The sequence below is a fragment of the Eubalaena glacialis genome, chromosome 4, assembly GCF_028564815.1.
Source record: "Eubalaena glacialis isolate mEubGla1 chromosome 4, mEubGla1.1.hap2.+ XY, whole genome shotgun sequence".
NCBI classification, from domain to species: domain Eukaryota; kingdom Metazoa; phylum Chordata; class Mammalia; order Artiodactyla; family Balaenidae; genus Eubalaena; species Eubalaena glacialis.
The window spans coordinates 96,721,316-96,865,494 of record NC_083719.1 but is presented as its reverse complement, the minus strand read 5'-3'; positions in this window follow the sequence as shown (position 1 = coordinate 96,865,494).

Genomic DNA, 144,179 nt, shown 5'->3' with positions numbered 1-144,179 from the left:
ATTCTTGGCTTGTACCCAGCAACTCAGCTGATCCATCCATAAACCAATTTCACACTTCTCTCTCCTCTTGCAGTTGATCATATAGAATCTCCCATACGTTACAGGTAAAAGCAAGGTGAAGAACACTGTTAGTAGGTGACATGTGGGTCTACTCATGACCTCTGATCCTACAGGGGCTTAATCCTAGATGTACCCATTTTCATCTTACAATGGTCTGACTGATGTTTGACCCATCCAACTTTATGGCCTAGTGAGTCCCACAGATCCTAGATCATAATAGAAAATTATAGATGCATGGTTACTTTGTGCCCATGGTTAAACATTCCATCTCCACCAGGGCCCAGTAAAGCCAAGAGCTGTTTCTCAAAGGGTATATGATTATTTCCTTGAACGGCATGGTCTTATTCCAGAATTTCAAGGTCTGCTTTGTGATTCTTCCACTGAAGCTTGCCACAAAGGTCCACAGTGCCAATTATACTTCTAATAACATAGTGCCTAGCAGATCACATAGGCTAAGTGGCAGGGTTGCTTGTACTGTAGCCTGAAATTACTGCAGTTCTCTTTCCTGCTCCAGGTCCCATACAAAGCTGGCTGCCTTCTGCATCACCTGCTATATGGACCTCCAGAGTCCAAAAAGGGACGCCAGGTTTCTTTCTTTGTGGTAAGGGATGCAAGATGCAGCAATTTGTCTTTTACTTTGGAGAGAATGTCCAAGTACACTCTTGATCACTGGACTCCTGTAAATTTCACTGATGTAGCCTTTCCCTGAATCTTCATAGGATTTATCTTTCACCCTTTGGAGCGCGTGTGTCTTACCAATGTTTCCAGCTTTCTAGTCACCTCTTGCTCATTCTGTCCAATCAAAATGATGTCATCAATGTTATGACGGATCAGTATAATTTTCAGTGGGATACACATGCAGTTCAGATCTCTTCAGACTGTGACAGAGGGCAGGAGAGTTAACATAGCTCTGAGGCAAAACTGTCAGTGAATATTGCTGTTTGTTTCACATGAATACAAACTCTTTCTGATTCTCTTCTGATTGGAAGGGAAAAGAAAGCACATACCAAATCAATGTTGACATAGCATGCACCCAAGATATTATTAATCTGTTCAAGAAATAACACCACATTTGACTCAGCAGCTGTGATAGGGTTTAATACTTTTTTAAGTCTGTGGTGGTCTACAATCATTCTCTAATGTCCCTCAGATTCCAAAGGTGTCAGACTGGCTAATTAAACAGAGATGTGATAGGGACCACTACTCTGCATTGTTTAGGTCTTTAGTTGCAGCATTAATCTCTGCCATCCCCTCTGGGATTTCATATTGTTTCCTAGTTACTATCTTATCCAAGGAAGGCAGTTTCGGAGGTTTCAACTGGCCTTTCTTCAGAGTGATAGCTCTTTCTTCACAGATTAGGGACAGAAGCGTTAATCCAACTACCAAATATATCAGTTTTTACTATGTCCTTGGGGACTGGAGAAATGACTACAGGATTGGTCTGTAGGCCCAGTGAACTCACTGTGAGCCAGAACTCCATTGATTCTCTGGCCTCCAAATGCCTCTGCTCCCACAGGGGCACTATGATGACGGCTGAGTCTACAGATAACAATGCCAACTCAAACTGTGTTCAGAAGTCTTAGAAATGTCTGGGTTTAGTCCCCCTCCCCCATGGTATATTCATGGGAGTAAATGGCTGTAGATCTTTGAAAAAAACTTGGGGAAATCATCAGAGCGTATACTTGACATCATGTTGTAAAGTCCTTCCTCCTCAAAGGGTTCTCAGTGCAAAAATTGTTTCGGATCTGAAACCTTGAGCATAACTTTTTATTGGGGTGACCATTCTTTATCTCTTGCTCCTACATTTATGTCTTTTAAAAAAATTGTATTTGTTCAGCAGCACCTCAGACACTATGCCCCCTTGAGATACTATTATCTATTAACCATTTCACAACTCTTGGCTAGTAAAGACCCTTGGCTGTTCCTCATCTTACCAACCATTACATTAACTGTGGTCTCCTGGCTTATAGAAATGAAGCACTGCCACCTGGCCATTCTTACTTTAAATCCACATCAACCCATGAATAATAATGAGCCAAATTCTGTGACCACATCTGCTACCATCAGCCTTGGCATACCATCAAACTTCTTGGTGATGCTAGTACCCTTCCCACCACACATTACCAATAGTCTTGGTGAATTGAATGTTCTCTGGGCCTCCTTGTGGAACATCATACTCTGATGGCTCTTCTGGACTTACGTAATATACCCATTCCAACATATCCACTTTTTCTGCCTCTTTATTCCTTCCTTTAGCATTTTTCAGGGTAACTCAGGCATTTTCACTTCACTCAAAGTGAGCTACTGTTTATTCCAGGCATCTAACAGTTAACCCACTGATAATTTGCCCCGTTTCCTGGGATTCTTGCTAGAACATTAAATACTAAGTCCCAAGAGAATGGCTTTAAAATAATAGTTCTTGTTGATCCAGACTTACATTCCTGCCCCTTGATCAAACATCCTCAAAATCTAATCCCGGTATTAATCTCCTGGCTCCTGCTGGCATATGCAAACTAGTTCTTGCAATTTTTTAGGTTAAAAGACTCTTTTCTTCCTTATAAAGCTCAGCAGATCCTTAGCCAAGTTATATTAGGGTTTAACCCTAATCATCAGATTCAGAACCAGGAGAGAAGGTGGAGGCAGCTCCTAAGGGAGACACTTATTGCCTTATTTGGAAGAGACTTCTGCAGCTTCAATTCTTCAAAGTTTGAATTTTTCATATGTATCACATACCTGCCACAGCATTTTCCTCCACTGTGACATTTTCCTAGATCATTACTGGGAAATCCCTATTGATTGAGTTATGTCATCTACCCATGCCCCATCCAATGAGTAGAGTGGCATCCTCTTCACCTGCCACTTAGTAGGTGAGCCATTCCCACATCCCCACCCTACTACCTGTTTTCTCAGACCACTTGGTACCACTTATTTTAATCTACGTGAAAGAAAATGGCCAGGTAGCTGGGGAGAGCCCTTAGATCATGATGTGTGACTCTAAATAAAGGAGAGGAGAGAGAAGTCTGGGTGAGAGAGACCTAGATTGCTGAGCAGTCTAAGGAAAGTTTGGTAAGACCATTCAGGAGGCCTTAAGCCAAAATCAGCTGTCAATAAACTCCCGTGTATCTCATGAACGGGTCTTTATTTGCCCAGCCGCACTCAATCCCTGTCTGGGAGCATCCCACTGAAAACATGCCCTTGACCAGAACATGGGGATGGATTTCAGAGTAAAGCACCTGAGTTCAGGGCCAGCATCATGGGCTTCACCTTGGCAATCATACAGGGCCCTGCATTTGGCAGAGACCTGCCATTGTTTAAGTGCTCTGCTACTGTCTTGACATTCTGAATAATTTTATCTTTGAACTTGTGCTTTGTAAGGGACAATGGAGTATGTGCACTAACAGAGGAAACACAGGCAATAGGCATGTCTGCCATTCCTTGCTGCCCATTTACATATGGGGCTCATGATGTCCCATAGCACAGGATTCTGGTAGACCCATGATGTGTTTAAGCCAGACTCAAAGTTAGTTGGAGGTAAGTTTGTTATGCCTATGACTGAGTAGGCAGGGTTACTGACGCAAGCCAACAGGCCACCAGAAGTTGCCTCAAATCAGAAAGAAGAAACACATAATCACTTATGTGACTATTCCGTATTCAATAATCACTTGTGCTGAAAATGATGGCATAGAAAGAAAAAGAAAAGATAGAGCAATCCATAGTTCCTGTTCCTTTCAGTTTTTCCTCACTGATAAGCTGAAGGTAGAGAATGTTGGTAAGATGTGTGTGCACATCAAGAAGTAAAATAAAAACACTCGAGCAACTTTTGTGCAGCTTCCATTTTTCTGGTGAGACAAAATACATATGCATGTACAAGCTACAAAACACAAATTGCACAATTCAGTGACCCTGCACTAAATTAAATATTCTTATATTTGTATTTAAAACTGGTATTACACAACATAAATGGTGAAATTCAAGCTAGTAATTTAAAATTTTAAGTATTTCTTTAATTAGGACAACATGACATATCAAATTTAAAAAACACCATGAAAAGTCACGAGGAAGATTGAAGAAGAAAGAAAACAGATTTATATTTTAGTACCTTTCCTGACACTTTGCCTTTTGAACAGTGGGCCTCATATTTTTATTTTGTAACAGGTCTTGCAAATAATATAGCCAGCCCTCCCTGAGGCCCTTGGTCAATTATGGTCCCTGTAGTTGGAGATAAACAGATTGCACTGTCATAGCTGTCACGTGGGCTTTGGTGTACAGAAAAGCCAGGATGTAAACCTTAGACACCTGAATCTTAATTATTTGTTTATCTCACCAACCCACTTGTTTTCTCAGTATAGATGTCCCCCTATTTTTTTCTATCAAAGTGTATTTAAAACTCCTAATGGGTACTCTTCACCAATATTCTACATCTTTAACCAACGTAAGTGACAGATGGTGATGATTACATGTATAAACCATACTTGGAAAGGGAGTCTACTCTGTCCCTGCATCAAAGTGTAGCTCAACTGTTCAAGGATTTGTTTTGTATTTTTCCTTAGAGTATCTGTTAAAATATTGGGCTTTGTAGTCAGACTGCTTAGGATACAATTCTGATTCCATAATGTGACCTGATATTTTGCAGAGGCTCTAAAAGGTTCATTTTCTTCATCTATAAAGTGAGGTTATTATTCAGACTCATCAAGAAAAAGGGAGATGGCTCAAATCAATAAAATTAGAAATGAAAAAGGAGAAGTTACAACTGACACCACAGAAATACAGAGGATCATAAGAGACTATTACGAGAAACTATATGCCAATAAACTGGACAACCTAAAAGAAATGGACAAATTCTTAGAAAGGTACAATCTCCCAAGACTGAACCGGGAAGAAATAGAAAATATGAACAGACCAATCACAAGTACTGAAATTAAAACTGTGATTAAAAAACTCCCAAAAAACAAAAGTCCAGGACGAGATGGCTTCACAGGAAAATTCTATCAAACACTTAGAGAAGAGTTAACACCTACACTTCAGAGACTATTCCAAAAAATTGCAGAGGAAGGAATACTCCCAAACTCATTCTATGAGGCCACCAACACCCTGATAACAAAACCAGACAAAGATATCACAAAAAAACTATAGGCCAATATCATTGATGAAAACAGACACAAAAATTCTCAAACCAAATCCAACAATACATTAAAAGGATCACACACCATGATCAAATGGGATTTACCCTACAGATGCAAGGATTTTTCAATATTCACAAATCAATCAGTGTGATACACCACATTAACAAACTGAAGAATAAAAAACATATGATTATCTCAATAGATGCAGAAAAAGCTTTTGACAAAATTCAATACCCATTTATGGTAAAAACTCTCCAGAAAGCGGGCACAGAGGGAACATATCTCAACATAATAAAGGTCATACATGACAAACCCACAGCTAACACTATATTCATTGATGAAAAATTGAAAGCCTTTCCTCTAACATCAGGAATAAGACAAGGATGTCCACTCTCACCACTTTTATTCAACATAGCTTTGGAAGTCTTAGCTAAAGCAATCAGAGAAGAAAAAGAAATAAAAGGAATCCAAATTGGAAAAGAAGAAATAAAACTGTCACTGTTTGCAGATGACATGATACTATACATAGAAAATTCTAAAGAGGCTACCAGAAAACTACTAGAGTTCCTCAATGAGTTCAGTAAAGTTTCAGGATACAAAATTAATGCACAGAAATTGCTTCCATTTCTATACACTAACAACAAAAGATCAGAAAGAGAAATTAAGGAAACAATCCCATTTACCATTGCATCAAAAAGAATAAAATACCTTGGAATAAACCTAGGTATTTAATTAATTAATTAATTAATATAAAATGACTATACTACCTAAGGCAATCCACAGATTCAATGCAATCCCTATCAAATTACCAATGGCATTTTTCAAAGAACTAGAACAAAATTTTAAAATTTGTATTGAAACACAAAAGACCTGAATAGCCAAAGCAATCTTGAGAAAGAAAAACAGAGCTGGAGGAATCAGGCTCCCTGACTTCATATTATATTACAAAGCTACAGTAATTAAAACAATATGGTGGGACTTCCCTGGTGGCACAGTGGTTAAGAATCCACCTGCCGGGCTTCCCTGGTGGCGTAGTGGTTGAGAATCTGCCTGCTAATGCAGGGGACACGGGTTCGAGCCCTGGTCTGGGAGGATCGCGCATGCCACGGAGCAGCTAGGCCCGTGAGCCACAAATACTGAGCCTGCGCGTCTGGAGCCTGTGCTCCGCAACAAGAGAGGCCACGATAGTGAGAGGCCCGCGAACCGCGATGAAGAGTGGCCCCCGCTTGCCGCAACTAGAGGAAGCCCTCGCACAGAAACGAAGACCCAACACAGCCAAAAAAATAAATAAATAAATGAATAATAATTAAAGGTGCTAATAATTAAAAAAAAAAAAAAAAAAAGAATCCACCTGCCAATGCAGGGGACACGGGTTCGAGCCCTGGTCCGGGAACACCCCACATGCCACAGAGCAACTAAGCCCGTGTGCCACAACTACTGAGCCTGCGCTCTAGAGCTTGCAAGCCACAACTACTGAGCCTGTGCACCGCAACTACTGAAGCCTGCATGCCTAGAGCCCGTGCTCCACAGCAAGAGAAGCCACCGCAATGAGAAGCCCGCACACCGCAACAAAGAGTAGCCCCCGCTCGCTGCAACTAGAGAAAGCCCCCACACAGCAACGAAGACACAACGCAGCCAAAAATTAATTAATTAATTAATTAATTAAAAAATTTTTTTCTTAAAAAAAAAAATACGGTGCTGGCACAAAGACAGACTTGTAGATCAATGGAACAGGGTAGAAAGCCCAGAAATAAAGCCATGCACCCATGGTCAATTAATCTATGACAAAAGAGGCAATAATATATAGTGGAGAAAAGACACTCTCTTCAATAAGCATTGCTGGGAAAAAGTGGACAGCTACGTGTAAAAGGATGGAATTAGAACACTCTGTAACACCATACACAAAAGTAAACTCAAAATTGATTAAAGACCTAAATGTAAGTCTGGATTCTATAACTCTTAGAGGAAAACATAAGGAGAATACTCTTTGACATAAATCACAGAAATATCTTTTTGTATCCATCTCCTAGAATAATGAAAATAAAAACAAAAATAAACAAATGGGACCTAATGAAACTTAAAAACTTTTGCACCACAAAGGAAACCATAAACAAAACAAAAAGACAACCCACAGAAAGGGAGAAAATATTTGCAAATGATGTGACTGATAGGGATTAATCTCCAAAATATATAAACAGTTTATGCAGCTCAATATCAAAAACAAACAAACAAACAACTCAATCAAAAAATGGACAGAAGCTCTAAATAGACATTTCTCCAAAGAAGACATAAGATGGCCAAAAAGCACATGAAAAGATGCTTGACATCGCTAATTATTAGAGAAATATAAATCAAAACTACAATGTGGTATCACCTCACACCAGTCAGAATGACCATCATCAAAAAGTCTGCAAACAATAAATGCTGGAGAGGGTGTGGAACAAAGGGAACCTTCCTACACTGTTGGTGGGAATATAAATTGGTACAGCCACTATGGAAAACAGTATGAAGGTTTCTTAAAAAAACTAAAAATAGAACTACCATATGACCCAGAAATTCCACTCCTGGGCATATATCCAGAGAAAAACATAATTTGAAAAGATACATGCACCCCAATGTTCATTGCAGCACTATTTACAGTAGCCAGTAAATGAAAGCAACTTAAATATCCATCGACAGATGAATGAATAAATAAGATGTGGTACCTATATACAATGCAATATTACTCGGCAATAAAAAAAAGAATGAAATAATGACATTTTTGCAGCAACATGGATGGATAATCTAGGGATTATCATACTAAATGAAATAAGGCAGAGCAGACAATGAAAGACAAATATCATATGTTATCGCTTATATGCAGAATCTAAAAAAAAAGATAAAATGAACTTATTTACAAAAGAGAAAACAAATGGGGGGGAGGGATAAATTAGGAGTTTGGGATTAACATTTACACACTACTATATATAGAATAGATAATCAACAAGGACCTACTGTATAGCACAGGATACTCTACTCAATATTCTATAATAATCTAAATGGGAAAAGATTCTGAAAAAGAATAAACATATGTATATGTATAACTGAATCACTTTGCTGTACAACTGAAACTAACACAACATTGTAACTCAACTATACTCTAATCTAAAATTTAAAAACAAAAATTTTAATAAAGAAAATGAGGCTACTATAAAGCAATTTGTAGAAGAAAAATACATTTATCAGGATGGCATGCACACATTTGTCAGTCAGTGCTATCTACTGTTAGCATTCCCTATTAGTGCTGTTTTTAACACAAATTCTTCAGAAACCAGGATCTATTTTCCCAGCCCAAAATCTATAAAAATGCACCTTTACAATCAAACCGCATCCCTTTTGGGCAACTAAGCTAATGATACTTGAGACCTCTCAGACCATTACCTAATTCAACTCTGCCTTTGCTCAAAACATATGTTTTAAAATAGTTTATTCCCCTAAGAAAATTCATCGGAGCTTATTTTCCCTTTTTAGATTACCAAAGGTTAAATTAGAAGGCCATGCCAATCCTTGGGATGTGGAATCTGAATAGAATAAAACAAAAGTCCATGTTGCTTCACTCTCCTGGCCTTTGCTGTGATCCTGATGATAAATATATTATCACGCACCCTCCACTCTCATTTGGCATTTCTTCTTTTTACAAGAGCCTCGGTTTCACTCCAGTCTAAGATGTTATCAGAATGTGTAAAAATTTTCGTAGGCTAGAGCCTTCAGTGGTTCTTCCTCATTGCAGTGTTATTCCTAACCAAAACTTGAGTTGAGCTGGAATTTTGTCAGAAAACAAAACCAAAATAATGGCCTGGGTCAACTTAGTCAAAGCCCAAGGATATTGCTGAGAGTTCTAGACTGGTACATTGTAAACAGAGTATACAAATATATTTTTTAAAGAAAGGATAGAAGAAGGGAAGGGAAGGGGAGAAGAAAAAGATTTGCTAATAAATGAGGTAGGAACTATTTTATCCCCTGAAAATTCAATCCTCCTTTATAACTCTCTGATTTATTCTCTTCAACTTCCTTTTTCCACATCTCACCCAAAATTACAGGCAAATACATGTGGAATGATTGCTGTAATATTTGTAATATTCTGCCTAGGCTTTATTATTCTTTTCATCACTGTTCAAAAACACACGGGGACAAGGAAAGACAGTTTTATAGTATAATTAGCTGCACAATTGATTAATATAATACTTTTGAATCATGGTTCTTTAATGAATTAAGGTGAATGTCTCAGAAATTATTGAATATTTTCAAAGGAAAATATCTATAATACCTTTCCCGATAGCCAATTCCCTCAGTTCAGCCAATTATACTGGGGGAAAATATATATGTACACACACACCAGAGGAAATGGTATAGAAATTATAAATTTTTGCAACTTTAGGTAAAAGCACAGCAAGATAAGAAGGGCAAGTTAGCAAAATTGAAACACCACATGAGTAGTTCACAATATCAGTGGACTAACCGGCCATGAAGAATAGACAGTAAGCAATTTAGAACAAATAATAAAATCTCTTTTTAATGTAAGAATGAGTAATCCTTCTTTATTTTTCTTCAGTGCTGAAAAGTATTAAATATTAGAGGAAGTAATCTATCGACCAATTAGTTGAATTTTTCCACTTTCTTATGACTTTTAAAGATCTGTAAATTGTCTTAAAAGTGATGAGAGACAAATGTTAAAAGAGCAAATACAGAGATCTGAGCTGGTCAGACAAATGTAATGGCTGAGAGAATACCTTCAAATATAAAGTTTTTTTTTTCCATTTTCCTTTTCTGAGTGAGCAATAAATAAATCTATAATATTCCACACTGTTCTTGGATTTTAATTAATTAAGGGAAATTATTTTTCATTGGGAAGACTTGATGCTTCTTCCACTATCCCACAATCTTGTTAATTATCTAGGCCACTTTGGGGGTGTGTGTGGCTCAACATTTTTAAAAGTTTCTTTTGACTTTCTCTGTTCCTTGAAAAACAACTAAATCAGACACAAAGCAGAAAAACAAAGGAACTTTATATTTAAATATAAGCTTAAAAATTGCAATAAGAAAAAAAATCCATATAGAGTTTTGCCTTTATCAGCCATACAACTGCATATTTTGACAGTGCTTAACAGGATCACAAGTAATGTAAATTTTTAAAGAATTGTATTCCTTCAAAATTCATATAATGAAGTCCTAATGCTTAGTACCTCACAATGTGACTATATTTGGAGACAGGGTGCTTAAAGATTTAAGTTAAAATGAAGTCAACAGAATGGGCCCTAATCTAACTGGTATCTTTGTAAGGAGAAGAGATTAGGACATAGACACACACAGAAGAAGACCAGTGAAGACATGGGAAAGAGGAGATAGCCATCTACAAGCCAGGGATAGAGACCTCAGAAGAAATCAACCATGCCAACACCTTGATCTCAGACTTCTAGCCTCTGAAATTGTGAGAAATAAATTTTTGTTGTTTAAGTCACCCAGTCAACGGTACTTTGTTATGGTAGCCCTAGAAGACTAATACAGACTTCTATCCTAACAACCACCATGGGTAAGGATGAAGAGATGTGATAGAAACCAATAACAATTGTTTGTTCTGTACAACAGATAGATATAGACTTTATGCTGAGAAAAGTTGTGCCGTGACCTTTCTGGATAGGGAAGTCTATCATATGATCCTTTTCCACTTATTTAAGAGTCTGAAAATAAAGCTATTCATCAGGTCCCAGCTCCTGAACCTACGATCTATTGGAGTGTCCTATCCAAAGGCCTTACCCCCTTGGCCTCTCTAATAATTCATGTGTTGTGGCAGAACCATGAGTAAGTGATACGCCTGTAAGAGTAGAAGGGAGCAAGATTCCTATCAACCCCCAAAGTGGCATTCTCAAGGGTACTCAGCAAGGAGAACAAAACTCCCATGGGAAAGAAGACTTTGGTTACTTTGCCTTTGATTACTTTCCTCATATTTAATTGTAAAGGCTCTGAGATAACCTGGTATTTTCAAAGTATAATTTCTCTGAGTAGATGGTCTTAACTCAAGAGGCTGAATTTTACAATAACTTTAAATATCATTACATTCAGGACTTAGGACAGTATTTAGCTTAGGAGCTATTACCTGTGGTCATTATTTACTGCTTGGAACCTAAGAGAAGATAATAGTTTTATATAACTTTATCATTATACATTTTGAATGATGCTAAAAATTGCATTGCAGCTAAAAAAATATTTCAATAGAGATATGTTTAAGCACTAGAGCAGTAAGGGATGGCATATGTCAAGTAATGAAGGGGATGGAATGCTGAAAATAAAAATCAATCAGCAACAGGATTTTTTTAAACTTACCACTGAAGCCCTATAGATGGTGAGTTTCTAGATTTTGTCAATATAGTTCTGTGATACTCCAAATGAACAGAAAAGAACTGAACTTTAAAAATGCCTTTGCTTTGCTAACAGAGAACCTGGAACCATTTGTCTTACATCCGTAAGACAGTGCTGTCAGTAGGACAAAGACAATACGTGCCACTTGGGAACTAAGAGCAACAAATGTGAAGCCTGAAACCGACAGGCTGTAACTCACAAGTGTCCAAATCCTGCCCTCAGATACTCTTGGGCAGCTCCCACTGGGACTTTAGCTGGGGAGTCAATTGAATTTCAGTGCCTGAAAGGAACTCTTGGCCTTCTGGAGCAACTCTTCTCTGCTGAAACATGGGCAAGGAGTTTTAGGTAATAATCAGACACTAACAGTAACCATATGGATAAAAATACAATTGTTCTTTCTCTCTCTTGTAACCAGCCTTAGGCCCAGGAAAACATATCCAGAAGTAACTAAACTAAAATTACATCTTTAGCCTCTATTTCATATTAATTAGACATCATACATTCTGCATATGAGCTTCACTTATTATTCCAGTCAGCTATGGGAATCTTACCAAGACATCACTCTCACTCTGTGAGAATCTGAGCCCTCTGACCCTTGCCACCCAGGAGAAAGGGAAGTACATATGTAAGAGACCATGATTACAAAATGAATTATTAAGGAAAGAAGTCAATCCAAAAATAATCATCACATTTGAAACAGCTTCTATGGCTCTATGGCCAGAAGTGGTACAAGAAAATGCCATACACATGGGAATTCTTAAAAATAAGGGGGTGATGGTGAACTCTTCATTACATCAGTCCTTCAGGTAACATTTATGATAACTCACCATCTCCACATTTCTGTGTAACATGTACCCTGGGAAAATATAGTAAAAGTAGAAGAGATGGTCTTGGAATTTAAATCTCAGTGAAAAACACAAATGAAATTGTAAACATAGATTTCCATCCCTATGTGCTGAAAGGATCCTAGAACAAAGGGGCATAGGTGTGAGATTGTTAAATGGACAGGTTTGGGGCAAGATAAATGTTAATCAAACATCTTTTAAAAAGTAGGACATAACTCAGAGGAGAGAAAGCAAACCGGTACCCTGGGAAAAAATGTGCATAGAGAAGAGATATCCCAAAGTCATAGTCAATTTAGCCAGTGAATTTTCTCAAAGTAAAACTTCCTCCAGTGCATGAAAAGAAACAAAAACAGGCAGATCACTGTAGTTGAAGTTGGTTTTCAGTACATAATGGAATAGTTAGGATTAATGAAGACAACTGAAGCCTACCATAGATCTCCTAATATCAAGTGACCTGGTAAAAAGAAAACTTATTGAAATTATTTTTTTCCAGAATAAAGCTGTATACATATCAGCTTAATATTTGGATTAGCTCAATCATTCAGGTTGTTTCTGTGAGCATCTGTATGATATACCATGTAAAGTTCATGTAAATCATCGCCAGATCTTTTTCTGTTGGCATAGTTGAGTCCAAACAGAATCCTTAGTCAGGATAAGGTGACATATTCCTTTAGTAGTTTGCTTAAGACACTCGTTCTGTATGTACTTGGTTTTGCCTGTTCTCAAATGTTTGTCCCATAATAAGCCAAATATACAGAACATCCTGAATAATTAGTTGTCATAATAAAACTCTGTCAATAGAGATACCCATGTGGTGAATATCTGCTTTGGTGAATTATCTGTGGACAAAGAAATTATCCACTTACTACAAACGCTATATCTGATTAAACCTTCCCCCCAAAAAGGATTAGATAGTGACACTTGCAAGTACTTTGCGTTGAGCTACAGATTGCATTCGGCAGTATCTCCGAATTCAAAATCAATTTAAAACGAAGAAGCATTTGACATCCTTAATGAAATCTGATGCTGCAGTTTCCAGTATTTAAACTGCAGAAAATTTGCATAGAATTTCATTTAAAAAAAAAAAAAAGGAGGAAAAGAAGGGAAGTGAGGTAAAGAGGAAAGTGGCGAAAGGAAGGAAGGTTTTTTTTTTTTCTTAAGTGTATTTATTTAAGCACATCACTTTTCTTTCTTTCTTTCTTTCTTTATTTTTGGCTGTGTTGGGGCTTCGTTTCTGTGCGAGGGCTTCCTCTAGTTGCGGCAAGCGGGGGCCACTCTTCATCGCGGGGCGCTGGCCTCTCACTATCGCGGCCTCTCTTGTTGCGGAGCACAGGCTCCAGACGCGCAGGCTCAGTAATTGTGGCTCACGGGCCCAGTTGCTCCGCGGCATGGGGGATCTTCCCAGACCAGGGCTCGAACCCGTGTCCCCTGCATTGGCAGGCGGATTCTCAACCACTGCGCCACCAGGGAAGCCCCGGAAGGAAGTATTTTAAACTCACTGGAGTTCATAAAAGATCTCCAGAAAAGATGAAATGAATCTGTTGCTGTCTCAGGTAACACAAAAGCTACCATTTATCAATATTGGTTATAGTTATAGTGGATTCTTTCAATATGGACTACTTAGTACATTGGTAGAGAAAAACAAACAAAACACCCTAAGCCAAGTTATGTGAATGAAAGGTCAGTTTTTCATCAAAACATAAGAAAAACAATATTTGCATCTTACTGAAGCCTACATCAAGTTTGAAATTCTAAGGAAATGCAAAACTCTCTGGTTTTGTGGTGATTTCATGGTAAACATTCGTAGAAAGAAAAATTAATGAGGCTTTCTGATAACGATATATACATAGAAGAAAAACCTAGGAAAACCATTTCTGAAATAGTTTTACAAAAAGTACAATTATTATTTTCTAATTCCATCTTCTTTATCCAAGCCCCAAATTTAAATAATATCTCCTTTCTCTGAATAACTATAGTGATTTTTTAATTGACATGAACATTATTTTTTCCTCTATCATGTAGGATTAAAAGCATTTTGTTTAGAAGGACCCTCACTGAAGCAACTAGGTTTATTTTATCCAATATCTTATATATAGTAGCCTCTCCATAATTGTTGATAATAAAAAGTGATTGCATGATGATCACAAGAATTAAATTATTTTAAAATTTAAATATATTTGTGTTTAACATGCAATACTATAAGCGCTTCAGGAAAATAGCCTATATTCGAAAGTAATAAATTCAAAAAATTTCTAAGATTTTTAAATTTGTATCTCTTATATTAAGGATATTGTTCAATCCTGAATTCAAACTCATATTGGAAGTCCTGTCTCAGAGATAGAGAAGTTCTATATTTTTAGCAAAGTTTCAAAGATTAAAAACATTTCCTATCAGCAGTTTTACAAAGCCAACTGATGCGCGAAGAAAAAAATTTCTCTGGAAGACATTTGTTTCTGTTTAGTTATACATACATTAACTATTTCACCAGAAACATCCGCCCTAAAATTTTTACTAGGAATCAAAAAAACAAAACAAAACACATTTTCAGAAATAACGTGGGCTCCTATAAGTGCCATCTATTATCCAGAGGTATTTCAGATACTGTTTGATGCAAGTTAATTGTTTAACACTATTTAGTACAAAGGGAACGGAAGATAAGGCATCTAATTGATGCATTAGCAGTCATTCCCACCTCCAAAAGTTGCAGGAGGCATTTTTAACAGCCATCATTTTCTTTGCAGGGGATCTGCTCTGAACAAAATGGAATATTCACTATTTGTTCTATCTTACATTTATTTAGCAAGAGCCATTATCATCCATCCCAAGTACACAACTTTACAGAACAAGAGATGAATAAAGCAACAATGTTTTCAATAAGCAGTTTTTGTTTTATAAAGTGCTTTCTGTTTTGTCTCAGGACCTTGTCAACTTGAGCATATTCTTCCTCTGAGGTGCACAAATGGCCCTTCTATATTCATTGCTATTCACTGTTCATCTATAGTGATGTAGAAATCAGTGGATTCTGTCTTTTCTCCTTTCCTAAGTAATATTCCTTTGGAGTTTGACCCTAATAATTAGTTTTGGGGAAAATGAATGAATAGAATTATACTACTACTACTTTCTGTGATTCTGTGAGGTGAAAATACGTCAGGTTTTCCATCATAAATACCTATCTTTAGAATTTTATGCTACCATTGTAAAAATAATCCCTGGGTCAGAATTTAATATTTCATCCTGTATGTCTTTCCTATTTTTCTGCCTTGGAAGAAATGGAAAGTATTCTGAAGAAAAATTGGTTTTCTATTGCTAAGAATGGCAAATGGAAAAAGACAGTATTGTTAAAGTTACATCAAGGTTAATTGTATTTTTAAGTAATGTGCAAAAAGCTGCTTGCCCTGAAAGAGAGTTTTTCTCTAACAGTAATAACAAACTAAAAAACTATGCCTATAAAATCTGGCCTTTGAAAATACTATTGCTCCCTAGTGAAAGGGCTCTCTCTGTTGCATTCTAGGTTCTAGAATGTTCTGAGGTAAAACTTGAGAGTAAAGTATGAGATTAGAGCTCCTTTTCCTTTATCATTTCCAACCAGTAGCATTCCAACCTAAAACTTTTTCAAATTAGTACAGGGCTTCTGAAAAAGGCAGTCTCTGGGGTACACTTTTAACTCTGTTCTAGCAAGGAATCAAGGAAGCTGAATAACATCTCTGAATCTCAGGCTCCTCTTCTAGAGAAACAGTCACCTGAAAATATTTTATATCTCTACAGAGTATAGAATATACTATACTACATATGTTATACTATACTCTATATATTTTTATATAAGGTATACAGAATACTTTATATTCTACAATAATAACGGAGTCTTTCTATCATAAAGACTCCATTATTATAGTAGGGAGTCCTGAAATGTTTATCTAGTAAAAAATAAAATAAAATAAAAGAATAAATTATACTGCCTACCTATGTACAAGCACACTCAATCCTAAATATTCCTATGAATTACCAAAATATTATTGGGCAACCCCACTCAATGATTTATTCTTTGATTCATCAATTTATTCATTCATTCAAGAAGTATTTACTGGGTACTCAACATGTGCCAGATTACATGATACAGCCAAAAAATAATAATAATAATAATTCCTGTCCATTTAGAATTTACAGCTTAACAGAGAAGGCAGATATTAAGTAATTAATTACCACAAAATTGGATTAATATTATGATAGGGGAAAAGATTTTCCTACCTGTATACATACACATGGACAATAAATTGTTCAATGACTCTAGCATCATCCAGTAACAGTGAATAATACAACACTCACTTATTTTGATGAATCTTTGTGGAAAATTAGGGGAATTCTTAGAACTAATAATAGCCCAATAGCTTTTCCTTTCTGTCAACACCTAATAGATCTAATAATTACCATGGAAAATATTCAAAACCCAGCTGAAATCTCATTTTATTGGTGTTTTAGTCACTTTCTAAACAGATTTACTCAACTATAGAGGACACAGAGAGGTTTGACAGTGTATCCTTCTAAGGAAAACAAAATGATGCTTGATAGAAAAAATCTCCGGAATCCTTAACCTTAATCAATGGTTTCCTCACTTAGAAGATTCATTTTGCTTTTCTTCACTTATTTTATTTTATTTACCAAGAGTAGTGTTGTGGATGGCAAACTATGACACACTGAGTTGTTCAATTACATGTTTATCCAAGCTTTTTATATTTTATTCATATATAAATTATATTTGATCCAATATAAATTTCTCCTTATGCCTCACTGATTTCTGCTGTCTTTAAAAGATTTATAGCCTCTGGAAATAGTCAATCAATGACCCCTAAAAAATGTACAGTAAGAAAATAGTTGTCACACTCTCAAAGGCGAAAAATTATGAAACAACAAACTAAGCTATGATCAAAGAGATAGCTTACTTAGTGTTACAGCTAAAAAGATGAGGAAGTCCAGAGGTATCCAGGCCCAAGTGTTATTATTGATGTCACAGTTTGCTTCTTTTCTCTTTTCTTACTCCATTATCTTTTGAATGTTGCACCCAAGTGTACAGTGATGAGAAATCAGTAGAAAGATTTGGTAATAGCAGAAATACTACCTGAAGCATTCCACATGTATTTGTAAATAGTTACAAAATAAGTGTATAAGAAAGGATGAAAAGGTAAATGCACTAGGGTTGTGTTTTGATTGAATTTGTGACTTGCTAGTTGAAGGCAACTGCAGTAATGGATATATGCTTCAGCCTTGGTTTTCACTCTTCCTTGATCATCCAAGCTTTCGTACACATAAAAGTAAAGGAAAGAAACAGGATGGTAGGCAATTTATTATTTCTCTAAAAGCTGCAAGAGTGGGGTGGGGGGGGCCCTCCAAGTAAAGCCTCAGAGGAAATCTGGTTTCTTTTTAGTCCTGTTCCATTCTTGCTTTTGTGTCTACATGTTCACAAATAAATGATTCCAATTTGTAGTCAGAATTTAAATCTCAAGTATTTCACTCACTGAGAAAAGGAACATACATGAAGGCACAGGAGAATTCTGTATCCAACTTTTGCTGTGACAAAAGTTGGAAACTGAATTAAATTATTGGGGTATTCTCAACTAGGTTTATTCAAAATTTTGACTGGGAAAGACCTAATATTTGCCAATATAAAGAGGACCTTTGAAATTCATTTTTTCTTCTGTCTACAAAGTGGAATTTGCTTAACATTAGTTATTAAGTACAAAACACAATCTTCTATGTGCAAACTAGATATCTTTACAGGATCATATTGAATGCTCAGTAATTTCAACTCAACCACCACTGCCTATCTCCAGGGTGCCCAGCACTGACTAGGTCCTTAGGCTACATATGGACAACCTCAAGGATTTCTTGGTTTAGTAAAAGAGATAAACAGATTAACAAACTATGACATTCATGGAGAACATACAAACGAAAAATGTTATTTTATGATGGGCAATTTTGAATAAGACGTTTTGTTCATTTGCAAGATAGATGTGTTAATAACATGGATGGTGATAATATTGTAATGCTGACTACTCAGTGTATCCTGGGCAGTTGTGGCTAAGAGTTGGCCTCCCTAAACAGAGCAGGGCAGTTTACTCTGGTGGTTAGATTAGGCTGATTGAGGAACCTAGATAGTGGAGGCAGCCCTATGGGTAGGCAAGAGGAACATAGTATCAGAAGCCTTAGAGAAAGGGGAGAGACATTAAATAACAGACAGAGCACTGCTGAGAAAGATGAGTAGGCCTGGGAAAGATTTGGGGCAGATTCTTCTAGCTTAAGTGACAATCATACAACTTGAACAGACTTAATCAAGACATGTAATTTACTGGCTTGCATAACTGAAACATGTAGTCAAGGCCGTGCTCATGAAGTCATCATGAATCTATTTCTCACTTTCCTCTGGGATCTACATTCCTGTGTTAGCTTCTTCTACAGGTAAGCTTAAGCCAGTGGCAACAATGGGCTACTATATCTCTAAATGTATAATCTATTAGATTAACAATCCAAGCAAAAAGACAGAATTTTCTTTCTCCAAATGGTCTGGCAGTTAAAAGCTGATAAATCAAAGCACTGTCTGTATCATCCCCATCTCAGAAACAATCTTTGTGTATCTGTTAGAAATTTTAGGAATTATATTCTTTTGCTATAATGACAATGGTTAAAGTAAGTCCAAGGTTTATTTCTCCCTCACATTAAAAGACCAAAAGCATGTATGGGACTAATACACCAACACTATAGTGTAAGATGTAAGGAATGGAGAGAAAGACACAAAACTGTCATTACTTGTATTTGATAAAATTGTTTGAATAAAAGAATCCAACATACTCTACAGAGAAATCATTATAAGTAATGTAATTGGCAAGGTTGCTGCATATAAAAATAATAGACAGCTATCAACTACATTCCTATACAGTGGCCACATAGAGTGGTAAAATCTTATTAAGTAAAATATAAAATCTTGCTAAATAAAATATATCATTTTCTATAGCAATGCAAGTATAAGTTACTAGACTAAACTTAAGTGATGTGAATAGTGAGTACTTTTCTAACAATAGAAAAATCACAAAATTCTACTTAAGTAAATTTAAATATTGGAAACATATACATGTTCACAGATAAAATGATTCAATAGCATAAAGCTATCAGTATGCCCCAAATTAATCTAAAATTAGATGGAGTTCCAATCAAAATCCCCAACAGATTTTTTTTAAGAAAGCTACAAAAAAGTATATAGAAAAGCAGACAGTCAGGGATTTTTTCAGGAAACCTGTCAAGAAAATTTACACGAAAAAGCCAACAACCAAGAATGGGAAAGATACAAACTATTTGTCCTACAGACATCAGGCTATAATGAAACTAAAGTAATTAAGAAACATGGTATTGTCACAGACACAAGGAAACTGACTCATGAAACAGAAAATTCATATAGGTAAGTATATTATATAAATAAATAAACAGTGAAAATCATGGGCAGAGGAAACTAATTATTTAATAAATCATACTAGGAAAATAGCTTATTCACATAGAAAAAAATTAAATTGTATCCTTATCTTATAAAATAAAACACAAAAATCAATTCCAAATAAAAAGTACGAGTGTACAGGTTAAAAAACAAAAAACTTTAAAACTTTTAAAAGGAATGTTTTTATGGAATTGATACTGAAACTATTTCTAAAATGACATAAATATCATAGGCACAGAGAAAAACATTGTTAAATTAGATAGTATATGAAGTTTTTAATTCTTCTGTGCATCAAAAGGCATTAAACAATGTTAAACCTCAGTCACTGGAAGAAGATTATTTTAAAACTGAGTAAATCCCAAGAGATTGCAATTTACAATATAAAAAGAACACTTTTAAATCTATACGAAAAAGACAAGTAATTCAACAGAAAAACTGACAATAGTTACATATGGTCACTCCACAGAATCAGAATCTAACCTGAATAAGAATCAATAGATATATGAAAAAATGAGCACCAGTAATCAAAGAAATGCATATTCAAACCATAATAAAATACCATTTGGTGCCCAACAGATAGTGAATATCTAACACTAAAAAATGCATGTAAATGAGTTAAACATTAATATATACTAGATTAATATATATCTAGTATAATATATACTAGAGGGCAAGTTGCTATAGTCAATTTGAAGACCTATTTAGCAAAATAATGAAAAGTACAAGATGATTTAGCAATTTAATCCTACGTACATATTCTAGACAAATCCTCACACATACAAAAGATGTGTATAAGAATGTGCATAGCAAAAGTACTTGCAACAGAAAAAAAAAGTAGAAGTAACATAAATCTTTATGGACTAAAATATATATATATATATTATGGTATATTCATGTATTCATGTATATTATACAGCAGTGTAAATTAATAAACTCGATCTACATATATCCACATAGTTTGATCTTAAACACTCAATATTTAGTGAAAAAGACAGGATACATGCAATATGTATTATATTACACACACATGTGGAATTTTATAATAGTGAAACAGAACTCTGTTTATTAAGAATATACAAAAAATATGCAAAAGCATAAGGTTATCTAAGGGAATGATGAACAATAAATGAGGACAGCATTTTTCTCTGAGTATAGGGAGTTGAATGGAATTAGGAAAGGATACTTAGGCCACTTCAGCCCATATTTGTAAATATTTTATATTATTCTATCTGGGTGGCTGTTAATAGGTATTTGATTCATTATTATGAGTACACTTTTATATCTGATACATTTTAATACATTTAAAAGATATTATGAGGGGAGATCAAGATGTTGGAGTAGGATGCAGAACCCACATTCCCCGACGAACACATGGAAAGGCACATGAAATGATGCTCAACATTGCTAATCAAAGAAATACAAGTCAAAACAACAATGACATATCACCTCACACCTGTCAGAATGGCTACCTTCTAAAAGACCACAAATAACAAATGTTGGTGAGGATGTGGCAAAAAGGGAAGCCTAGTACACTGTTGGTGGGAATGTAAATTGGTGCAGCCACTGTGAAAACAGTATGGAGATTCCTCAAAAATTTTTAAATAGAACTACTATAAGATCCAGCAGTTGCTCTCCTGGGTATATATACATCCAAAGAAAATGAAAACACTCATTTGAAAAGATACATGCACCCCAATATTCATAGCAGCATACTTATAATAGCCAAGACATGGAAGCAACCTGTTCATCAACAGATGAGTGGTTAAAGAAGATGGGAAACATACATACAATGGAATATTACTCAGCCATAAAAAAGAATCAAATTTTGCCATTTGCAACAACAAAGATGGACCTGGAGGGTATATGCTTAGTGAAATAAGTCAGAAAGAGAAAGACAGATACTTTATGTTATCCCTTATATGTGGAAGCTAAAAAATGAATGGATATAACAAAAGAGAAACAGACTCACAGATATAGAGAACAAACTAGTGGTTTCCAGTGGGGAGAGGGAAGGGGGGAAGGTAAGATAGTGGTAGGGAATTAAGAATTATAAACAAGTATGTATAAAATAAATAAGCTACAAGGATATTTTGTACACTAGGGAATATAGCCAATATTTTATAATAACTTTAAATGGAGTATAATCTATAAAAATATAGAATTGCTATGCTGTACACCTGAAGCTAATGTTGTAAATCAACTATAATTCAATTAAAATGAATAAATAAAAATAAGAAAAAATAAAATCTTTATGAGCCAGTTACTGAATTTACTTAGGGAGAGTAAGAAGGGATGGGGTACATAAGGAAACAAAAGCAAAGGGTAGGTGCACTAATCTAAATCAGAGGTCTTCAACTGCAGCCCGTAGGCCAAACCCAGACAACCACTTGTTATTTTGGTAATAGTTTTATTAGAACACAATCATACTCACTTTTTTACATATGGCTACTTTTATGCTACAATGGCAGAGTTGAATAGTTGTAACAGAGATAAGGCCACCAAAGCCAAAAATACATACTATCTCACCCATTACAGAGAAAGTCTGCCAGTGCTCTAAATGGGTATAGACTTTGCTTATTACATAATAACAAATTTTAGCTTATTGTATACATACTATAAATTGGGATTTTAAATGTATCTTCTCTCTTCATTTTCAATATTTGAGAGAATGTTAATATTATCCCCATATCACAGATGAAGAAACAGATTGAGAGAATTTGAGTAAAATTTTTCAGTACCATTCTGACTAGTAAGAGACAAAAATAGGTTTCGCTGATCCAAAGTCATATACTAATTTAAACCCCACCAAAAAAAGATAGAGATGGACTCCAGGGCTCTTTATTTTCAGAGTACATTTTACTGTCAAAATAGAGACTGTTGAATCAAAGATTGGAAGAGGATAAGAACTAAGATGTAATGTATATAAAAATTGAAATTAAAAAAAGAAATGTACTTTTTGCTCCAAATAATTAGTGGTAAAAACTGCCCCCCAAAAAAGGAATGACACTAGAATATCCACATACAATTTTTCTTTTTGTCACTCCTTATGAGATACCGAAGCACTGTGTTAACTTAAAGAGCCAATTATATGACATGATAGAACTCAACTCAACAATTCTATTGAGTATCTGTTTCACACTAATCACTGACGAAATGTATAAAAATCATGGACATAAATTGAGCTTTTTATAAGCGGTAAAAGAGATTTAAAAAAATCTCCGCCGATAGACTGTAAATGGCTTGAGGATTGCAACCACGAGTGTACTCAATATAAACATCCAGGGAATTAATCATACTTAATCAGATCTGTTCAAGTAATATTTTGAAAAGCACTATGCCTAATACAGAGCCTTATCCTAGTTTCGAGAAAAGAGAGAGATTTAGCAAAATCAAGGGGGAGTTTAAGAAAATATACCACCCAGTCAGACTATACAAAGAACTGGAAAAGAAGAGATTTTAAAGGAAAACATGAGAATGATGCAGTCTGGAGGTGAGTTTAATGTAACTGTGAGCCTTGAAACCTGAAAGGGTTGGGGTGTGTATAAGAGGGAGGGCCATCAGTGTCAAAGGGAAAAAAAATACAAAATCTTGAATACAAAGGAAATCAAAGGGATAATACTAGTCAGGTTAAAGTACGTTTTTCAGTTTTTTTGTACCCTTTCATATTTGTATTATATTTTGATTTCTTGTGAATATTTCCAAACACACCAATCCTCACCACATGCCAAGAAGATGGAAGGGAAATAACGAAAGTCTTGAAGTCAGACAGACATTGAAGGCCAACCAACCTCTTGCTGCTATATTATAAGAGGAATGGGATTTAGGAGAACCCCAGAACTCTCTCTCTGCAGGAGAAAATCTCTGAGGGTCTTTGCATGTGTCCTGGAATAAGGACCTTCCTCATGCAAAGTCTTTCTTTGCTGCTGTTGTTGAAGAACAAGGAAGTGGGGTCGATTATCCCTGAGATTACTGCCTTTGACACATGGATTCAGAAGCAGCAGCAAATTAGCAATTGCTATATTGTTAGTAATTTATTCTTTACTGTTACAGAAGTATATTACATGAAGAGATCTACTTAAACTCAATCTCCAAAACAATTCCTTTAGATGGGCCTTTGAAGAAGAATGTGTGGGAGATAAAATCAAGTTTGGGCATAGCAATTCTTGGTGATGTTGGCTTTGGAAACTCTAGGGAGTTCTACAGGAACACCCAGACCTTAGTCATTGAGTACACGGTGATTTATGCTTCTGGGATATTAGGATGTTGTGCTATGGTAATTTATTACACACTTTCTTTGATTTCCAAAAACTCTAAAAAAAGAGACGATCACACAGCAATCAGTAGCTATGTGACCTTTAAACTGTCACCTTACTTGACTGGTCCTGGTTCCTGAAACTGAAGGGATTATAGATGATCTACCTTTGCAACTTTCTGTTTCTAGGAATTGAAATAGCTTATTAACAATGCAAATATAGCTCAACATAATTACAGAAAAGGATAAAACTTCTATAATGTAAAATCACCTCAGACTCATCCCTCAAGGGCAACTATGGGTTTGTCATTTCATTGCAATGGCACATAGAGTACAAATATTTCAAAGCTGGATTCTGAAGGGCTGGGGGGCAATCTTGCACTAATGTGTGCTCCAGGCATCAAACCCCTTTCAGGGATTATTTCAGAGAAATAGGAGATTTAACTAAAATGTGGAACTAAGATTACTTGAAGTGGAAGAGGACTGAAGATGTGGGGGAAAAAATTACCTTAGGTGGAATTAATTTACCTGTGGGCAAACTCTGTGTGAGGGGATAAGGAAAGATGGTGTGGGCAGTATGGCCCATGGCAAAGCATTAATTCTCTTGAAAGGTGAAAGAGGAGGCCAAGTACATTTTAATGTACTCTTTCCAAGAGGAAAGGGGTGAAATAAATTTCCAGCAAGCCTATGTATTTAAAATATATTATGGAAAACTACATTTAGGCATAAAAACCGTCATGTTCCATATGATTAATTTTGAAGTATACTTTGTATGGACAATAATTCCAAATTTAATAGTCAAATTTACTTTTCAATGTTTTAATTTGATTCTAATAATCTCTAAGAGTTAAGGCATTGAAGTTTTAGAAGGAGAAACAAAATTTTGTGAGTGGAGGAATAATTCACTCATTAGGAATTTCCACCCCTGTGACCCAAGAGCATAATGATGATGAGGCTTCACTCGAGGGTGTGTGGAGACTGCAGTTCTAGACTCGAACTAACCAGAGAAGTGTCTGCTAACATGCATCCCTCTCAAGTGAAAGAGTGCATCAGGCCAAACAATACAGACGGCTTCCCAAATGTCAATTAGACTCTTTCCAACAGGACTTGCACAAGGCAGTATTTTAAACCAAGAAACAACACTTCTATTAGCTCTATGACCTTAGGCAAATTCTACATTCTTCCAGAATTTCCACTGCTGCATTCTATCAGATAAATGCTGTTTTGAGCTTCAGATTCACTTCTGGATCACACTTTTGCCATCCCGTCCTGTCTAAGGATGCTGACTCCTGTGGGTTACATCAACGGGAGCCACTGCCTTCAGACTCTCATTGGATGTGACAAAAGGGAAGCTCGGGTAGCAGAGCAGGAGGCAGGAACAGAGTGATGTCAGGATCTTGATCTCCCAACTGTATCTTGCTTCCCACGCTTGGATTTTTTGAGAACTTCATGGTGCCCCATGTAATAGTCAAGATTTTTAAGGTTATAAGTGACAGACTCTATTGAAACAAATGTAAACAAAAACTAACAAAAATAACATATTGACACATAAGTCTGGAATAGCTATGAATGTTTATCTTCAGGTTACAGCTTGATCCAGAAATTTAATGACGTCCTTAGGAAATCTAATTAATTTTCTCTTCCCCCTTGGCTCTCCTTACCCCTCATAGACCTCATTCTCCAACGTGTTCTCTGCAAAGTGGCAGCAATGATAATCCTTAACGATCTTCAACAGTCTCCATCTCTAGAGAAAGAACTTTAAATTCCAAAGTCCATGTCAATCTCTCAAAAAGAATTCTGACTGGCTTGTCTTAAATCACTCAAAGATTCCAGAGGAATAAGGTACTCTGGACAGCCTAGCATAACTGCCAAGCACTTTCGTACTTAAAGTGAAGCTATGTTATTGTCAGCTCCATCAGGTAGGGAAAGGAAAATCTCTAAATGGAAAAGATGCTGAACAGGCCAAGAAGGTAAAAAGATATCTACTGCATTCCTCTATTTTGTTTTGGGGGAATCAAACAATCCCTGACTGAGAGATCGACTCTTTTTGTAGCCTCTGACATACTTAATCCTTAAAAACAAACAAACAAAAAAGTAAAACAAAACATTTCTGAGCAATGAGTAACTGCCGAGTCCAAGTCCACTGATGGACTAATAATCTGGTACATAATTAAAATACAGTGTGGTAAGTCTGATAGCGATGTGTGTAGAAGATACAGAAAGATTAGCCAGGACATTTAGGTTTTCTCTAATTGCTTTAGTTAAGCTTGCTTTCAGATATGTGCCATAAATGCCAACTTAAATTACAAGGTTTTCTAGATTAATTACATTTTGAGAAGAATCAAATCTAAAATGGATGATCCTATGAACAGATATATGATGGGCATTAATTACCTGGTAAGACTGTGAATGTTGACAAGAAAGAAGTATTTGTAGGAATAGAAAGAAAAGGAAAAAGGAGTGTTATTGGGGACCTTCTAGATTCTTTCTAGCAGGCTATCTACTCCTAAGATTCGTCCTGATTTCTGTTACCAGATATCTTTTAACAACCCTAAACAGGGATTGAGTAAATGTGAGTGCTCACGGCATAAAGTTTCTGTTAACTTGACTGTAGCCTCTCATGGCAGGAGATGTTTTTATTGGCTGTGTTTTCCCTGGCCCTCTGGACGTTTCTGGAAAAGAGATGGAGGAATTGGTTCTCTTCTATGTTGTCTCAAAACCTCTTTCTTCTCTGCTGTGTTTGGCTCTTTGGGTTGTCAGCTGCCAAACTGAACTTTTCCAATTCATATTTAAATCCTTTAAAAAATTCTGTGACACATTTTAGGATTTTAACTATCCTATATATTGTAAATGTAGACTGAAATTGCTTAATAAGCCTGATGCTGGGAGGCAATAACAAATCTTGCTAAATATAAGCTAAACATAACATGTCTAATTTTGTAATATATGCTTTTATTGGCATTTAGCAGGCACATGGTAGACCGCAATAAAAGATAGTTTCCTCCTGTTCTTGAGAATTATTTAACTTGGAGTGTGTGGTGTGTGTGTGTGAATGTGTTTGAGTGTGCATATATTATGGAAGTTTTATTCTTCTAAAATAGCTGTTTTATTTTTTGGAAAACAAAGTATTTCTGGTATGTTTATTTTTATAATTTTTGAGGGGGAAAAAGTCACAGAAAAGAAAGTAATTCCATCACCTGTTAATATTTTGAAGAATATAACACATACATATCTTCATACATAGATATCGTGTTATATCACAATTAATTTAATAATTAGTCCTTGTACAATAGGATTGTTTTATATCTTTGCAGACCAGGGTGAAATTCTATACTAAGATTTAATTTAAGCCAGTGTTCACATTTAATATCCAAAAAACTCTTGAAAGGCCCACTAGCTATAAATCCCATTTCACCCTTATCTTCATTTGAAAAATGATGTTTAATTTCTCCTTAAAACCACCAATGCTATATTGAAATGCCTAGGCATAATAAAGAAAGCCATTTGGTAGGAATACAAAAATTGTCAGATAAATGTCAATTTATGACTCTATAAACATTCAATCTGTCCAGAAAGTGTGTACTGATTGAGTCAGTTTTGACAGATAAAGAAGACTCACTGAATATCCTTTCCTGAGAAACATGCTTCATTAATATTTACATTTCTCTTGACAGCACAGTTGCTGCAAGCTTAGGTTGGGTAAATATAGCCTGCATTTGACAAACATACATAGTTATAGGCCTGCATTTGTCTAAGAATTCAAATACTTTGGGTAAGAATATGGGCCTGACTCTTTCTCTGGACTTACTGGACCCAGAACCTTAGGGGGGGCACTAATTCAAGGGGAAAAAAAAAAATCTTTAACACTTATTTTGAGGCATGGAGGCATGTATATCCAGTTAACTTGCGGTACAAAAAGAACAAAGGATGGCTTTGATTCCCATATCCTCTCCCATTTTTTTTTTCTTCTTCATTTTTTATTCCACTGTAAGCAGTCACTAAAAATAAATCTGGTCAATAGAGGCAGGTAAAATTGGAAGGGTTGCCATAGGAACACACAAAGTGATGCAAAGAAATAACCACTCTAATTTATGCTGTGTTTTCATGTTGTATTTCCATTGTAGTTAAACTCAACTTCAAAAGACATTTCTTAAGAAAGACATGACACTACTTGAAATGCAGGAGACTCTTTCTAAGAGAATTTTATATACTAACTTTAATAAACTCTCAATCTGAGTAGAGTTACAAGAAGAAAAGTGGCATTTCTTCAATTTATCCCATTATACTTTCAATGCATTTTGACTAAAATCGCTTTTGTACAGTGAAAGGCCTGGGAATGCATTTCCAGAGTGAGGAAAATGTGACTAAGGAGGAGGGCGGTCTGCAGCAGCCCACACTCCCTTCTCCCCAACTGCCCTCTCCCATTCTGAGAGGCAGCATCTATATTCCAACCCCGAGACCCTCCTCATTCCCAATGCTGTTGAATTATCCTGCTCAGAAACGATGCTCTCCTTGAATCTTGTCTTTTCCAAAGGTGACAGACACAACTGCCTTTTTTCTGACCTCCATTTGATAACTCCAGCGTAATCACTGGAGGCCTTTCAGATTGACATACCAAAATAACTTCACATTCACGAGACCCATGACTGAAAGGACAGGATCATGGCCGTCACAGCCACATGAAAATCCTCTAGAGCGAAGGGGGGCTTTCTTCATGACTCAAAGCCTTATATTTGAGAGAGTGGTTAGCCCAACCAAAGCTTACTGATATCTGTGCATTTTCATGTATCCAACTCATAAACTCAGTTAATTTTCCTTTTTTTTCTCACCCAAAAGTGGTGGGTGTAGCCCATGAGCAAATATATTCTCAAGATGTGAGTGCAGGAGCAGTTTCTAACCCAGTGATCAAAAAGTCCCACAGATCAAGATAGCTCAGGAAACAAGATCTTTTACAAAATCACATAAATGACACGGCTAGACGCTAGAGTATTTTCCTTCCTTCTCTGGTAAGTCTGAGACAAAGGTCAAATGTTCACTCTTTCCTTGTTGTTGTTGTTGTTGTTGGGGTGTGTGTGTGTGTGTGTTTTAAAGGGAATGTTTCTGGGTTGACAGGGGAGGAACTGTGGTTAATCTAACAGTGTTACTGCTCCATTTTAGTCAGTTCAGGAAAGTGGTTTTACTTGTAGCATCTAGTTGAAGCATGGGGTTAGAGGAGGCAAGAAGCTAGAAGGAAAACAAATTCTCAAAAGATACATGTCACAACAAGCTTTTTTTCAAAAAATGTAAAATGACTTATCGGAGAGGGGTCAGTGATTAATATATTTGCAAATTATGCTTTTTGTTATGGAACAATCAAGCACATAGTATTCACTTGGGGTAAAATACCCAAAAGTTCAGTACTAGTTTATCCTGACTATTTAATGGCTATTTAAATGATGTCTTTTCAAGAGCTTTTAATCATGAGTGTATAAGCATGTTTTGGGGAGTGGGCGGAAAAGAAGCATAAAAGCAATTTCTCTGCTGAATGTTCCTGACCAAACAGAAAAACACTAAGACCCAAGGTTGTGTTTGTCAAATATCCAGTGCTTGCTTTACTGAAGCACCTAGTATATAACATTGCCTACTTTCAGTAAAATTGTACATAGAGTCCTGGAATATGTCTTAAAGACCTTTCCAAGAACTGAAGCAAAGAGGTTATCAAAAACATTGGACTGATCATGTTTTCCAAAAACACAAATGTCTAAAGTAGAGACACTTCCTAAAACCCCACCAAAAAACTCAGTACCATAAAGGACAAACAAAACGTATCATTCCAGAAAATATTTCTCATGTTTAGAAGATCTTGTTTTAAGCTGAATAATCTCATTTCAAATCACTGACAATGAGAGTTGAGGGAAGGGATGGATGAGGGAATTTGTGCCTTCAAAGGTAAAGAGGGACCAGTTTATAAGTGACACCTTTCATCTCCAGAGCTGTTAGCTGGAGGGCAACACCAAATGTTTAGTCTGTAAAATGAATTCAAATCACTCCGCAGAATAAAGTTGCAGAGTTAACTAACAGCATTAGATACTGTGCTTTCCAGTACAACCCATCTTGTCTTTTAAACTATGCTCAATCTATATAATCACAAAAGGAACATATTTTTGTTCGTCTTGAGAGGAGCATTCACATTTTTAACATCTATCACTGCTGCCCACACAGATAAATAACTAATTTTAGAATTAATGAACTGGCTTATGTACATATGCAATTATTTACTATTTACAGTTCCTTGTTGAGAGCACAGCACTCCTTCATCATCTGTGGGATGTTGCAGTCAGTGGAGTTACACTTTACCCAATGAGCATTTCCAGTTTCTTGGGCATTCGTACACCTTTACTGCCACATGGAAAAAGTAAAGACAACTCTGTTGAGGGTTGACACAGTCTAAATAACTACCTATTCTCTTACCTGCTTACATTCAGAACCAACATAGAGAGTCAGAGAGACGTAAGCTTTCAAATCACCTTTATTCTTAATTAAACTGATATTGGTTCCTATTCTGTAGGTTTACAAGGTAGGTGGGATTCACCTTTGAATTACAAAGACTCACTCATCCCAGGCCCTGGCTGTTTGGACCGACCACAGGCCCAGCTGCAGGAGCTGGGTCTTCACGTTTAGAACTCACAGCATGGAGGCTCAGAGAAGAATGTGTACATCCTGACACTGGTTGGCTCCCAAAGAAAGAAGAGTACAAGAGGCTGCACAGAGTGGGCCCAACTTATCCCTAAGTCTCCAGTCAGATAAATCATTTCTTCTGAGAGGTAAGTCAGTGGCTCAAAGGTCAGCTCTATTACTGCTCTGACACCCTTCCAGAGAAAAGCAGGATGCCAAGGGGAAAAGAGAAACACTCCCCCCAGGGCAAGTGCCTTTCCCCACATAATATACTATTGAAAAAAGTGTGCTAGGGGCTTCCCTGGTGGTGCAGTGATTGAGAATCTGCCTGCCAATGCAGGGGACACGGGTTCGAGCCCTGGTCTGGGAAGATCCCACATGTCGCGGAGCAACTAGGCCCGTGAGCCACAACTACTGAGCCTGCGCGTCTGGAGCCTGTGCTCCGCAACAAGAGAGGCCGCGATAGTGAGAGGCCCGCGCACCGCGATGAAGAGTGGCCCCCGCTTGCTGCAACTAGAGAAAGCCCTCGCACAGAAACGAAGACCCAACACAGCCAAGGATAGATAGATAGATAGATAGATAAATAAATAAATAAATAAATAAATAAATAAATAAATAAATAAATAAATAAAATTTTTTTTTAAAAAGTGTGCTAAATGGAAACTCAACAGTCTGAAATAATGCATTTGCCTTGGTAAGTTCCAAATTTAATATGAAGAAGTGATTTAAATATCAGAAAAAATATTAGCTCATTAAATCTCTAACATTAAGCCATATTTCTACTAGCATGGATCCTTTGATATTAGCCTTATCTATATGTTAATAAAAATAATTGGTGTAGAAGTTTAAAATTGTCATACAATTGATATTTTACTCTCAGCGAAAAAGCAACATGCATGCACGCACACAGACACACACGCACACACACGTTACATTGCTCAGTTCATTGTATATGTATTAATGTTTAAATAAACCTTCCTAAATATCCCACCCCTGCTATAATATAGCAAAACTTGCTTTGTTTAAACAGAACTTATCCCTAGAATGTCCACTATGCATTACCTTCTTATGTGTAAAGGCAATGGGGTATTCTGTAAGCTATGCCAATATTTTTGTGCCTAATTTTTCATTGATAAAACAAAAGTTTAGATGACTTATATTTAATATGAGTTGCAGAATAAAAATGCTTACAACTTGAAAAATTCTCCTTGTCTTTGATTTCCAAATGCTTTGTTTTAGCCAAACACTTTGCATATGAAGAAAACGTGACATAAAGAAGGAAGTAGTTTATGAGTTTTAACTATTCTCTCATCAACACAGAATAACCCAACTGCAGCAGAACTGCACTATCACACTCCTTCAGACATGTTACATCCAAAGTGACCTTGTGTCAGTTAGACGGGTGACGAAGTTGGTCAGAATGAACAACTCACTCTTCCCTTGTATTATGTGCAGTTGGAAAATAATCATTTTTTTGTGCAGTGGGCAAATAATCAAACACACCATGCCAGGTGCTGCGGATATAAGACAAATAACCCAAGGACTTAAAGGGGTTTATGAATTATGAAGAAGGTCAGCTTATACAAAGTTATCTATAAATATTTGTCACAGGAGATACAGGCATACTATGGTTTTCTTTGTTCAATGTAAAGATGGAGGTTTCTGAGAGAAGAAAAAATACCTGAGGCCAGGGACACCGTGGAAAACAATCCTGGAAGAAGTAGCAATGAAGAATAAGATTTGGATCAACGGACAGGAGCAGTGCAGTAATCCGAGTGGGAGAGTAGAGGAGAACTCTGTGCACCAAAGAATGAAACAGAGATGAACCTGATGTCTTAGCCTGGACTCCCCAGAAATCGGAGCCTAGGAAACAGGCTACATAACCTAGGAAACAGGAGTAAGGGATTAAGAGGAGTGAAGCAGGGAAAGGGGAAGAGCCAACATGAGGATATATTTCCTAATTGGTGCTGCTAAATAAAACCGATTGCTCCATCATTGGGAAAATTTCCCCAGTGACCCAACATCCTTTCAGAACAGGCTGACAATGGATGGAGAAAGGAGGGAAAAGTAGGAAATTTTTCACAATGGCTTCCAACTCTCATTGGTCAAAAGTCCTCTCCTTGTGACATTAACTTCTACACACTTTCAAGTCGGACGTGTGGGAGTGTGGACACCCAACAGGCTCTCATTGTGGTATCAGCAATAATGCCCCAGGGCAAGTATCTTCAATATTAAATTCAATTTTAGGACCCTTACTCCATTAAAATGTGAGAGTGAATTAGAGTTGGAGCTGGGAGAAGAGGACCGGAAACAGGAATGCATGTTGTCATGCCTTTGTAATCAATTCAGCTGAGAGGTCCCATGGACCAGGACCAGGGCTGTGACAATGGGATTGATAAAGGTGCTGGGAGAGGAGTCAGGGGACCTGGGTTCTGGTCCATATTCTGCCACTGACTCACTTTCTGACCCCAGACATGTGAAATCACTTATCTGAGTCTCAGCTTTCTTGCCTACAAAATGAGATCAATGAAACTGCCTCACTTGCCTCATGCAGTGATGAGACTCAAAAGACAGTGTGAGAGGTCATTATTATTACCAAAAGCTATGAACAAGGGGAGTAGTACTGTTTTTTACTGTAACGTTACTTCCTCCTGACTTACTGAGATTCAAAGTCAAACACCAGGAAAAATCCTTAGGTTCCTATGCTCAGCTTTGTGTAAATAAGAGTCTGCTTATTGAAATAAAATAAATACAGTTGAGACAATTACCTAATTATTAGAAACTCCAGCAATTAAAAAAAAATTTCTGTGTTGAAGGAACAAAACTGTTCTTAATTGAGCTCTCCAGATTGCTCACAATAAACAAATTCCCTAACTTCTACATTCTCAATCACAATTTGCTTTGTAAGCACAAAATGTCTTCATCTATAACTTATAGAAATTTAATAACCATTGCTTTGTCTCCACTAGCAAAACAAAATTTTTAAAATGAGATAATTATTTAGATAATAAAATCCTAAAACCCCATTCATCTTAATTTTAGGAAAAAATATGGTCCTTTACCTAGATTATCAAGATAATTACTTCAATGCGCACTTAAGCAAGCATAGATCTCCCTGTATTTATCTCTATTATCTACCTCAAATCACTAGGGCCATTCTGGCTCAGCTCCATCATTAAAGTGCCCCTACCATCCTGTCTTTACATTCCACTTTTATCCCACCTCACCTCCAGGCACTGAAACAACATGGATGGTAACTGGCATTTCCAAGTAACCAGTAATACCAGTAGTTTCTTTCTCTGGTTTTAGCATGTAATAGATACAGGATTTGGTCTCTGTAAAGCAAATGGTAAAAAGCCCTCAATGAGGGGACTTGTAATAACTGAGACATTCTGAGTTATTGCTGGTCCATAAACCAAATAACTTCTGTTCTACTTCCGGTTCTTCCGTTAACTGGTTGTGACCGTGGGCAAATAACATAACTTGTCTGAGTCCCTGTTTCAGCAATTATTATTATACAGATTAGACTGGATGTTCTCTAAGATATTTTCAAGCTGTAATGTTCAATAGTGATTCAAACAGCAGTATGAAATGACTTTCCCATGAATATGACCTGTTATAATTAAGGTTTAACTAGCCAAACATAATACTATCAAGTATTATAGGAACAGCAGCTACCACAACTAAAGCAGCCCACGCTACACTGGATAAAACTCGCTAGAGTTGATTGCTAAATTCATATATTCCCGAGTCTGATACTTTCAATTGTAGGGACAAACATTTGTGATGAAAACAGAACAGCTAATACTACAGAAGTCAAATGTGGTAAGTATATGCCTGCTCCCGTTTCTCAGTGCAAAATAATCTCTGATACATGCAGGAATATACAGCCTTGGTCTGTTTCCTGTAACTACTTCCGTTTCCTACAAGTCTTTTTCCTTCCGGTACTGGTTGGTCAAAGCCAACCTTAGATTCTCTTATTGAAATGGACCTCCACTTTAAGTGCTTACCAAAATCCATTCTTCTATAAAAGTTCCCAGTTCTCTTTATTTTCTCTTCCACCCATCTTCTTATCTCACTAACCTTTGGATTCTTTGCTATCATAGGTTGAAGCCTTTTAATCTTTACTGACCACTCTTCTTTAAACAAACCAACCCACCAACAAAACCTAACTGTATATTTTGCATTGTTTCAGAAATAGTTTAGGGCATTTCATGAAGAAACACATAGAGTAGAAAAATAAAATATGTTTTTAGTTGGGAAGAAAGTTGAGGCAATGAAAAACTAAGGTTAATAAATGTGAACGTGCCAGGAGATAAGTTAACGTTTATGCTGTAAAATCCTATGCACACAGTAAAGGGAGATCTCAAATTTGTCACTTTCTATCAGTCAGCAGGAAGAGGAAAATATGGCTAGTGATGTAATTTACAGTGTTTGGAAGATAAAGATATACCAATTGCTCTGGAGAGGCACAGAACAATCTCTCTCCCAGACCCCTACGCAAAGGATACTCTATCATGTGGTGAACCAGCAATTTAATTCCTACAGTAAATACATATGTCACAGAGCCCAGGGTGTTGTTTCTGATGACATCTTTCAATACAAGCTAATGACAAGTCAAAGGGGCATCATAATAAAATCTATAACACACAGATGTTGATAAAATGTAGTGATCTGTTTTAATCCAAAGATATATTTTACATTATTGAGAATAGTTTGTCTTTCAACCAGGTTTTCAATAGCTAGTATGTGGCAGTGCAGTTCAAATGGTGTGCTCAAATATGTACCTGAACTGCAGGGTGATAGTTAAGTGAACAGCCAAAAGTTTTATCAACTTGCCAAGCCAGGAGAAGAACTGCCATTCTTTTATCAAAACTGAGGAGGTAAACAGGAGTAACTGCCTGTGTGGAAAACCAAGCCACGCATGCTCTAGGTGTACTTACAGGAGACCCCACCGCCAGGGCAAAAGGTCTCCTTGGGAAGAGTGGTTACCACAAGAGACAACAGGGCAGATGAGAGCCCCGAATTCTATGCCACAAAACAGAACTGCAGTTTAAGTCTGTGAAAATTTTAAAGCATCTTAAGCCAAACATTCTACCTTGCCCATTAATAATAAATCTCTAGAAAGCATCCATTTTAAGTCTAGACCTTTGTGCAATATAACTTCCTAATATGCCCTAGAAAGATGAAATTGTTGCATGGATTCCTAGGCATCAGCCTGTTATAGATCAGCATTGTTATTTATACACAGTTTGGAAACAGAGTTCTTTTGAAACAAACATAACATCTTTGTTTTAGAAGAGTTAATATGTGATCCCTTCCACTAAGAAGGCTGTTTCTAGTCTGGTATTACAACCTTGCCATCTGCCCATAAGAAAACGGTTAGCTTCCATTATTTTAGGGAAAGTGTATGGGGTGTGGGTGGCAGACTATTTTTAATATGTATTCAGTTGTTTATTCATATGTTGTCTGGCAACTCCCCAAACCCTAAGGTTCTTAATTCCCTCTTTCACCTCCATATCCCCTACTACTAAAACAGGTTGGCACTTAGAAAATTGTCAGCAAATACTTAGTGAATGATATATACGTCCAAATAAGACATTCATAATTTACTCCACTGAAAACAGTTATTATTACATAAAGGATCTTGCCTTTCTAGATTAATGGTACAGTTTTAAAAGTCCCTTGATAAACATGGATGTTCCTTGGCTTTCACTTAGAAATTATGATCTATTTAGTTTCTGGTGGGGTTCCAATGTCTGCCTTTTAACAGTCATCCCAGGTAATATGGATTCAAGAGATGCAGGAATTAAAGTTTGAAAAACACTGCAGTAGATGTTAATGTATGTTCTCCATGAACACCATCAACCCAAGTTTTTAGCCCATATCCAGTTCCTATCCTTGATCAAAGGACTATAGGGGTCAATAAAATGTTTAAACAATCTTGTTAATATTAACAATTACTCCTCAAGTTGGTAAAGTATAAAACAGAGGTCAGTAATGGTGTACCTGTGTCAAAAATCTATGCTTCTTTTGTAAAAACTTGCCTGAAAAACTCAGGCTTATAATTTACCAAGCAAAGCATTTCAGAAGGAATAGATGTTAAACTAGTAAGTGTATAATTTGCAATAAATAAAGGGTATACCTATCTAAAAAAGAGGCTTAATTACATTCTGGATTTATAAACAAGTATTATGATAACCCAGCAAAAAGGCTGCCTGGGATCCACAAATTTCAGAACATTAGCAGAACTTTCAGCCAAATTCAATTGCCTTACATAGATTTATTGTTCCCAAGATTTTGTTTTGCTTTGCATCTTAATTTAATACTCAAATAGCCTCTGAGGTTATCTAATGGTTCTAATGTAAATACTGTTAGGGAAGAAACTGAAACTCCTTTAATTTTAGGGGCCAGATACAAAAAGTCTGGAAATGCTATTAGTTATAGGTGGCTATTAGAAGAATATGAGTGTCTCTGGAAAGACAACTCTGATGCAGTAAGTTTTCCTATGTAGCAACTAAGTGAAGTTAAATTCTATGCCTGGTGACATCAAATAAGTGTTGAGCTTCTATTAAATATCAAAAACTCTGGTAGGTGCTTCAAATGCAAAGGTGAATCAACTCAAGTCTCTACTTTCAAAAGCTCACATCCTGTGACTCAAGTTATAATAATAACATGATACAGGCACACATTGCCTAAGGCATTGTGAAACTACCTACCCAAGAGTGGCACTACCTCAGGCTTAAAGTAAGGAATGTAATAAAATAACCCTAGAAGAGGTGATAACTGCAATTAAGTCTTAAAGGCAGAATAGGAGTTAGATAGGAGGGGGTGGGGAAGACAACATAAGGCATTCCAGATAGGGAACAGATAAATAGAGGGAGGAACAGCATGGAAGATTCATGGACTTACATCAGTGTTATGTTATTGGAGCGTAACATAGGAATAACTGAGTGATGAGACATGAGGATGGAAACTCATAAAGGAACCAGATCATGGTGTATTTTATCTTATAAGCCTTTGAAATAACAGACACTGGAATTCTCGGTAGAACAGGGAATCATTGCAAGGACAATGTATTAGAAACCTATTTTAATTAGGAAAGTATGACCTATCATGAATACAATTTTCATTTAGGAATGTTGGCTCCCAAGAAAGGCAGATAATTAAGCCAAAAGGTTTTATTGCTAAAATGTGCAATTATATCAGAAGAAAACCCTGATACTTGGTGGAATAAGCCAGAATCATGAAGTGTGATGATCACTCTTGGTTCTCATTTCTAGTCCTTCCTCTAGAGATAAATGGATATGTAGCTAATGAACGGTTATTGGTCACCTATTTTCTAGGGCTTCCCATATCAAGGGAAAAAATCAGCAACCAGTATTTAAAATAACTTTTTTGCAAAACGATGGGGTCAAACCTAGGAAAGAAGAAGTAAATTTTCAAAGTCATTAGGAGAATTTTAGTTCTTTGAAATGTTCTAGCAATAATATTTTAGGATTATAGGCTCTTCCAGCCTCTTTCGTTCCTGCGTCTCTATACTATGTATTTTAGTAGCATCCTGTATTATTACTCCACTCATTTTCCCCCTTTTTTCATCATGAGATGAACGTTCTATTCAAATTAGGACAACTAAAAGCGTCTTAAATTGAAGAATATCTTTCCGTAGAACCATTCATTGTCAAAGGAAATTAGGTGGAGACAACAAACAATTAGAGAAGCAGTAGGTATGCGTTAAAGGGTATTTGTCCTCCAGATTTATCTTTCACTCATGGATGACCCCATCACAGAAAGTAATTAGCATAATTTATATCAATAATTTGTTTCTGTGATGTGTGAAGAAAATAATACCTCATAATAAATTAAAGATGCCTTTACGACTGCATTTTATCAGCTTATTTACTCTTATTTATATTTAGAGCTGCAAAGTCATATTAATAGAGTTATGAAAATGGCCCACAGGCTGAAGTCCTAGTGGTTTCCAGTACAATAGGAATGGTACTATCTTACCTAAGCGAGTAGAAAGGCTTTGCTCGATTTGACTTTCCTGATTGTTGAGAGACTGCTTCTAATTCTCTAGTTTCGCAAGCTTGAGGTCACCTAACAGGAGTTGCTTTCTTTTGTGTAAACGGGTCAATCACTTTGCCAACCAAATTCACTTGATTTGCCTTTTAAAGTGACCCTTTGACTTGTAATCTACATTCTCTTCATGCTTTATTTCATTTTATTTTGCTGGAGAGCATTTTAGAACGTTTGTCATGAAAAGAGCTACATAAATATTAATGTATTGATAGTGTTATGGCTTTTCAAACCTATATTTTATGTCATGGGTTTTAAGAGCTACAGAATTTACTGACCACACAGAAAATATAAGTATAAACAGGCTTACTGAAATGCCCCAAATGTGATAAAATATATGAATTATTAATCCTATGAAAGTCAGTATGATCCTGTTTAAATGCCAAATTCTCTAAACCATTCTTGGATTTTTTTTACTAGTAGAGATAAAATATGGGATATTAAAGATATGTAATGAACCCTCTAATTTTCAAAGTTTAAAGTTAATTTGGAGGTAAATATTATAAAGTAAACAAAAGCATAAATTAGGACCTATCTAGAGTGACAAAAGCACTCAACTTAAAGCTGCACGGTCTCAACCGGTCTGGCTGTGTGCTCTTACTCTGAACCCTACAAGGGACATAAGATCAAAAGTCAACTGGTTAAGAATTGTCTTATAGCTATAAAGAATTTTCAAAATAAATGTTTTGGATAAAACATATAATCACACTTAATGAGCATTCAGTATAGCCTAAAAGGGATAAAAATAGCTCACCTGGAGATACTCTAACTGTTGCAGCAAAGAAGAAAATTTGAGGGGAGATTCTGTACAAGTGCTATATTTAAACACATAAATTTTTATATTCAACTGTATAAATGTGTATAAAAATGACAATTCACTCAGTACCTTATTATCATGTAGGAGTGAGAGGGCAAATCCACAGGAAAGGGAAAAAGTAGCTATTCCACCTTCTAGAAGTTCTTGCCCAGTACTGACAATAGGGATTGAACCGTACTAGGCACTGTAAGAAACACGAAACAAGAATACAGAGCTTCTACTCTTAGTAAAATTAAAATAGTGTTCAGGAAGACAAAGCAAACATGAAAATATACATGGAGAATAGAAACAAGCTAACATTCTGCCTGCCGGGTAAGAGTATTAACTGCACTGGCAAAATGGTGAGTCATGAAGGTCATCTGCTGCAGGGTCTTGACTTTGGTTGGATGAAAATTATATTAGTGCATTAATGAAGAATAAACTGGATGCTATACTCAAGAGGAAAATGTAGCATTACTCAAGCCAGAAGACTAAGAAGTAGTGAGATACCTGAGATGCTGAAGTAACCTGTTCCAATTAAATGAAAGATTAAATCAGGCTTTTGTTTTGGCCTCAAATAGACGGAATACACATTCGTCTTAGAGTAGCAATATGCCCATATTTCAATAGCAGTTTCTTCCCTGCCACTTTCATATCAATAGTTTTTATAGAGCACCGATTATAGGCTATGCCCTGTGATAATAAATTAATACATATTGTCCCATGTAAGGATCACATCAATTCTATGAAAGAGATTTTTTTCCTCTTTGACAGATAAAGGAACAGAGTGTTGTGAAAATTGTAAATTATGTAGCAACAACATGGGTTAGGGGTGAGAAGACTTCATCCAAATTCCCCAAAAGCTTTTCTCAAAGTATGTGTCTTTGGGCAAATCATTAAATTCTTAACTTCAGACTTCTGCTTTGAAAATTGAAGGCATTAGACCTGAGGCCTCAAAGCTCTTCCCAGCTCTCCCTTCCCCTTTGCTTCTTTCATCCCCTCTCCAAAAAATAATAGAGTAGAAGAGGCGATGGACCAAATCTTTAGATATGTGAGGCAAAGTCAATTAAACATCAGCCTAATCAGTGTTTCTGCAGAAGACAACTCAATGAATGGAAAAGGAAAAGTTAAAATAGAATATGCAAAGATAGATGAGAACAAAATTTGCTGGAAAAAAAGAAATAACCAAAATTGCTAACTGAAAAAGAAATGAAAATTTAATTAACAGAAAAAACAAATTATACAAAATGATCAGTGAAGACACATCTGGTTTGAACAACAGGAAAAATATTTGTTCTTCTCTTTTAAGGCAGGAAAAAAATTGAGAAACTTCAAGAAGGTGCTGTGGGAAGGGTGGGGCAGGGGTAGTGTCGGGGCTGCTAGCTCCAAGTTCTCCATAGCAACAGTATCAACATTCGGAGGGAAAAAGAACAGTTCTAACCAAAAATTGTTTTACACAGTCAAATGTAAAGAAAACGTTTAACAAAATGAACAATATGGGAAGTTATGATCCCTTTTTGAAAACAATACGACAACATAATTGATTCAGACAAAGTATAAATGGAAAAGATGAGAGAAAAATAAAGCTTAGAATTCAACTGAACACAGCAAGGGAAAATGTATATATATGTGTGTGTGTATGTATATGTACACAAAATATATATACGCGTACACACACACCCATATCTGAAGACTAATCTACATGGAAAATAAAATTTTAAAAGATGTTCTAAAACCTGATGAAGAAAAAGCACATAGAAATCTGATGACAAAGAGGCATAAAATATCCTAACATTATAGAAAGACTCAAGTTGGTTCAAAAACATAAAATTCACCCTATATTTTATACAAAACATGTAATGAAACAAGCTGCTTAAGAAAAGGTGAAAGTAGAAAGATGGACAGATTTAGACCAAACAAATTCTTAGGAAGAAATAGCAATACTATTGATTTTGAGAAAGTTTAATACAGGGCAAAAGGTGTTAACAAAGCAAGGAGAACAATGAGATTATAACTCTAATAAATCTTTATACAACAAATAAAGTATCACAACACCTAAGTAATGAAATATAGGAAATATGCAAAAAATCAATAGAAAGCAGATATTAATTTATATCAATAAGGTTGTGAAAAATCTAGTAAACTAAAAAGCATGTAGCACTTTTAAAGGTATGTATTTATTTATACTTATATTTTTTGATATTTGTTACATATTATTTAATTATATTTATTTTATTTGTATATGTACATGCTAATGTCCAGAGTAAATTCTATGCCTCCCAAATAAATGATACACATTCTTTTCTAGTATCCATAAGGTATTTTTTAAACTGACCATATTTTTGGACATAACGGAAATATTCACCTATTTCCCAAAGTGTAGGTATTATATTTGTAATAATACATTGTAATTACTTTGTAAATTATACTTCAATGTAAAAATTTTCTCCAATAACAACAAAAGGGTAAGCAAAAATAATTTGGCAAAATACATTTCAAACAATCCCCAGGTTTAAGAAGAAACCAAATCCCAAATTGCAAAATTGCTACCAACTAATGATGCATATCACATTATATATGATATGGGTAATGATATGCCCCAGAAGTAAATGTGTAACTGAACCAGATAAATTAAAATGAGTCAACTAAGGGTCTGCATCAAGAAGGTAGACTTAAAATGACCCACAGAGCAAAAACATATCCTGTAGAAGGAACCTTATAAAGAAAATATTTTAAAAATTTATTAAGAAACAGGAAAGACAGCATTAATACAGGAATAGTTGTTTTAGAAAAAAATATATAATGAATCATGGAAAGCACTAATTAAGAATAAAGGGAAAAACAAAAAAATCACTAAATTAGTGGTAATAAACAGGACACTGACCATAGATCTTGAAGAAATTAAAATAATCATAATGGAACTATTTTTTAAAGTTTTATATTAAAATTTTTAAAGCTGAATTAAATAAATTACTTTCTATGGAAACAACAATAAGTCACAATTGATCGTGGAAACATGTGAACAAAACTTCAAAATAAGTGGTTTATCACAAAAATTTCTTCAAGGTTTCAAATAATAAATAATTCTGACATAGTATCATATGACAGAGAAAAAAGTACATCTTCATACTTTCCTTCTGAAGCCATGTAAACTCTGATATAACATGTGACAAATACACCATGTATAATTATTGACTAATCTCACAAATAAATATTACTTTTAAAGGTAATTTTTTAAGTATCAGAAATATGGAGTCAGTGGCACATGAAAAGAATAATTCAGAATCATGGGAAGTTTCTCACAGAAATACAAAGGTAAGTAAGTCATAAGAAGTTTATTAATGAAATACGCTATGTTAATATGTGAAATGAAAACGAACATATGATCTCCTCAATAAGTGTCAGTCAGACATTTGTCAGAATTGAAATACATTCCTGATTTAAAGAGAAAAAATAATAAACTACAAATAAAGGACTAAATCCTTAGCAGGATACAAATGTGTATTTCAACCAAAGTTAACATGATTTTTCATGGTAAAAATGAGAATTCTTCTACTGAAGCCAAGAACAAAAAAAATAAAAATAAAGAGGAAAGTAGCTCTAATGCTGCTTAATTACCACAGTTAGTTAGCACTAACCTAGAAGTACTAATGTGACGGGCACTTGCTATTTGCTTCAGCTACCCAACGCCTGATGAAGCAGAGCCCACATCACTTAGCAGAACTAGTTTCTGTCTTCCCTAGTCCTTGTGACCAACAGAAAAGAGATACATGACTTTGGCAGGAGTTTGCAATGCAAAAAAGCAAGGGGAGTGGAAAATTAAGCTAGATGTGGAAAATGAAGCAGGCAGAGGCAGCAAACTAGCAATTCCAGGTTCAGAAGTACTGTATCAAGTTCTGGCAGTATTTACTGACAGTTTAAGCCATGGCAGCAGGGCTGTCACCAAAAAGATTGTGTGGTATGATTTTGGTCGTTCTGGCAGGTTTTGCTCATCTTCCATTTAATCTATCATCTAAATTGTCTAAATTCTTCTTGTGATTAAAGGAACCAGTATCAGTTGCTAATGTTTATCTAAGAACACTGATTGATACAACTAGCTGGCACCAACTGACAATAGAAAATGATAAAGTAATAAATACTGAACTGGAGGACAAAAGCTTAAAAGATGAGTAATTGTCCACCTAATAATCTCAAGAGTCAAGTGACAAATATTAGGAAAAATAATAGAAGTCATTAATAGTCAGTAATACAATCATTACATATACATATTCATATGTAAAAATGAACCACATAAGTGCTATAATAGAAAAGGATATCCATTTTCAATGGTACTCACAAAGAAAAAAATACAATACAGTGAAATAAAGATAGCAATGCTGTGCAAGACATATATGGAGGAAACTATAAAAATACGCTAAATGTCATAAAATTATGTAAGTGCAAAGATATAATGTGTTCTTGGTTAGAACACTGTAAAATTACTAATTCTCTCCAAACTAACATGTAATGAAATGTGATTATAATTAAACAACAAAAGGCAAAATGTTATGAAGTTCCCATTCGGGAAAAAAGGGAAATATCGAAATCAATTCTGAGAAAAGAATACAGATGAAAAGGGAATCATCCTACTAGATAGTAAAATATCAATAAATTTTAAAACTTTTGACATATTAACATTATTAAATCCACATTATACTAACATATTAGAGCACTTTGGAGCTCTATAAATAAAAAGCAGTTCAATGGACCAGAAAAGAGGCCACAATAAATTCTAATAAATAGGGGATTTTGGTTAACCCTAAGGATGGTATTGCAAACCACTGGGGAAAAGAAGAGGTCATACTGGATTACAGTGAGTCCTAATCCAATGACTGGTGCCCTTATGGGAGAGAAAACAAAGACACAGACAGAAGCAAGGAAGAGTGCCATGCAAGGATGGAGGCAGAGACTGAGGTGGTGTCTCTACAAGCAAAGAACATCAGGGATTGTCTGGTAACCACCAGAAGCTAGGAAAAGGCAAGAAAGGATGCTTTCTAGAGGGCAAAGCCCAGCCAACCCCTTAATTTCAGATGTCTAAACTTCGAAATTGCGATAGAAAAAAATGTTATTTTAGGCCTCTAAGTTTGCAGTATTTTGTTATGACAGCCCTAGGAAACTAATCTGGCATTCTATTACAATTTAATTTATTTACTATTTTTTAATAGAGGGTTTTTTTCTAAACAGAACATGAGTGTGTTTATCACCTTGATTATGGTGATGGTTTCATGGGTTTATGCCTATCTCCAAACTCATAAAATTCTATCCATTAAATACGTTCAGTTTTCTAGTATATAAATTATACCTCAATAAAGGTGTTATTTTTTTAATCTAGAAAATAAAAATCTTCCATGTGGTATGAAAAATACAGTCAAAAGACTTAACAATAAACTGGAAAAAAATTAGCAATATATAACAAAGGCTTATTTTCTTTAATTTATGAAGGGCCCATAAAAATGAGTAAGAAAAAAGATGGATAACACAATAGGGAAAAGATGGTGAAAATGTGAGAAGATGCTTTATGGAACAAAGAGGTACAAGACAATGATACACCAAAAAAATGGGTCATAGCTTGGTCAGTGGCGTTATTAAATTAATGAAAACTAAAACAAGATACTATTCTTTCATCTATCAGAATGACACATTAAGTTATAATGTACAATACCAGCAAGTTGTAGGGAAATAGCCAATCTCATACTCTTGATGTAAAATAAATTGCATCTTTTTGTAAAGCAATTTGATGATACCTATTCAATTTTTAGACACACAGCAATGCCATGCCTAAGAATTTACATACAAAATTATTTCAAGATATATGTAAAAGGATATTCTTTGCAGGATCTTTTGCTCAGAAAAAATGAAAACTTACAAACAACCTAAATGTCCACTAATTGATACTAATCCATTTAATTATGACACATCCAAATTAAGGAATAAGAAGCAGACATTTAAAAGGTGGAGGTACATTTCTATGTATTAATAGTGAAAAATATTTGATATTTTAATAAACAAACTTTCAGCAGCAGACAAGTAAAACTTGTTCAATCCTTATCATAAATTCGCAAAATATTTTTCAGGAAGAAATCACAAGTAATGATTAACAGTGGCTATCTTTGATAAGGGCGCTTTGGGGTATGAGAAAAGAGGCCTCTCTCTTCATATATCACCCTTCTGTATGGCTTATCTAAACACAGATATTTAGAGATAGACGTAAAAACACACACATATAACATGCCAGTTTATATTATATGAAAGGTAAGATTATGGGCTTTTTATTATAATTTTCTCTACTAAAATACTCATACTTTATAGTTTCAAAAAGGCATGAGACAAGGAGGTGATCCAGACTGTGGAGTGGGAGGGCTCGGATCTTACCTGCACCAACTAGCACATCACAAATACATCCACATGGGGAACAATTCTCACTGAAAACTAACTGGAGTCTGGCAGGAAGACTCCTGTACGGCTAAGACCGTAAGAAAGATCCACACGGAATCCGGTATGAAGGGAAGAGAACCGATCAGGTCATAACACGTGCCCCTGGGAGGTGAGTCAGCAGAGGAGAGGGATTACAAGGGTAATGCCCTGGGAGTGAGCAGTTCAGCCACATACTGGGCGCCCAGCCCTGGGGTTCCACATCTGGAAGACGAGCCCCCGCAGCTGGTTGGAGGGCCAGTGGGACTAACAGGAGGGCTGTAGGAAGCCTGGACCCTGCACATGAGAAGCTTGCCCGAGCTTGCTTACTCCCTGCATAGGGTGGGTTAACCGCATGGGTCGCTGGCTGCTTTCCAGGACCACCATGGTGCATACCCCAGTCTGAGCTGAGCACCCACTCCAGCCCCACTTGCTACACAACACAGCTCCACACTGAGGCAACGACTGCCATGGTCAAGGGAAAATCTCGGCTGTGAGACATGAAGGTGGCTCAGACCTGGAACAGCCTCTGAGTAGGGTGGGGGCGGCCATTACTGGCTCTTACGTAGGCAGCGCATCAGAAGCTCTCCAGGTCTCTGACCGCAACCTGGACTGCCACAGCCCACATCCAGACCCACGCCAAGTGCCCACACCAGGCCCTCTTGCTCCAGCACTGCCTCCCTCTGAGGCAAGAGTGCCAGTGTCAGGAGGGTGGAGAGCACATACTTAAAGGGAATGGAGTCAGCTTAGACCCACCCCTGAGGGCTTCTGTTCCTGCAACTTGGGAGCCCACCCCACCCCACAGGGTAGTGATGGCTACTGAGCAGAGGAGAAGTCCTGGCTCACACCTGGTTCTGGACTTAGTCCCTTCATCTCCAACCCCACCTCCTACCAAGGTAATAGCTGCCAGCCCACCCTGGGAAAGACATGACTTGTGTTCACGTCAAATCCAGTTCTCCCACCAAAGACACTGGGCACACACAGACTGTATAGGCATGCTACCACAAAAGGATGCCCCTTCAAGACCACAAGTGACATTTTTACCCAATTTCATAGAGACAGAGAAAGTTAAGTAAAATGAGAACACAGAGGAATTTGTTTCCAATGAAAGACCAAGAGAAAACATCTGGAAAAACAACTAATGAAACAGAATAATCAATTTACCAGATAAAGAGTTCAAAGCATTAGCAGTAAGAATGCTGACTGAATTAGGGCAAAGAATATATGAACGCAGTGATAATTTTAACAAAGAACTAGAAGGTATAAAAAAGAAGCGATCAGAACTGAAGACTACAAAAACTGATATAAAAAAACACCCTAGAAGGAATGAACAGCCAACCAGGTGATGCAGAAGAAAGTATATGTGATCCGGAAGATAGAATAACAAAAATCACCCAATCAGAAGAGTAAAAAGAAAAAAAATGTTTAAAAAAAATATGAGAACATTTTAAGGGACCTCTAGGACAATCAAGAGTATCAACATTCACATTACAGGGGTCCTAGAAGGAGGAGAGAGGGAGAGAGAAGGGGGTTGAAAATGCATTTGATGAAATTATGGCTGAAAACTTCCCAAACCTGAAGAAGGAAACAGATGTCCAGGTACAGGAAACACAGAGAGTTCCAAACAAGATGAACCCAAAGAGACCCACATCAAGACATATAAGAGGTAAAATGGCAAAAGTTAAAGAGAGAATGTAAAGGCAGCAAGAGAAAAACAAAGACTCATAAACAAGGGAACCCCACAAAGCTATGAGCTCATTTCTCTGCAGAAGCTTTGCAGGCCAGAAGGGAATGGCATGATATAGTCAAAGTGCTGAAAGGGAAAACCCTGCAACCTAGGATACTCAATGCAACAAGATTATAGTTTAGAATTGAAGACGAGATAAAGAACTTCTCGGGCAAGCAAAAACTAAAAGAGTTGGTCAATACTAAACCAACCCTAAAAGAAATGTTAAAAGGTCTTCTCTAAGTGGGAAACAAAAGGCTACAACAAGAAGTAAGTATCTACAGAAAAGGGAAAATCCCACTAGTAAAGCAAATATATAGTAAAGTCTGAGGATCAACCACTCAAAAAAGCATGAGACAATTAGATTTCCACCATTAATTGCTTTACAAACTGTAGAATAAATAAACAGATACACACACACACACATATATATATATATATATATATATATATACATACATACAGATACACCTACATACACAAGCTTGTCCTGCTATACTCCTTTGAACTCATCAGCATAAGCAAGTGTTCTAATTCAGAAGCCCTTGAGTTTAACTCATCTTTGGATTGACTTCCCTTCTTAAGTTTTGGCATCACCAACTAATCAATCGTTCTCTGGTGCGTCTTTCCACGTCACCACTCATTGACATGAGAAGAGTTAAGTGAAAAAAGAGAACTTCCTCATAAAATTCTGGATTAACAAGTCACTTTATAAATCAAGGAACAAGAACTCCGCATGCTATAAAAAAAAATCATAGTCACCAGTCCCTACATTTATCTTAGAATTTGAAGAGACTCATTTCGTACTGCTGCAGTTGGTGGTCTGTGACAGCAAACAACTATGGGGAATTTGGATTCTTCATCTTTCAAACAGAGACTGTCTTTATCATCACTCATTCTAACACGTCCACAAAGCAAGGTGGGAAAATATGTGGGCAAGGAAGGATGTTTAGAAAACGCAAGGTAAATAATTTACTCCACATCACACATGACAGATGACGGCTAAGAGCTCAAAATGTGGGTCAGGGGGCTCTGGCTTTACATCCCAGCTCTACTGTGACTCAATGTATTGTCTGCAGCAACCCAGCTTCTCTGTATATCTTTCCCCATCTAAATCGGGGACAATTCATAGGTTTGTTCTGAGTATTAAGTTAACTGGTGCAGGTGCTCAGCACAGGATATGGGAGAGAGCCAACATTTTTTTAATGTTGGTCATAAAAAATTATATTAGAAATATACATAGAATCCAGTTTTTTACTCTATCAGCTATAATAAATGAATCAGATACCATGAACAAGTCCAAGGGATCATGCCTAAAAATTTAATTGTAGCTGGGTGCAGGTTTGGGATAAAAATGATTATTATAAAAGAAAGAGACATGCACATTTAAATGATGCTAGAGATAAATTATGTGTCGTGTTTTCTACATATTGGACCCACTTCCACTCCTTAAAGCACATTTTAACTGTTGATTCAGAATATGTGAGCGCAAAACCAATAATAGAATTAGAAAGATAAAAAATAAACATTATCCCATATTTCAACTTGGGGTCATTCTTTTCACTTATAACTAATTCATGGTTACTAATTCGTATTAGGTGCTCTAGGAATGACCTGGATTTCAGTGACAAGATAAGGGCAGTTTGGGTTTCACAGTGCTGGTTCCTTCGCTTGCTTGCGTGTTCACTTTGCGACCCCTGGTGATACTGCACTCCTGAGGGAGGTGATGTCTTGATAGTCCACTATGTTTGTAAAAGTCATCTTGTTTTTGCAGAACCAGCAATGTTCAGGACCAAAAAAAAAAAAAAAAAAAAAAAATGACCTCCTTTAACTGAGCTTTATTTTATACAGATAGATGTTTAAAATCGAAATGATATTTATTTTTACCTCTTCTTCAAACACACTCTTTCACAGTTTAAAAGGACACAGTAGGTCGCCTGCACGAGGCTGGAGGCTGTCATCATATCTAAGCAGAATTGCAACGAGATGCTGGGTGCTCGCTGAGAGTGACAGGCACTCATAATGTATTCCCTAGAGCAGAGAATTTTAGGAGTCTACAGACACCCTCCCCCACCACCGAATTGGTATGTAACGTTTTATGTGTAGGTACATGGCTTTCATCAGATATTCAGAGAGGTTCTTTATCTAAAAATGATTGAAAATCACAGTTCTACAGAACATGCATACCCCAAGGTATTTTAGAGCTTTCAACCAAACGAAGCCTGGCAATACTTATCACTGAGGCACAGAACAGATTGAGAGGCAGGTAACATATAAAGTGAGCTGTGAAAGGGTACTGTTTGTGTTTAGAAGGAACAGTTTGACAATTCACTTGAGGAGGGTAATGAAACCTCCATTCTAAATCTACTGTGGGGCTATTTGCTGAAAGAAGAGGTCTTGGTTTTGCCCAACTCACAGAGTATGGCAAATTGGTCACTAAATAAGCTTAATGACGGTTGAACGTTAACTTAATGTTTGTTTTTAATTCTGCTTGACTCCTTAGCTTTAAGTTTAACAGACAGAAAACCATTTTGCAAACCTAAACTTCCATTTACCCTTTCTTACTTCTGCTTAGGAGAATTTAAATTGAGCTTTCAATAAGGGGAGGGAAATTGGAGTATAAATATCTGTATATTTCTAATACCCTTGCCCTTGTAGCTGGATTTATGTGTCTTTCACACAAGGGGAGAATTGGGTTCAAAACATTCAAAAATTTTTAAAGAAAAACAAATATTATAGCCTAAAGAGGCATGGGATGTACAAATTTAATTTGTGTGGGTATTTTTTAACTGAATTATAATTAGTTTGATATAATTGGAAAAGACACTGAAAAATAAAAACTTTTGTCCTGTTATTGTGACAGTACATCATGGGAAAAAAAAAAAAACATTTGTAGGTTGGCTTTAAAAGATTTTTGGGGTTATTCATGAATTTTTATTCTCTACAATATGGGCTTGGAATCAACATTCAAGTTGTTATGGAATTTGATAGCAGTATATTCAAAACTTCTCTCTGAGGGTCTGTTATGGACAAGAGTTCTATTTAGGTTCAAATTATGAATGTTTTGACTCTATTTGGGGCATGTGATACAAATTACGCATCCTGGTCAGCACACTCCTTTTGGGATGGGGCTGCCTGTTTCTATGATTGTCAGTGCACTCATAAACAGAGGAGGACATCTCTTCCAATAAAAGATTTTAAGGACACAATTTACAGTCCTGAGTGTAAAATGCCCCAAAATAATGTGGATAGACAAAGCAACTTAAATTCCCTTCTGATTAGAGGTCATAAAACATGAATATGCTATTTAAATAGCACTTGAGAAGAAAAATAGGAAACAGGCTAGATTTTCTTATGGTACAAATGCTCAGCGTTACATACATTTGTGAAGAAAAAAATTAAAAGCATGTAAGCCAAATGCATGCTAGGAAGAGATTCCTATGAATTGAACCCTTTCCTTGGACAAACATGCATAATCTTCCATTTCTCAGCTGCACGTGAATTAGAAATATCACACATCTGATATGTCTTCCAAAGCTAGCTTTGTCTTGACTTTACCTCAGCTCTTTTTCCTCTTGGTGTTCTTTGGACAAATATTTTTTGTTGTCATCCGATTGTCACTCATATGCATATTCACATTCTCTCCACTTAAGAAAGCTTAGAAATGGTTTAAAACAATCGTCAGTATGTTGATCACCTAGCCAGTAATGTGTGAGATAAAATTCCAGTTCACTGATTATCAAAGCTCACAATTCCGGAAGATGTCTCTTTTTAACTTAAATCTGGCACTTTTCTGTGGAGAGCTAATAAATTCTGGTTCAGTAGACATCTCCACAGAATATAAGATTTTATAGTCACCCCCTCCCAAGTAATCAACCTGAGTGGGCAAAATAAGAGAGTGGGCATCTTGTCTAGAGAATTTACACACATTACAACCTAACCAAAGGTCAGTCTCCTATCACTGCCATGAACCAGACATTTACAGTAGTATCAGTGATAAGATACTTTTCCTGAAAAAGAAAAGAAATCTTTTATTGGTCTAAGTTCTAAACAATTGCTTTGGTTATTATTGAGTTTTAATAATAATTATTTAACCTTCAAACAGGCACATTTTTATTACTTGCCCTATAAAACATGTTCTACATGAGAGTCACTTTGGACAACTCCTCTTGTGCTGTCGGCTCTGATAGATGATAGGTGTGAACTCACGTACACACGTGCACTGGAGAGAATGTCTGTAATGACTCAAAATTGTTCAACCTTGAGTTGACCACAGTTCACATCGATGACCACCTCTGTGATAGTACATATTCCTGAGCTCAATAAATATAATTAGAATACTGATAAAGAGACAAAACTTGAATATGTCAATTCTGTCTTTCTTTGAAACCATTTAGCATTTTTGCTTGTCTTTAAAATTTTAAATAGTGAAATAGAATATGAAATATGAGGTATAATACTTTCTTTGAGATGAATAAATTTTAGTTCACACGTTAAATATCTTACTTAATTTGAGTATTATCTGTAATGTTGATATTTATTATTCTTTTATAATTTTTAATTGTAAAATTTTAAATGAATACAGAAAATTTTTAAATAATATTGTGACATGATTATTGTTTAAAATATCATTTTCATACAAAAGAAGGAAGTGCTGGCATGTATATTAACTATGCTACTGGGTGTAAATTTAACCCCTTGTTAATTACAAAAAAAAAAATAATAATAATAGTTAATAAACTAAATATTTTGTGACTCTCATGATAAATCAAGTATTGTTTTACTGTAAGTACTGAAGGAGTTACATTACATAAAATAGTCTGCAAAGCCAAAATCCTCTGTCTCCCAGAATCCGGGCACTAGGCATTTTTGAGATACACAGCTCTTTCAGGCTGTTGAGTTCAGAGATGGCAATTTAATGGGAAATTAGACTTAGTGGGAAAATGGAGAGTCTCACTCCCCTACGCCATGTGCACACACATGCACACACGCACAGTCAGAATAACACAAGCTTCCCAGACTCCCGTTTTGGAGCTGTCGCCCTTATTGCCTTTTAACACGTTCAGTAACAGGATTCAGTTTTATATCTCTGCCCCAACTTCCCTTAATCTGGGCTTTTATCTCTCATTGCCGGATTATCTCTATTTTTCTCCTATCCTCCAGCATATATACCCCTAATGTCCTAAAATGATCCCAGTGGTAATTAATACTAATTTATCACTGAAAGCAGCTCAGGTACCCACTATACACACACGTGTGTGTGTATATATATATTTTTTCAGATTCCTGTAGACTACCCAGAAAAATTATTTCTGAAGCAAACAGTTTGTTTTGAACTGGAAAACTCTAGCAATCTTTCTCTACTGCAAGTGGCACAAAGGTCATTCTGCCCTTAAAAACTATTTAATCAAAGATTGCATGCTCTTCTGCTGCCCCATCTTCATGCTACAAGTGACCAGATGTCTAGTCTACTTGCAACAACCTGGGAAATAAAAACTAAATGTGTCCTGATTATGACACGTATCAAGGTTAGAAGCTTTCTGATGTGATGAGTACAACATCCCAGAGCACTGTCATGCTGCCATCTCAACTATGTCTTATATAATGTATAATCTGTTGTTCGTAATGGCATACAGGACAAGAAGATATACTTTCTTTGTTGGCACAGCTTATCACTTCCAAAAGAGCCATCTATAGTTCTTTTCCAAAGTATGCAGATATTTTGCTAAAATGTGGACTATTTGGCCAAGGCCATTTTAAAACTGAGCATGTTCACACCCCATAAAAACTTAGAAGAGAATGTGTGGCCTTTGGAACCTGTTAAAATGTCATTACTGCCAAGAATGTGATGTATGGGGTTAATTTGTGACTGTATTCACCATGGATGCCATAGACTGTACCCTGGAATGTTATGGAGCAAGTCTTCTCAGCATAGCTGACATAATTTGGCAACCTTCTTTATGAGCAATTCTAAAACAAGTAGGCCACAAATTAACACAATTAAAATTATATTAAAAATAATTTCTTGTTCTCTCAGTGTTCACTTTGTTCATGCTCTGCCCATTTTAGAGCAGGATGTGTATTGTTGTTTTTTTAAATCTTGAATAGGATATAGCTTCTCTATTCTCAAGAAATGGATTGGCATCCACCTTCAGTGGTTGTGGATCTGCTCAGTTTCTAGTTATCATTGATTTAGGCAAACCGTCTTGGAGTAAGCAAAATATATCTCAACAGATTTTGAAGCTATCATTCCAGAAAACCCTAATATTTCTATAGGACCACCTCTCACCTTTACATTTTCCTTAATTAAACCTCAATTGTCTGTAAATGATCCTTTTGATAGTATTAGTATGATCTCTTGTTCTTTCTCAAAATTAGGGAGTTGCTTTTTGGTTACTAACAATTTATTAATTCAAATATTTATTAAACCAGCAGTTGGCAAACTAGAGCTCATGGGCCAGTCCAGCCCACCTCCTCTATCTGTAAATGAAGTTTTATTAGGACATATTCACTCCCACTTATTTTTGTATTGTCCTAAGCTGCTTTCTCACTACAAAGGCAGAGTTGAGTGGTTGTGACAGAGACCCCACAAAGCCTAAAACATGCACAAGATGGCCTTAAAAAACAGTCTGCCAACCCTTATGTTAAATAGATATTTACTGAACACCTGTTTTATACTAAGCACTGTGCTGGACACTGAAAATATAACTATAATAAAAGTTCCCCAAAGTTCATAATTAGATTCTGATGTATTTGGGAGCAGAAAATATGAGTAGGAAGAATAAGGACCCAAATTATATACAGTATGCAGAGCAACAGTATAAGATCAGAAGAGGAAGGCATTCGCCATAATAAAAAAAAAATTGAAGGAAATATTGAAGAATACTATTATGTACTCTTGAGCAGAGGAAGAAAGGCACACAACTTTAACCTACTCTTTAGTTCTTATGACTCCTGATATTATTGTCTTCAAGGACCACATGACTGGAGAAGCTATCCATCAGTATTCCACCAGGGGATTATATTTCAAAGTGATGTCTGACCAAGGAGAGAAAAAATCAATTTTTTATGTGATTCTCTAAGGCATTTCTTCTACCTGATAATTATTTTATATATTTCTTCTACAGTGGTAAATCAGAATATCCAATTTTTCTTTGCACTGCGAAGGTTAAGCACAGAAATGAGCATGACACTGTCAACATTTACATACAATTTATTTGTATTTGGTTTCTTTGAAACAAGGTTTATGTGGCTATTTCCAGTTAACTGTTTTCTATGACAGCAAGACAGTCATCTTGTAACTGGCCTGACCTAACACACTTTGAACCCTGACTTTGATATTCACCCATATAGAAATAGAAAACAATTAAGTTATGCATAACAGTCTATTTTCAGAAATATAAATTTGAAATTCACATAAATGGGTCTGAGGAGCAACGTACATCCTAACTACTGTCCTTGTAGTTCTCTTCTGACCTCCAAAGTATTACGAAGACGGGCATGCTTCTGAACCTGGGATCATTATCTTCTCGGTTGCAAAAACTGATATGTCTCTGAGACATAGGTGAACTTAAATTTGTTGGTCTTAATAAGGCTGTATTTTTCGTGGAGGTTTTCTTGGTGTTTATTTCTTTAATCATGATTCATTTAGGTATTCAACCAAGTTTTCAGAAAAACCTTCTAAGAGGTCAAGAAGTCTACCATCCAAATAGGTGTAAGTAATTTGATGCTAATAACAATCATCAAATAACATTTCCATTATAACTTTGTTATACCCTCCCTCTAAAAGTGATGTGAAGTGACTTACAATAAAAATTTGGCTACAAGATGTCTGCAAACAATTAATGGAAGACTAAAGGCAGGGATTCATAAGTAATGTGGAAGAGATGAAGATAGCCAATGATTGCAAAATTAGCAAGCAAATTAGCTGCACATTGGTGAGTAAATGCATCAGAGGGAAACCATGGAAATATAATTTCAGATTTAATGAAGAGATGTAGTTTCTATAATGCAGAAGCTTTTAAAAATTATTTTAGCATAACATAAGGTTTGTGATTGAGATAATAATATAATGTCTAGTACACTGTGGGTATTTAAATATGTGTCAACTAAATGGACAGATTCGTTTAAAGCTAGTTCTGATGGCATTTATTGTATAAGTTAACCACTAGTTAAATTTTTCTGTGGGTGACTAATGAGGACATAACATTGACAAGGCAATCTTGTATGAATTTTAGTCCACATAAGGTTATGTTGTCTTTTTCTCATTGTCAGAGTATTATATTCTCTTTGTATTTTCTCAACTACCTCATACTGATGACATTATCATAGGAAATAGTCAAATGAATTGGTTAGCTCAACATCAAGGTACAAAAGTTACTGTAACTCAAATAACTATCTCAGCTTCATGAAATCTGTTGAGACATCTCCCTCCCAATTTTTGGGGTCCCACTCTCTTACAGTATCCTACCTTTAAAGAGATACTGCAAGGATGGGATTTCAGTTTAGATTGTAATTCAGCCACCTGCAGTATCAGACGTTGTGTTTTGATTTTTTGAAATCTTCAACATACAAATAAAGAGTAAAAAGGCTTTTTCAGGGAACTCATAGAAGCTTCTTATATAATTTATGATCTAATTTAATCTGGATTTGCATTTAACGTTAATGGAATCATACTACATATGTTCTCTTATAACTTGTTTTTTAGCTCTATATTATGTTTTAGGAGGCATTTTTTTTTTCTTAACATCTTTATTGGAGTATAATTGCTTTACAATGTTGTGTGAGTTTCTGCTGTATAACAATCAGCTATATGTATACATGTACCCCATATCCCCTCCCTCTTGCATCTCCCTCCCACCCTTCCTATCCCACCCCTCTAGGTGGTCAAAAAGCACCGAGCTGATCTCCCTGTGCTATGCAGCTGCTTCTCACTAGCTAGCTATTTTACATTTGGTAGTGTATATATGTCAATGCCACTCTCTCACTTCATCCCAGCTTACCCTTCCCCCTCCCCGTGTCCTCAAATCCATTCTCTACGTCTGCGTCTTTATTCCTGTCCTGCCCCTAGGTTGGTCAGAACCATTTTTTTTTAGATTTCATATATATGTGTTATTATACGGTATTTGTTTTTCTCTTTCTGACTTACTTCTTATTGATGCATGCAATGGTATTTATATCATTTTGACTGATTTATAATATTCTAGTGTATAGATATCTATCATTTATTGATGCATCTAATTATTAACATTTGGAATTTATTTGCACATGTAGTGTTTTTTAGTAAAAGTTTCTCTAGAGCAATTATTCAAACTGAGTTTGGAGAACCATTAATGGAATATAAAATCAAATTAGTTATATATAACAAAATCTTTTGAAAATGTCATATGATAGAACTAAAAATATTAAAACATTAGACATAGTAAGAGTAATGATTGTTTCATGATATTTTATCTCCAGGCATGTATGTGTACTGTACATAATCACAATGTAAAGCTCATTAAAAAATTTGAAGAAGCTCTACATTGAATATATAGCTCGGAAGGTAACTGTACATGTTCGGCTTTTGCAAAATGAATGCACCGGTGTATACTTCTGGTAGCAGTGCATAATAATTTCCATTTCTCCACATCTTCACCAGCACTTGTTTTCAGAAGGCAAATTTTGCCGTTAAGAGTATCCTGGTCCCATAGAATGTACATGGGACATTCCCTCTGTTTATACTTTTGGAATGATTGTTATAAGTTGAAAAGATTCTTTCTTGAGAAGATTAATAACTTATCTGTAAGATCTTTAAATTCTTCATTTCTTTACAGAAAGTTTTAAATAACATATCAATTTCATCCAGGTTTCCAAATTTATTGGCAAAAAGCATTCATAATTTTCATTTTATAACTTCTGCATTATCTGTACCTACTTATTTTTCATTCTTAATATTTTTTATATATTACTCCTCTATTTTTGATTAATCTTTCTAGGGCTGTTCTGTTTTATGAGTTTGTGAGTCACAGTATACAGAGCTAAGAGGAAAGGCATTTGAGTCTAGGGTCAGGAGGGATAAGGGGCTTTTAAACCTTTTTTTCTTTAAGTGGGGAACCAAAGTTGCTACTCCTAGGAGTAAGAATAAGCCAAATGTAGACAGGTACTTGCAAGCACTGCAGGTCAGCTCAAATAATTTCAATTCCTAAATTTTATTCACGTAATCCCAGCATGTTAGAATTCCCAGTTGAATGGCATTAACAAAAGAAAACCATTTCTGGTGGATTGTCCTGAGCTTCAAATTGACTCTACAATCAATTTTGCAAATAAAGTATCAGGCCCAAAATGATATGAGAAACCATGAAAGAAGAAAAACTCAGCAAAAACAGGCAATATAAGCAGTCCCATAGGAGAATACAGATACAGGGACTGTCTGACAGAATTTAAATAGTTTATTTTCTCTATGCAAAAAGAGAAAAGACAGTATTAAAACTTATTTGGGAAAAAAAGCTCTTAAAAAGATACACTAGAAGTGAAAAGTGCAGTAGCCTAAATTAAGGATTCAGTGGGTGAGTTTAACAGTGGATTAAACACAGTTGAAGAAAGAACGGGTACAGTGGAAAACTGGCCAAAAGAAACTATCCAGAAGGAAGAATGAAGAGCTAAGATGATGGAAACTGCACCAGAAAGTAATAGACATAAAGAATACAGTGGGATAGTTTATAACTTAACTCCTGGAAAAATAGGAGAGAAAGAATGGAGCAAAAGTTCTCCCCTTAGGAGATAATGGCTGAGAACTTCATGAAACTTTACAAAACTGGAGATTGGACATTATTCCACACATTTAAGAAGCCCCATGAACCCCAAACATCCAAGCACATTGTATTAAGATCTTTCAAATATGTGGAGTAGAAAGGTGTTTTTAAACACCTGTAATGGGGCAACAAACAGCCTATTTCTCAAAAAAAAAAAAAACAAAACAAAAACAGTGGAACCCAGAAGACAATGGAATGATATTTGTTTGCAGCAGTTTAAAGATAACTGCTAATCTAAATTTTCTTTTACCCAAGAAAATGTCCTTTGACAATGAAGGTGCCATAACTATTTTCAGACCAGATTGTCTGAAAGAATTCATGACTAGCAGTCATGCACTTAAGGAAATGGGATAGTTATCAAGTAGAATGAAAATAATCACAGATGGAATGTTAGAGATGCATTAAGAAATAAATAAAAAGTGGTAAGAATGGATTTTGAAGTGAGTTATCACTGAGTTTACTGAGTTATTTGGGAAAAAATATACTACTTTTTGGATTCATAATTATTCCTAGGGTAAGTGTACAGTTTTTTCTGATTATTGTGGAAGATGCTGGTTTTTGGTTAGTCACCGTCACACTTCTGACCTTTCTTAACTGCCCGTGGGACTTCGGTGTGAGAACTGCTCAATTTCATGTTGTGGCATGCAGGAACCACACCTCACACAGTTCAGCTCTCTGCTACCCACAGGAGGTCCCTGACCAGCTTGGAATCAGGATTTCCAAATAGCCTATATACTCCATAGGATAAAAGCATCCTTAATTGCAAACTAAGAGAATCTGAAACATGAGAATGAAAAGAATTAGCATCTATTCCTACTCAGCTGATTCAGACACTATACAAGTAGTGACAGGGCTTCCCTGGTGGCGCAGTGGTTGAGAGTCTGCCTGCCAATGCAGGGGACACGGGTTCGAGCCCTGGTCTGGGAGGATCTCACATGCCGCGGAGCAACTAGGCCCGTGAGCCACAACTACTGAGCCTGCGCGTCTGGAGCCTGTGCTCCGCAACAAGAGAGGACGCGATAGTGAGAGGCCCGCGCACCGCGATGAAGAGTGGCCCCCGCTCGCCACAGCTGGAGAAAGCCCTCGCACAGAAACGAAGACCCAACACAGCCAAAAATAAAACAAAACAAAACAAAACAAAAAAACGTAGTGACAATTTTATTTAAAGGCTGAAGTATAATTTATTTGAGGGGATCTCCAGTTACAGGCCAAAACCTGTGTTCTCTAGGATTCAGAGCTACCAGCTGACCTTTGAAATCTTTTTTTTTTTTTTTTTTTTTTTTGCACGGGGGGAGGTCAATATCCACATTCTGGGTCCAGGACCTACAAGCAGGCTGGCTTTACTCATACCACATACGGCAATCGATGTTTCCCTGCATTATCAATGAGGTCGCTGGCTTAGCTCAGCCTCTGCAGGACTAGTGAGAGAAGACCAGTCCTGGCTCTGGACCATCTGCAGACATTTCATGTCTGTACTAAGGATAATTAGGATTGGAGAAGGGAGTTTCAGAAAGAAGGATACAAGTCACATGAAACAAAAAGAGAGAAGCATGTTAAAGTGACCATGAGATTTCAGCACAAATTTTATCTATTTGCATGAATTACTATGAAAACCAAAATGACTTAGTGAAACATTTAAATCACAAAATATTTAGTAAAATGGCCTTACTGTTCAGTAAATATATAATAAAATAGCTGCCTTATAGGTATGAGGCAGGTCTCTTGGAGAAAATAATTTGTCATTAATATGTTAGATATAGATGGTTGATTGATCCTGAGTCCTAAAAACATTATACATTGTATATTTTCCCGGAAATCTGTTTATTCTAGCAAGTTGCTTAGCAAACTGTTTTAAGTAAAATTTTAAAATTTTGGCCCACTCTTTTCCAGTATAAATAATATTCATTGTCTGTAAAATACAGATAAATGAATTTATATTATAATTTAAAAATTGCTTTGAAGACATCCGTACATCTGACAGATTCTACGTTTATGCTATAGGTAAATAGCTTCCTTAAATTTAGTAGTCAGGTTACTTATTTGCACAGTTAAAAACAGAAATACAGCAAAATTCAACAGGGCTCAGATATTCTTGTGTAAGATATCTATTTTTTTTATTTTAAAAAAATCTATTATTCTCTAGTGACTTGCTATTTATACCATAGGACAATTTCATCCTCTGGAATAATCCATATTTCCCCATGACTTTCTAGGCAGGTGACCAAACTGCTTTGGAAAAAATGCTTTTTAATCCTAGCCAATTTATCCCTACAGCAGTGCTCAGCGCTAACTTTCATAAAGGAGGAACACTGCCAAGTATTCCAAGCTTCAGAGGACATCTGAAACTTACTGTTCAGTGCTTTCTTGAAACACCCTTATTAATATTTGATTCCATTGTAAGACACGCTGCTTGCAGGGTCTGAACTGGAAACAAAGAATGATTGCCCACTGCCCCATCTTGAAAGAGATTTTTATACTCATTAACTCAGCAACATTGTCATGGAGGTGCTCAGAAGGGAATCTGGGAATATTTTTTTTGCATCACAGCCAGCAAACATCAAAATGTTCCTTATTTATTATCCTCCTGAAATTGTTGTCAAAATGCAATTATGTAAATGAGGACTTGCAATCACACTGAGTATGTGTTCCAGTTTTGAGGCAAATACTTATTAGATCAGAGCAGTTTAAAGAAAACAAGGACTCAACCACCAACAGAATTCAGGGAACGTGAAAGAGCATGAGAAATTCCCATTGGAACTGTTCCCAACGTGTTGCATAAATAAAGGTAGGGTTTGTTGAAGCTTCCCTCCCTCCCCCACCATTTTCTGAGAAAAAAAGCCTTCTTAGTTTGAGGAATGACGCATGGCTCAGCCTGTTATCCCCACCTCTTCTATCCTGAGTTCTGGTGTGTGGGTTTTTTTTTTTCCTTTTTATATCCACCAGTTTCTCTAGCTTTCTCCTGGGCTCCTCATACCCCTCTCCTCAAATCCACAAAGGACTTCCAGCAGAGAGCAGCTGGTGCCCCGTATTGGCTACTTTCCCCGGACTCAGGGGGGCTTTCATAGAAAATCAATGGCTGCTTATTTTCCCCTGTACTGTGGTTTTCTGTGTGGACTGACATGGCCCCAACCATACCAATCCATTCTGCAGAGCTGTTTCCATTCAGATGTGCCTCTTTACAAATAGCGGAAATTAGCAGAGGGCCAGTGTCAAACTGCTTGTCACATCTTGTTTTCAATCTGTTGAAATCAGGTTTACAGTGTCCTATTCAGAAACCTAGGCTCCTTTTGAGTCACACAATGCATTTCAGGAGTTCCATCAGGCGATAAATGCCGAACTTCACGTTGCTATTAAAATATAATCAAAATGATTAGGCTTTTGAATTTTTTTGAACGAACTTATTTGCATGGAATTTGTTGTCTTAATTGCACGACATCATTTATTCCTGGGTATTCATCTCTCTGGTGTGTAAAAGTGTTCCTAGTTCGTCTGTCAGTAGTAGAGCTGCGTAGTGTGAATGTGTTCTGGTGATTTAGTAGCAATGAATGAACGACTAACCAAGTACTGAGAGCATGAATACAGTCAATACCACACCATACCATGCCAGTTTCCCCCAAGCCTTCAAACTAATAGTAATTAACACTTCTTGAATGCATGGCATGGACCAAGGCCACCAGTAAATGCTTAACAACACATTTAATTCTCACAACAACACACTGATGCAGTTACTATTATGATCCCCATTTTATAGATGAGGTAATGGAGGTTTAAACTGATGAACTTTCTCAAAGTGTCACAGTTTGTTAGAGGTTGAGCCAAGCAGTTGAACTCCAGAGCCCACAAAGTAGCCCTTATGCAATACGGACTCCTTGTAAAACAGAGTTGATTCAGCTTCGGGGTCATTTTTATTTTTATTTTTTTTTGTGTGTGGTGGGGTTGCATTTTATTTTTTTTTTCACATCTTTACTGGAGTATAATTGCTTTACAATGTTGTGCTACTTTCTGTTGTACAACAAAGTGAATCAGCTATATATATACATATATCCCCATATTCCCTCTCTCTTGAGCCTCCCTCCCCCCCTCCTTATCCAACCCCTCGAGGTCATCACAAAGCATCGAGTTGATCTCCCTCATTTTTAATGTACAAATGTATCTAGAAAGCTAAGCAATTCCTAGATTTGAGCCTGGCATTGGAAATGACCACAGTCTATGGATAAAAATGAAAAGTAAAACTTGTTACATTTGATGAACTCCTTAGATCCAGAAAATGACAGGTTTTAACATGGTGCTAAACTGCAATGGAGAGGGGTAACCAGGCTTAAAGTAAGAAGATAAAGAGATCAAAAAGACCTTCTCTACAATAGGGCAAAGCAGCAGAAGTATTCTTTGGAACAACCCACAATGCAATGTTTCTAATAGGAACTGGATGCTGCCAGAGGGAGTATCATCCATTGGGACCCTCTGATTGTTAGGTTAGAGAGGGTTGACTGTTCTATAACCTGAGGCCTGCTCTCCTATCCAATGTAAAACAATTTTTCATTTACTTTTTAAATGACAAATACTTAAAGAATTAGTATGCAAAAGAAAAGTAATATTAAGGCAATATTAGCTGTTTGGAGGGTTTTTTGCAGGGGAGGAGGTGAAGAATAAGATATTATAGACAAACTTGAAATTTCCCATGATCTCTCTTTCTTTCCAGAGACAACCATCATTGTAAGTAATGTAAATAACAACTAGTACATGTTTTTATACTCTTACTACCTGAGGATGCATCCAGAAACATTATACAAATTTATTTCATTTTTTAAAATTTCCAAATGATGCCATATTATACATAAAATGTACCTTACTCATTTCATTCTGCTTTATGTTTTGGAAATCTAGGTTGAATATTATATAGCTGACCCTTGAACAACAAGGGTTGGCACTGGGTAAGTGCACTTATACATGAATTTTTTTCAATAGTAAATACTACAGTTCTACACAGTCAGAGGTTTGTTAAATCCTTGGATGCGGAAGTGCAGATACGGAGGACTGGCTATAAGTTAAACTTGAATTTTTCAACTGCATGGAGGGTGGGTGCCCCTAGACCCCCATGTTGTTTAAAAGTCAAGTGCAGATCTATTCTAGAACACTTATTTCAACTTCTGTATGTGGAATCCCACTTAATGAATATATTATAATTTATTACTTTGTTTGCTAATAGGTATTTGTATGGTTTCCAGTTTGTATGGTTTCTATTACAAATAATACTACAATGTAGAACTCTGCAAATGTCCCCTTGTACAAATGTATAGAAGTTTCTTTAGAAAATACTCTTTAGGAATGGCAATGCTAGGTCATGAGGTATGTGCATTTAATTTCAGTATATTTTTCCATATTGTTTCCCTAAGTAGTTGTGACAATTTATACAACTTCCAACAATTAAGAGTTCTTGTTTCCCAATGGCCTCTTCAACATGTTGTATTGTAATTGTTTTTGCTTATATGATATATGAAGAAATGATATAGTTTACATTTTCATTTCCAGAATTATTAGTGAGTTTGGAACTGAGCAGAACCCTGCAGGGTGCCCACCACCCCTTGGTTTTTTGGTACAAAACCAAGCAGTTAATGATTAGGACAGTAGTCACAGACTCAGTGTCTAATGTGTACTCCTGAGTTGTTTTACAGATACTATAACTGCCACCAGAGGGAAAAAAGCCAACTGCATGATGACCAGACTGTAGCCATGACATAACTGCTCCACCTTGAGCAGAACTGAATCTATGGCTAGCCTAATTCCAAGAACCGGCCTCAAGAGAATGGGATTAACATTATAGCTCATAATAATATATATCTTTGTGGGCATCAAAATAATTGTAGCTTGCTCTTCCTGTATATGTAAGCAGGGAAATAAAATTTTCAGCAAAGAGATGCTACAGACACAGGTTGACATATTCCACTCTGAGAATATGGTGTCCTATGTCAGCATGAAGAAGTTACAGAAGATAGACCTTCGCCCCTATTCCCATAGAAATGGAATGATATTCTGACAAGTGGTGATTTATAAGCAGCTCTTTGCAGGAAACTGCCTTCAGCAGGAAGCCCCTTTTCTTGTCACTTTAAGCAAAGCTATATTGTAACTAACTTTTAAACCAGGCACCCCCAATGCTCTATTCCTCTCCGGCCCAAACACAGCTTTCAAATCTTTTAATCACACAACACCTTGCCTAACTTATCAGTTCTTTCTGTACATCAAAGAAGTAGAAATGAAGAATAAGTAATTAACAGACCACTAAATCTCCCTAGCTTCCCCTTCAGTCATCTCATGAATGAACTGCGTGACCAAACTGTGCGAACAAGATAACATCTAGAGGAAGACCACAAGAAGTCAATGAGCCTGCACACAGTGGGGGATGGCAACGACTCTGACCCCCCATCTCAGGGATTGACTGAGATGACTTCCCTTCTTCCCTTTAAAACTTTCACAGCCAAGCAGAATGTTTGGAGGTGGTTTCTGGGGGACGCTGAGTCCACCATCTCCCCAGAGAGCTGACATTCTGATTAAAGGCACCTTTCTTTTCTATCAACATCTGTGAGTATTGATTTTGTAAGTGGCGAGCGACGGGACCCTCAATTTGATAACAAGGTTAAAGATATTTTACCATGATTATAGCCATTCAGGTTTAAATCTTTTGCCCACTTTTCTAACTTTGGTTATAATGTTGTTGTTTTACTCATTTGTAGAAATTCATGATACTAATTTATACTCATACATATATTTGCATATATGTATGTATGTGTGATTTATACCTATATCAAATATATTCTCTGAATCAGTTGTCTTTTTTTCCTTTTAATGTTGTCTCGATTTTACAAGAGGTTCAAATTAAAATGTAGTCTTATAAATCGTTTTCTTTTTGATATATGCTTTTCCTATGTCTCATTTAAGAAATTCTGGTGAAGATGAAGATGATGAAGATCTCTTCCTATATATTGAGTAGCTGTAATTATTTTGCATTATTACTACATTTATACTGTAATATAGTGATTGGTAAAGAGGAACACAATTCTGAAAATTTCATATTGAAAAAAAAAGTCCCAATAAAACTTCTAATTTAATCTATGCAAAAGGCTCACAGATGAGGTATACTTTATTTTAGCCTCAGAATTCATAAAGTTGAGTAAGTGGGCTCTGAGAAGACCTGTCCTCTGCTCTCCATTAAGCTTGCTTCAACTGCAAAATTCAATGCTGTCATTCCCATAGTCTGTTGTCACTGTCAAAAAGCTGAGCACTAAATTGTCATGTTATTATTTCATGTGAGTATGAATTATTATTTTTCTCTCTCTCCCTACTGGGGTGGGGTTGGGATTCAACAATTTAAACAAAACAGTAAATTGGGAGCAAATAATATGGTTTCTAGCACCAGCGTTTCCAGTGACAAGCTATTTAACCTTGGGAAAGTCAATTAACCTCTTTAAAAGTTTTCACTGAAGTTTGCCCTGACAGACTAACCAACTTGCCATAGGAACAAACAAACAAACAAGCAAAAGCCTTGAAAAATGTAGGCCCAAAGTAAGGTACTAATATCACAATTTATTTCATCAATCCATGCTTTTTACTACTTGTTCCTAGACCGTAAGTTATAACCACCACATATGTACATGTACATATATAAAGGTTGTAGGGCTTCTCAATTTTCTCAGTCTTCCATGAATAAACATTACGGAATATATAACAGTCTGCTTATCATTCTAACCATTAGCATTTATTTCTACATAGTCTGTTTTGGCTTTCCCACTTCCTACTGTATTTTTTTTTCCACTGAATGCCATCAATATTTCTTCCATTTTTTCCCTTTAATAGCCCACACACACACCAGCTAAAAATGAATCTAATTGACTTTCTCTTTTTAAATTACTCCCAGCAACAAAAATATTAAATGCTCATTTTCTCTGGCCAACTGTGAATGTTTCAATGCATATAATTGGGAAAAGTTCCATTCGCCTAGATTTGTATTATTCATTCCCTTACGCTGACTGCTAAAATATATAAAAGAATAATGTTCAGGCTAAAAAAAAAAAAAATGGCCTATCAAAAGAAACCATTTGGTGACTTTCATTTAGAATCCTTAGGTATATCTAAAAGACAGCTTCCTAAAATGCTATGGTTTCGTCTTGACTTAAATGACAAAATAAACCAGATGAATTTCTTATGTCATAAATTATACAACTCTGACTACCATGATGGGTTTATTGTTAAAATTCATCCCAAGAAGGTTAATTCATCAATGCCCATCTTTCCCCAATACAGAAGAGCTTTCACTGTAAGGAACTGGAGAAGAAAGTACACAAGCTGAAATATCTTATGCACCACATGTTTTCATGGAATTCTGGGCACAGAGACCTAGGAAATATGCAACTAAGACCAATGATATCGAATCACTTCTAAGGAGCCCACTGAGTTTCCTGGTGAGTTAAGCAATTGACATATCCTGCATTGCTTTCAGGACCCATTACTGACTTAAGAAGATAACTTACCAGAAGGGCATAAAAAGGACAACATCTCTTTGGGCTGTCTTTATCACATCAACAACTATGCTAATTGCCAAATGATAGGGTTTGTCAAATGAGACGGTACTGAAGGCTGAACATCATTTGAAGTGTAAGAAAAGAGATGCCTGAGGGTTCTAGAACTGAAGGGCAAGACATAAACAAGATTGGATACCAAAAGAAAACACAACAAAAGCACTAAATTCTAATAAAAATGATTTGGATCTAAAATTTCCTTTTCATCCCAATATTTAATCAAGTATGAAGGAAAAATTATTAGATATACAAGGACTCAGAAAACTTACCACTCAAAAGCCCTTTCTGAAAGAATGTCATGAGAGTATTTTAAAGCAAAATGAAAAAGAAATCAAAAGCAGAAGACATGGATTGGGTTTAAAATATTAAAATAGACACCTCAGGAATAAAAAGGAAAGTAATTTCAGAAGGTGAGCTGTGAGACATACCAGTAAATAATATCTCAATTTAGAATAGAAAGATATAGATTATCTAGAATAACATATAGTATGGCTAAGAAGCTAGATACTCTTGTAAATTTATATTAATCCTATTTTTCCTTAATAGGAACAGGTCAATGGCAAAGAAATATGTATCCATCACTTTAAATCTTTCAAACTACTTGATTCTATATCTAATAATGTTTACATGATCATAATTTTATTGGCCTCAATTAGAGTTGGCCTCAATTAACTATTGGCCTCAATTAGACTCAAAATATAGCAAAGTTTGGAAGACTAAATTGTGTGTGTATAATATAAATGTAGATTATCTAAAATAATAAAATGGTATATTAAGTTTGCAAGATAATGAAAGGAAGAGAGGTGGAGGGAAATACATTTTCTCATCATAAATAGTAGTAAGTCAGGTGATATAATCCTGACTAATCAAAATTAGTATTACAATAGAATATCATGTTATACTGCTAAAGATAATCATAATATTCTTATTGTGTATGTTCATAATGATGACCAGTAGAAGTAAATATTTAAAAATGGATCTGACAGAAGTAATTTTGGAGACGTGATGAGAGTGAACAAAATGTATCACATTATATGTCAAAAAGTCTATGACTATCTAAATTTGATAAATCAAGAAAATATGTACAAGTGGATTATTTAGAATGTGGAAGTAGCAAGCCTCACCAGAGGTATCACAAACAAATGATGACATAAGACAATTGAAGAGGCAAGAGGATTTGTTTTCTATTACCAGTTAGTACTGTTTTAGTTTTCATCATCCATAAACGATTACTTCATTATTTAAAATACGGACAGAGAAGAAAAAGGTATATGTATTTTTTATGTTTTAACAAACTCTGGTTTGTGCAAAAGTGTTGGTCTCTAGTGCTGTCCAGTATCAACACTACTAGCCAGATGTGGCTATGGAGCACTTGAAATGTGGCTAGTGTAACTAAAGAACAAAATTTTTAATTCAGTCATCTTAATTAATCTAAATTTAAATGACTACGTGTGTCTCATGGCTACCATATTGGTCAGTGCAGCTCTAGATAAGTAGTTCCCCATCCCATCCTTTACCATCAAACAACTTGTATTATTTATTTTCTGCCAGAGGACCCTCCCCATGCGTTAAAGAATTTTGTCAACCACATTTCAGTAAAAATCTGTTTACTCTCTTATTCAAAACATATAACTGCTAATTAGAGCTTTGATGAGCCTGAAACTCTGTCAACTCACCAAGCCTAACCAAACCCAAAGCAACTTGACACTGTGGAGGGGGAAAGCTTATTCCCAAATCGGATACAATTTTCATTAGTCTTTTTGAAATAGTAAAGGGTCTTCACAGACCCTCTGTTAGTGTTATGAGAGCCCGAAAGGGTCTGGCAATTTCTGCTGACTCTCAATGTTCTAAAATCTTGTGAATCTGTTCCCTTTCAGATCCCTGATAGAATTATGAAGGATGCTGAATCTAAAATAGACCTCTACACCATCAGTACAGCTGTAAAATCCTCTGCATCTCATTGGAGAGCTCAATTGTTCTTTGACTGTTGTCCCAGAAATCAATGAAGTTCACTAATGCACTGGGACTTGATCCTGCTTGAGGCACACTCGTCATTAGCAGGTCCTAAAAGCTGCAGACAACAAGCGGTTAAGATGCTAGAGGCAGCATAGTTACCCCCATCCTAATCCCCGACCCATGCCAAAGAACCATCCTCCACATTCTGTTCTACCATGAAGGAAAAAAATCGCTATACTTTTTCTCTTGTAGCTGTCATTGAGGGAAAAAGGCATTCTTCGAAGCAAAATTCTAGTGCTGTTCCATTTCAATTCTGTTCTATCCAGGCATCAAGAGGTCATCCAGTAAAACTAATAACCAGAATGCAGAGCAAATAAGAATAACCTACTTACACGGCTTTTCAGTCACTTGGGGTAGGTGGCTTCAGCAGGTCTATTCAAGAGCTAGATTTCAAGCTGACCACATCATTTTATGGTCAATATTATTAACTGTCACTATATAATGCAAAAGTTAAAGGCATTGCCTATTGTTCCAGTGTTTATGCACTGATGGAGTCAGGACTTGTAGAACTGCTCCTATTTCAGGCAAGGTGTACGGGGTAATCACCTACTAAGAGCAGGTTTACATTAGAGGAGAATGGGACACTTGACAATCAATCACACCTAGTTGGTGGTGAGAACCTGTGGCCGTGGAAAGAGCATGTACACACTCACCAAGGAATTATTTGAAATAATAGATTTTTACTTGAAGAAAATTAATTCATTTCTCATGATTTGGAATTTGAAACAAGGCATTTGTTGTCAAGTCAGAGGAGGAGAAAGGAATAAGTATTATTCTGAACACTAATGACACACCAAGTCCTTGCTGGTCACCAGTTTGGGACCCCTGAGATCTTATCAACTCATTCTTGGGGGTCATATCTAGCAAGGTCCACATTCATTGCTCTTAAGGATGAAAATGGCAAACAATATCATATACTTACTAACATTTATTTAGCACTAAATTCTGAACCGTAAGAAAAATGGGGGAAAATGGCACTATCATTTCTCTATTATGACATTTGTGATATTTTATTTCAATTTTATAGTAATTATCTCCATATATCCTTATTCTATTAGACAAGAAGATGTTTAAAAATCGAAATTATGCCTTCTAATTTTTTACATTACTAGCACTTAGTTCAGTACGTGGCATTGAGTAAATTCTTATAAATTTGTTTGAAAATTTGTTAAAAGAACTAATGAATGATAACCCATGGCCCTCATCTTCAAAAAGCTTAAAAATAAGCTGGAGGCATAATTTTATTATCTTCCTCTTTCACTCCTTACTATCCTTAGTACCATCCTCTCCTTAATCACTGATTCCATCAACCTCTGCCCCAATCCAGCCTCACATGCTACAGATTTTGTTCCTGAAACAGCATTCTCAACTCTCTTTTTTATTCTCATTGCCACTAATTCCACACAGGTCCATCCTATCTCAAGTGGTTTATGTTCAGAATTTCTAACTGGTTTCTATCACCAAAATTTTCTCTGTTTTCCAGCCCAACCTATCAGGTTAGTTTCTCTTGTCACTCACCAAGATAGAGCTGACAATGAATGTTAATGAAGTAAAGGATAATGAAGTTCATTCATAAAGTGAAATGAAGGCACATTGCCACTATTTCAACACTCTCAATCATTTTAGAAATATTAAGTATATAAAAAAGAAAGAGTAAAAATAAATCATTAAATATGAAAATATTGTATTATTATTATGAAAAACGAATTGTTTGGAATAATGATATAATACCATTTCTGAGGTGATACAAATATGTTTGTATAACCTTTTGAGGTAGATAAATTTTATAATCCTAAATTAATTGTACAATTCTTGAAAGCAAGAATCATATCCTGTGCTTGTTTGGTTCACTTATTGTGCCTGAGCCATACTAGGTGTTCACTCTATATGAGATTTTTTAATTAATTTATAGAAAAAATTAAAATTGAGCATATAAATATGGCAAGCAAAACACTTTACTATGGTTAATATTTAGTTTGGAATACTAGAGGTTTCATAGCCCTGATATCAATGAAACCATTTTTCTCCTAAATTAAAGACTATGCACAAAATTGAAAAGGCATTTATGGTAGTCAGGGGGCTAACTCTGTTTTATGATAACTACACCTAATCCATTCTGCTCACTGTTAACATGACTAGAGCCATATCAACAATGAATACTTGTCAGAAATGTGGAAGGAGTCTGCAAAACTCAGAAGGGAACTGATTTTTATTCAGTATGTCCCTCACAGAACATAAATAATTCCCATTTGGCTCCCAAGACCATGAGGTCTATTAAAAAACTGGAAGAAGTAGCACATTTCAGGGGAGAGTGGTCAGAGGAGAATACTGAGCTGAGTTTCCTGCTTGCTTAAGAGATGTTAAAATAGATGATATTTCCATAGAATTGTTACCGTAAATAAATATGCATACGAACAAGCATACAGATCCAGCTTGAAAATACTGAAAACTGAGGAGATCAAGATGGTTGAGTAGGAGGATGCAGAGTTCACCTTGCCCTGCAAACACATCAAAAATACTTCTACATGTGGAGCAGTTCTCATTGAAAACAAATTGGAGACTGGCAGAAAGAATCTTCTACAACCAGGGCTGTAAAAAAGATCCACACTGATTTGGGTAGGAAAAGAAAAGAAACAATCAGGTCAGGACCCGTGCCTCAAGGAGGGGACACAGAAGAGGAGGGGGATTACATGGGCCCACAGATGCTCCCTGGGGAGAGAGCAATTCGAATTATAAATGAGGTACCCCAGCCCTGGGGTCCAACACCAGGAAGTCGAGTCCCCTTAGCTGGTTTGAAAACCAGTGAGACTGACAGGGGAGCAGTAAGAAACCCAGACTCCACCCATGAAGAGCATGCACATGCTTTCTTATTCCTGAAACAAGGGGGAGGAAGCTGCCCAGGACTCTGGTGGGTTTCCTGTGACCACCCAGCATGCACCTCAACCAGAGCTGAGCACCTGCTCCAGGCCCTCTTTCTCTGCAGTGCAGCTCCCCACTAGGGTGAAGGCTGCTGCAGTTGAGGAACGTTCACAGTTGTAGGAAACAGAACCAGGTAGGAACTGTCATGGCCTTCACATAGGGGGGTGGGTAGGAAATCAGGAGCAGTCTGAGTTTGATTGTTGCCAGGATTGCTCAAGCGCATGCCTGGTACATGCCAAGCATCCACTCTGAGCCCTCCTTGCTCCAGGACTGCTCTCGTCTGGGCAAAGGTGGCAATACTGGGAGAGTGGAGAGCACAAACTTAGAAGAAACAGAACCAGCCCAGACATGACACTGAGGGCTTATGCTCCAGCAATTTGGGACCTGTTCCCCCATGCCCCAGATAGGGTGGTGTTGACAAATGAACAGAAAAGAAGCCCCAGATCACACCTGGCTCTCTCTGGCTTTAAACCTCCAACTCCAGCCCCATCTCCTACCAAGGTAAAAGCTGGAGAAAGACATGACTCATGCTCACTTCAGATCCAGCTCTTATACCAAAGCCATGAGGCACATGCAGACTATATAGGAACACTCACACACAAGGACACTCTTTTAAAACTGGAATAGGTAACTGTTTCACCTAATGTCATAGAGAAAGAGATAGCTAAGAAAATATGAGAAGGCAGGGGAATTTGTTACAAACAAAAGAACAACAACAAAAAAAACCCTGAAAAAACAATGAAAGAAATAAAGATAAATAATTTACCAGATAAAGAGTTCAAAGCATTAGTAGTAAGAATGCTAACTAATTTAGGGAAAGGAATATATGAACACAGTGAGAATTTTAACAAGGAACTAGAAAATATATTTTTTAAAAAACCTGTCAGAAACAAAGAATATAGTAAGTGAAATGAAAAACAGACTAGAAGGAATTAACAGCAGACTAGGTGGTACAGAAGAATACTTAAGTGATCTGGAAGATAGAATAATGGAAATCACCAAATCATAAGACCAGAAAGAAAAACAAATTTTTAACAATGAGGACATTTAAAACATCTCTGGGATAACATCAAGCATCTGCATTATAGGAGTCCAAGAATGAGAAGAGACATTGAAAGGATATGAAAATGTATTTGGTTTGATGAAATGATGGCTGAAACCTGAACACAGAAACAAATATCCAGGTACAGGAAGCACAGAGAGTCCCAAACAAGATTAACCAAAAGATTACCACACCAAGACATATCATAATTAAAATGGCAAAAGTTAGAGAGAGAATTCTAAAGAGAAAAACAAGTAGTCACATAAAGGGAATGCCCATAAGGCTACCAACTGATATTTCTGCAGAAACTTTACAGGACAGAAGGGAATGATATGATACATTAAAAGTGCTGAAAAGGAAAAACCTACAACCTAGGATACTGTACCCACTATGATTATCATTTAGAATTGAAGGAAAGATAAATAACTTCTCACACAAGAAAAAACTAAAAATTTATCAATACTAAACTGACCCTAAAAGAAATGTTAAAGGGCCTTCTCTGAGTGAAAAAGAAAGGGCTACAGCAAAAAGAAAGAATCTATAGCAAAGGAAGCATCCCACTAGTAAAAGGAAATATATAGTGAGTGCTCTGAATGAACCACATCAATAAGCTAGTATAAAGATTAAAAAACAAAAATCAACTATACATATAATAAACAATGGATAAACATGAAGATGTAAACTATGACATAAAAAACACAAAATGTTGGAGAGGGAAGTCAAAAACTGTAGATCTTTTAGAATGTCATTGAACTTAAATGACCACCACTTTGAAACAAGTAGATGTAATTATAGGTCAACATATACAAACCTTATAGTAACCACAAATCAAAAATCTACAATATATACAAAAAATCTAGAGAGAAAGGAACACAAGAATACCACTAAGGCAATCATCAAATCACAACAGAAGAAACTAAAAGAAGAAGAAACAGAGAAAAACTACAAAAACAAACAAAATACAAGTAGCAAAATGGCAATAAATACATATCTATGAACAATCACTTTAAATGTCAATGGACTAAATGCCTCAATCAAAAGACACAGGGTGGCTGATTGGATAAAAAAACAAGGCATTTATATAATGTCTACAAGAAACCATTTCAGAGCTAAAGACATACACAGACTGAAAGTGATTGGAGATTGGAAAAAGATATTTCATGCAAATGGAAACCACAAGAAAGCAAGCTAGACTTTAAAATAAAAGCTATAACAGAAGACCAAAAGAGGCATTGTGTAATGATAAAGGCATCAATATAAGAAGAGGCCAGATATTACACTCATTAATGTATATGCAGCCAATACAGTAGCACCTAAATATGTAAAGCAAATACTAATGAACATTAAAAAAAGAAATTGACAATAACACAATAATACTAGGGGACTTTACATTCCACTTACCTCAATGGACAGATCATTCACACAGATAATCAATAAGGAAACAATGGCGTTATATGACACATTAGACCAGTAGGACTTAATAGATACCTACAAAACATTCCATCCAAATATAGTGGAATAAACCTTCTTTTCAAGTGCACAAGGAACAGTCTGCAGGATAGATCACATACTAGGGCACAAAACAAGTATCAACAAATATACAAGGATAGAAATTATATCAAGCATTTTTTCCAACCACAACAGTATGAAATGAGAAATCAATTACAGGAAAAAAATGGGAAAGACACAAACACGTGCAGACTAAATAACATGTTATTAAAAACCCCAAGAGTCAATGAAGAAATCAAAGAGGATATCAGAAAATACTTCAAGACAAATAAGAATAAAAATAAAACTTTCCAAAATGTATGAGACTAGGAAAAGCAATTCTAAGAAAGAAGTTTATAGTGACACAGGCCTACCTTTAAGAAACAAGAAAAACCTGCAAACCTCAAATAAACCACCTAACCTACTACCTAAAGTATAATTAGAAAAAGAACAAAATAGAGACCACAAAACCATAGGAAAAGAAAGATCTGGTTTTTTTAAAAGAAAAACAAAATTATAAGCCTTTAGCCAGGCTCATCAGGAACAAAAAAGAGAGGACCAAAAGTAAGAAATGAAAGAAGAGAGTTAACAACCAGTATCACAGAAATACCAAAAAAAAAAAAAAAAAAAATGCAAATACTATGAAAAGTTATAGGCTAACAAATTGGAGAGCCTAGAAGAAATGAATACATTTCTAGAAACATACTATCTTCCCAGAGTGAATAAAGAAGAAACAGACAACCTGAACAGACCAATCACTAGTAGTTAAATTTGTCATCAAAAAACTCCCGACAAAGAAAAGTCCAGGACTGGATGGATTCACAGGGAAATTATACCAAACATGTAAAGAAGAGCTAATACATATTAGCTGTTCAAAAAATTGCCAGGAGAGAATACCCCCAAATTCTTTCTACAAGGCCACCATTACCCTGATTCCAAAACCAGACAAATACACTACAAAAAATAAGAAGAAAGGAAATTACAGGCCAATATCTCTAATAGATATTGATGCAAAATCCTCAACAAAATATTATGAACCGAATTCAACAACATATAAAAAGGATCATGCAGCATGATTAAGTGTAATTTAGTCCAGGGATGCAAGAATGGCTCAATATCTGTAAATGAATCAGTATGATATACCACATTATAAAAGGAAGGATAAAAATCACAGGATAATGTCAGTAGATGCACTTGAAAAATTTAACATTCATTCATGATAAAAACTCTCATCAAATTTGTTATAGAGGAAACATATCATGACATAATAAAAGCCATTTATGACAAACCCACAGCTAACATCATACTACAGGGAGAAAAGTTGAATGAAAGCTTTCCTCTAAAATCAGGAAGAAGAAAAGAATGTCCACTCTCACCACTTCTATTTAATGTAGTATTGGAAGACCTAGCCACAGCAATCGGACAAGAAAAGAAATAAAATATATCCAAATTGGAAGGGAAGAAGTTAACTGTCACTATTTGCAGATAACATGATACTATATATGGAAAATCCTAAAGTCCCCACCAAAAGACTACTAGAACTAATAAATGAATTCAGTAAAGTTGCAGGATACAAGATTAATATACATAAATCTGTTGCTTTTTCTATACACTAATAATGAACTATCAGAAAGAGAAAGCAAGAGAACAATCCCATTTAAAATGGCATGAAAAGGAATAAAATGCCTAGGAATAAACTTAACCATGGAGGTGAAAGACTTATACTCTGAAAACTATAAAACACTGAAGGAAATTGAAGATGAGATGGAGTAATGGAATGATATCCTGTGTTCACAGATTGGAAGTATTAATATAGTTAAAATGTCCATGGTACCCAAAGTAATCTACAGATTCAGTGCAATTCCTATCAAATTACCAATGAAACTTTTCACAGAACTAGAAAAAATAATCCTACTATTTATATGGAGCCACAAAAGACCCTGAATTGCCAAAGCAATCTTGAGAAAAAAGAACAAAGCTGGAGGTATTATGCTTCCTGATTTCAGACTATACTATGAAGCTGCAGCAAACAAAATAGTATGGTACTGGCACAAAAACTGACACATAGGTCAAGGGAACTAAATAGAGATCCCAGAAGTGAACCAACACACTTATGGTCAATTAATCTATGACAATGGAGGCAAGACTGTACAATAGAGAAAAGACAGTCCAATAAGTGGTGATGGGAAAACTGGGCAGCTGTATGTAAAAGAATAAAATTATAACATTTTCTCACACCTTATTAAAAAATAAACTCAAAATGGATTAAAGACCTAAATGTAAGATCAGAAACCATGAAATTCCTAGAAGAAAACATAAGCAGAATACTCTTTGACATAAATAGTAGCAGCAATACTTTTTAATCTGTCTCCTATGCTAAGGAAAAGAAAGTAAAAATAAACAAATAGGACCTAATTAAACTTAAAAGGGTTTGCATAGCAAAGGAAACTATCAATAGAAGGAAAGGAAAATCTACCAAGTGGGAAAAATATTTGCAAGTGACACGATTGATGAGGGGTTAAAATCCAAAATAAATATAGAGCTCATACAACTCAATATCAAAAAAACAAAAAAACCCAATTAAGAAATGGGCATAAGACCTGAATAGACATTTTTGCAAAGAAGACATACAGATGGCCAACAATCACATGAAAAGATGCTCAACATCACTAATCATCAGGGAAATGCAAATCACTTCACACCTGTCAGAATGGCTACCATCAAAAAGACCACAAAAAACAAATGTTAGTGACGATGTGGAGAAAAGGGAACCTTAGTACACTATTGGTAGGAATGGAAATTGGTGCAGCCAACATGGAGGTGCCTCAATAAAGTAAAACAGAACTACCAATGATCTAGCCATTCAACTCCTGGGTACATATCCAAAGAAAATAAAAACACTCATTTGAAAAGGTACATGCACCCCATTGTTCATAGCAGCATTATTTATATTAGCCAAGATATGAGAGCAAACTAAGTGTCCATCAACAGATAAATGACAAAAGAAAACGTGAGATACTTACATATACATGTATATATATATATACATATATATACATATGTTCCACATATATTATATATATACACACTACACAAACACAAATAGACACACATACACACACAATGAAACATTACTCTGCCATTAAAAAGAATGAAATTTTGCTATTTGTGACAACACGAATGTATCTGTGTGATATTATGCTTAGTGAAATGTTAGACAGAGAAAGGCAAATACTGTATGTTATCACTTTATGTAGAACCTAAAAGATAAAACAAATTAATGAATATAACAAAACAGAAATAGACTCACAGATATAGAGAACAAACTAGTGATTACCAGTGGAAAAGGGGAAGTGGGGAGGGGTAAGGTAGCAGTAGAGGATTAAGAGGTACAGACTACTATGTATAAGATAAATAAACTACAAGGATATATTGTAATATAGGAAATATAGCCAATATTTTATAAAATCTTTAAATGGAGTATAATCTATAAAAATATTGAATCACCATGTTGTCTACTTCTAACTAATATAACATTGTAGATCAAATATACGTCAACAAAAAAAGAAATTAAAATTAAATATTGAGAGTCAAATCAAGTTCCAAGTTCTGTCTAATGAATATGGTTATGTTAGTATTTAATTTATTGTTGTTTTTTATTATTTTGTTTTCATGACTTAAATATCAAATTATACTATAGTATACAATGAAAAGTCTAATTCTCACCCCTGCAGTCATCTGCCCACTAACCATCTCTTTCTCATGTCATCTCTTTTCTTAATATTCTAAGAATTCTTCCAGGGTTTCTGTATTCAAATACATACAGATAAAAACACATTTTTAAAAAATTGCTCCCTTTCTTATAAAAAGAAAACAGAAACTATGTACCATTCTGCATTTTTTTTTCATTTAAAGTTTTTCCAGAAATCTTTTCACATCAGTACATAAATAGCATCTCCATTATTCTTCTTGCCACATAGTATTATTCTATTATATATGCATGTATACTAATTATCTAACCAGCCCTTGCCAGTGAACATTTGGGACATTTTTAACACTTCCCAATCAAGCAAGATGATTAATAATCAGGAATGTATCTCAGTTTGTTTTTACTTCTGCAGGTTAAATGTGGGATAAATTTCCAGGCATTTATATAGGAAATATAAAGCATTGAAAAAGGGTAGAAATTAGAACAGGCCTCACATTTCTACACAGCAACCATCAGTGACAGAATACAGTGGGAATCGTCTTGTCTCCCACGTTAATTATACTCAGATAATATGGTGTTCAAGTAAAGGATCATCATGCAGATAAACCTCAAATATGCGTAACCTTGAATCATTCATGGAATGACCATTTGGAAACTAAATCCGATCAATGACTTGAATGAAAAAAAATTAAAAGTTTTAATGATGAGATTTGAATATTTTTAAACATGAAACCAATAGAAGTACTAAGTATTATATAAATTATCGTTAACAGAGCAAAATATAAATAGTATGTAAAAACAATAATAAAAATAACAAAGTAAGATGAAAGAATGAAGTGGAGAGCTATTCTGAAGTTCTAATATTTACATTTGCATAGCAAGGAGTCAACCAGAATCATCTAAAGTTAAAGTGTAAAAGTGAAAAAAATGAGGGTTCTAATTTCAGTGTTGCCCTCATAGTCTCTTTTAGTTAGAATAATCTTTTATAAATTAAAGTCTTGTAGTAAAATACTTCTTGGAATTACAGAACACTTTGTGTTTTCTTTGTTATTCTCAATGTTTAAAGTAAGTAAAATTAAATGTAATAATTTTATTATAAATTAGATATCAGATTATAATATAATCAAATTACAATCAAGTATTATTTTTAAAATCTCTATGTACCTATCTTTCTAGTTATATTATGCATATATACAAAAAAAAAGATGATATCCGCCATTAAGTTCTCACAATATAAGTAATGGTAAGTTATGAATGGTGACTTGTAATTTTATTCTTACACTTTATTTGTTGCCTATTTCTGTACACTATGACTTTCTTAAAATCTTTGTAAAAGGCAAGTATTTTTTAAAATATGATTCTTAAATAAAATGTATTAACTATTTTAAATCACATAAGAGGAATGTATTCACTGTGGCCTTTTCAATAATTTTCTTATTAGAAACAAATTCCCCAATAATTAGGAAATTACTAAATAAAGCATCATCAAGCAAATTGACTGCTGTGTAAAACATACATGGTAATTTTAAAGCCTGTGGACCAGCAAAGAACAATGTCCATTATGTGATGTTCAATGGAAAAAAAAAAAGTCAGAAAAAATATAGGTGCATTGTGAATCCAAGTATTTAAAATATAACAATAGATAGATAATACAAATGTATTAAAAATTCTTTTGAACTAGGGTAGTGGTGATGTGTGTGACTGCTTTCTCTTTCTAATGTTTTTTGTAATTTTGCTAATAGTCTTTTTTGGGGGTTTTTATTTGTACTCTTTTACAATACGAAAGAGTTTACATTAACATTCAAGTGCCTTAACTAACCCACAGTTACTTATGGCTTTCACAGAATTGATGTTATGAATTTATGTAGCTATTTCTTGTAGAACAGTTTTGACATACATGAGTCCAAAAAGCTTGTCTGCAATCATTTATAGTAGGTCAACTGTTTGCTCAAAGAAATCTACTAAGCCAATTCTTTATTTTTAATTTTTGTTTAACTTATGAACATATCCTAGAGAGTGATAAGAACACATTAAATATCATTACCCAGAATTTTCTGTTGAAGTAAGATAATATGGACAACATTGGAAATGTGAGAACATATGCTTTTGATTTCGGATGGCTTCTAATTTTGGACTTTTTATTTATAACACCCTGAGATTTGAACATGAATTTAATTCAAATGGATCCTTCATTCAAGATATTGAAAAAAGCATATCTAATTTTAAATGATTATATTTTTGCAGATTATAATCAGAAGGAAGGAGAGGTAGAAATGTAAGAATTTCTATCACCTGCACAAAGCTTGCAAAATGTACAGCTGCACAGCAGGTCATTATCGACTCGGCCTTGAATCCTGAATTCTGTTTTGTTAAAGTTGAATACAACCTATTATTTCCCATGAAACAATGAAGCTGTTAGCTACATACTATACTTTTTTTTTTCTTTTTCCTTTTAATGTCTTGTATGTGGGTTCTCTTTCACAAGCTAAACAATTCTTCCAGTGGTGCCATGTGAACAATGGAAGTTATTGACTTTGCTCTTCCCTTGCTGGTTGATCTACACCAAAGGGTTGCTGAGACATATTTACTCTGCCCTCTGTGGACCCCACAAGGAAGTGTGTTAATATCTTTCATTATTTTTCAGGTCTTCTGGTGGGCAGCTTGATACCCATACAGATTATCAGATTACAATTTGTAAGGAGTGACAATAAAAATGGTACTGAAATTGACTGCTATGCACCCATTATATTTTCCTGGAGAGGGACACAAAAAAGGAGGCAACTTAAACACTGACTACAAGTGTTGTCAACACTATCACATCTTTGTTGGTGTCCCTAATGGGTCCTCTTTTTCCAGAACGCTGGCAGAAGTGAGAAATGGAACAGCACCAGATGTTTTTCTTTAGTGGATTGCCTGCCAGCTATATTCCTACAGAACTTAGCAAATCAAAAATAGCATTTTTCAACAAGCCCTTTGTGTCCCTCTCTCCTGCTTCACAAAAATAGCATTAATAAATCACACTAGCACAGGAAGGGGGAGGAAGAGTAGGGAACGAGTGTGAAATCTTACACTTAGTATCTAAAATAAAACTTTTGAGTGTTTGTTCTATTCAAGACATTATTTTATTTTAAAAAAAATAGAAAGCATTGGGGGTGGTAGATAAAAACTTTTTATATCATGTCATCTCGTTGCTATCTTTTCACATTAGAAAGAACAGAATTCCTGAAAGCAAGTTACACAGAATGAAACACAGGCATGCATCAGAGAGGGATCTAAGACTATCTTATGTAATAGGAAAAAGGATACTTGAGATAAGGCTTTCATCTTATGATTATTTCCCAGAATATTTACTGAAACAGGAAACCCTGGCTTTCTGTTTGGCCATTGCTAAGAAGTCAAGCCCACCAGGACTTCTGACCTACAGAACTACGAGATCACAAATGCATGTTGTTGTAAGCTGCTGAGTTTGTGGTAATTTATTACACAGCACTAGAAAACAACTACACGTAAATAATATCCTCTTCCCCTTCTAGAAGCATCTTGATGGAAAAAACTGTTTTATTCCCAGCTCAATATTCAGCACCTAGCGGAGTGCCTGGCGTATACAGTAGATGCTCAATAAAGATTTGCTGAATGAATGAGCAGTGGTGACATGTTCCTGAACGCTGCAAAGTAATTCTATATTCAACTGTAGAAGCAAAAAAGGATGCTTACTAAACTGGCCTTGGCTGTAGTATTCAAATACTAGAGGTAGATTTTAAAAGACTGTTTGGTCTTAGAACAGAAAGCCATTAGATCAGAACCAAAGTAACAGGAAACCCTATTAACCTGGATTTCCCACACATACACACCTTGCAGTCTATATACTTTTAGCAGACAGAGAAAGACATAAAGACAGATCTGGTTTAAATCAATGACAAGAATCAACCGAAAACTATCACAACTTCAAGAGTAAGTCAGGCTCAAAGTGTAGTAGTTGAAAATCATTTGAGTCAAAGCCTGGACACTTGGTTACTACTCTGAGCTTGGTCATTAACGAAGTGAGTAGATTTAGGTAAATAACTAATTTTAGGGCCTGAGGATGTTCGTCTTAAAAAAACGAAGGAGTTGCAAAGATCCCTTGCAGTGAAAACAGCATGTTTCTCTAGCCTAGAGCCTGTTCACGATGAGTGTCATCCCTACCAGGGCTATGCAGGCCAACTGACTTGTTCTATCTGACCAGGGCAATGCGCTTAAAAGTTCTTTGCTTTCAAACTGGATTGGCCACACCTGGGAGCTTGTTAAAAATGCAGGAACCCTGGCCCCAACTTAAAACTACTGATTCAGTATCCGAAATTTTAACAAGCTCCCCAGGTAACTCTCTGCATGTTACAGTTTGAGAAGTAGCAACCTAGTTGACCAGAGGGCGTATTACTTTCCATGTATTAAACCCACCCGAGCTATTAATTTACTTGAATGGCCCAAGGAGGCGCTTTTGTTTTTTTTTTGATTCCCTACATCTTTTAATGTGTACAGGTTAAAACTAGGCTTTGAAATCAATCCTAACGGGTAGGAATCTAGTTCCAACACTAAGGCACTGTGTCACTGACATTTTATATAGCCTCAGTGAACTTTACCACCTAGTAGGGCTAATGTAAAGATGAGACAAAATTATTCATGCAGAGGACTGAACATAGAATCTAGCACATGGAATATTTTCAGTAAGTGAGAGCTGACCATCACCACCACCATCATCATCACTGTCATTATTATTATGACTGCCATACGGTGACAGCCAGAATCAACATCATTAAATAGGTAACAGATTCCTCACCATCAAATAAAGTATGTTTATTATATTCATCCAAAATATTCCTGGCACCGTCTAGAGGACCAAGTCGTAATATCATCTGAATGCACATTGAGAAATCACTAATATAAGCTTTTTCTTATCTTCAGAGACACCACCGAGATTTGTGAGGTGAATATGTGACAGCATCTTCTAATAGAACCCAATTGTTGGAGGATATATTTAGGAACTGATCAAACAACTCTTTGTCCAGAACAGGGCAGCAAGTTTGGAAAAAGTGGCATCTCAACTAGATTCATAAGGAAAATAGCTTTTGGTCATAAAGACAAAATTCCAAATTGAGGGAAATCCCAGTGAATTAGTCACTGAGGAAAAATTCCTCTATGAGGAATGATTTCAGCCAGAAATTCTGGAAAAGAAAATGACAATAATGTTCTTGATATACAATGTGATATCATTAGTGACAATCAGCTCACTTACTGTTGATTACTTCAGCGAAATCATATACAATAACTTTGCCTCCTAAAGGATATAAATGGAAAACAGATACACATGTTCAAATAAATTCTTCAACTCTATGTATTGATGCTGCTTTACGGAATTAGTTTGCTCATGAGAATTCAAAAGTAAATAAGCTGTATAAAGCACATCTCTCTGTCTCAGGTTTCAGAAGGTGATGGAGATCACAATATTTAGCTCCAGACACTAATGTCCATATTAGTTAAATGTCATTTTAAAATCAATCATGATCAATGTCCAACCCATTCTTCTCATGTGACACATCACTGGCTGGCTTAGCAAAAGAACTTGTATTACATCTGCTATTGTCACTTGCAATCCCAACCAATTGTGAACTAACCATGAGAAGCTCATACATACTTCACAGTACTGACAAACACAGGAGTCTCAGGGCTGGGTGGCAGTAAGTCTTAAAGATCAACCAATCAATCATGTGAAGGCTCTGAACTTGAGTAAACCATTTCTAGAAAGCCTCAGGCATATAGCAAGTCAGGAAGAAAAGCAAACTAAGTGGGGTGGGCGGGACCCAAAGTGAAAAGGTTAAAGCAGGTAAAACACCCACCCCCTGCCACAGACACTCCAGGTCTAACCCTCATTAAAATTTTACCCTCTGGGTTCTATTTGATGGCAGGTATTTCTAGGTCTTTCTATGCTCTGCACCTTCTGAACATCTGCTTTTGCAGACTAGAGGGAAGTTTCTTTATCATATCCAAAAATGTTTAACAGGCAAAAATCTAGACAAAGTTCCCTCATCCTTTTTTTATCTTCTCTTGAGTGCAAACTCTTAAGGCATTTTCCCCCTTAATTCTTCATATTACATTAGAATACAATGAACATAAAATACTTTTTTTCCACATTCATTCTGCTATATGAAAACTAATTATTAATGAAGAAGTTATTATGCCAATCCCTCTTTGTTTAAGTAAGAGTCCCACACACCTGAAGAATTATAATGGTCCTTTATTCCAAATGGTGCAGACATCATATATATAATTTAATAGAAACCATTTCAGTTCAAGGGTACAGTGCTGCATTTATGAAAAGAGACCACCCTTATAGAGGCTCCTGTTACACTCCAATGGTTTCATTGTCAAAATTATATAATAGGATAAAAGTTGGATTGAAAGGGAGGGTCAGTGGGGGGAGAAGTGGGAGGGAGTAAGCCAAGTGGCTATACCCAGGATTTCTCAGTTCATAACAATCAAAAAACTACCAGAAACAAAATTCTCATTTTCCTCAAGATCCTATAATTAGCAAAGCTCATAATGGTCTGCAGATTCTAGTTCCTTGTAGGTGGGAAGGTTTAGAAAAGAATGCACCAAAGAAATGGAATTCATAGGCCAAGAAGCTGTTGTCACGGCAGTTTCACAAACTGCTCATTCCCTTCCTCCTTCTCTTCCACATGCCTTCTCAGCCCCTTCTCCCTGTGCCTTGTTTCTCCCCCTACAATGTGTGGCTACAAAACAGCTCCCTGTGTGCTTGCCCCTGTACACCCACATCAAGTCCCCTCTCCTCTGCCTCTGGTTCCCATTTCTTAAGCCCATTGTTGGGAGGGTCAGCATATGTTAGAGGCTGAAATAAAAGTCTTTGAACCAAAACACTTGGAGATGAGGAAAAAGTTGGAATGGTAACTTGAAAAACTTTGCTTTAGCCAGTTTCCTCTCTCTAAATACAACTGTTGTAATTATACTCTGTTTTCCATATCTTTCATTGCTCTAAAGTAGAATGAATTTTCTTAGCTTTATTTTTTTCTCTCTCAGTTCTTCTCCTTATTCTCTTCCTCCTCATCCTTTTTGTGTGTGTGTGTGCTAATTCCAATATAATTCTTCATCTTTGGCAGGTTCCACCACCTGTTTTCTGAATTATGTCTTGACTTTACATTTGGCTGACAAAAGAACTATGTCTATATTCTTCTACTCCCTTGTTCCAAATTGCATTTTTTTCCTACTAATTAAAGGAGAATGCCGATTACCTCTTTTGCTATTAATGATGTATTTCACACATGTTAGCGTATACAGTCAATTCTTTTTATTTGCAGTAGTTACGTTCCATCAAGTCACTGTGAACAACGAATCAGTGAATACTGAAACACTGCTCCTAGGGAATATATGTAGTTAGGTTCCTGCAAGACTCTGGTCACAATATTTTCATCAACTGATCACACTATATAACCTTGTTTATGTGTGTTTAAAGACACCTTATTTAATATATATTGTTTATTCATTAGCATTGGACTCTGGACCAATGGCAGTATAAGTCACTACTGCACGAAGTTTATCTAACACCCCTATTTTATCCGTAAGATACATCACAGCCTTGTTGAACACTAGATAGCATTTCAGAACTGTGCATACACTATTTTAAACAACAAAATCATCATCAAAAGCACAAAAATGTGAAAACTGTACCACTAAATAGATCATGATAAGGGCATTTGTTTACAGTAAGAGAAGTGAAACAAGAAGGCAGAGTATCACTTTCTTCGACCTCAACTAGGAATGTGTGAATCACATTCAAATTTTTGCCACTCTGTGCATGTCCACGAATGACCAGCAAATCCCTGTGGGTACTAATTTTGGCTTACAAATAAATGTTAGCAAGTAAGCGAATTTACAAGTACAGAAGTCACAAAGAATGAGCACTGAATGTGGTTGCTTTTGGACAGAGTATATATCTCATATAAACATGTTGCTATTTGTCTCACTAGAAATTTTGGTTCATCAGATTATGAATCAGCATTGAGTTAGGGGTAAATAATTGAATAATTACTTGTGTTTCATTTCCTTAGCTAAAGGCTCTTCATGAGAAATTAAGAGATATTGTAGTCTATTATTGCAAAACAGTAGCTGCCATTGAATACAGTAGAGATCTGGTTGTTCTTGCTGTTGTTTTTCTCCCAAAAAGATCAAGTGATGAAGAATGTATTGCAAAACATGGGCTACTGAAAGCAGAAGTAGGGGTCTTGAGACTAGAAGCACCAAAGTGCTGGGTCTTGTGAGCCCCTGAGACATGTGGAACAGTACCTTAGGAGTATTTGTTATAGGAAAGGAAAGCAAACAAGTGAATTTAAACAAATGGGGAGAAGGAGGGTCAAATGTAGTAAAACTATTATAGTGAGGCCAGGTAATAGGAAGTTTTGCGTTAGGTAAAATCAGCAAAGAAAAAGCTTTTTGCAGAGCTTTTGTCTAGGACTATATGCTGAGCATAATGTTAGAAGTTGTTTGCCTTGCAGGCCAGGCATATTAATACATGGAAGACTGGGCCCAGAGGGGACTAACAGAAGCCTACTGCAGTAACCTAGAAAAATAAAGCTGAGAAAAATGAAGTATCAGAGCAATCTGTGAAAGCCATTTTGGGAATTAGAAAATATTTTTGAATTAATTTAAGAGGTAGGTAAAAATAGATTCATTGAAAATGATTCTTACATTTTGAATTAGTTGAATAGAGAAATGGCCACACCATTGATAGAACTAGGGGAAACTGAGAGGAGCATTGAGAGAAGCTAAGGATTCCAGAAGTAATCTAACTCATGGATGAATTCAATACGTCATCCACGAGAGATGATTTTCTCCTAATTTTAGTGACACGAAACATTTTTTTTTTTTTTTTACAAAGCAGTATGTTTTATAGTTGGTTTAGAGAGGCTAATTATTATTCAGTACTTCCTTACTCAAATACTTCCTTTTAAAAATTCTACCCATGTGCATTACCACTGTCACTTGGAGCACCTCAAAAGTCTTCCTTCTCTTCTCCATACTGGTCATGTGTACAGACGTTTGAAGTGAATTATCAAGCATATCCTTAAGTCTCCTGTTCCCAAGGTAAATACTCCTAGCTTCCTTAATCATTTCTCTCATCACATAGATTCCAGGCCCTTCATCATTTTAGGTCTTCTTCTCTGGAGGTTCCCAGGTTTAGCAGCGTTGCATTAATCTGCATTGCTCAGAAATTAACATAAGTTGGAAGATACACTATAAGTGTGGGGTAGAGTGGAATTGCTTCAGTTTTGAAATACAGTGATTTTTGATGCCTAAGACCCTCAGACAAGTATCAAGAAGGGAACAAAGTCCAATCCTATCCACCTACACTTAACCTGTATTTTTGCAACTAGACTTTAGGACCTAAATCCAGAATTTTACATAGCTGAGGACCAGCGACTATGCCCTGAAAATGTCTGATGTTAGACAACAAGAGAAGTAGGACACAGGAAAAGCAGAACAAGCTAGCAAAGAAAATGGAGAGATAATGGAGAGAAAGGAGGGAGAGCCAGAACAGCAAAGGATCAAAACATTAAGTGAAGCAAGTTTCAAAATGAAAGAAGGTATAAACACATCAAAAGCTAAAAAAAGATTTTTAAAAATGGGAAGGCTGAAGAAAGGCTTTTATATTTAGCAATAAAATGGTCTGGTCTTGAAGAAAGCAATCTCGGAACCATGCTAGGGAGGGAGTTCAATTTTAGGGGTTAGGAAAAAGTTAGCAAAGAAGCTGCACAAAGTCCAGATATCACACAACATGGAAATCAAAGAAAGTAGGAGAATCCGACAGTAGCCAGAAGCGTCATATGGTTTCACTTAAGTCATGTCCTCTAACTTGATGTCATTTGTAATTCTCTCAGGGCATTTCAGGTTCTGAATCTCTAAAACAAAATGATTCAAAAAAGAACAGTCTGTCATATAGAGTAAAGTAAGTGGGAAAGAGAAAAACAAATACTGTATGCTAACACATATATATGGAACCTAAAAAAAAAAAAAAAAAAAGGTCCTGAAGAACCTAGAGTAAGGACAGGAATAAAGACGCAGATGTAGAGAATGGACTTGAGGACACGGGGAGGGGGAAGGGTAAGCTAGGACGAAGTGAGAGCGTGGCATGGGCTTATATACACTACTAAATGTAAAATAGATAGCTAGTGGGAAGCAGCTGCATAGCACAGGGAGATCAGCTCGGTGCTTTGTGACCACCTGGAGGGGTGGAATGGGGGGGTGGGAGGGATACGCAAGACGGAGGGGATATGGAGATATATGTATATGTATAGCTGATTCACTTTGTTATACAGCAGCAACTAACACAACATTGTAAAGCAACTATACTCCAATAAAGATGTTAAAAAAAGAAAAGAAAAAAACAAAGTCTTACTCAGGCAACAATACAATTACACATGCATACAAAGCAAAATGCCGTAATGTTTGAAATAAATGATCAAGGGGATGTGAATTCCGCCCCCCCCCCCCACCCCATTCCACAATAACCTTGTGAATTCATGATAGTGTGTGGTTTCAATTATAGAACACCATTCCTGGAACTGCTTCACAAGTTGCAGAGACATCACCTCACATTTGGGTCAGTTATTTTAAAATTTCTTCTTAAAATATACTACTATTATATGATGATATAATTTTAGGGCTTGCAGGTTTTCAAAGACAAATTAAGGAAAAGTATTTATTTGAATACTTTGCCTCAGATTCACTTTTGTTTCAGTGATTTTATATTTTGAACACACGCTAATATCTAATGTATAAGTTGTCAGAAGCCACAAAAAGCTTACACTAATATTGTCAGGGCCATATCCATCTTTAAAAAACACAATTCTAAAATTAAACTGGCCAAGTCTTCCTTTTCCCCATCAATCACTTAAGATGAAAAATAAAAAGAAATTTCAAGGGGAACCTTAATGTACTTATGCTGAGAATACAAACTGGTAAAATTGTATTGGGGAGCAATTTGGTAGAAGGCAGGTCAACTGTGCTTATATATAGCCTCTGTCCAATCATTCCACCCCTGAGTGTGTACCTCAGAGAAATGCTCACAATTCCATAAGGGGTTAAGAATGAATGTTTTTGCTTCAGAGTTGCTATGATAGCAGGGCATCAGGGGTAACCTAGATATTCAACGTTGGGAGACTGGATAAGTAAAATGAGGTGGATGTGTATAATATACAACACCACAGAGCAGTAAGAAGCAAAGACATAGATATGTTTGTTAATATGAATACATTTCAACAAAATAGTTAAGTAAAAAAATAGTAAAAGAATGAAATCTACACTGCAGTATCATTTAAGAAAATAAAACACATAGATATATAAATCATTACGGTATATCTCTCAAGGCTACATAGAGTGTGAAGGAAATACAAATGAGGATGGGAGATGAAAGAAATAATAAAATATAATAAAAACAAGTGCAATAAACTTAGAATGGTGATTAAATCAACACTGAAACTAGTTAAAACTCTAGAAATTTTGAAGTCACTGTGGGGGACAAAATGTTCAGTGATATGTTAAAATAGGAGTAGGCAGAAAAGGAAAATATATACAAAATACATTTCTCATTGCCCTCTAAAATATTTCATGTCACTCTCAGGAAAACAGAAACATTATATATTATATATAATAATAAGTTATGAGTAAGCAAATATATCATTAATTCAAACAATGCTTATTTTGGCAAATAGTCAAAATATGATATTTTTCTTTCTGTATGGATTATGTAGTTATTGCAAACTACTTGAAACAAGATAAAGTGGCTTTGCAGAATCCCATGTTTCAAGCCTAGACCAAATACCTGATGATGTTATGATGCCTTGTGTGAGGAGCAGCATTATTGTGGCTCCTTAGCCTCCAGAATCTTAGAATTTTGGAATCTTAGAATCTTAAATCCCCAAATTTTTGGTACATCAGATCAGAAGTAGAAACCACATTCTCTGAATTTCTCAGAAAAAAATCTTTCGACATTCTTTCTTCCAGAAATGTAAAGAAAGCAATCAGCTTTGAGTTTCAAATAGCTGATTATGCTCGGTTATAACTTAATATGCTGGTTATAAAGACTAAATTGTAGGAACAAAACACATAACACCATTCATACTCACATTATATGCCAAGCACCATTCTTAGCAACATTAACTAGCATTTGCTCAGTAACTACTATGAGAGATCCTTGTGTTTACAATCTCACATTGTCCTCTTAATAATTCTACACAATAGTTACTATTAGAAATAATTTAAAGAAAAAAAATGAGGGCTGGGGAGATGAAGTAGTTTTCAATTGTAACACAGCTACAAACTGACAAACTAGACCTTAACCATGGTAGGTATGAGCCTCCACCCTAAATTGTTTTTCTTTTAACATCTTTATTGGAGTATGATTGCTTAACAATGGTGTGTTAGTTTCTGCTGTATCACAAAGTGAATCAGCTATACATATACATACATCCCCATATCCCCTCCCTCTTGCATCTCCCTCCCACCCTCCCTATCCAACCCCTCTAGGTGGTCACAAAGCACCAAGCTGATCTCCCTGTGCTATGAGGCTGCTTCCCACTAGCTATCTGTTTTACATTTGGTAGTGTATATATGCCCATGCCACTGTCCCACTTCATCCTAGTTTACCCTTCCCTCTCCCCACGTCCTCAAGTCCATTCTTTACATCTGCGTCTTCATTCCTGTCCTGCCCCTAGGGTCTTTAGAAACATTTTTTTTTTTTAGATTCCATATATATGTGTTAGCATATGGTATTTGTTTTTCTCTTTCTGACTTACTTCACTCTGTATGGCAGACTCTAGGCCCATCCACCTCACCACAAATAAATCAATTTCATTTCTTTTTATGGCGAGTAATATTCCATTGTATATATGTGCCACATTTTCTTTATCCATTCATCTGTCGATGGACACTTAGGTTGCTTCCATGTCCTGGCTATTGTAAATAGAGCTGCAACGTAAATTGTGGCACATGACTCTTTTTTTAAAAATTTATTTATTTATTTATTTATTTACTTTTTGGCTGTGTTGGGTCTTCATTTCTGTGCAAGGGCTTTCTCTAGTTGCAGCAAGCAGGTGCCACTCTTCATCGCGGTGCGCGGGCCTCTCACTATCGCGTCCTCTCTTGTTGCGGAGCACAGGCTCCAGACACGCAGGCTCAGTAGTTGTGGCTCACGGGCCTAATTGCTCCGTGGCATGTGGGATCTTCCCAGACCAGGGCTCGAACCCATGTCCCCTGCACTGGCAGGCAGATTCTCAACCACTGTGCCACCAGAGAAGCCCACATGACTCTCTTTGAATTATGGTTTTCTCAGGGTATACGCCAAGTAGTGGGATTCCTGTGTCGTATGGTAGTTCTATTTTTAGTTTTTTAAGGAACCTCCATACTGTTCTCCACAGTGGCTGTATCAATTTACATTCCCACTGACACTGCAAGAGGGTTCCCCCTTCTCTCCACACCCTCTCCAGCATTTATTGTTTGTAGATTTTTTGATGAAGGCCATTCTGACCACTGTGAGGTGATACCTAATTGTAGTTTTGATTTGCATTTCTCTAATGATTAGTGATGTTGCGCATCCTTTCATGTGTTTGTTGGCAATCTGTATATCTTCTTTGGAGAAATGTCTATTTAGGTCTTCTGCCCATTTTTGCATTGGATTGTTTGTTTTTTTGATATTGAGCTGCATGAGCTGCTTGTAAATTTTGGAGATTAATCCTTTGTCCGTTGCTTCATTTGCAAATATTTTCTCCAATTCTGACAGTTGTCTTTTCGTCTTATTCATGGTTTCCTTTCCTGTGCAAAACTTTTAACTTTCATTAGGTGCCATTTGTTTATTTTTGTTTTTATTTCCATTTCTCTAGGAGGTGGATCAAAAGGATTTGCTGTGAATTATGCCATAGAGGAAAACATAGGCAGAACACTCTTAAGAGTTTTATAGTGTCTGGCCTTACATTTAGGTCTCTAATCCATTTTGAGTTTATTTTTGTTTATGTTGTTAGGGAGTGTTCTAATTTCATTCTTTTACATGTAGCTGTCCAGTTTTCCCAGCACCACTTATTGAAGAGGTTGTCTTTTCTCCATTGTTTATTCTTGCCTCCTTTATCAAAAATAAGGTGACCATATGTGTGTGGGTTTATCTCTGGGCTTTCTATCCTGTGCCATTGATCTATATTTCTGTTTTTGTGCCAGTACCATACTGTCTTGATGACTGTAGCTTTGTAGTATAGTCTGAAGTCAGGGAGCCTGATTCCTCCAGTTCCGTTTTTCTTTCTCAAGATTGCTTTGGCTATTCGGGGTCTTTTGTGTTTCCATACACATTGTGAAATTTTTTGTTCTAGTTCTGTGAAAAATGCCACTGGTAGTTTGATAGGGATTGCACTGAATCTGTAGATTGCTTTGGGTAGTATATTCATTTTCACAATGCTGATTCTTCCAATCCAAGAACATGGTATATTTGTCCATCTGTATGTATCATCTTTAATTTCTTTCATCAGTGTCTTATAGTTTTCTGCATACAGGTCTTTTGTCTCCTTAGGTAGGTTTATTCCTAGGTATTTTACTCTTTTTGTTGCAATGGTCAATGGAAGTGTTTCCTTAATTTCTCTTTCAGATTTTCCATCATTAGTGTATAGGAATGCAAGAGATTTCTGGCATGAATTTTGTATCCGGCTACTTTACCAGATTCATTGATTAGCTCTAGTAGTTCTCTGGTAGCATCTTTAGGATTCTCTATGTGTAGTATCAAGTCATCTGCAAACAGTGAAAGTTTTACTTCTTCTTTTCTGATTTGGATTCCTTTTATTTCTTTATCTTCTCTGATCGCTGTGGCTAAAACTTCCAAAACTATGTTGAATAACAGGGGTGAGAGTGGGTAACCTTGTCTTGGTCCTGATCTTAGTGGAAATGGTTTCAGTTTTTCACCATTGAGAACGATGTTGACAGTGGGTTTGTCATATATGGCCTTTATTATGTTGTGGTAAGTTCATTCTATGTCTACTTTCTGGAGCGTTTTATCATAAATGGGTATTGAATATTGTTGAAAGCTTGTTCTGCATCTATTGCGATTATCATATGGTTTTTATTCTTCAATTTGTTAATATGGTGTATCACATTGATTGATTTGCGCATATTGAAGAATCCTTGCATTCCTGGGATAAAACCCACTTGATCATGGTGTATGATCCTTTTAATGTGCTGTTGGATTCTGTTTGCCAGTATTTTGTTGAGGATTTTTGAATCTATGTTCATCAGTGATATTGGTCTGTAGTTTTCTTTCTTTGTGACATCTTTGTCTGGTTTTGGTATCAGGGTGATGGTGGCCTCATAAAATGAGTTTGGGAGCGTTCCTCCCTCTGCTATATTTTGGAAAAGTTTGAGAAGGATAGGTTTTAGCTCTTCTCTAAATGTTTGATAGAATTCGCCTGAGAAGCCATCTGGTCCTGGGCTTTCGCTTGTTGGAAGATTTTTAATCGCAGTTTCAATTTCAGTGCTTGTGATTGGTCTGTTCATATTTTCTATTTCTTCCTGGTTCAGTCTCAGAAGGTTGTGCTTTTCTAAGAATTTGTCCATTTCTTCCAGGTTGTCCATTTTATTGGCATAGAGTTGCTTATAGTAATCTCTCATGATCCTTTGTATTTCTGCAGTGTCAGTTATTACTTCTCCTTTTTCATTTCTAATTCTACTGATTTGAGTCTTCACCCTTTTTTTCTTGATGAGTCTGGCTAATGGTTTATCAATTTGGTTTATCTTCTCAAAGAACCAGCTTTTACTTTTATTGATCTTTGTTATTGTTTCCTTCATTTCTTTTTCATTTATTTGTGATCTGATCTTTATGATTTCTTTCCTTCTGCTAACTTTGGAGTTTTTTTGTTCTTTCTCTAATTGCTTTAGGTGTAAGGTTAGGTTGTTTATTTGAGATTTTTCTTGTTTCTTGAGGTAAGATTGTATTGCTATAAACTTCCCTCTTAGAACTGCTTTTGATGCATCCCATGGGTTTTGGGTCGTCGTGTTTTCATTGTCATTTGTTTCTCGGTATTTTTTGATTTCCTCTTTGATTTTTTCAGTGATCTCTTGGTTATTTAGTAGTGTATTGTTTAGCCTCCATATGTTTCTATTCTTTACAGTTTTTTTTCCTGTAATTGATATCTAGTCTTATAGCATTGTTATCGGAAAAGATACTTGATATGATTTCAATTTTCTTAAATTAACCAAGGCTTGATTTGTGACCCAAGATATGATCTATCCTGGAGAATGTTCCATGAGCACTTGAGAAAGAAGTGTATTCTGTTGTTTTTGGATGGAATGCCCTATAAATATCAATTAATTCCATCCTGTTTAATGTGTCTTTTAAAGCTTGTGTTTCTTTATTTACTTTCATTTTGGATGATCTGTCCATTGGTGAAAGTTAGGTGTTAACTTTCCTTACTATTATTGTGTTACTGTCAATTTCCCCTTTTATGGCTGTTAACATTTACCTTATGTATTGAGGTGCTCCTATGTTGGGTGCATAAATATGTACAATTGTTATATCTTCTTCTTGGATTGATGCCTTGATCACTATGTACTGTCCTTCTTTGTCTCTTGTAATAGTCTTTATTTTAAAGTCTATTCTGTCTCATATGAGAATTGCTACTCCAGCTTTCTTTTGATTTCCATTGCATGGAATATCTTTTTCCATCCCCTCACTTTCAGTTTGTACGTGTCCCTAGGTCTGAAGTGGGTCTCTTGTAGATAGCATATATATGGGTCTTCTTTTTGTATCCATTCAGCCAGTCCAAGTCTTTTTGTTGGAGCATTTAATCCATTTACATTTAAGGTAATTATCGATATTTATGTTCCTATTACCATTTTCTTAATTGTTTTGGGTTTGTTATTGTAGGTCTTTCCCTCCTCTTGTGTTTCCTGCCTAGAGAAGTTCCTTTAGCATTTGTTGTAAAGCTGGTTTGGTACTGCTGAATTCTCTTAGGTTTTTCTTGTCTGTAAAGGTTTTAATTTCTCCGTTGAATCTATATGAGTTCCTTGCTGGGTAGAGTAATCTTGATTGCAGGTTTTTCCCTTTCATCACTTTAAATTTGTCCTGCCACTCCCTTCTGGCTTGCAGAGTTTCTGCTGAAAGGTCAGCTGTTAACCTTATGGGGATTCCCTTGTATGTTATTTATTGTTTTTCCCTTGCTGCTTTTAACTTTTTTTTCTTTGTATTTAATTTTTGATAGTTTGATTAATATGTGTCTTGTCATGTTTCCCCTTGGATTTATCCTGTATGGGACTCTGTTCTTCTTGGAGTTGATTGACTATTTCCTTACCCATATTAGGGAAGTTTTCCACTATAATCTCTTCAAATATCTTCTCAGTCCCTTTCTTTTTCTCTTCTTCTTCTGGGACCCCTATAATTGGAATGGTGGTTGATTTAATTTTGTCCCAGAGGTCTCTGAGACTGTCCTCAATTCTTTTCATTCTTTTTTCTTTATTCTGCTTTGCGGTAGTTATTTCCACTATTTTATCTTCCAGGTCACTTATCCTTTCTTCTGCCCCAGATATTCTGCTATTGATTCCTTCTAGAGAATTTTTTATTTCATTTATTGTGTTGTTCATCATTTTTTGTTTGCTCTTTACTTCTTTTAGGTCCTTGTTAAATGTTTCTCATATTTTCTCCATTCTGTTTCCAAGATTTTGGATCATCTTTACTATCATTACTCTGAATTCTTTTTCAGGTAGACTATTTCCTCTTCATTTGTTTGGTCTGCTGGGTTTTTACCTGGCTCCTTCATCTGCTGTGTATTTCTCTGTGTTCTCATTTTGCTTAACTTACTGTGTTTGGGGTCTCCTTTTCACAAGCCGCAGGTTTGTAGTTCCTGTTGTTTTTGGTGTCTGCCCCAGCGGGTAAGGTTGGTTCAGTGGGTTGTATAGGCTTTCTTGTGGAGGGGACTGGTGCCTGTGTTCTGATGGATGAGGCTGGATCTTGTGTTTCTGGTGGGCAGGAACCATGTCTGTTGGTATGTTTTGGGGTGTCTATGAAATTATAATTTTAGGCAGCCTCTCTGCTAATGGGTGGGGTTGTGTTCCTGTCTTGCTAGTTGTTTGGCATTGGGTTTCCAGCACTGGAGGCTGCTGGTCATTGAGTGGAGTTCGGTCTTAGCATTGAGATGCAGATCTCTGGGAGAGCTCTTGCCGATTGATATTACGAGGTGCCAGGAGGTCTCTGGTGGACCAATGTCCTGAATTCAGCCCTCTCACCTCAGAGGCTCAGGCCTGACACCTGGTCAGAGCACAAGACCCTGTCAGCCACACAGCCAGGTACGTGGGGATTTTTTTGCCTTTTGGGAAGTCTGAGGTCTTCTGCCAGTGTTCAGTAGGTGTTCTGTAGTTGTTGTTCCACATGTAGGTATATTTTTGATGTATTTATGGGGAGGAAGGTGATCTCCACGTCTTACTCCTCTGCCATCTTCAGATGGATGAATCTCATTCAAAGATTCAATGCTTACAACTTTACATCCTCCAAATCCAGCAAAAATCACTTTCAATGGAAACCCACTGCACAATTGCTTAGGATTATTTTCTGTTGTCTGAAACTCTTCTTGTGCAAGTCTTCTGGGACTGCTACACAGAGCCTACTTCCATGTCAGCGGAAAGCCCATTCTAAACTCTCTTGTGACTCACAGCCCAGGTCTCTGACTTCTCAACCATCTCTGCCCTCCAAGTCCTTCTCTACAACCCTCACATCAGCCAGGTGCTCCCCAGAACTAAATAAGGGATGAGGCTCGGCTTGAGGGTCAACGCCTAGTTGACTGGCTGCCTGGACCATGGGGAGGAGGGCGAGCCTCCACCCCAATTTACTGCCCTGTGATTGATCACTTGAATACTGATTCAATTCCTTTTGAATCCTTATCATTTTGTTCCTTAATTTAATGGCCTATTGAGCCAATCCCTTTGCCCTCCCAGCACACTCCCTTCCATTAAGATAGCACTCTTAAAACGGAAGAGCCTACTAACTCAAATATTTTCAACATAGAACACACAGAGTAGTTAACAAAGTTTAACTTTCTGAAAACTAATTGACGTTCTTAACAAATACCAACTTCTAAAACATAGCAGCACTGCGTTGTGGTCAAGACCAGGAAAACAGCAGTTAGATTACTAGAACACATTTCATTAGCAGGGATATAAAATACATCATCAAGATTTACACAGGCTCCTTCTCTGCAATCAGGAAATTACATTTCCTTGCTTAGAATAGTTACAACAATTGAGAAGATTTTTTTGCTCACTGCCTCACTCATGCTCTGTTGTTCACATTCAATTAGCTGAAATCAGGTAAATCCATTTGAGATCAGAGTCAGGGTGAATATAGCCCAGGTTGCTATCTCTTTTTCTGTTAATATTTAAGCGTGCTATGAATTACCTTTACACCTATTTTTGCTTTTCAACTGCTTGGGGAATGAATGCATTTTTCTTATGTTACATGTTATATTCTTCTGACATTTGTTTAGTACTTTTATGGATTAGAGAAGATTGTACCATTACAATATCTGTAATATAAGCTGACCTGAGCAGAGCAGCACACTCTGCTATGGGATTAGAACAGTGAGCATGCTGGGAAAATCCTGGGCAGCAGATGGCAATCAAAAGAAAATGATCTTGCAGAATGAAGCCTCTGTATCAGCTCAAGTAAAAGAGAACTGGTCATCTGAATGCATCATCAAGCTTTCCCATGAAAGGAACAGGACAAATAGCCAACATCAACACAAGTGTAGTTGAATAGTCCTCTCCAAATCTAGAATCTGTTTGGAAAATCTTCTGAGGGCCTGTTTGCATATGTCTCCTAGTTACTTCATTAGTCCTTTCTTTGACTTTCTTGTTAACTTTTTGCAATTTAAGGTTATTTTACCAGGATCTGGGCAGCACCTTTGGAAATCAAGATAAATATCTTCTAAACAGTTTTACATCTAGTGCTGGATCAGAGGCTGTAAAAATGCAGGAGATACGTGAAATGCTGAACTCACAAAACTTTGCCAAAATCCAGAGGAAAAAGTTAGACATAAAAATAATCCATGCCAGGGCCCTGTCAGCAATCCCCCTAAAGGAAAACAATTTCCTTGCAAGTGACATTTAATGCCATCACCTTATTTCAGAGCCAGTGGACAAATATAGCACCTTTTAACCCTCAATCTTCACTTTCTAGTTAAGGAAATGGTATTAAAATTAACAACAACAAAACAGTAATACAAAGCATCAGGAAATCTTATTCATTTACCAGATATTCTAACAGTTTGCTCTGTTAAATATATGTTAGTTTATATCCCAACTTTTAGTCTCTTAGTGTGAGAGAAGCAGTTCAGACCTAGTGTGTTGACTGCTCCACAATGTACTCAGCAACCCAGGCTCCTTCTGCCTTGGTTAGGCGACTATAATTTTAACTTTTATTTCTACTTAGAGCCGAAAAAGAAATTCTCATTAAAACTGAATTGTGCTGGTATGAGTCATTTGGAAAAATCTGAATTGTAGCAAATTTATATCTTAGATCGTGGGAAATAACTAACATGTATTGTGAGACATTTTCCCAACATCTACAAAGTTGGCACTGGTACCTTGAAGGATTTAATGATTCAAGTGGCTCTGAGCCTCACTATTTCTGATTGTATCGTATGTAGGCAAAATGATAAAAGTGACAATTGTTACCTAGCATCATGCTCACTTCCTCCACCAGCCCCGTCACCCTGTTCTCAGTTACCTGGTCCCCAAATTCTCTCTCTCCTTAACCCATTTATTAGGTAGACTTATCATTAAATGGTGGTTGTATTGTTTTTTTCACTTGAAGTTATTGGAAGCACATAGCATAGCCCTAGCCCAAGGGTTCTTCATCTGTTTCCTGGTTCTACTAGCCTTTTTCACTTATTCCACCTTTTCCTCCCTTAATGAGAAAATGGGAGAGCTACAAGGATCAACAGAGACCAACTAGGTCAACACTGATTTAGAGATAAAGCAAACCTAGAAATGTCAAATCAGCCAAAGCCAACAAGTAAATATTCAGCAACACTTGGATTAGAAGGTTGCTCTCTGGAGAGCCAAACAACTGCTGTCTTATCTTCAAGAGATAGCTGCCCATTTTCCATGTATGTCCTGTCTTGTCCTCCTTTCAATACTGTCTTTTCTATGTCCTTCTATATTTCTGTCCTGTGATAAAGACAGAGAAAGGGATTAAGGGTAGAAAGGAAGGAGAGTGTATACATGAGCTAGTGGCCCATCTGTAAAATGTTTTATATTTGTATTATCCCCTTAATTGAATCTCTTCAAATAATTAGACTTCCATTTTTGAGAGACTGGCTTTGGTTAATGTGTTTTCCCAGAATCCTAAAATATCCTGCCTTAGTAGAGCTCTATCTCTTCCCAGCCCCATCCCAACTGGTAGCATATCCAAGAGAGAAATCTGAGCATTACCCTTTGCTTCCCTCTGTGGCTTACCCTTCACATTCAATAAATTAACAACTACTATCAATTCTACAGCATCATTATTTCTTAAACTAACTCTGTTATCACCATCACAATTCCTGTTCATTTAGTCCTTGTTTAGACTATAAAAGCAACTTTCTAACTGGCCCCCAATCTCTAGTTCTATCTCTATTGAATCCCTTCTCCATCTTGCAGCTAGAGGGGTCATTCTAATAGGCAAATCTAGTCATAGCTAAATTAATTCCTTCAGAGTATGCCCTAAACTTTAGGACATCAGGCCCTATATGATCTAGTCCTGCATGGAACTCCTCTTAAGTTCCATCTTTGACTCATTTCTCTACCATTCTACTGTGCAGCCTTCTCTATTACTTCTAGCTCTTAAATGTGACACGTGTTCTTTTGACATATGTTGTAATCCCCAGGCTTAAATTCAATTATAATCAACTCTTAAAAATGATTTCTGTGAATCTCCAGTTTAAGCCCAGTACATATTTCCTGTGCTCCAAAAGCATCTTGTACATGCTGGTATGATAGCATCACCATAATGTAATGCATAAGATGCAAAGGTTCAAACTCTTATCTTCTCCATTAGAAGAGTCTTAAAGAAGAGATTATGTATTCATCCTTTGATTACAAGTAACTAGCACATGGATAATACATGATAAGTAGTCAATAGCAATTGTTGAATTAATGAAAAATGAATACATTGACAAAGGCCATAATTTGTGTTTCCAGCCATGCCACAATCAAGTACTGAATATTTTTATCAACCTTGACCTTGCTGTTAACTAACAACTTCAGGCTGAGCTGCCTATCAATAGCCCACTCATGCCACTACATATGTATACATACACACATACACACATGAGATATAAATAAATATAACTAAACTGTAACATCTCTTCCAGAGTTTAGATTTCCTTCTTCTAATTGATATCACAGACCTTTCTTCTCATGACAGTGGTAGTTCAAGTGGACCAGTTACTCTAACATTAAAACTAACCCATCATATTGTTCATCTTTATAGAGCTAATCTCTAGACCTACCAAAATGAAAGCATGATAAATTAACGCATGCCAACCAAGTTACCCAAAGTGCCCAAATAGATTGAAAACAAACATTGTCTGAGATATCACCCCACTCCATATCTAATTTAAAAGGAAGAAAATATTTGGGAATAGAGGGGTAGGACACGATTAGGCATTTTCTCTAGATGGCATCTGGGCACAGTATTACTATAACTACAGCAGACATAAAGGCCAATTATATTAAAATATCTCCAGTTGCAAGATAAAAAAAATAGAGAAACAAGTTTGCCAATGAGAGTGAAAAATTTTAGGCTGATAATTGGATTACAGAGGAGTTCTAAGTTTTATCATAGCAATAGAATGCTATATGGAAATGTTCACTTTTCCCATATCTCAGTTGCTGAAATGTATGCATACCAGTGATCCTATTGGAATTGCTTTGTATAGACTCCTAAACTACCTATTAATCTCAACAAAAAGAAACATTAAAAAATGCCAAAAAGTCTTCAAGAATTCCAGCTGTCTCCTTTCTGCCTAGAGTACTTTTACAATGTGCTAATGTGACCCTACTAAAAATATATAATAAACAACTGAAACTAAGAATAAACAGCCTTCTTCTGAAAACTACTTATTTTGAAGAAGTTTGTGTTTCTTCCAGTTCAAGTTGTTGCCATGACATCTCAATACATCTTAAAAAAAAAAAAAAACAGGAAAAGAAAAAAATAAGCAATATAGTCTTTCTCATGATAAGTGGTGTTGATAGCTCACTTCACAGACCCTAGTTTAAGTGATTCTTGCTTAAAACTTTTATGGATCAAAACTATCATTACTATTAGAAGCAGCAGTGTTGATCTGTCAGTTTCCTTTGCCTGAGCCTAAACTTTACACACATTATCTCCATAAACTAATGGAGCTACCTTTTCTACCATGCAGACTATTTTTAACACATTTCTAGGCACTACAACTATGGCAAATCTCATGGAGGACCTTAAATGCTGGAAAAAAGATTTCTAGTCATAGAGATACAGGTTAGCTGACCTCGCATCGATAATTAGGAAGGGTAATTGTAATCTGAATTATGACCACCAAGATATAATTTTTTCATGGAACAGTCAGAAGTTTGTAGAAAAGGCTGGGAAGACACAGAATCAGGGAATCCACCACCACTGGAAAGTCAGTGACCATATTAGATTCATTTCCTAAGGACTTTTACCCCAGTATCTGCATATTTTGTGAAGGTATTATGCTTAACATTTCACTACGGATGACAACAAATGAATCACTGCTGCGCCACCCATTTTACAACTTTTCTATAGACTAGTTGTTAAAGTCAATTGGAGTTTCATGAGCAAGTAATTCAGCTAGGCACAAAACACAAGAGGAACAGAGTGATGTATTTTTACATAATAAAATGTTTTACTTTTAAAAAAGCAAATAAAAATCGTAGTCAAACCATTTATTCTATAACATTTCTTGTTCTATAACATTTTTATGGGCACAGCTAAAGCTGACCTTTAAAATCACGTTACTATTAATATCAAATATGGCACTCTGCTGAAATTGATGGTCATGGTGTTAATACAATGTGAAATGGAATATGGAATCTACCTAAATTTGTCCTTTGTCAAAAGGAATACAGCATTTGGACCTTGATCAGATCTGTAGGCAAGATATTCAGTTATATGCTATTAGTAAACACAATTTACTGGAATGAAACATTTCACACCAGTAACCATTTCAAATAATGGACAGGTAGCTTTTTGTACATTCTCTGAGCAGATCAATTTTACTACCCTTGATACATAAATGGCATGCATTTTATAAAATACAGAAAGGATATTTATGATCTGATTAGTTATTAAGCCTATTCTGCTTTAATTGCTTAAGTGATTTTTTTTTTCCTTTTTGGCCACTGTGAGGTCATATGTTTGCCACCTGCATTTTAAAACCAAAACAATAACAATATGTCTATGTATTTTTAAATTTTGTTATGCTAGTATATCAATAGATCTCAAAAGACCACTGACAATTAGATGCAAATTGTCAGGAAAGGTTAGCAAAGAATTTTCACAAATCTAATATTCTTTCTTAATTATAAAACATCATAATTTTAAACAAGTTTTAGTAGTTGGGAACTACTTCTGGAAATCATTACTAAATACTAATTGCAGCCTTAATGTTCTTCCCAAACACAGAATGCATAAAATACATATACATACTTGATTTTCCATGAACAAAGAAATTTAGTAATTATCATTAGAATCAGAGCTCAAAAATAAAGATGATAATTACAAATGACAGTTGGTGGGCAATATAGACTAATAAAAATATTCCAGTAAATAATAACTTCAGCCTGGGCATGTAATTTTTGTTTTGATATTGACCTTGAGCAACTCAAATTTGAATCTTTGAGCATTATCTATAAACATATATAATATTATTTCCGTTTCTTTGGCTTGCAGAATAGACATAAAAATAGGAGAATATCTATTCAGTAGTGCCACCTTGAGAATTCAAATTGGGAAATCTGTCAGAATTGTTGTTCACTGGTTAAATGATGGATAAATCATCACTACAAATTTGATGTAAAAAAATAAACTGAAGTATGATACTAAAAATTTCTCAATAAATCCCCATTTAATATTTAATAGTACTTTATACTCAAAAGAAATTTAAGAAACATTTTATTAATCTGAAAGAGAATTCTATAGCTGTTTCTTTAAATTTGTGGGGGAGGTCACAAATTGTGGAGTTCCCCTTGAAAATTTCACAAATACTTTGAATCCCCCTTCCAAAGTTCACAGATCATTTCAAAGGGTTTATGGATATACTGAAGCTTATCTAAGGATCCAGATTAATCTGAGGCTCCAGCTCATCTAAGGGTCCAGATTAAAAAAATATTATTTTACAAAAAGCTAAACTCTTATGAACATTTTAAGTTTTTGTTTGTTTTAGGTCATATTTGTACATATCATTGCATATAAATTATAAAGAGACCGTTGGATAAGGTTTGACAAATACATACACCTAAGTAATCCAAACTCTTACCAAGATATAGAACACGACCATACCCCAGAGAGTTCCCTCATGTCCCTTCCAAGTAAACTTCTGCCTCACTCCCTGCACCACCAACCAGAGGCAACCACAATTCTTGTTTTACCAAGATTGGTTTTGCCTATAATGAACTTCATATAAGTGGAAACATACGGTATGCCCTTTCATGTAAGGCTTTCTCTCAGCATAATGTTTTTCAGATTCAGTCATATTTCTCTCTGTATTAATTCACTTCTGCTTTTTTGCTGAGCCATGTTCCATTCCATGAATATATCAGCCATTGATGAACCCCTGAGCTGTTTACAGATTTTGACTGTGATGACTAAAACTGCTACAAATGTTCTTGTAGAAATTGTTCTGTGCATATATGCTTCCATCTCTCTTAGAAAAACACTTAAGAGTAGAATTGTTAGGTGATAAGGTAGACGTATATTCAGTTTTGTAAGATACTGCCAGATCATTTTGCAAAGCAGTTGTAACATTTTACACTCTCAGCAACAACAAAGAGATTCCACTTTGTTCACCTTCTCTCCAATATTTGTTGTGGTCAGTCTTTATAATTTTAGCTATTTGGTGAGTATGCAACAGTATCTCACCATGGATTGAATTTGCATTTCCCTGAAAATTAGTTAAGATTAATGAAGATTAATGTTTTCATATCCTTATTGACTATTTGTACATATCCTTAGTAAAGTATCTGTTCAACTTATCTGCCCATTTTTGTTTTTTTAACCTTTTATTGTTCAACTGTAGGTATTTTTAATATATCCTGAATACTAGTCATTTCAGCACTGTATGTTTTATTAATATTCTTTCTAGCCTGTGAGGGTTGCCAAGTCATTTTCTCAATTGTGTATTTTGATGGGAAGTTCTAAATTTCTCTAAATTCATAAAGATATTCCCCTAGTCTAGTTTTACAGTTCTTACTTTTTTGTTTAGGACCATGTTCCATCTCCAATTAATGTTTTGTTTAGTGCTAAGGAGAGGCTGAGGCTCATTTATTTCCATAATTATATTAGTCATTCCAGCACCATTTGTTAAGAAGACTTTTCTTTTTGCATGGATTTGTGGTGTTTTCATTAAAAGTTGACCAGATCACTGCTGTTTAGGAAGTGACCAATGAACAAATGCCAAAAAACTAAATCTATCGATTTAAAGATTCAGAGACACATCTGAAGCTAACCTCCAGTTTGATATTTCTTAGAGGAAAGGAAGATGGCATGCAGCTGCTGCTATTCTATCATGTGATAAGGGTAACACAGGATATTCAAATGCATTTGCCATTCCCCTTCAGCTATCTCTTTAAATATTTTGACTCTCTTTCTAAAAATATCAAGTAATCAAAGGGACAACCTCACACATATAGAACATAGTCATCAAATTTTCAAGTATATTAGTGCAGTTCATCTATACCAGACACTTAAGCCCTGAGATTAAAATTAAGAAATACATGCTCACTGTCCTCATGAAGTTCTTATCTTTCAGAAGGAGACACACAATCAGCAAATAAATAAACAAAACTAAACATTTTAATATGTGCTTTGAAGGAAACAGCAGCAGAGGTAGGGGGAAAAAAAAGAAGGTGGGCAACTTTAGATAGGTTAGTCAGTGAAGGAATATTTGGGGAGGAAAATGACATATAAGCTGTACCTAAAAGATGAGAAAGTTCTGGCAATGAAGGTACTTTGAGAAAGTAAGTTATTGTATTTTGTACTCTTGTACAAAAGGCTGAGTGCAGGGGACAAGAAAGTTTTTCATTTAAAGCCAGCTAATATCATCAATATTACCTGCATTAGACACACTGTGCTAGGTCAGTGTGAGGGAAAGTAGGTAATCTCCATCCACCTGAAGTCAGAGAGACTTGACATGGTGTTTCCAGTTCAAAAATTAGGTCGTTTGAGGGTTATACAAACCAACTTCTGCTAGCAACTCAAATTAGTCTCAAGGATCCTATTGTGATGGTGTTCTTCAGTGGCTCATGCAATGCAGAAACAAAGACTGAGCAGAAAAAAATGAGCCAATGATAAATCTCTTTCCATCTCCCCCAAAGAATGATGCAAATCAAAATGCAGAGTCACTGATCTGACGTCGGGAGTACGAAGAGGTTGACTCACTTAAAAATGATACATTTAATAACCACCCATAGTAATGTGTTTTTATGCTTAATATACTACCAGGCTTTCATATTTTACAGAGAAATAAACTGAAGGATAATTCTCTTTGTATTTTTATTTATTTAGTTCAGAATAATGAATTTTATGTGGCTAAATGTCTGCCTGGTCATATATAAATTTTAGTCATATTATCATCTTGTTACAAAATTCAAGATGGGAAGATATTGAAGACAGGAGCAGATACAGAGATTTCAAAGTATTAGAAATATACATGCACATTCTAGTTTATATTTAATATAGTCATAGTCTACAAATCTTGTTTTCTCTTTAATCACTTTAGATGTTAGACAGATTTATCTTGAGTCAATCCTAAATCAGGTGTTTTTATTTTTTATCATGATAAAATAGTACAATGCTCACAAAAATAATAAATGTCTTATATTTCAGTCGTTTATAAACTCAAGCCAAGATGAGAAATCCACACTGAGTTTTAAGAAACTTGTAATTAAGTAATTTCTTGGTAATATTTTTGGAATAGGAAAGAGAAAAGGGAACATATAAATTTATTAATATAACCAATTGTTCCACTATATATAAAATATTTTCTTTTGTCCTTTGACTCTTTGAAAGGATTTAGTGGTGTAAAAAAAGACATTAAAATTTAAGTTGCCAATTCAAAAGTCTTGCTTCAGGGAGAAATAATGAGAAATGTATGAGGACCTCCAAAAATTAAGAGCCTATGATCTGGCTGAAATTCCTGTGCACCTGGAAAGATGAGAAGGTCTGTGGTGTGGCTGTAAAGAACTAACTAAGGAGAGGAGGTGAAAGCTCAGCACTGGCCCAGCTTCCCTTAGTAAATAAATGACATCTAAGCTGTAAGAATGTTCTCCCAGAAGAGTGCTACACAAAGGGCTGGCCCTGGAATTCTTTGTTACCAGTCCCTGATATTACAAGGAGCTTGTTCCAGAAGATGAGTCAACTATATCTCTAAGCATTTTGTTCAGTTTAACTGACTTTTTTTTTTCATAGTAAAACTTTTTCAATGCAGGGAGCAGTGTACTGGTTTACATGGTCTAAGATCTTCAACTCATTATTAAACTGTAATCTCAATTCACAGACTAGAATCTATCCATGGACTACACTTTTAGTAGCACTGGTCTAGTGCTACTAAAACACAAAATGCATGTGATTTAGGTTGGCGGCTGCAATCCACAAAGCCTATGAATCAGGAAGAACTCCATGTATGGACTCCACCTGTTCTACACAGGAGTCAGTCAGATACTGACCATCTTCAGATCCCTGAAGACACCAAATATAAATTCCAAGTAAAGTGAAATAGAATTGTTATAACCCTGAAGGGCACAATCCATATGATGATACGTGACTAGGAAAGAGCGATTCTCTCTCTTCCTCTCTTGTGTTCATGGAAGCACACGTATGCGTGTGCACACACACACACACACAGACTGTCTTATATACACACAACTACTGTCAGGTACACACACATCCACACTCAAAGAGACCCCAAGACTCCGAGACACAGATTCTACCAATACTATCATCATTTGCAGCAGAAAAAGAACTTCATCTAGAACAAGGCATCATTGGTAGGGTCGTTAGGTGAGGTTTCAAGTCCATTCCTATTGTGAGTAGAGCCAGAGCTCAGGTCAGCAGTCAAGCCCAGTTCTGATGGCCAGGGCCCTGGGCCCCTTGCTGTATCCTCCCTCGAGCAGAAAGCAGCAGCATTCTCAGGAACTCCATCTAACCATGGTCCATGGCAGGGGAGGTGATTCCAAAGCAAAAAGGGCACAGAGGGATAGTTTAAGACTGACTCCCAGAGCTAAGGTGCAGCCAGATAGGATGGATGCTTTGAGGAAACCAGAAGTTCATTAGGAAGGAAAGTGGAGTTTTCCCTCACAAGAGGGAAGACAGAGGAGGTTTACATGAAACCACAAATACCTGGCACTTGGGCTGGTGGAGGTTGAGGAAGGTGTTAGGTGATGAGTACCTCTGTGCAGATAGAAAATGCAAGAGTAGGACAAAGGCTCAACTGTGGCAGTAAAACCTTTAACTTATTTTATAGACTTTTCAATAGCATTTTTAAATAATTTAACTTTGTTAGGGAGAGATGTGTGCTTAGTTTAGGACCAACCACAGGAGGAAGCGATTTTGACGCTCAATTTTGTATCTCAAACTTAATTGACTGAGGTCTGATGACTTCCCTAGTTTATACTACACATTTTCCTAGATAATTTTCTCTCTTCCCTAGGCTACTCTTTGAAGCTCTGATTATATTTACTATCAAAGGGAAATCACAAAAGAGACCCAAGGAAGAGGATGAGTTTGATTTAAGAAATCAGCTTCATAAAATTGTTTCAACTTTATTATAAACAATGGCCTCTAGGAATGAGATGAGTCTGATCTGGAAGAAAGCAAGCAAGAATGTTCATCCAAAATAGGATTTTGTCTTATAGAATGGGATTAGTGAAGTCATAATTCAGTTCAATTACATAAGATTCCCAACTACCGTATTACTGGCATCAATTCATTGCACAATTTTAAAAGAAATTAGACAAAAAATTGTATTTTTCTTCTCATCCTCACTTGTTTCTCATCTTCCTCTCCCCAACAATAAAAATGAGATATCCATGTATCCTAAGCTGATTAGGTTCTGATTGATTCCTCCATATTGCTAATATTTTTCCCTTTTTATGAAAGACCTGATAAAAATTACCCTGACAATTACCATGATGAGAGGGACAGATTCTGACAGAGCACCAGGGGAGGAAATATTTTTCATAAACAATCTCACTCTGGCCTCAAACTCATCCCATTAGCTCTGAAGAATGAGGCAACTAATTATACAAGAGGCTGTTGCCAGAATTTTCGACATGCTATAAACCCTTTAAATATAGGGACTGACAAACTGAATAATAAATTCTTTCTTTACTTCACATATGGCCTGTGATCATGTTGCTGACTATTTCAAAACAACAGTATAGTAAAAAGTAAAGTAGAGCCGCAGCATAGGAGCTCTCCAGAGAAAATGGACGGAAGGATTCACAGATATGAATGATCAAGCTACGTAGCATTCCATTTCCCGGGGTGTTTCAGGGCAGTGCTGAGAGGTAGAGAAAGCTAACTTGATGTTATAATTGAAGGAGGCCTGGCCTAGAATGACATCATGTCTGCAGGAGCAGTCAAACGAGGGGTTTTGTCCATACATCTTACCACATTGTTTTTCATTTTTGATCATTTTGACACCAAGGCTAAATAAATGAGGATTGAAGTGTATCTATTTCCTGCATATCAACTAATTTTTATAAATTTGTCACTCATCATAATTTTTTTTTAAGTCTAAACAAAAGTCACATTATTCACTGTAAAGGCAGAATTGAACGCCTGGCTATTCTGAACAAGTAAACAAACCAACCAACTAATGAAAAAGATCCTGAGTCATATAAACACCAGTCAGAGGTTTTGTTGGAAGAACAAATGAACTAATCATAAGAAGTGTTTGTTGTACTTAGGGTGACTATTTCTTTGAAGAAAGCATTTTCTATTATTGTGTAGAATTCTTACTATAGATCATAAATGGGAATTAGCAATTTGACAATAAAGTATTAGTTGTTTTCTCAAAAAGGACCAATGTCTTTGGATGAAAAGAATGAGAAAAAAAATATTTGAGGGAACTGGAATATTATTTTAAGTATATTTCAAAATATTAAGATGAGCCGAAATAATTATAACTTAAGGGGAATCAACATTTTTGTTAACAGCTAATGTTTCTTAGGATTCATAGTGATCAGCTTGAATATTTTCACTCACATCTAGTGGCTATGTTGTTGCCTGTAATGTCAGAGAGCTGGGGCCCTATTATGGTTAGTCAGGCAGAGATAGTGTACCCCTAGGGGAAATTATAACAGTAAGTAAAAGTAATTATATACTCGTCCAGGTTTGGTTTGGCTTTAACTGATATCGACAGATTTGTTCCCTTTCAAATTATTACAGCCTCCACCTGTACCATGGAATTCTTTTGAACGCGGTCAGTACCAGGGAACCCAATAGCTTGCAAGGCCACCTTACTTCAGTCAATTATCACTCAAGTTGTTTCTAAATTGAGTAGACACAGGGAGTAGAGTCAAAATCTCTCTTTTTCCTGAGGTCAGTAGCTTTCCAGATTATCTGTGATCATTTATTATCTATGGGGGTGTATAATTTTCCCCCCTGAATTTTGTATTTTATTACAGGTAAACATCCCTTGTTCTAATTTATTAAAATTCAGATTAGTAAATGAGAAGAGCCCTAGGAGGTCTTTTTGTTTCAGGTCAGAGGTGAAGCATTTGTTTATAAAATTAATGAGGCTCATTGTAACCACCTAGAAGGGTTGAAAAACACACTTCTTAGCACGCAGCAGTCTTGGGAATTAAGACCCTCACAATTATTGGATTACAGATATCCTGGGCTTTATTTTTTCCCCATTATAAAAGCTTATCAGTTTGATTTTTTTGTTCAGTTTCTGCTACTTAAAATACCATCTAGAAAGGTAATCCCCAGAATGGTGCTTTTATTGTTTGAAACTCAGAAAAACAGCAATATAATCTTTCAGTCTGTGTGTGTGTAGAAAAAGCTAGGTCACCTTCTTGGGGTTCAAGGTCAGCTTATCTTTATGTTAAATTTCTGCCTTTAAATAGAGAAGAAAGACAGGAAAGGGGTTGAAGCTTAGGCCCGCAATTAACCAGTGGACCCACCCAGCCCTGGCTTAAATTGAGTATTCACACATCACATTTCGCTTCTTTTCTAAAAGATTTTTAAGCATAAAAAGTAAGCTAAGAAGGAAAGGTAACAATAGATGCAGCCATGAAGATACCCACAGATATAAGGAACCTTGGAGGGCAGAGGCTTCTGTGAGCCAAGTTTGCCTTCCCATCCCGGGGATTGCTTATCTATTGAAAGGATAAAAAAAGAACTATGTGAAGGGAATGAGAGACATCTGACAGTGACATTCCAAATGAAGAAAGAGAATAGAAATAGTGAGTGGAGAAAAGGCTGATTTAGGAGACGAAAAGGATAATTAACTAAAAACACATATTTTTCAAGGGACAAGTATCAGCTTGAGAGTAGGAAATGTTGAAAATATTATATTAATAGGATCATCACAGCATATTGAATTGAGATGTTTATCTCGGCCAACATTAATTTGGAGAATGATATAATGGGTTCAGTTCAACTAAAAAAAAAAATTAGTATGTCAACTATGTACTGGTCACTACTTCTGGTGCTGGAGAGAAAAAGAAGAGTAAAGCATGGTCACCTCCCCTCTGGAAATGGCATTCTCAGGAGTATCAGACTATATACAGTTATTTTCCGTTTAACGTGGTAAGTGCCGAAACAGTATCAGGATGGGAATTTGAGGCAGACTACGGGATCAAGAAAGATTTCTTAGAAGAGAGAATGCTTGAACTGTCTTTCTTCAGATCAAAGCTCAACAGTGTTTAACTCTGTGCTATAGGGCAACTCGCATAATCCCTTTGAGCATGCTTCCTCATTAATTAAAAATGGGTGCAATAATACCAATCTCACAGGTTTGTTATGAGGATTAAAAGATTAAACAAATGAAATGCTTTGCATGTTGTAAATGTTCAATCAATGTTTTTCTTCCTGTTCCCTGTAGGATCTTGAGATAGGAACAACTTAACGCTGTTATTTCATAGATGGCCATGAAGGTTGGGTAACTTGCCCAGAGGCAGACCAGTCATACTCACCAGCCACAGAAGTAAGTGTCCTCACTCCTAGCCTCACTGCATCTCCACATCATAATGAAGATTAAAGAATGACCATGATGGGAAGTGCTCCAGGAGGAAACATATGCATGGTAAATATGGAGACACTTGAAGAAAGGAGGGAGGCTGTAGAAAATAAATAAATCAAAATTAAAAAATAAAGAAGTGTAAATGGGAACTTAAGAAGTCACAAATGGATCAAGAGTCATGCATGAGAATGACACATACAAATAATGTTCAACATGTTACCAAGAGTTGTTTTAAACATACTTGGATGTGGACGGAACTAGTATCAGCAGGCAACCGATAAGTTAAAGTTAAAAATCTAAGTTTGTGTAGTTTCTTTAAAATTGTTTAGGTGTAAATTATGATATTAAAATGTTCGTCTTTGAACATCTTGTGGAAAACGTACAATCGCTGAGTTTAATTTCTGGAAGCAACTTTGGAGTTCACCTAGTCCAGAGTTTCTCAACAGTAGTTTATTTGGGGCTGGATAATTCTTTGAATTCTTTGTTGTGGGAGGCTGTTGTGTAGGATGTTTGCCAGCAGCATCCAGGGATTCCACCCACAAATGTCCCCAGTGTCAAAGTTGTGCCATCTAAAAATGTTCCTAAGCATCGCCAAATGTCCCATGGGACAAAATTACCCCCAGTTGAGAATCATTGACCTCATAAAATGTTTTATCCATTGTAGGAATTCATCTTTTCTGGTTCCCACCTCATTAAGGATCAGAAAAGTCTGCACTTCGAGCATTCAATCTCCTATCTGAACAGCCCTAATCATTCAGACAGTTATTTTGTTGAGTTGAAATCTGATCTTGTACATTTTTGTCCCATTATATACATTTTTTCCCTCTTAAACACGCAGAACTTTTAATCCCTCTTCTGCTTTCAAATATTTGGAGGCATCTATCATGCTTCCTTTCTTATTCTCTTCTCCACTTTAACCTTTCCCAATTTCTTCAACCCACACTCTTGTTACATGATTTTGAGATCTCTCGTTATCTTTGTCTTCAGCTTCTGTGTGCTTTGATTTTGTTAACACCACTCATACCAATGTTAGTTCCCTTACCCTCTCTTTGCAGGTAAGAAACTTGCAAACCAGAGTGGTTATCCGATTTGCTCAAGTTCACATCCATAGGGAGGAGAAGGGGTGGGACTAGGGCAGATCTCCTAATTCCTTTCCCACCACACACAGTCACTTACACCCCCACAAGCAAAGTGAGAGTTGCTGGGAGTGGAAACAGTTGTTCCTCAAACTAAGCATTGGTTTTTCCTAAATCAAAATTTCCTCCAAAACCAATGGGAAATGGACAGGACAGAAACAGCACACACTTTCCATTAAGATTCCCTCAGAACGTTGAACACCTACCACCGAGGTCAAGGTGCTTCAAGAAACTGCATAAACCAAGTTACCTAAGTCTCCACTCCTCAATTTCCTCACCTCTAAATTAGATATCGTAGTGGCACTTGGCTCTTACTGTGGCAGTCAAAAGTAACATAAATGTTAAATCAATATTATTATTAACCTAATTACAGATCAAAAATATTATTTTTCCTAGTTTCTTCTCATCCACTACACTGTGTACCACGGCCATAACATGAAGGGTGATGAGCTGGCTAAAGGAAGGAAAAGACAAAAGTGTAAAAATGAAGAATGTGTATATTCAAGCAAGTCCAGGCTTATGAGATGCCAGATTTTGCCTAGATAGCACATCCTGGGTGTAACCAAAGTCTTCATTTAAAAAGTTGTCAAATTGGGCTTCCCTGGTGGCACAGTGGTTGAGACTCTGCCTGCCAATGCAAGGGACACAGGTTCGAGCCCTGGTCTGGGAAGATCCCACATGCCGCGGAGCAACTAGGCCCGTGAGCCACAACTACTGAGCCTGCGCGTCTGGAGCCTGTGCTCCGCGACAAGAGAGGCCGCGATAGTGAGACGCCCGCGCACAGCGATGAAGAGTGGCCCCCACTTCCCGCAACTAGAGAAAAGCCCTCGCACAGAAATGAAGACCCAACACAGCCATAAATAAATAAATAAATAAATAAATTTTTTAAAAATAAATAAATAAAAAGTTGTCAAAGAGAGTAAAGAATTTAGGAGATTTTTAAAGTACAATGGGAGTCATATGTCAGTAAACAGCCGTTTCTATTGCTGTTATTTTCTTGATCTCAAGAGGTCTTTTGTTTTTTGGGTTTTGGTGGGGTTTTTGTTTGTTTGTTTTTTGGTGGGGTAGCAAGGGGGCTAAGTCACAGTCTCCTTGACATGAGAAAAAAAGGACAAACAGCCTATGCTCAGAACCAGTTCACTTTATCTCTGAGTTGGGAATCTTATTTACGAGACTGGATTAGCAAAAGATGGTACTATTTCTGAGGGTCATTGATTACGATTTTTAAGCCAGTTTGCTTCATTTCAAATTTTCACACACTGACAAAGAAGGTTCTCAGGGTCACAGTCTCCTCTGTATCCCTTGTCATGGGAAAATACTTTTGTTCTCCATCAGGATTAAATTTGCCTATGCATGAATCTCTTAAGACAACCTGGGCCTAACTGCCTCTAGGTTTTTTCTCAGTGGTCCTCTTTGCTTTTGCACTTTCCCTTATTGTAAAGCCTCCATTCTACCATGAAGTCAGCTCTTGATTACTCCAGCTCAGTAGGTGATCTCCCTGCAGTGACCTTCCACATAGGAAGTCCACGTAAAGACCAGGTGTAGCTTCAAAAAGAAATGTGCAAAAATATCTGACTCCAGCTCATTATTTTTCACACTGTGCCACACTGTTGAGGACCAGGCCTTGGCCACTTAACCCCAGGCCTTGGTGGTTCTTAATTTGGTTGACCAGTTGTCTTCTACTGCTGGAGGTCTTTGAAGTTAACAACAGCACGCTCTCTGATGCCCTTGGAGAGCCTCACTGTGAGGTGTGGCTTGTTGGGCACACCCAGTATATTACAATATTCAACTACGTATTGGCACTGCAACAGTACATGTGTCTACAGGCATTTGGCACAAGTCAAGTGACACAGAGGTGTATTAAAGTACTGGATATGTGTGAAATTTTAGCTACCCATTTTAGACTCCCTTCTGATTTGGGGGGAACCCCTCATTTCTGGAGTCTTGGCAGGAGACAGAGTTTTGACTCCTACTCATCCCTGACAGCTATGGCACAGACACATGACATAGAATCAACCAATACGGTGCTCTTGTTCAGGACTGAGGAACTTGAGAGTATGCTGCTAATATGGAAAACATTCACATCAAAGGCAACAGAGTGGAGAAGTCAGCCATGAGGACAGACCATGCCCTAGGGCAGCAAAGCCAAGTGTGGCACTTAATTTTTCCTGCAGCCTGACCTTGGGTGTGTTTTTCTGCTACAAAGAATGGCTCAACTATGCTTCTGGCCTCCTTCTCCCAGCTTCTGATCAATTCTGTGAATAGTCCAATATCCTTACAATAAATACCCAACATGGTGCCATCTCTGACTAGCTGTGTGACCTTGAGCAAGTCATCAAACCACCCTCATTAATGAACTGGGAAAATAACAGTACCTGCCTCTAAAGTGCTTATCAGAATGCTGAGACACAGTAAATGCTAAATAAATGTTACCTATAGTCATTTTTATCATTAAAACCCTGAATTTTTAGAAAAGAAACTTTGAGCTGGAATCCAAAGGATGAACGAGTTAACTAGCAAAGATGGGCAAGAAGGGCATTCCAGGACAAGATTAACCACATGGCTGAAAGCCCCGTGTTGGAAGGAAACATGGCATATTCAAGAACGAGGATTGCCAAGGGCCCAGGGACGAGTGGAACAGCCTGGGACTGAGAAGGCAGGGGTGAGGTCCTACAGGGCTTACAGGTGATGTCAGTATATTTAAAATATGCTAAGTGTGATAAGAAAGCACTGAGAGATCCAAGCAAGGTCATGCAAGTGGTTTTGTCTTAGGAAACATGCACTCTGGCTACAGTTAGAAAAATGGGTTGGAAAGAACAACAAATGGTTGCAGGGATACTACTTAGAAGGCTATTATAGAGGTCCAGGTATAAGATACTTGTAGACTGAATTAGGGACAGGTTGTAGAGATGGAGAGAATTGGGTGATTTGAAGTATTTAGGATGTAAAGTTGACCAGACTTTGGGTGGGTTAGCTGTAATGGGTGAAGGAGAAGGAGGTGGTGAGGACAACCCTCATCTCCCCAAAGGGCTCCCTTTTTCAGAAGGGAGGCCTGATGTGCTTGAGGAGGAATTCAATACATTTGATGCTCAGATACTTCTGAGATAGCAAAACTCCTAAAACATTTATCTGTACTGTGCTTTAGCATTTACAAAGCATGTTCATATGCATTTCTTATTTCATTCTCACTGAGGCACAAGAGACCTAGATAAATGATATATTTCTAGATGACAAAGCTAGTATGTTAGAGACCTGGGAGGAGAGCCTGCATTTTCTGACTCCTGGTCCAGTGCATGTCTGTTACACAATTGCTGACATATATCTCCATCTGAATGCCTCAAAGAGTGCCAACAGACTTCTCAACCAGCTTCTCTTCCAAACACTTGGCCTTTCACTCAGTGGATTGTATTTAGTGAACATGTATGTTACCCAAGATGTAACAAATTTCCTGATATCAAGGAGAGACTAACCAGATCATAATTTTTGCATTCCCTCTGCAAAATTACGAGGAAGAAAGAACACCCTGAAATGGCAGTTTTCTTAATGAGAACTATTCCATGCTTTCCTTTACATGCAAGAAAGGAAGATAAATGTTATCCACAGGGGCAGTAAATAACAGAACAAATTTTGGAATCAGAAAAATCCAAATTAATTCCAGTTTGCCACTTACTGGTACCTTGGTGATGTAGAGGAATTTCCTGAGTCTTTTTTTTTTTTTTCTTAATCTGGAAAAACAGAACTATAGTAGTCACCTTTTAAGGGTATTTTAAGGATTAAGTTTGATTATATAGGTACAGCTTGTTACAGTGGCTGGCAAAGAACAAGGTCTCAGTAAATGGTAGTCAAAATGAAGGCTGACACCTTTTATGAGAATCAGTTTTTAATCTAAAACTGTATGTTACATAGTTAGTTGAAAGAAAAGGAAAGGAAAGGAGGCTGGGCATATCATCCAGTCATTTCAGAGGAATTTGGGTGGTTTCAAGGTCAGTTATGAGTCTAAGAAAGAGGACTTGATGTTTCTGAGGGAACCAAGGTTACTGATGAGCTTTCCTTTCTTCATGTATTATTAATTAGTGCTATATTGGCGACACAGAGCCAGAATCCCCAGTCCACCCAAGAGAATGTTATCACCACAAAGGAACCTCTAGACTCAACAGACCACATAGAGATCAAGAGATCATCTGGGGTAGGTCTGACTTTTTTTTTTTTAGTAACTTTACAATGTCAACAGAGACTTCCATATCCCTATGGAAGAGAAATGGCCTTCAGAATTTCAGAGGACTTGGCACAAACTGAATCTCAAGACAATGTTATCATTTCTAAACTTGTGGTGATTACTAATCTCAAAGGCTCTGGCACAATAGTCTATTCTGTCACTGATGAAATTAATTAATCAAAGTATACGTAAATACCTAGCATCTCCATCTCTCTCATACTCCTTATCTAGAAAGTATGGGGGTGCTACCACACATTCAACTATGATGTTAAGCTTCCTTATATCATTCAGAATCCAGGATTCCTAGATTTATTCATGAATGTATTTCTACATATTTAATGAGCATGTAGATACCAGGATTTGTGCTAAAAAACATCTTAGGTACACAAATGAATAAGACATTATCTTTCCATCAAGGAGCTCCCAGTCTAGTGAGTGAAATACAGACATGGAAATGGTTAATTACAATATATGTTTGAAATTTTGTTTTGTTTTTCTTTTTTACTGTGTCTGACTCTGCCCCTTACCTACCTTGTTAGTACTTAGTAAACAATTAAATGAGAGTAACCTCATCTAGTCCCATAGCTTCAGGTACCAGTTCTATGCATATGGTTCCCAAAACCTGAGTCTCCTAAATGAAGCTTTAATAGAAGTACTCCTCCAATCTAGAAACAATGTGAGAGCAAGAAATGTTTCTTTACTTTGCCTCTTCAAAGTTCAACAGAGTACAACACACGCAGCACATACTCAATAAAAGTGTGTTGAATGAATACATGCATAAATGAACAAATGCAATGATTTCAGCACCAGTGGAAAAACTGCATAATGGTCTGCTGCTTCAGGATCACAGGCTATAAATTAGAGCTCATTGATTACTGGGTTACCTCCAGTAAGTTGTTTTGCTAGCTTTCTCTTGGCCAAAAACACCTTTCTCTCCTACCCACCTCTAGAAGATGGGAGCCCAAATTTCCAGCCACTGAGTCATAGACTGTGAGCAACAGCTTGGAGGGCTGATTCTTTCTGATAGCTCATGACTCAGGAAGCTGGTAGAGAAATGTCTATGGAAACTAGACAAAATGTATGATACTAAAGAATTGCCTTTTAATGTTTTATAATTCCTCTATATAATTAAAGAAAAAATATACATTTTGTCCTTATTTAGCCAAGTCTAGTTTTCCCTTGACGGGAAAAGAAGATGGTTACAATTTCATACTGAGAGAGTCAGATAGCAGATGGGAGAACCAATTTTATACGTCAGTTATACTACGGACATAAGAGATTCATTTTTACATATTGAAAGATTAAATAAATGAATAAACAATAATAAGTATATGAACTCTAGGTACGTAAGGGAATTTTCACAAAGGAGGTCAGTTATACATTATGTAAGAGGAAATCTTAATTCTTGATACTATCAGATTAACTGAAATAACAAGCAGATTCTTTCTTGGTTTTCTGTGTAGAAGGAATTAGGCATAAAACCAATATATATATATATATACACACACACACACACACACACACACACACACATATATATATAAATTTCTGTTCAGAGGAGTCACATGTACTGGTTGCTTAATCTTCCTGATATTACAATTATTAGAGGGGCATGAAGTCAACTTTGACTGGCAAACTTAAGTAAACTTTTGTGTGGTCCTGCTCATTTTTGCCCCAGATAAAAACAAATCATACCTACTCGAGTTACATCAGATAGAGATGCCAGTTATCCTTAACCCAGGCTATGCAACATAACCACCAAATGAGACTTTAAAGACTACTATTATTGCCCGGGCCCCATCCCAGACAAATTAAATCAGATTCTCCCTAGATAGGGCTTGGTGACATGTATTTTTTTTTTTAAATGCTTCCCAAGGGCTTCTTATCTGTGGTCTGGATTCAGAAGTACTGAAACTCACCCACACCTCCTGGCCAGCCAGAATACAGGGGCTAACCAATGCTTCTCAAACTTCAATGTGTCACAGGTCATCCTGGGAGCTTGTTAAAATGAAGATTCTGATTCAGTAGGTCTGGGCTGGGGCCTGAGGTTCTGCCTTGCCTACTAGCGCCAGGAGACGCTGATGATGCTGTCTGTCGATACACCTGGAATAGCAAGTGCTAAACCACTCATAACTGTGGCCTTCCGCAAGCAGTTAAGGAAAGAGTGGACCTCTATAGAGACAACCTCAGCAATGACAAGAGCTGGCACACACCGACATGGCCATATCGGTTGTTAAAGTAACGAAAGTCTTTTGTCCAGGTGGGTAAATATCTGTGGCTTTGAGCGCCCCGACCTGGCTAGCCTAGACTTTGTCCCAGGAAGCCCCACATGCCACAATCAATCTAGCAACTCCAGCGTTCATGTCTGCCTCATTAGGGAACCTTCAGAACTCTGCTTCGGCACTGATGGGTTTTTTTCCTTTCTGATTGTTCAGAGCATTTGCGGAATTGGCTATTAAATCTTTTAAATATCACTCGTGAGCACCATTCCAAGATATGATCCCTGGATGGGTCAAGACCTAGAAAACTGTCCAATTGCTGCCTTCAGGTTACATTAGGTTGAAAGATGATCTATTCCATCACTAATGTGAGTGAGTTTTGATAAAAGACAACATGAGATCAGCAGGGCCTCAGGACAATAGACAAACTAGGTGAAAAAACATGAATTGGAGTAAAAAGGAGATCTAACAAAAGGGAAAAGAATGATTCATTATGCAAATTCATCATGAACAGGGAGATTGAATGAGAGGAAAACCTTGGTTTAATTAAAGATTAGAGAGTCCACAGAACTGAAAAGAATAGGAAACATTTGTTCTACTGTCCTCAACATAAATCAGAGGCCTAGCTAAAATATTATGATAATTTACTCGTAGAATATTTTTATAAGGCTTTGCCTTACTTTAACAAACAAGTAATTGCAGTGCACCATATGTATTACAATAATCAGTTCCTATAAATTAAAACAGAGTATTTGGTTTTAAACATTTTTTTAGTTTGGTACTTATTTTTGTTCAATTATTATTTAAAAAAACAATTTTCCAGATTAGTAGTTTTAACTCAGTGTCTCTAATATGTCAAGAATTTTAAGAAAAACTACAAAAAATCCTAGATCTTTATTTTTTGTATATTTCATCCCAGTCTAACTAATCACGAAATGAAATAAGAAAAACAACAAGAAAAGCCAAAGCTAATTGAAGATGTATGCCTGGGTTCTTAGGAAACTTCTTTGAGAAAAACAATTCTGAGATTCCTTGACAATTTGACAACGTTAGTTTAATAGAATAAACCTACAGTGTAGGTCCTCTGTCCTAAAGCTGCAGTACTTTTATTAGTTTTAACTCTCTACCTAATTGGGGCCACAGAGTCATCATAATGTATTATGTGCAGATACTGTGTTTTTAAAGCACCCTAAAATCTATCCATTAGGGCTGACTTTGCAGCCAGTCTCCTAATAATTCTAGGTGCATGGTTTTAACAAGCTATAGCTATCTCTTATGTGCATTACCCTGAATAATTTTTGTTTCACTTACATTTACATTAACTTGTACTTTACCTTGAATTTTTTTTAAAGCACAACCTAATTGTTAATGTGATTTCTGACTTTATTTTTCTCTTTTCCTACGGATCTAAATCAAATACTGTGTTACTGGTAACATACTTGACAAAGGAGGCTTTTGAAGCTCAGAAACATGTATGGCAAATTACCTACAACCAAAAAACTATTTTCCACAGCTTTCCCCGCTTTTCTGCAAGGGGCATCCCCCCTTGCTAGCACTTCTAATATCAGGACCTGAAAATCCTCCCACCATATGTCAGAGATATTTGATCTTTTTCTGTCTAAGCCTGTGGTAGGGCTTATAGTTCACACTGTCTGCTATGTCTGATTCTTCCTCAGGGGAGTCTGATTTCACATTCTAACTGCCCTAAATAGAGTTTAGAAATAGTTCCTTCTTGCTAGACTCAGAAAAGAACGGCCATGAAGAATAAAAAGAGAAACACAAGCAGTGTCCCCATAACTAAAATGCAGACATCCCTGCATGACCAGCTCTGCTATCTGACCATCTGCAGCTCTGGCCGCCACCTCCTTCAGCTGTGTAATCACCCATCCCAAATACAAGCAGAAATCCAGTATCAGACTTGCCAAGCATGGAGAGATGGAGCACAGAAGCAGGCCTTTCCAGCCCCCTGCTTACTACAGACAGAAATTTATCTGAAGCCTTTCTAATAAATCAAATAGAAAAATGTTAAAAAAAAATGTAATATAGTATTAAAAAAAAAAAAAAAAGATCCCTTGAGTTTTATAAATAGTGCGTCTGCATTCAAAAGAAACATGTTGCTATCAAACAGGATGCAGTTTCCATTTTCCTCTCCACTTGCTCCTGACTGCTGTCTCCTCTTGGACGGACTGGTGGGTGGTGCCCCTCCAACTGTTACTCAAAATGAATGGTCCTGGGATGGCAGATGAGATCTTTGTGGCTTCTGGTGTAAAGTTTTCTCGTTATGTTTTTAACCCTAGCAAAGGCTAATTTAACCACATGTTGCCATCTTGAAATTGTGGGCAACTGGGACTTCTAGTGAATAAAATTCCTTTCACGCCCACTAGGAGCCCCAACTACCTCCCTGTGCAAATTTTGAAGGGTATATTTTAATCCCCAGGCAATAGAAACCGACTGACCAAGGTGGTATTCAGGATAGAGCACAGATGCAAAAGAGAAAAGGCCTCCACTTGGGCCAAGATTGCTTTCCACTAGGATGGGGATGAGATCATGTCAGAGATATTAAAGAAAATAACTGGGTCTTAAGGACATCTGGCTGAGTATTATTGTATTAGAAGGAGGAATACAGAGGCTGCTCAGACCTGCAGTCAGTGAGGCTTTTGGAGGCAGGGATACTTTGCACCCTACTTTCCTCTTCCTCCCTTCCCCCTCTCCCTTCCCCTGCCAACCCTCAAACTTATAGCACTGTCAGGTACAACACATATGATCCAGCCTTTTTACAGAGAACAAGGGTTCTGTTGTTCTACCAGAGAGGGGGGACAAGCCAAAGGAAAATACACAAATGACCTTCACTCAAAGGACTTTTGCATTATGTATTTTTGACCAATGTCTTAGAATTTATACCTAATTTACTAAAATAACTTTCTTCACAATAAACGAGAAGAAATGAGATCTTCAAATCATCTCCACTCAAATGGTGGAGAAGGAGGATCCTGAGCTCACCTCCTCCCATAGACACATCAAAACTACATCAAAACTACAACTACATATAGAACAACTGTCTCCAAGAATGACCTGAAGACTAGCAGACAGCTCATCTACAACAAAGGATATAAAGAAAGAACCACACTGAGATGCGTAAGAGGGGCAGAGATCTGATCTAACCAGGAGGCACACCCCCAGCACAGTGACCAACAAGTGGGAGGGAATATTACAAAGGTAGAGGTCCTCCCTAAGGAGTGAGGAATACAAGCCCCTTGTTGGACTCCCCAGCCTGGGGGACTTGCTTTGGGAAGACAAGCTCCATAACATCTGGCTTTGAAAACCAGAAGCAGGGCTCATATCCAGGAGAGCCAGTGGGCTGTAGGAAATTGAGGATTGCTCTTCAGGGGCTCATGCACAAACTCATTCTCTTTTAGTCTCAGTGCAGAGGCAACAGTTTGAAAAGTCCCTCTGTACATGAAGGGGGATTCATTTTGCTAACTTTAGTGTGAATGAAGAAGTAGCAGAGATCTGTTGGAACTTACTCCAAGGACTGAAGCACTGGCAAGCACTATTTTTTGCTCTTTTTAAATTTCTTCTTCTATCTAGATGGCCGAGTGCTATTAGGTGCCATTTCTGACATTCACCATCTACCTTGCTAGCACCACTCACCTTGCCCCAGCGTATCCATGCAGGTCTGCCCTGCCCAACTGGCCTGCCCAGGCTGGCACCCCTTCAAAGTGGCCCCCACCCAACCACACCCAGCAGGCAGAATCAGCTGATTCTAGCCCCCCCACAAAGTAGCCCTCATCCCAGAGGACCAGCCTTACCCACCAGCTCACACACAGCAGCCAGGGTCAGACCCCATAGCCATCCAGCCAGGGGACCAGCCCCAAAACAAAGCACACCACAGCAACCACAGCACCACCACAACAGGAGGGCACACACACCTGACACAGGGGACACCAATGGAGCACCGGGCGCTGGTGACCAGCGGACATTGCTCTCGTGGGCCACACAGGAAATCTTCCACGTAAGGCCACTTTAAGACTATGAAACATAGCTGATTAACCTAATACATAGAAACATATACAAAGTCAGGCAAAAGTGAGAAAAAAGGAATGTGCTTCAAATAAAAGAATAAGACAAAACCTCAGAAAAAGAACTAAACAGAACAGTGATAAGTAATCTACCTGAGTTCAGCATAATGGTAAAAAAAACTCATGAACTTGGGAAAAGAATGGAAGAACACAGTGAGACCTTCAACAGAGAAACAGAAAATAGAATAAAGAACCAAAGGAGAAGCTTCAAGATGGGGGAAGAATAAACGCGGAGATCACCTTCCTCCCCACAAATACATCTACATGTGGAACAACTCCTACAGGAAACCTACTGAATGCTGGCAGAAGACCTCAGACCGCCCAAAAGGCAAGAAACTCCCCACGTACATGGGTAGGGCAAAGAGAAAAGAAATAACAGAGACAAAGAATAGGGACGGGACCTGCACCAGTGGGAGGGAGCTGTGAAGGAGGAAAGGTTTCCACACACTAGGAAGCCCCTTCGTGGGCGGAGACTGCGGGTGGCGGAGGGGGGTGAAGCTTCGGAGCCACGGAGGAGAGCACAGCAACAGGGGTGCGGAGGGCAGAGCGGAGAGATTCCCGCACAGAGGCTCGGTGCCGACCAGCACTCACCAGCCCGAGAGGCTTGTCTGCTCACCCGCCGGGGCGGGCGGGGGCTGGGAGCTGAGGCTCGGGCTTTGGTTGGATCGCAGGGAGAGGACTGGGGTTGGCGGCGTGAACACAGCCTGAAGGGGGCTAGTGCGCCACAGCTAGCCGGGAGGGAGTCCGGGAAAAAGTCTGCTGCTGCCGAAGAGAAAAGAGACTTTTTCTTGCCTCTTTGTCTCCTGGTGCGCAAGGAGAGGGGATTAAGAGCACCGCTTAAAGGAGCTCCAGAAATGGGCGCGAGCTGCGGCGATCAGCGCTGACCCCAGAGACAGGCATGAAACGCTAAGGCTGCTGCTGCCGCCACCAAGAAGCCTGTGTGCGAGCACAGGCCACTCTCCACACCGCCCCTCCCGGGAGCCGGTGCAGCCCGCCACTGCCAGGGTCCCGTGATCCAGGGACAACTTCCCCAGGGGAACACGTGGAGCGCCTCAGGCTGGGGCAACGTCACGCCGGCCTCTGCCGCCGCAGGCTCGCCCCGCATCCGTACCCCTCCCTCCCCCTGGCCTGAGTGAGCCAGAGCCCCCGAATCAGCTGCTCTTTAACCCCATCCTGTCTGAGCGAAGAACAGACACCCTCAGGCAACCTACACGCAGAGGCGGGGCCAAATCCAAAGCTGAACCCCGGGAGCTGGGCAAACAAAGGAGAGAAAAGGAAATCTCTCCCAGCAGCCTCAGGAGCAGCGGATTAAATCTCCACAATCAACTAGATGTACCCTACATCTCTGGAATACCTGAATAGACAACGAATCATCCCAAACTGAGGAGGGGGACTTTGGGAGCAACGATATATATATATATTTTTCCCTTTTTCTCTTTTTGTGAGAGTGTATGTGTATGCTTCTGTGTGTGATTTTGTCTGTATAGCTTTGCTTTTACCATTTGTCCTAGGGTTCTGTCTGTCAATTTTTTTTTATTTATTACTTAAAAAAATTTTTTGTTGTTAATAATTATTTTTTTTTAATAACTTTATTTTATTTTACTTTATTTTATTTTATTTTATTTTATCTTCTTCTTTCTCTCTTTTTTTTCTCCCTTTTATTCTGAGCCATGTGGATGAAAGGCTCTTGGTGCTCCAGCCAGGTGTCAGGGCTGTGCCACTGAGGTGGGAGAGCCAACTTCAGGACACTGGTCCACAAGTGACCTCCAAGCTCCACGTAATATCAAATGGTGAAAATCTCCCAGAGATATCCACCTCAATGCCAAGACCCAGCTCCACTCAACGACCAGCAAGCTACAGTGCAGGACACCCTATGCCAAACAACTAGAAAGACAGGAACACAACCCCATCCATTAGCACAGAGGCTGCCTAAAATCATAATAAGGCCACAGACACCCCAAAACACACCACCAGACGTGGATCTGCTGACCAGAAAGATAAGAAACAGCCTCATCCACCAGAACACAGGCACTAGTCCCCTCCACCAGGAAGCCTACACAACCCACTGAACCAACCTTAACCACTGGGGACAGACACCAAAAACAACGGAAACTACGAACCTGCAGCCTACAAAAAGGAGACCCAAAACACAGTAAGTTAAGCAAAATGAAAAGACAGAGAAACACACAGCAGATGAAGGAGCAAGGCAAAAACCCAAAAGACCTAACAAATGAGGAGAAAATAGGCAGTCTACCTGAAAAAGAATTCAGAGTAATGATAGTAAAGATGATATAAAATCTTGGAAATAGAATGGAAAAAATACAAGAAACGTTTAACAAGGACCTAGAAGAACTAAAGAGCAAACAAACAGAGATGAACAACAAAATAAATGAAATTAAAAATACTCTAGAAGGGATCAATAGCAGAATAACTGAGGCAGAAGAACGGATAAGTGACCTGGAAGATAAAATAGTGGAAATAACTACTTCAGAGCAGAATAAAGAAAAAACAATGAAAAGAAGTGAGGACAGTATCAGAGACCTCTGGGACAACATTAAATGCACCAACATTCGAATTATAGGGGTCCCAGAAGAAGAAGAGAAAAAGAAAGGGACTGAGAAAATATTTGAAGAGATTATAGTTCAAAACTTCCCTAATATGGGAAATGTAATAGTCAATCAAGTCCAGGAAGTGCAGAGAGTCCCATACAGGATATATCCAAGGAGAAACACACCAAGACATATATTAATCAAACTATCAAAAATTAAATACAAAGAACAAATAGTAAAAGCAGCAAGGGAAAAACAACAAGCAACACATAAGGGAAACCCCACAAGGTTAACAGCTGATCTTTCAGCAGAAACTCTGCAAGCCAGAAGGGAGTGGCAGGACATATTTAAAGTGAAGAAAGAGAAAAACCTACAACCAAGATTACTCTACCCAGCAAGGATCTCATTCAGATTTGATGGAGAAATTAAAAGCTTTACAGACAGGCAAAAGCTAAGAAAATTCAGCACCACCAAACCAGCTTTACAACAAATGCTAAAGGAACTTCCCTAGGCAGGAAACACAAGGGAAGGAAAAGAACTACAATAATAAATCCCAAACAATTAAGAAAATGGTAATAGGAACATACATATCAATAACTACCTTAAAGGTAAATGGATTAAATTCTCCAACCAAAAGACACAGGCTGGCTGAATGGATACAAAAACAAGACCCGTATATATGCTGTCTACAAGAAACCCACTTCAGACCTAGGGACACATACAGACTGAAAGTGAGGGGATGGAAAGAGATATTCCATGCAAATGGAAATCAAAAGAAAGCTGGAGTAGCAATTCTCATATCAGACAAAATAGACTTTAAAACAAAGACTATTACAAGAGACAAAGAAGGACACTACATAATGATCAAGGGATCAATCCAAGAAGAAGATATAACAATTGTAAATATTTATGCACTCAACATAGGAGCACCTCAATACATAAGGCAAATACTAACAGCCATCAAAGGGGAAATCAACAGTAACACAATCATAGTAGGGGACTTTAACACCCTGCTTCCACCAATGGACAGATCATCTAAAATGAAAATAAATAAGGAAACACAAGCTTCAAATGATACATTAAACAAGATGGACTAAATTGATATTTATAGGACATTCCATCCAAAAACAACAGAATACACATTCTTCTCAAGTGCTCATGGAATATTCTCCAGGACAGATCATATCTTGGGTCACAAATCAAGCCTTGGTTAATTTAAGAAAATTGAAATCGTATCAAGTATCTTTTCTGACCACAACGCTATGAGACTAGATATCAATTACAGGAAAAAATCTGTAAAAAATATAAAAACATGGAGGCTAAACAACACACTATTTAATAACCAAGAGATCACTGAAGAAATCAAAGAGGAAATGAAAAAACACTGAGAAACAAATGACAATGAAAACACGAGGACCCAAAACCTATGGGATGCAGCAAAAGCAGTTCTAAGGGGGAAGTTTATAGCAATACAATCCTACCTTAAGAAACAAGAAACATCTCAAATAAACAACCTAACCTTACACCTAAAGCAATTAGAGAAAGAAGAACAAAAAAACCCCCAAAGTTAGCAGAAGGAAAGAAATCATAAAGATCCGATCAGAAATAAATGAAAAAGAAATGAAGGAAAAGATAGCAAAGATCAATAAAACTAAAAACTGGTTCTTTGAGAAGATAAACAAAATTGATAAACCATTAGCCAGACTCATCAAGAAAAAAAAGAGAGAAGACTGAAATCAGTAGAATTAGAAATGAAAAAGCAGAAGTAACAACTGACATTGCAGAAATACAAAGGATCATGAGAGATTACTACAAGCAACTATAGGCCAGTAAAATGGACAACCTGGAAGAAATGGACAAATTCGTAGAAATGCACAACCTTCCGAGACTGAACCAGGAAGAAATAGAAAATATGAACAGACCAATCACAAGCACTGAAATGGAAACTGTGATTAAAAATCTTCCAACACACAAAAGCCCAGGACCAGATGGCTTCACAGGCAAATTCTATCAAACATTTAGAGAAGAGCTAACACCTATCCTTCTCAAACTCTTCCAAAATATAACAGAGGGAGGAACACTCCCAAACTCATTCTACGAGGCCACCATCACCCTGATACCAAAACCAGACAAAGATGTCACAAAGAAAGAAAACTATAGGCCAATATCGCTGATGAACATCCGTGCAAAAATCCTCAACAACATACTAGCAAACAGAATCCAACAGCACATTAAAAGGATCATACACTATGATCAAGTGGGGTTTATCCCAGGATTCTGCAATATATGCAAATCAATCAATGTGATACACCATATTAACAAATTGAAGGAGAAAAACCATATGATCATCTCAATAGATGCAGAGAAAGCTTTTGACAAAATTCAACACCCATTTATGATAAACACCCTCCAGAAAGTAGGAATAGAGGCAACTTTCCTCAACATAATAAAGGCCATATATGACAAATCCACAGCGAACATCATCCTCAATGGTGAAAAACCGAAACCATTTCCACTAAGATCAGGAACAAGACAAGGTTGCCCACTCTCACCACTATTATTCAACATAGTTTTGGAAGTGTTAGCCACAGCAATCAGAGAAGAAAAAGAAATAAAAGGAATCCAAATCAGAAAAGAAGAAGTAAAGCTGTCAGTTTGCAGATGACATGATACTATATATAGAGAATCCTAAAGATGCTACCAGAGAACTAGTAGAGCTAATCAATGAATTTGGTAAAGTAGCAGGATACAAAATTAATGCACAGAAATCTCTTGCATTCCTATACACTAATGATGAAAAATCTGAAAGTGAAATTAAGAAAACACTCCCATTTACCATTGCAACAAAAAGAATAAAATACCTAGAAATAAACCTACCTAAGGAGACAAAAGACCTGTATGCAGAAAACTATAAGACACTGATGAAAGAAATTAAAGATGATACAAACAGATGGAGAGATATACCATATTCTTGGATTGGAAGAATCAACACTGTGAAAATGACTCTACTACCCAAAGCAATCTACAGATTCAATGCAATCCCTATCAAACTACAAATGACATTTTTCAGAGAACTAGACCAAAAAATTTCACAATTTGTATGGAAACACAAAAGACCCCAAATAGCCAATGCAATCTTTAGAAAGAAAAACGGAGCTGGAGGAATCACGCTCCCTGACTTCAGACTATACTACAAAGCTACAGTCATCAAGACAGTATGGTAGTGGCACAAAAACAGAAATATAGATCAATGGAACAGGATAGAAAGCCCAGAGATAAACCCACGCACCTTATCTTTGATAAAGGAGGCAAGAATATACAGTGGAGAAAAGACAGCCTCTTCAATAAGTGGTGCTAGGAAAACTGGAGAGCAACACGTAAAAGAACGAAATTAGAACACTCCCTAACACCATACACAAAAATAAACTCAAAATGGATTAAAGACCTAAATGTAAGGCCAGACACCATCAAACTCTTAGAGGAAAACATAGGCAGAACACTCTATGACATAAATCACAGCAAGATCCTTTTTGACCCACCTCCTAGAGAAATGGAAATAAAAGCCAAAATAAACAAATGGGACGTAATGAAACTTAAAAACTTTTTCACAGCAAAGGAAACCATAAACAAGACAAAAAGACAACCTTCAGAATGGGAGAAAATATTTGCAAATGAAGCAACTGAAGAAGGATTAATCTCCAAAACATACAAGCAACTCATGCAGCTCAACATCAAGAAAACAAACAACCCAATCCAAAAATGGGCAGAAGACCTAAATAGACATTTCTCCAAAGAAGATATACAGATTGCCAACAAACACATTAAAGAATGCTCAACATCATTAATCATTAGAGAATTGCAAATCAAAACTACAATGAGATATCATCTCATACCACTCAGAATGGCCATCATCAAAAAATCTACAAATAATTAACGCTGGAGCGGGTGTGGAGAAAAGGGAACCCTCTTGCCCTGTTGGTGGGAATGTAAATTGATACAGCCAGTATGGAGAACAGTATGGAGGTTCCTTAGAAAACTAAAAATAGAACTACCATACGACCCAGCAATCCCACTACTGGGCATATACCCTGAGAAAACCATACTTCAAAAAGAGTCATGTACCAAAATGTTCACTGCAGCTCTATTTACAATAGCCAGGACAGGGAAGGAACCTAAGTGTCCATCAACAGATGAATGGATAAAGAAGATGTGGCACATATGTACAATGGAATATTACTCAGCCATAAAAAGAAACAAAATTGGGTTATTTGTAGTGAGGTGGATGGACATAGAGAGTGTCATACAGAGTGAATTAAGTCAGAAAGAGAAAAACAAATACCGTATGCTAACACATATATATGGAATTAAAAAAAAAAAAAAAGGTCATTAAGAACCTAGGGGCAGGACGGGAATAAAGACACAGACCTACTAGCGAATGGCCTTGAGGACATGGGGAGGGGGAAGGGTAAGGTGAGACAAAGTGAGAGAGTGGCATGGACATATATACACTACCAAACGTAAAATAGATAGCTAGTGGGAATCAGCCGCATAGCACAGGGAGATCAGCTCAGTGCTTTGTGACCACCTGGAGGGGTGGGATAGGGAGGGTGGGAAGGAGGGAGATGCAAGAGGGAAGAGATATGGGGACATATGTATATGTATAACTGATTCACTTTGTTATAAAGCAGAAACTGACACACCATTGTAAAGCAATTATACTCTAATAAAGATGTTAAAAAAAGACAAAAAAATAGTAAAAAAAATAATAATAATGGAATCAGATTGTACTTAATCCACGTAGTAATATGAAATAAACACAAATTCTATTTCAAGAAAACAAAAAAGAACCAATCAACTGAAGAATACAATACTGAAATGAAAAATACACTAGATGGAATCAACAGCTGAAGATGATGCAGAACAGATCAGTGATCTGTAAGACAACATAGTGGAAATCACCCAATTGGTACAGCAAAAGGAAAAAAAATATTTTTAATAAATGAGGATAGTTTAAGGGATCTCTGAGGCATCAAGCATAAGAACATTTGCATAATAAGGGTCGCAGAAATAGAAGAGAGAGAGAAAGGGACAGTAAACGTATTTGAAAAAATAACAGCTGAAAACTTCCCAAACCTGGCAAGATAAACATGTATCTAAGTCCAGGAAGCACAGAGAAACCCTAAAACAGAAAAAGATACTACAAAAAAGCAAATTACAGGCCAATACCGCTGATGAAATAGATACAAAAATTCTCAATAAATCATTGCCAAACCAAACTCAACAATACATTAAAAGAATCACACATTATGATCAAGTGGGATTTATTCCAGGGACACAAGGATGGTTCGACATCTGCAAATGAATCAACATGATTCACCACATTAACAAAACAAAGAATAAAAATCATACAATCATCTCACAGGTGCAGAAAAAGCATTTGACAAAATTTAACATGCATTTATGATAAAAACTCTCAACAAAGTAGATACAGAGGGAACGTACCTCAACATAATAAAGGCCATTTATGACAAACCCACAGCTAACATCATACTTAGCAGTGAAAATCCGAAAGCTTTTCCTCTGAGTTTGGATTATGACAAGGACACCAACCCACACCAAACTAATATTGGAAGTCCTAGTCATAGCAATTAGGCAAGAAAAAAAGAGAAAAAGCATCCACATTAGAAAGGAAGATGTAAAACTGTAACTATTTGCATATGACACGCTACTATATATAGGAACCCTAAAGACTACACCAAAAACTATTAGATCTGACAAATGAATTTAGTAAAGTTGCAGGACACTAAATTAATATACAGAAATCTGTTGAATTTCTATATACTAATAACAAAGTATCAGTAAGAAAAATTAAGAAAACAATCTGACTTACAAGCACATCCAAAAGTATAAAATACCTAGGAATAAATTTAACCAAGGAGGTGAAAAACCTGTACTCTAAAAACTATAAGATGTCAATGGAAAAAATTAAAGACAATGCAAATAAATAGAAAGATATACCGTTCTCATGGATTGGAAGAATTAATATTGTTTAAAATGTCCATACTACCCAAAGCCATATACAGATTCAGTGTAATCCCTATCAGAACTCCAATAACATTTTTTACAGAACCGGACAAAATAATCTTAAAATTTGTATGGAAACACAGAAGACTCCAAATAGCCAAAGCAATTACAAAACTAGAGGTATCATACCACCTGACTTCAAACTACACTACAAAGCTATAGTAATCAAAACAGTATGGAACTGGTGTAAAAACAGGCACATAGATCAAAGGAACAAAACAGGATAGAGGACATAGAAATAAACCAAACACATATGGTCAATCTACCACTAAAGAGGCAAGAATATACAATAAAGAAGACAGTCTCTTCAATAAATGGTGTTGGGAAAACTGGACAGCTACATGCAAAAGAATCAATCTGGACCACTATCTTACAACATATACAAAAATAAACTTAAAATGGTTTAAGAAGACTTGAATGTAGGACCTGAAACCATAACACTCCTAGAAGAAAGCATAGGCAGTCAGCTCCTTGACACTGATCTTAACGACTTTTTTGGTATATGTCTGCTCAGGCAAGGGCAACAAAAGCAAAAATAAACAAATGGGACTATGTCAAACTAAAACACTTTTGCTTATCTAAGGAAACCAGCAACAAAACAAAAAGGCTGCCTACTGAATGGGAGAAGATATTTGCAAATCATATATCTGGTGAGTCCATATGCAGAATGTATAAATAACTCATACAACTTAATATAAAAAAAAGCCAAACAATCCAATCTAAAAAGGGACAAAGGACCTGAACAGACATTTTTCCAAAAAAGACATACAGATGGCCAACAGGCACATGAAAAGATGCTCAATGTCACTACTTATCACGGAAATTCAAATCAAAACCACAATGAGACATCACTTTACACCAGTCAGAATGGCTATAAACAAACGGACAAGAAAAAACAAGTGCTGCTGAGGATGTAGAGAAAAGGGAACTCTTGTGCATTACTGGTAGGAATCTAAATTGGTGCAGTCATCGTGGAAAACAAGATGATGGTTCCTCAAAAAATTAATAGAACTACCATACGATCTAGCAATTCCACTCCTGGGTATTTATTGGAAGAAAACAAAAATACTAATTCAAAAAGATTTTTGCACCCCCTAAGTTCACTGCAGTATTATTTATAATATCCAGGATATGGTAGCAACTGAAGTGTCCATCAATTGATGAATGGATAAAGAAATTATACACACACACACACGCACACACTCACACATGCACACATGCACAATGGAATATTATTCAGCCATAAAAAAGAAAGATATCTTGTCATTTGTAACAACATGGTTGGACCTAGTGGGTATTATGCTAAGTAAAATAAGTCAGACAGAGAAATACAAATACCATATGATTTCACTTATATATGGAATCTAAAAAGCAAAATAAATGAACAAACAGAACAGAAAAGATTCATAGATACAGAAACCAAACTGGTGATTGCCAGGAAAGAGGAGAATGGGGGGATGAGGGAAATAGGTAAAGGAGATTAAGAAACACAAAGTTCCAGTTATAAATAAGTCATGGGGATGTGCTATACAGAATAGGGAATATAGTCAATAATATTGTAATAACTTTAAAGGGTGAGAGATGGTAACTAAACTGATTGTGGTGATCATCTCATAATGAATTTAAGTGTTGAATCACTATGATGTACACCTGAAACTAATAATATGGTTTGCCAATTATACTTTAATTTAAAATAAATAAAAATAAAAAGAAGAAAGATTAATTGACTCTACAGCAAAGCTCACCTCCTTACTCACCCTGAATGCAACCTCTTGGGAGGAGTATGTAAAAAAGTAACATTGCTGTTCAGCATTTTTATATTTTAAGTGGTGTTTAACCTTCTACAATTGCCCAATTTATTTCTCTTGGAGAAGTGATGGACATTAGAACGTTTGTGCAATTCACTTATAAATTGGGGTCAGTTGGGATAAAAATGTTCCTGGAAATTAAGAAATGATTTAGAAAAGCATAGGGAGAGTAAAAAGAAACAGAAAGTAATAGATAATATGCTTATTCTCTGCCACACATATGGAGGGAAAGATCAGTTTTACATGGACTTCCCCAGAGGGACAAACACACACTTTAAGCCAGAATGCATTTGCATTGTGGAACAGCCTTCTTATTTAATACATTTCCACCTTATGCCCTACTTACATAGGTAGGGGAGGAGTGGTGATAATGAAGGGAATTTAGTAGGGAAAGATACTACCTTATCATATGAACTTCAACTTTCCCAGTTTCCATTGCTGAATATTATAAAGCAATAAATTGGCCATTGTAATATGATATGGCTTCTCAAAGATTTATAAGGAAAGATTGGGCTGTCCCATAACTAAGTATTCTGGTTTCTTTTGACAGTTTTATTTCTCATTGTATCTTAACTATTTCAACCTGTTATGCATGGTACTCTAGAAGATATAATGAAAATACTGAGAGATCTATCTGCACTCAGATTCCTAGAAAACAGAATAGGACTCTAAGATTGTGAGGATAGAACCAAGTCATTTCAGCCAAGTGGTCCCTCTGTGCAGCCTCTTGGAAAATGTCCTTCTGGTCTTCTCCTTGGTGACCACTCCTATTTTTATATTTTTTGGCCTATTATTTCATGTGCTTTCCTAATTACAGTCTTAATATTGAATGTCCAAACAATGCAGAGACATAGAGAGCAAGGGACAAACTAAAATGCCTTTAGAAGCCAGGCTGGTGACATAAATGTGTGAAGCAATCCAGCTGGTAAGGGCCCTCCCACCCGCTGGACAACATGTTCGGCCTCAAATCTTGGCATTTCAATTCATAAAGTTCAACAATAACAACAACATCACTCCTGACCAAAGTGAGTCTAAGAACCCACAAGCTGTCAATTTCAACAAAGTAGTAAGGGCCTCCTTCACATCCCTGCCCAGAACTACTACACATTAAATAATTTCAGAATATCGTTTATTCACTTTCATGTATATGCTCATGTGCTATGTGTGTCTATGCTTATATATGTGTTTGCTTAGATGATATCATACCATTGAAAAGGTATCAGGCATTAAAAAATAAATAGCGAGACAGTACACAAGAGAGTGTACTCATGTGGCCAAGGCATGTTGCCTCAGATGCCTTGACAAGAAAAGGATGGACTGAATAAGATTTGTGTAGGTTTGCAAATATCACAGTGACTCGGTGCGTTAAATACGGACTTACCTAGAAAACAGAGCCTAAAGCAAAAGGATGGAAGATGAGATATGTGCCCCCAAAGGCAGCAGGAAATTGTTGAGGAAGATGGCTCAGATTCTGAGTTCCAGTGGGACAGAGAAATTCAGGTAAAGTTAGGTCAGTGAAAATGAACTGAGCCCATTTGTAAAAGAGAAAATCATAATGGCACAGAGGTCCATACGATGAAAGAGCGTCACTGATTTTTTTTAAGGTTAATGCATCAAAGTAAGAGAAGGAGAAAGCAAAGCAAATTCCAATGCTAAATAAAGAAGCTAGAATTGAATTTAAGAGCACAAGGGTTGGAAACTTTAGAAGTGAAGGCTTTCAGAAAAAACTAAATCCTAAGGAACCGCCAACAATTCTACAGCTGGCGAGCTTCAGACAATACTAGATATTCTTTAAATGATATTCATTATGAATATTCAGATATATATTCTCCAGCCCTGTATTAAAATGTTGCATCTTTGCATTTCCACAGTAAGTTCTTTCTCCCTCTTTCCCTCTCTTCCCCAAAGAAACATGGGCTAATAGCAACTAATAAAAAGAGTTAACCATGCCCTAGGTATGTCATTGATGAAGTCACAAGGCTAAGGAGAGATCTTCCTAGCTCTTCCTTGTCGAAGGGTAGTAACGCACGTAAAATGATCTGAATCTGTTTCTTGCTCTGAGGACATCTATTCAGCTCTTTTAAATGGTATGCTTATTGTAACCCTCACACCTGACCTTCAGTCCTCCTTTGGATATGTGGCAAAATTACCATCTTCTTACTTCACTTTTGCCAGAAAACCTCCCATGCTTAATCGGTCAGAACTTCCCTGGATGCAAAATGCTGAGAAGGTGGGGTCTCCAGTCTCTCCCAAGCAAGCCTGTTTCTATCTCATCTTAAAGCTCAGGTTAACGTGTAATTTAGTCTATAGCCGTTCCGTAACGTTAAAGGTTGGGCTGGCTGCCTTTAAAGTGATCCGAATCCATGTTTTAACCATAAACTTTAAATGTTGTACATCTGCATTCTAACCTAAAGCAGCCTTAAATACAGCAGCCGGCAGCAGGCTATGGCTCTCACTGCCTGCCAACGGATCCAGTCATTGGCGTGTTCACAGCCTTGGAGTTATTGCTGCTCTAACAACTGAATTCATGTTTGTTCTTAACTTCAAGCTGATTGGTTTACTTGGCTGTCCTAGTGTTTATTTCTTCCAAAGCTTTTGTTGTATTTCTTTGACAGTCTCTTATTTCGCATTTTCTCCAAGGGACCAACAAGTCAACATATGTAATTTCATGGGCTCGTTTTGACTTTCTGTAGAGTAGCAATACACAAGGAAAACTAAATCTGGGTGGTATTTAGAGCTGTGATATGTCAGCTAAGGACAGGAAATTAAGTTAGGTTAATCACTCAGCTCTAACAAGCTTTGTTGTACTTGGGTATTGAGGCATAAAACACTAGACTTTTTGGTCCTGGCAACTGTCTCTTTATCTTTTCTTCTCATTACCTTACAGTCAGTTAACCATGGTTAACTAGATTCCGTGTTTTCCTATTAGGCGAAACATCTTACAGAGCTTCTCTTTTCCTTTCTAACTCCATTTCCTCTTGTTACACAAATAGCTCCTCCCCTGCATTGTTGCTTCTCCAATCTACCCCACACAACTCTGTCAAATTAATTTCCTCACACTCTGTTTTGCAATCCTGTGCTTAAAAACCTCCACGGGGTCCTGATTTGCCACTAAAGAAGTTCTCCCCACAAACTTCCTGATCCAACCAAACAGATCTAATTACTCCCCTGAAACACTCTGATCACACCCTGGCTCTGACTCTTGGCTCACTTTCTCCTCATTCTTTTTAGCTAAGTAAATGCAGATTACTTCAAGGATAAACTCAACTAATCTTATTCTGCAAAGCCCCCTCTGTCACCTCAGATCCCCAGAGATAAGTCTATGAGCCAACACTCTTGCTACTGTTCATTCTCAATAATGTTATCTAAGTGTTATCCTCTACACATTTTATCTCATATGATTCTCACAATCTACCTATAGGAAAGCATCTTCCGTCATCCCACTATATGGATAAGGAAACTGAGTCATCTGTATGATGAAGTCACTTGTCTATTGTCATATGGCTATGAAGTGGCAGAGCCAGTGTTCAAACCCTCATCACATCATTGTGGCACCTCCTCCAAACGACTTCTTTGAGATTTCCCTTGTTCACTAATTTGGCCAGCTTTCATTTGCATAATTTGCATATAATTACCATTGTTTTGTCTAAGTCATAAGCCCTTTAAAGGCAGATACTCCTTCCCAGTGCCTTATATGTAATGATTAAGTATAATAGTTAATTGTACTGTACTCTCCATCAAAAAGCTCTAGTTTTCTTGAACACAAAGGACAACTGTACCTCACAACTCCTTTGTATTTTGCCATGACCACATGGTTACTTGTGGTCAATGAAACGTGAGCAGAAATGATTTTTTTTCCAGGTGGATGCTTTAAGAGTACATTTCACCTCTATCTTTCTTTCCTTTTGCTGTGACTTTCAAAGAAGGTCCAGATAAGTGCCATTCTAAGAGCCTGGGTCCTGGAGTGAAGACCACACAGAGTATCCAGTGGACTTATGCAACGTCTGAGAGAAAACAAACCTTCATGATTTTACCACTTAGATTGTTGGGTAGCTGTTTGTTACTGCAGCACAACTAACCTGTCTAACTAATAACAGCTTACAACAGGTATCTGTGGAGGATCGTGATAATTACTCACAAGTGTCAGCCAAAATCAGAAGACCTCGCCAATTACATCTGAAACAGCCAGAATTTGTCTGCAAGAAAGGTGGTAAAGCAAAGGAGCTTTTCACCCAGGAGAATCTGATCCTTACGAATTTTCAGCTCCATTGTGGTCCCAGACAGGTGTGAAATCATAGAAGGAGATTCTAGCCAGGCCAGTTTTGATTTCAAACTCTTTTTAGAAGTTTTGTACATATCACAACTCTTCTATTTAGAGACCCTATTACTTTTCTATTTTCCCTTCATCCAAACAACTATTCTCCAGTCCACTCTTACCCCCGCTCTTCTTTCCTTTGATGTGTTTTACTCCTCAGTTTTTAAGAGTCTCCAGTGTGTACAATAAATGTTCTCATCAGAGACTATAGTCAGAGCAGCCTTCTCTATAGATCACAGTACAATTTCCAATCTCTCCAACTGTAAAAATGATAGAAAAAGTACAGGGCACTCAGCCCAATTTAACCAAGGAGAGTAGGAGGGTCTAGGTAACTGAGTTTTCTCACTCATGGGTAAAGATGACCTGCTCTCACTTCAGCTTATGTTGAAAACATATTGTTTTACCTCTGTAGTTTTGCTTACATTTTACAGTTAAAATAATGTAATCACTGTTTCCATATGTGAACAAAGTTCTCCAGATCACTGAATATTGTATGATACTACATCTATAGCTGAAAATAGTGCAAGCAATTATCTGAATATATATTTATTTCATGGCGTTCCTGGAAGAGTAAAGATAAATGCTCAGATATTAAATATTTATTGTTTGTAATTTATGAATTAGAGAATATATAAAATCCATGATAAAAACGTGATTGCAGAAGAGTCTTCATTTTAAAAGTTCTATTTAAGTGAGGATACCTTGTATTAATGTTGAGATAGGCATTCCCTAAATATAGGTTAATCGGAATGTTTATGGAACTCTTCCTAATATTGACTTACAAGATCAGCATACAAGGAACCATGTACACTGATTAGACATTTTGGAAGATCAGACAAATCCATTCCATAACTAAATTGTTGTAGATTTCCAGTGTATGGGTGAGTGGTAAGGGAGAGGAGGAGGGAGTCAGAGAGATTCCTGGGGGAAAACAATCAGTGACATTGAAAGTACACTCCAGAGGCAAAAATATGAGTGCCTCTGCCTTTCTATTGCTAAGACCCACAGCTGATTTGGAACCTACTCAGCTAAGGGTCACTGCAAACTAGAAAGACTGGCACTTGCTACTAACCAATTTAATTTGGACTATCTCAGCCAGCCTTATTGAATTCTCTCCAAGACCCCAGAGGCAAAAAGGTACTGCTGTACTTAGCTATTCAGTAAGGTTTACTTTTAGGCCTCCCTGGTACAGTTATAGTTTGTACATTCGGCATCATCTAGTTTAAACACATCGAGCAATCAATTTCAACTTGTTATTGTTATTGGGGTTTGAAAATTTAATAAGCAATTACCTGAACACATTCCTTTATGTTTTTAATTTCTACTGAGATGTTCCATTTTCAGGCCTAAAGCAATCTTGCCCTCCAGAATGTTTAACTGAATGAGTCTATAATGCAAGCCTTTTTCTTGCCTGTATTTTCCCAGTGTGATTTATGAATCTGAATGAAGCAGTGTCTTACTAAGCAGGGAGCCAAGAATAAGTGAAAATTTCAATGACCAGACATGGATGGATGATACAACTCATCTTTTTGATATGGAAGGAAGTGGCGGACTCTCCTTAATCCAGGAACATATTTCCTATAGGGTAAATATGAAATACTTTACCCTCCTCCTATTTTCTGAGGCACTGCTGCAGAATTGCATATATATACATACATATGTGTGTATATATATATATATATATATGTAAGGTACAGTTACATATGCATGTGTATATAAAATATATATAATTACATGTGTATGTACACATATATACCTATTTTGTTGTTGTTGACCCTACCACACATGAAGTGGTGGTCTTTCATTTCTAGATGTCTTTGCTTACAGAAGTATCGTAGAAAATCATTCTGAAAATTTAAGTTGAAGGTTCATTTTATCTCGTATTTGTTTTCCTCCTGTTTATATCTAGAACCGGGGTCGGCATACTTTTTCTGGAAAGGGCCAGATGGTAAATATTTTTGGCTTCGCAGCCATACGGTCCCTGTTCCAGCTACTCAACTCAGCTGTGTGAGTACAAGAGCAGCCCTAGACAATACATAAATGAACAGGTGTGGCTTTGTTCCAATAAAACTGTATTTACAAAAAACAGATGGCAGGCCAGATATAGCTCACTGGCCATAGTTTGCTAACCTCTGGCTTAGAATATTTAATAGAACAGATATTTCTCTATGTGTGGTTTTTGTTTGTTTGTTTCATTGGTTGTTAGGTTTGGGCTTGGGTGTTTTTGTTTGTTTGTCTTGAGGGGTTTTTTTTTTTTGGAAAAGACATGAACTTCTTTCATGGCTTTCCCAGCAGGTCTTCCTCCTTCATCTACCCCATAAGTGTTGATATTTCAAAGATTTTTTTCCTTTGGCATACTTTTGGAGGGATAAATTTTTGAAACCATCCCTATGACTTCACTTATCATTTAAGAAATGATACCTCTCAAAATGTACCTTTAGTCCAGCTCTTTCTCTTAAATGCCAGAGTACCATACCTAAATCTTCATAAAATATTCTACCCAGTGACCCAGCTATATACATCTTAATCATACATCACCCTAAATATGTCCAAATTAGAACTTGTTTTCTTTTCTACCAACTCGCCGTGCCTCCTATTTAGCTATAGGTGCATAGCTACTCCCTGAGGTACCCTAATTCTCTCCTTTCCTTCCAACCCCATATCAACTTCTGCAGGTTCCATCTCCTAAATCTCTCTCAATTCTTCAGCTTCCTCTCTATGTCCACTGTCTCCACTCAGAGTTTTAAAGTCTCATTGTCTCCTCCCAGAAATACTGAGAGGATCTATACTTTGATCCCCACTCTCCAGTCTTTTTCCTTTTTCAGAAGTACATCATACTGTGCTCAACTATTTTTCTAAAATGTTCCCTGTCAACTGAAGACCTTCAATTACTTTCTTTTCCTACAAAAAGATCATCATAGAATAAAAAGTCTTCCCAGCACCAATCTACCCACCCTGCCTTAATTTCCTTTGCCTCTACTCACTCCAAGCCCACCCTCCCTGGAATTCCATGCTGGGATCATACTGGATAGCACTTCTTTTCCAGACAGCCCAACACCCCCGTGATTGCACCCTTTCTATACTCCACATACTATGCCATCTTCTGTGCATACAAACATGAAAAAGGCAAGAGTTTATAGTATAACTGGGATGACCAAACCAAATAAATAATTCTAAAGAGATGATTAGAGAAGCAGCACAGTATAGTGATTTAAACACATAGTGGACTATGGAATGAGATTATCTGAATTTGAATCCCACTGTGCCACTTTAGCTGAGTGACCTTTGGCAGGTTACCTAGCTTCTCTGTGTTTTAATAACCTCATCAGTAAAATAGTGACATAAAGCAGCCTACCTTAGAGGATTATTACAAGGATTAAATGAGTGAATGGTTTATAAATCACTTAGAAGAATGTCTGGCATAGGAAGCACAATAAAATACACATGGATAAATATATTGATTCCTATACATATATATGTATATACACCCATAAAAATGTGTGTAGATATATATATGTGTATGTGTGAATATATATTATTATTAATCATTTAAATCCAGAAAATGAAAATCAATGCTAAAGCAGAAGTGAGGAAAATTTTTCTTAAAAAGGAGACATTTCCCTGGAACTTGGGGAATAAACTAACAATTAAGAAGCAGAACAAAGCTTTAACCCAAGTCAGTCTGCTACCAAAGCCTATGTTCTGTGCTAGTGTGCTCTCGGGATTATCTTTCTATTAAGGAGTAAATTAGTCTCTTATCCCAGAATTCTTCTATACAAAAGGTCCATTGCAAAGTTCTCTGTTTTCTATATCACATCTAGACTTCAATAAGAACTCATAAAGGAGGAGACCTTCAAGATGTCGGAAGAGTAAGACGTGGAGATCACCTTCCTCCCCACAAATACATCAGAAATACATCTACATGTGGAACAACTCCTACAGAACACCTACTGAACGCTGGCAGAAGACCTCAGACCTCCCAAAAGGCAAGAAACTACCCACGTACCCAGGTAGGGCAAAAGAAAAAAGAAAAAACAGAGACAAAGAATAGGGACGGGACCTGCACCAGTGGGAGGGAGCTGTGAAGGAGGAAAAGTTTCCACACACTAGGAAGCCCCTTCACTGGCGGAGACGGGGCGGGGGTGGTGGGGGGAACCTTCGGAGCCACGGAGGAGAGCGCAGCCACAGGGGTGCGGAGGGCAAAGCAGAGAGAGAGACTCCCGCACAGAGGATCGGTGCCGACCAGCACTCAACAGCCCGAGAGGCTTGTCTGCTCACCCGCTGGGGTGGGCGGGGGCTGGGAGCTGAGGCTCGGGCTTCGGTCGGATCGCAGGGGGAGGACTGGGGTTGGCGGCGTGAACACAGCCTGAAGGGGGCTAGTGCGCCACAGCTAGCCGGGAGGGTGCCCGAGAAAAAGTCTGCAGCTGCCGAAGGGACAGGAGACTTCTTCTTGCCTCTCTGTTTCCTGGTGCGCAAGGAGAGGGGATTAAGAGCGCCGCGTAAAGGAGCTCCAGAGACGAGAGTGAGCCGCGGCTATCCGTGCGGACCACAGAGACGGGCATGAGACGCTAAGGCTGCTGCGGCCGCCACCAAGAAGCCTGTGTGCAAGAACAGGTCCCTATCCACACCGCCCCTCCTGGGAGCCTATGCAGCCCGCCACTGCCAGGCTCCCGTGATCCAGGGACAACTTCCCTGGGAGAAGCACGGCGCGCCTCAGGCTGCTGCAACGTCACGCTGGCCTCTGCTGCCGCAGGCTCGCCCCACATCCGTACCCCTCCCTCCCCCGGCCTGAGTGAGCCAGAGCCCACGAATCAGCTGCTCCTTTAACCCCGTTCTGTCTGGGCGGGGAACAGACGCCCTCAGGCGACCTACATGCAGAGGCGGGTCCAAATCCAAAGCTGAACCTCAGGAGCTCTGCAAACAAAGAAGAGAAAGGGGAATCTCTCCCATCAACCTCAGGAGCAGCGGATTAAATCTCCACAATCAACTTGATGTACCCTGCATCTGTGGAATACCTGAATAGACAACAAATCATCCTAAAATTGAGGTTGTGGACTTTGGGAGCAATTATATATATATATTTTTCTTTTTCCTCTTTTTGTGAATGTGTATGTGTATGCTTCTTTGTGTGATTTTAATTGTATAGCTTTGCTTTTACCATTTGTCCTAGGGTTCTGTCTGTCCATTTTGGTTTTTTTTAAATATAGTATTTAGCACTTATCATCATTGGTGGATTTGATTTTTGCTTTGGTTGCTCTCTTCTTTCTTTCTTTTTCTTTTTTTTTAATTACTTTTTAATTTTTTTATTTTTAATAATTATTTTTTATTATAATAACTTTATTTTCTTTCCTTCCTTCCCTTCTTTCTTTCTTTCTCTTTCTTTCTTTCCCTTTCTTTCTTTCTGTCTCTCACTCTCGCTCTCCCTCCCTTCCGTCCTCCCTTCCTTTCTCCCTTTTCTTCTGAGCTGTGTGGCTGACAGGGTCTTGGTGCTCCGGCCAGGTGTCAGTCCTGAGCCTCTGAGGTAGGAGAGCTGAGATCAGGACATTGGTCCACCAGAGACCTCCTGGCTCCACATAATATCAAATGGCAAAAGCTCTCCCAGAGGTCTCCATCTCAATGCTAAGACCCAGCTCCACTCAACAACCAGCAAGCTGCAGTGCTAGACACCCTATGCCAAACAACTAGCAAGACAGGAAAACAACCCCACCTATTAGCAGAGAGGCTGACTAAAATCAAAATAAGGTCACAGACATACCAAAACACACCACCAGACGCGGTCCTGCTCACCAGAAAGACAAGATCCAGCCTCATCCACCAGAACACTGGCACCAGTTCCCTCAACCAGAAAGCCTACACAACCCAC